This window comes from Cricetulus griseus, chromosome 6 (genome assembly GCF_003668045.3).
Source record: "Cricetulus griseus strain 17A/GY chromosome 6, alternate assembly CriGri-PICRH-1.0, whole genome shotgun sequence".
NCBI classification, from domain to species: Eukaryota; Metazoa; Chordata; class Mammalia; order Rodentia; family Cricetidae; genus Cricetulus; species Cricetulus griseus.
The window spans coordinates 10,369,243-10,497,621 of record NC_048599.1 but is presented as its reverse complement, the minus strand read 5'-3'; the positions used below and the strand labels follow the sequence as shown (position 1 = coordinate 10,497,621).

At 46.6% G+C, this 128,379-nt stretch overlaps 1 protein-coding gene across 11 annotated transcripts; it reads right to left on the bottom strand.

Annotated features, from left to right (window-relative positions):
* Positions 1-7,289: 7,289 nt before the first annotated feature.
* Positions 7,290-70,869, bottom strand: Zfp64 (ZFP64 zinc finger protein). 11 transcript variants are annotated; one of them, XM_027423315.2, is made up of 9 exons: positions 70,621-70,868; positions 66,218-66,457; positions 55,946-56,107; positions 54,980-55,042; positions 49,179-49,430; positions 19,118-19,267; positions 17,743-17,805; positions 15,351-15,602; positions 7,290-8,495 (listed from the first exon to the last, which is right to left on the bottom strand). In XM_027423315.2, exons 1-9 carry the CDS (start codon positions 70,694-70,696, stop codon positions 7,816-7,818), a joined length of 1,938 nt encoding a protein of 645 aa, XP_027279116.1. In that variant the 5' UTR covers positions 70,697-70,868; the 3' UTR covers positions 7,290-7,815. The 11 variants fall into 11 exon arrangements, with proteins under 11 accessions (XP_027279116.1, XP_027279117.1, XP_035302084.1 ...); XM_027423316.2 differs by lacking the exon at positions 70,621-70,868 and adding an exon at positions 69,532-70,119; XM_035446193.1 differs by lacking the exon at positions 49,179-49,430 and having other exon boundaries at positions 70,621-70,869.
* Between the last annotated feature and the right edge of the window lie 57,510 nt (positions 70,870-128,379).

Here is a 128,379-nt window from a genome sequence, read left to right as displayed (position 1 = left end):
TCACCCACCTCACCTTCACCCACCCCACCTCACCCCACCTCACCTCACCTCACCTCACCTCACCTCACCTCACCTCACCTCCACCTCACCTCACCTCACCTCACCTCACCTCACCTCACCTCACCCCACCTCACCTCACGACATCTGCAGTCATATGCATATAGACTCCACTCAAACATGAGAAAAAAAAGAAGAAAAAAGATTTTTTTCCCCCAGATAGGGTTTCTCTGTGTAGCCTTGGCTGTCCTGGAACTCCCTCTGCAGACCAGGCTGGCCTCGAACTCAGAGACCCACCCGCTTCTGCCTCACAGTGCTGGGATTAAAGGCGCACGTCACCACTGCACAACGCTGCTCTGTGGGCCTTATGTGCACCCATTTCCAAAGCTTTTATTTGCCTTTTATTATTTTTTTGTTTTACTTTGTCTTCTTTTGTGAGACAGGGTCTCACTATGTAGACCAGTCTAGTCTGTAATTCAATAGTAGGGCAGGCTGACTTTGAACTCACAGAGATCTGCCTGTTTCTACCTCCAGAGTGCTGGGATTAAAGATGTGTGCCACCACACCTGCCTTTTAAAAGCAATCTGCGTATTCATTGTGTGTATGGCGGATGCATGTGGAGATTAGGGCACAGGCTGAGGGCTGTGGCGTTCTCCTCCCACTATGTGGGTCCCAGGTTGTTGGTACTGGCAGCAAGAGCCTTTACCCAAGAGCTGTCTTGCTGACCCAAGGTTAGAAATTGTAATAAACTCATCAATTTGGAAATACACCCTCTGATCTTTTTTTTGGTTGGTTTGTTTGTTTGTTAGACTATCTAGATAGTCTTGGCTGGCCTGGAACTCGTGGAAATCCTCCTGCTTTGGCTTCCTGGGTGTTGTGAATCAAGGCACGAGCCATCACGCCTGGCTTTGGACAGTTAGTTCACTTTCTGGACTAAGCAGCAGCCCATCTTCATCAGTGTTGGTGGCGCACGCCTTTAACCTAAGCACTCGGGAGGCAGAGGCAGGAGGATCTGACAGCCAGGGCTATACAGAGACACCCTACCCTGTCTCGGGCAAGAAGAATAACACAGAAAAAAAAAAAAAAGGCAGCTCAGCATTGCACACTAATGGCCTCTTGGTATCTGGAGACTTTTGTCAAGTCAATCCACTGAGTGCAGACACCAAGCTTCGCGCGGTAACCAGATGACAGCTGCTACCTGCCTCTGGCAGGAGGAAGAGAAAGTGTGTGCAGGGGTAACAGCCTAAGCCGGCCTTAAAGGACCACAATCCAGGGGCTGCAGGCCCACACCTGCCACATACAATTTGGTTCTTGTGTTTGTCTGCAGACCTACAAAAGTCACAAGTGCTCACCAACACAGTCCAAGTCATGTTTGCCTCATGGAGGCGAAAACGAGTGCAGATGGGGGCTGGTGAGACGGCTCAGCTGGTAAAGGAGCTTGCAGTTAAGCCTGATGGTCCGAGTTCAATCCCCAGAACCACAGGGTGGAAGGAGAGAATCGATCGACAATTGCAAGCTGTCTTTTGATCTTTACACCCATGAAGTGGCTCACATGTGCTCCTCCTCAAGACCCCTCAAAAGAGAGAGAGAGAGAGAGAGAGAGAGAGAGAGAGAGAGAGAGAGAGACAAAAAGAGAGGGACAGAGAGACAGAGAGACGGGGTGGAGTGGGTGGGTGAGATATAACAAAAACATTAAAAAATAAAATAAAAAAGACGGACAGCAGCAGAGGAATAAGCCCTGAAGGTTGACCCCTGCCCTCCAGGTACATTTGCACACAGTGTGCCCCTGCCCTCCAGGTACATTTGCACACAGTGTGCACACCTCTCCCCAGGAAGAGGCACATTTGTGTGTACACCCAGATACACAAAGTCAAGGCCATTCCCAATGCTAACAAGCCCACATGCCCTTGGAGCATAGAGACAGCCATTTTACGGAATCTCTTCCAGGTTTTAATACACGGAGGGGCGCTGCCTCCCAGCATGCTTTGCAGCACAATGACTGTGAGATTGGATGGAGACCAGCAAATTCCAAAAAGCAATTTCCCAGCTGTCTCCAGAGGGAGGGGAGCACCCTCTGTCCCTCTCAGAGTTTAGGTTGTCACCTAGGGCCTGTTGTTGGAGATGTGGACACAGGGAAAAGGCAGACAGAGCCCAGAGCCCGAGGAAAGTCTCAGCCAGCCAGAGGCAGGGTTTCCGACAACCCATTGTCACAGCAGGTGGCTTTCGGGTAAGCAGAGCAGGGATTCCAGGGCCTGAGGGAAAGCGGCTGTTGGTCAAAGGGCAGTGGTGTTCAGCTATGAGATGTCGGCAGGCTGGGTCGGAAGGTGGAAGGTGCGCAGAGTGTGAGGGCTGGCCGCCTTGGTCATACTGATGCTCTGGCAGGCCAGGCTGTCACACTGGATGTGCTGGACATAGACACTCTCTGCCCAGTAGATACTTGTTTAAAAAGTTTCTTTGGGATTGTTCTGTCACCACCTACCCAGATCTGTCACTCACTGTAAGGACAGCTACTGAACGTAGAGACCAGCTGGGAGGCTCTGCCCAGGGACAGAAACCAGTCTACACAGGTGGAGTGCCCATGCCCTGTGAATAAGAGCAGAGAGGGGCTGGGTGTTTGCCGAGCCCTGCCTCAGGCACATGGTAAAGGTGGGGCTGAAATCGCAGGGATTAAGACAAACCTTGTAACACAAACCTGTGAAAAACAAAATTAGGGGCAGTGAAGATGGCTCAGTTGGGAAAGTGACAGCTCCCCAAGCCTGGGGACCCCCCAGCTCTGTCCCTAGAACACACATCAAAGAAGCTAGGAGTGCGGTGCTGGAGAGAGCGCTGCTCAGGGGATCCCTGCACACTCCTCCAAACGTCCCAAGTTCAGTTCTCTGCAGCCACCTCAGGAGGCTCCCAAATGTGGGAAACCCCATCCCAGGAGGTCTGATGCCCTCTTCTGGCCTCCATTCATGTGACATGTATTCCCTGTCTCTCACAAACAGATGAAGTAAATATAAAGAAATGGAGGGGGTACATATTTCTTACTCTACTTGGGAGGTGGAGGCAGGAGGATCACGAGTTCAAGACTGACCTCGGGGCTACATAGGAAGTTCAAGGCCAGGCTATCTACGGCAGTTTCAGGAAAACAAAAAGCCAGGGGTGATGGCACTGGGGGTGAGGGTTGGGAGGAGTCTGTCAGAAACAGGAGGATCCCTGGGGCTGGGTGGTCAGCCAGCCTAGCCTAAGCCCTGGGCTTCATGCCAGTGAGAGACCTTGCCTCAAAAGCCTGGATGGCGTCTAAGGAATAACATCCGTGCTTGACCTCTGGCCACACAAGTACCTGTGCACTACCATGGTGAGCGTGGGCGTGTACACGCGAGTGTGTGTGTGTGTGTGTGTGTGTGTGTGTGCACAGAAGAGGGAAGGGGGAGGGAGAGAGAGAGAGAGAGAGAGAGAGAGAGAGAGAGAGAGAGAGAGAAGAGATAGAGAGAAAGAGAAAGAGACACAGAGAGAGAGAGAGAAAGAGAGAGAGAGAAAGACACAGAGAGAGAGAGAGAGAGAGGGAGAGAGAGAAAGAGAGAGATAGACACACACACACACACACACACACAGAGAGAGAGATAGACACACACAGAGAGAGAGAGAGAGAGAAAGAGAGAGATAGACACACACACACACACACACAGAGAGAGAGAGAGAGAGAGAGAAAGACACACACACACAGAGAGAGAGAGAGAGATAGACACACACACACACACACACAGAGAGAGAGAGAGAGAGAGAGAGAGAGAGAGAGAGAGAGCCAACCCTACATAAACCAGCCCTCCACACTTTACACACAGGACCTAAATGCACATTTGCAGGACCTATCTCATCCAAATATCCAAGCAAACCCTGGGACAGGGGCAGAAGCAGAGTGGTGGCTCACGGGGCTGCTGTTCACACTCATGTTGTTCACTCATGCTTAGGAAATATTGCTTGAGGCTGGAAATGGCTCAGCAGTGGTTAAGGAGCACTGGCTGCTTTTTCAGAGAACCCGAGTTTGAGTCCCTATCTCCCCTCCCCCCTCTCTCTGGTTTTTCGAGACAGGGTTTCTCTGTAGCTTTGGAGCCTGTCCTGGCACTCGCTTTGGAGACCAGGTTGGCCTCGAACTCACGGAGATCCACCTGCCTCTGCCTCCTGAGTGCTGGGATTAAAGATGTGCACCACCTGCCCTGCCGAGTTTTGAGTCTCAGCACCCGCATTGAGTGGCCTGTAACTCCAGCGATAGGGGAAATCTGATGCCCTCTGCTGGCCACCCTGGGTAACTGCGTTAACGATGCTCACACCCTCAGGATGTGGCTTCGTTGGGAGACTAGCTTACAGGGAACCCTGCGTTCCAGCCCCAACTCCCAGCAAATTGGCTTGGTGCTGTGTGCCCATAATGCCAGCGTTCAGGGTGTAGAGGCAGGGGGATCACGGGCACAAGGTCTTCCGGGGCTGCGTAGGGAATTAGAGGCTGGCCTGAGATACATGCTTATGTGAGACCGAAAAAGCAGAGGAGGAGGAGTAAAGAGGGAGGAGGAGAGAAAGAAGAAATGCAAAGCAGCCACCACTTACAGTCAGTCTTCTTTCCTGGAGCCTGGCTGCCACCGGTTACCCGGCACCCGATGTCAGCGCCGGCTGCTGGTTCCAGCTCTGGAGAGGACCCAGGAGCACTGGGCCAGCCTGGGTAACTCAGAGATAGGGCTTACGTGCCACCACCTGGTCATGACGGCACCGAGACTTGAGGCAGCTTCCTTCTTGGGCATTGTCCACAAGCAGCCAGGAAGCCCCAGCGAACCAGTGAGGGTTTGTGCCCTCCTGGCTCTTAGCTCCGCCTGGGAGTCTTCACAGCGAGGTGAGTAGAGAGCAAAGGACACCAGTCTCCCAGCACGCAGCCCGACCCTAGCTGGCACGAAGCAGCCTTTCCCTGAGCGCTTCCAAGCCTCTATATCCCTCCTTTTGATTTTCCCGCCTTGAGACAGGCTTCCTCTGTAGCCCAGGCTGGCTTTGAATTCACGACCCCTCCTACTCAATGCTAGAACTGTAGGAATGCATCAGTAACCCAGGCTGCCCTCAGTCTAGCTACATAATGAGGACCTTTAACTTCTAATCCTCCTGTCTCCGTCTCCTCACTGCTGGATTCCAGGACACAAACTTGCCTGGTCTGTGGTGCTCAAAACCAGACCCAGGTTTTTTTTTTTTTTTTTTTTTTTTTTTTTTTTGAGCACACCAGGCAAGCGCTCTTCAACCCAATTATTCTACACCTCCATCTTTTTTTTTTTTTTTTTTAGGAAGAGAAAGCATGTAGCTAAGGCTGACCTGGTCTCATTATCTTTATCCCTTAGCCTGCTGAATGATGGGATTGCAGCCTGCAATACCATACCCAGCAAACCTGGCAAACCTGGCTGTATTCCCCGTCGACCCTACTTATGAATGTCTATGAGACCGGCCTCTTTTATTGCATTCTGCAAGGTTTTTTTTTTTTTTTTTTTTTTTTTTTTTTTTTTTTTTTTTTTTTTGTCAATTTAGCTCAAACGGCTGCTCTGGAGGGGTTGGATGGCAGAGCTGTTCCCATGACATCTCACTGCACAACTCTCTCATTCTCTGTCTTGTCACCTTTGGTTGCTTTTGTGTTAAAGCTGCAGAGTTTCGGCTGCAGAGATGGCTCAGTGGTTAGGAGCGCTTGTCACAGCGGCAGAGTTTGGCTCCCAGCATCCACATGGCAGCCCATAACCATCTGTTAACTCCAGTTCCAGGGGATGTGAAGTCTTCTGACTTCCACAGGCACCTGGCACACATTGTGGCACACAGACACACACGAAGAGAAAGTACTATACACATAAAATAAAATTTAAATTCTGAAAAACAATTGCAGAGCTGAATGGCTGCAAGGGAGCCTATATAGACCCCAAATTCCCAAAGTAGTCAGCACCTGACTCCAAACTTTCTGCTCCCCTCTTATGTACTGTCAATCCAAATTTGTTAAATGAGCCGGGTGTGGTGGTGTATGTCGGGGTGGGGCAGGGGCAGGGCTCTGCAAGTTCAAGGCCAGCCTACTCTATATAGTGAGTTTCAGGGTTATGTAGAGAGACCCCGTCTCAAAAACAAATAACAAAAACAAAGTTGTTAAATGATATCAGTTGGGTCTAAGGTCCTTGGTGTTCACACAGCTGTTAGCTCAAAATGCCTTGGACAAGGCCGACCTCTTACCCATTTGGTTGAAGGCAAACGAGCTACTACTTGAAAAGTCAACAACCTTTTGTTCCTGAAATTCAGATGACATTGACGACAGAACTTGTACAGGGACCTGGAAGTTCACAAAACAGTAACCCAGTGAGATGGCGACAACACCCAAGAAGGTGCTGAAGAATTCCACCAGGGAGCCTTTTGAGCTGGTCTTCTTGTTACAATGTCAGCACTGTGCTGTTACCCATTGTTGCAGAAAGCAACATAAGTCACAGTGTCATTGTCCTAGAATCAACTATTTCAGGCTAAGTAAGAGGCTATGTCACTGAGTTACACCTCTCCCCCTCACGGGGGTGGGGGTGGGGTGGGGGGTGGGGGGGAGTCTAGGTAGAGGCTGTCACTGAGCCACACCCTCAGTCCGCCTCTTGGAGTCTCCTAATTGTTCTTCATTGAGTCTACAGAAATTTCTCATCCTGTCCCTTTCGCCAACACTAGATGTGTTCAGCCCAATTCCAAAAGTCTAACCATGTTAGCTAATGAGACACAGTTTTGTTTTCTTTCACAAGGGTTCATATAGTCCAGGTTGGACTTGAACTCTTGATCTTCCTGCTTCCATTTCCCAAGTGCTGGAATTATAGAAGTCCAACACTATGTCCAGCTCACATAAAAATTATATTAAACAAGGGCAATGTTTGAAGAAAACTGGCTGGGCAGAAGACACAAATTTTGAATGACAGGTCATTCCGGCTGGAATAACAGATCTGATGGGAGGACTGAGTTAGGTTTTCACCTGCACAGACCAGGGTACTCTGTATGCTGTGAAAGACACCAGTCTTGGGCTGCTCCGCTCACCCCGGAACCCTGTTCAGGATTCACTGGGCCCCAGTCTTACCTTTCTTCGTTTGAGTTTCAAATTCTGTAACATCTGTCTGCAGGCGGTTAGGGCTAGCTTGATCTTTGGCGCCACCATCAGCTCAAGCGCATTCTGCTTCGCTGGGGACTAGTTCACCGGGAATCCTGGGAGCATCAATACTGAGGAAAGGGACAGAAACCTACCAGCCTGTCTATGGACGACTGTAAAGACGCTCACATCCATCTATAGAGAAGTTTTTTTTTATTGCAAAAAACAAAAAACAAAACAAAACAACAGAGAAAAGTCTGCACACGAATGTATAAGGCGAACGCTAACAGCCACTATCCAGGTTAAGAAAGAACTTTACCACATCCCGGGACACTGGAGCACCGACTGACTCCTTTACCCCCGACGGCTCAGGTTAGATGCAGTGTTCCGGGTTTGCCAACTTAATAACTCCCCCAGGGTCTGGTCAGTTTCCAGATCACAATCCATGCGAAGCAATTCTCCCCAAGGGGACAGAGGAGTGCTTAGCATACCCCGCCCTTGAATGCCCCAAGTGCTCACAGAGGAGCTGGGCTGTGGGCAATCGTCTTCCTGGCCTCTCTTTTTGGCACCTCTGCCCTCCTGGGTCAGCTGCTGCTCTGCGACTGGAGGCTGGGGAGGTCGGGGCTGCCAGCTTTGGAAGAGAAGGCAAGGTCCTCCTCATGGTGTCACCACAAGAGGCTGGCACCAGCTTTGTTCAGGTTCCTGAGACCACTCATGCTGCCCTAGAGGTCACAGCTGGGCTCCAGGGTGCCGAGCTGGCCCGCAACAACGCTTTCTGAGGGGAAAGTGACCAGGTTCGAGCTCTTATTGTCACCCCAGTCACTATGCTGCTTCCGATGACACCTCAGAGAGTCGTCCCTGACAAAGGAGGCACCACACTTGTCACACTGGAAGGCCCTCTGGGTGACAGTCTTGGCCACGGGGTGGGGGTCACCCTCCGTGGGCCCGTCCTCGCCCTGCGGGGCCCTGTTCTCTGTCTTGGCCCCTTCCCTGTGGACTCTGTCGATGTGCTTGGCCAGGCTGCTGGGCCGCTTTGTGTCGAAGCTGCAGAAGTCACACTTGAAGGGCCGGTCCTTGCAGTGGACCCTGCTGTGCACCCGCAGCGCGGCCGGGCTGGAGCAGGAGTAGCTGCACTCGGGACACTTCTCCGGATGGTCAGCCTGGTGCAGGCGGCTGTGCTCCAGCAGGTCGGCCCGGTCCCGGCCCTGGAAGGCGCAGTGCAGACACTTGAAGGTGTGCTTGATGCGGATGTGCGACTTGAGGTTCGCCTTCATGGTGCAGCGGACGTCGCAGAACTCGCACTTGAAAGGCTTCTCCCCCGAGTGCACGATCATGTGCCTTTTCAAGTCCGAGCTGATTTTGAACTTGGCGTTACAGAGCCAGCACTGGAAGGGCGTGTCCCCTAGCAACGGAAGGTGTGATTACATTAGCGTGGGCAGGCAACAGAATCCTCACCGAGACATGCATCCTATGCCTGGGTAGGAGACAGCTGGGTCCTTTGAACCGAGGCTTGCAACTTCCGGATAATGACAACACTTACCGTGTATAACAACTCAGTGCTGTTAGCCTATTTTAGTTATTTTTTCCCCACTTTTTAAAAATTTGAATCAGAAAAAAGATTGTTTTACATGTCAATCCCAGTTCCCTCTCCCTCCCCTCCTCCCCTCCCCCCTGCCCCAAACTATTTTATAGAGGAGGCAACTGATGCTCAGAGAACTCAAGCGGCAGGGCCCAAACTCCTGTACCCGCCCCACAAAGTCCGCACTCAATTACACACGGGTTCTAGAAATGCAGTATATGCTGCATATAAAATCTTCAAATAAGATTTGCAGACACAGGGCTGGCAAGATAGCTCAGTGGTTAAGAGCACCAGTTGGTCTTGCAGAGGACCCGTGCTCAGTTCCCAGCACCCACAACCACCTGTAACTCCAGTTGCAGAGACTGAAACCTCTTCTGGCCTCCACAAGTAGTGCACACACATACATGCAGGCAAAATACCCATACACACATATATAAAACATATATATATATATATATATATTTTTTTTTTTTTTTTTGAGACAGGGTTTTTCTGTATAATAGCCCTGGCTGTCCTCGAACTCACAGAGCTCTACTTGCGTCTGCCTCCTGAGTGCTGAGATTAAAGGTGTATGCCACCATGCATGACGAATTTTCATTCTTAGCAGGCATGTGACACATGACTGTAATCAGGAGGTTGAGGCTGGAGTATCACTGTGAGTTTGAGGTCAGCTCAGGCTACAAAGAGAGGCCTTATCTCAAAATAATGATTAAAGAGAAAAAACCAAAAACAGACCAAAAACCCGAACCAAAAAAACCAGGCCCCGGGCCAGGGAGATGGCTCAGAGGGGGAAGTGCTCGGAGGATCTGAGTTTGGATCCCCAGTACCGTGTTAAAGTGAGATGTCAGAGTGTACATCCACAATCCCAGTGCTGGGACAGGGAGTGCTAGCTTCAGAGAGAAACACCGTCTCAATAATCAATAATGATGATGATGATGATGAAGGTGGTGAGCGATAGAGGAAGACACCCAGTGCTCACCCCGGCCTCTTTCTGTCCCATGTCTAAACACTTTAAAAAAAATTATTTATTATGTATACAGTGTTCTGTCTGCATGTATACCTGCAGGCCAGAAGAGGGCACCAGATCTCATAACGGATCCCATGTGGGTGCTGGGAATTGAACTCAGGACCTCTGGAAGAACAGTCAGTGCTCTTAAACTCTGAGCCATCTCTCTGGGCCCAATGTATAAATACTTACACAAATCCATACACATACACCTACCCCCACACGCACACTTATTTTAAAAGACACAAAATTTCCATTCTGTCTGTGAATTGCTATAGTTTTCATATTTCCACTTTAGAATTATGGCATAAACTACTTAGTAGGACCAAATATGTGCTACTGTGAGAGCCAAATACTAAACCAAGATCACAGCCACCTCCTCTTGTGGCCAATGTGCATGGTGTCACTACTACCAAATGAAACAATTCTTTTCCTTGTATGCTCACCTCCAGGGCGTGGTCTAGCTTGCTTCTTGGACTGGACTCTATTTCTTGAGGAAAAAGTGATCTCACGCAATTTTAAAGCTATCTAGCCTCTTAGGTTTCCTATCACATGCATATGCTGTCATCCTGACCTTTGTGGCAGATTTTACCACCTGTTTTGCATGAGTGCATCTTCTAGTAACTTCTATCCTGTTGGCTGAGAGAAAAGTCTTGAATATACTTCTGTTCCAGTCCTGCACATGGGAAAGTTTTGCTGGGTATAGAACTCATGTCCAAAGTTGTTCTTTTGGGACTGGTGAGACAGCTTGGCAGTCAAGAGCAATTTCTGTCCTCAGAGGTTTGGTTCCCAGTGGCAGCTCACAGCTATCTCGTTTCAGGAGAACCAGCGCCCTCTTCTGGATGCATTGCGTATATACATAAGTACAGGCAAAATAGCCATACATAGATAAAATGAAGTAAATCTAAACAAAAAAGTCACCCCCAAGTCTTAGGGCATTTCTTCACTGTCTTTAGGGAGCCTATATTACCCAAAACTTTTCCTAGCTGAATCTAAGGAAGGGATTTTTCCACTTCTTTTATACTGATTAACACCTTATCAGCCTTTCCATTCTCTTGGCTTTTTAGAATTGCAACATTTTTTTAATTATTATTTTTTTTTTACTTTTTTTTTGAGACAGGGTTTCTCTGTGTAACAGCCCTAGCTGTCCTGGAACTCACTCTGTAGACCAGACTGGCCTTGAACTCATAAAGCTCCACCAGCCTCTGCCTCCTAAGTGCTTGGGATTAAAGGCATGCACCACCATTACCTAGTTTGCAAGATTCTTAATTTTCTTAATTTTCTTCCTAAACTATTAAGAAAAAATAATTCTAATTTCTGGTTTTTCACCCTCTAGCCCATTTTTTTTTTAATTTCTGGGAAGTTTTGTTAAATAACTAGCAACTCTACCCCCCCTACCCCCCACCCCGCTTTTATTGAAAACAGACCTTTTTCTCACAACATGTAATCTGAGTATAGTTTCCTCTCCCTCTGCTCCTTCCATCCAGGTCCCCCAACCCCTGCACCTCCCTCTAGAAAACAAACAGGCCTCTAAGGGATAATAATAATACAATAGAATACAATAGGATAAAACCCAACACATTGGAACAGCTCAAAACAAACAGAAGGGAAAGAGCCCAAGAGAAGACATAGGAAACAGATCCACTCGTGTGCACACTCAGGAGCCCCATGAAAACACTAACCTGGAAACTATATGTGTAAAGGACCTACAGGGAAAAAAGAGAGAACACTGGGTAGTGGCGCACACCTTCTATCTCAGCACTCGGGAGGCAAAGACAGGTGGATCTTTGTGAGTTCGAGGCCAGCCTGGTCTACAGAGTGAGTTCGAGGCCAGCCAGGACTGTTATACAGAGAAACCCTGTCTTGAAAAACAAACAAAAACCAAAACAAACAAAAATAGTGTTTCTCAGTAAGAATCAAATTTTTCATTTGCAAGTAGCTATCTCAATAGGAGATAGCTCTGGGTTAGGGACGAGAACATGTGTCCACTGCTCCTTCCAGCTCTAGGACACCAGCTGGTGCAGACCCATGCAGGCCCTGTGATGCCGCCTCAGTCTCTGGGGGCTCATACACGCATCGGCCTTGATGATTTAGAGGGCCCTGTTTCCTTCGCACCCTCACTCCCAGCAGCTCTATCTGTAATTCATGACCTTTTGTTTTTATTATCTCCTCTAATCAAACAAGTGAAAGACCTGTATGACAAGAACTTTAAGTCTTTGAAGAAGGAAATTGAAGAAGACATCAAAAAATGGAAAGATCTCCCATGCTTCTTTCTAGATAGGTAAGATTAACATTGTAAAGATGGCAATCCTACCAAAAGCAATGTACAGATTTGATGCAATAGCCAGCAAAATTCTTCACAGACCTCGAAAGGACAATACTCAACTTCATATGGAAAAATAAAAAACTCATGATAGCCAAAATGATCCTGTACAATAAAGGAACTTCTGGAGGCATCACGATCCCTGACTTCAAACTCTACTATAGAGCTACAGTAATAAAAACAGCTTGGTAGCTGGGCAGCGGCGGCGCATGTCTTTAATCCAGGCACTCAGGAGGCAGAGGCAGGTGCATCTCTATGGGTTTGAAGCTAGCATGGTCTGCAGAGCAAGTTCCATGACAGCCTTCAAAGTTACAGAGAAACCCTGTCTTGAAAAACCAAATAAATAAACAAAAAAGCAAAACAAAACAACAACAAAAACCCCACCTTGGTATTGGCATAAAAACAGACAGGTAGATAAATGAGATCAAACTGAAGACCCTGACACCAATCCACACACCTATGGATACCTGATTTTTGATAAAGAAGATAAAATTATTAAATGGAAAAAGAAAGCATCTTCAACAAATGGTGCTGGCATAACTGGATTTTGACATGTAAAAGAATGCAAATACATTCATGTCTATCCCCATGCACAACTCAAGTCCAAGTGGATCAAAGACCTCAATCAATATAAATCCATCCACACTGAACCCCATAGAAGAGAAAGTGGGAAGTAGCCTTGGATGGGAGAGCACTTCCTAAATATAACACCAGCAGCACAGACACTGAGAGCAACAATGAATAAATGGGACCTCCTGAAACTGAGAGACTCTGTAAAGCAAAGGACATGGTCAACAGGACAAAATGGCAGCCTACAGAGTGGGAAAATGTAACACGAATTAGTAAATGACCCAGAGACAGATATTGGGGTTCAAGTTGAAGACCAGGGAAGCAAAGCAGCCAAGCTACTAGAGAGCTCTCACCTCTAACACGACTGGGGTCTTGAGGTAGACTGATTCCCAGTTTTCTGAGAAACCACCATACTGATTTCCAAAGTGGCTGTGCAAGTTTGCACTCCCACATGGCTATTCTCACATGGCTGGAGAATGATGGCCTGATACTGAGACCTTGCTCCTGTCTTATATACCTATTCTCACATGGCTGGAGAATGATGGCCTGATACTGAGACCTTGCTCCTGTCTTATATACCCCCATCCCCATGCTGGGATTAAAGGTGTGTGAGCCCAGGTGCTGAGATCATCTTTGTGTGAGCTATTTCTCTTTAGGACTGAATCAATCTTGTGTAGATCTGGGTGGCCTTGGGTTCACAGAGATCCACCTACCTCTTAATCCTGAGTCCTAGGATTAAAGGTGTGTAGCACCACCTCCTACCTTCTGGCTGCTGGAATTAAAGGTGTGTGCCTGGCTTCTATGGCTTGTGGCTGACTTTGCTTTCTGAATCCTCAGGCAAGCTTTAATAAATCATAATATGTCACTATGGGAAAAGATCTTCACCAACCCCACATCTGACAGATGACTCAAAATATACAAACAACTCAAGAAACTAGACATCAAAAAACCAAATAATCTAATAAAAAATGGGGTCCAGATCTAAAAAGAGAATTCTCAGCAGAGGAATATCAAATGGCCAAAGGACACATAAGGAAATGCTCAACCACCCTTAGTCATCAGAGAAGTGCAAATCAAAACAACTCTGAGACACCATTTTACACCTGTCAGAATGGCCAAGATAAAAAACACTGATGACAGCTTATGCTGAAGAGGATGTGGAGAAAGGGGAACACTCCTCCACTGCTGGTGGGAGTACAAACTTGTACAGCCACTTTGGAAATCAGTATGGTGGTTTCTCAGAAAACTGGGAATCAGTCTACCTCAAGACCCAGCAATCCCATTTTTGGGCATATACCCAAAGGATGCAAATTCACAGCACAAGGACATTTGCTCAACCATGTTCATAGCAGCATTATTCGTAATAACCAGAACCTGGAAGCTACCTAGATGCCCCTCAACCAAAGAATGGATAAAGAAAATGTGGTACATTTACACAATGCAGTAACAAATAATGACATCTTGAAATTTGCAGGCAAAGGGACAGAACTAGAAAAAGCCATCCTAAGTGAGGTAACCCAGACCCAGAAAGGCAAATACATTATGTACGCACTCTTAAGTGGTTATTAGACATAAAGCAAACAACAGCCAGACTACAGGCCACAGTCCCAGAGAACCTAGGTAACAAAGAGGACCTTAAGAGACGTGTACATGGATCCACCTAGGAAGGGGGTAAAGACAAGACCTCCTGAGTAAATTAGGAGTGTGTATGGGGGGGGAAGGGGGGAGGAGGAAAGTGGAGAGGGGAGGAGGGAAGAGGAGTGGGGGAAAATGAATAGCTCAATTTTTCAAATAAGAGAGAAAGGGAAAAAAAAGTTACTGTGGTCACAGATCTCTCCACCGCAACTGAAACCCTAACAAGACACAGGGTCTCATGTACTGCAGTCTGGCCGTGCTCTTCAGTTCTAATCTCCAGAGCTGCTTACATCTACCATGTGCTGAGCAACAGGCGTGCACCCCCACATGCCCGGTTTCTGTGGTGCCGGGGATGAAATCCATGGCTTCATGCATGCTAAGCAATCCCTCTATTAACCTGGCTACATTCCCCAGACCTTCTTTGTTGTTTTTTAGAGAGAAGGGTTTCTCTGTGCAACAGCCCTGGTTGTCCTGGCACTCACTCTGTAGACCAGGCTGGCCTCGAACTCACAGAGATCCGCCTGCCTCTGCCTCCCGAGTGCTGGGATTAAACACATGTGCCATCGCTGCCCAGCTGAACCCAGCTGTGAATGCAACATACTTCCACGGTCTCACCGTCTTCTATGAGTTTACTGAAATGCTTCCATCTACTGTGGATGCCTCCAGCCTCCACCTAACTTGTGTGTGTGTGGGTGTGCACTAATAACGGGTTGGTTTTATCTAGCTAACATTAGTCTTGCAGAGTCCTACCAGGAAGGAAAAGGAAACCTTCCCGAACCAGACATGTGTGGTTTGCAATTGCATCCAACCGACTGTGCCACATTCCTGACTGAAGCCAGGCAGGCGGAGAGTAAACCAAAACACTAAAAACATTTAGTTGGCTGGTCATTTTTATTTGAGATGCACCCTCTGACGGTGGCTGCTGTGATGGGCACCCATTCCTACCTGTATTCTGTGCAGTGATAAGATGTTAGCCATCACACTGCTGTGTCAAAAACTGTCCTTTTGGCAGTTCTGAACACGCTGCATTGAGTCAGATTCCAACTTCTGTATTTCTACTGGCAACTCATCTCACCTGTGTGACGCACAGGTGAAGACACAGCGAAAGTAAAGCAGGGGGCTCCTGGGGGAGGGGCTTGCTTACCCGTGTGCGAGCGCAGGTGCACGGTGAGCTGGCTGGAGTTGCGGCTGGCGTAGGGGCAGAGCTGGCACTTGTAGGGCCGCTCGTCCGAGTGGATGCGCAGGTGCTTCTTGAGGCTGCTGCTGTCCACAGCCGCGTAGTCGCACAGGTGGCACTTGTGTGGCTTCACGCTCGTGTGGCAGCGCATGTGCATGGTCAGGTTGTCCTTCCGGCTGAAGCACTTATCACAGAAGTCACACTTGTGTGGCTTGTCGCCTTCAAACGCATAAGCAGTCAAGGTTATAGGGCTTCTTGGTCAGGGTTAGGTCTTGTTACTATGATAAAATATCCATGCCATCAGCTTGGTGGCAACTGCCTTTACTTGCTAAGCATACCCTCCCCCCACCCCGCAGGGTGTCACACAGGCCAGGCTGTCCTCAAATTCTCATTGTGGCATTGTAGCTGAGTGCTGGGCTACGGGTGTCCACCCCCATGGGAAGAGCCAAAGCCGCGTCTTCATTACCTCAAGGATCAGGCCTTCCCAGCCTCCCTATCCCCAGCATGCTTATATCAAATAGTTAAACACCACCAGAGCGTCTACTTCTCTAGTGTCACCCTCGGGGCTATGAGCACCTGAGGCCAATCGATTTTGGGTGTCGTTTTCCTCTGCCCACTAGATGGCAGCAGCGCAACCCCAGCTCATGGTGAGTGCCCAAGCTGGCCTCAGGATACTTCCTGGCCCTGAATTGCCGTGGGTGTTGGTAGAGCCTCCTCGTCCCCAGCCCTGCACGTTTCCAGAGATGCCTGGCGGCCTCATCTACTGAGGTGAGGCATGGAAGCTGGCCCTCCCTTCATCCCCCGGCCGCCTACAGCTCCCGCTCCCAGTTCAGAGGTCCGGAAGGCTCTGCGATCTCAACGCTGCAGCTCCAAGGTAACTCCTCTAATTTCACTAGACCAGAAGGGCTCTGCGCCTGAGCCATGGGCAGAGGGAGGGGTGCTGCTGTTGAACGTATTTCCAGCCTCAATTTTGTTTCCCATTGTAGGAATTCACAAATTGAGACCTTGGTTGCGGAGGTGGCAGAGCCTCTTTTGCTATTCTATGGATCCAGCCTTCACCTGATTTCCCCAGAGGCCAAGCATTGTTTAGGTCCTAATCCTGAGTTTTGTCTCTCAGACAATAGAACCATCCTCCTTATGAAAGAAGCCTCAGGTACTCTGCATCCTCCATCAATAGAACCCTCCCTGCTGATTGATCCCTGTTTGTCAGTCAGTAGAGCCCATTCTCATGGCCCACAGGTGCTTTGCCATAGAGTTGCAAGGGGGTTCCCATGGAGCCATCCGGAAGGTGACAATTGTCACCTGGAGACGTTCTCCCAAAGTTTTTGTATAAGAAAAATAAACTGGGTTGGAGAGATGGCTCAGCATTTAAGAGCGCTGGCTGACAGAGGACCCAGGTTCAATTCCCTGCACCCACATGGCAGCTTGCAACTGTCTGTAACTCCAGATCCAGGGGACCTCACACCCTCAAGCAGTATATGCAGGTAAACACTAATGCACATAAAATTAAAAAAAAGAAAAAGAAACTGCTTGGTCAGGTTGGGCAAATTTTTGACCTAGCGCCTGCTTGGCCTCATATGGATCCTGCTATGACATTTACAGGGACACTAACAAGTTAAGGCGGCAAATGAACCAATACCCTCAGGCACTCAGAGGGCATATACTTTAAAGAGTCAGACAGTAGCTGTTTTGGGCCCTGGGGCACCAGGCTGTGCCCTTAGGTCCCCCACTGTAGAGCCACATCAGCACAGGACAGCTGGACAATGGGTCTGGCAGTGGCTGGGAGCCCTCGGGTTGAAGCTCACAGAGTCTGTTGTCCAGCCCATTCGGCAGAGTATAGCTACGAATGAGGGCCAGCAAAGCGCTTCTTTTCTCTGTAATTTGAGCATGTGGTTCTGCTACTATTGACAACACTCTGCCACTGTGTCAAAAGGTTGGAGACAGGGCTGGAGAGATGGCTCAGTGGTTAAGAGCACTGGCTGCTCTTCCAGAAGACTGGGGTTCAATTCCCAGCATGGCAGCTAACAGCTGTCTGTAACTCCAAGATCTGATACCCTCACACAGACATACCTGCAGGCAAAGCACCAATGCACATAAAATAAAAATTTAAAAATATGGTTGGACACCCCAGTAAGTCAGACAGCAACTCAAGTCTACCCTCTGTATGTGGCTGACCAGAGTCGTCTTGAAGCAACAGCTTCGCTGCATCCCAAGCTTTGTCAAGGCCATCCTCACATCCCCCTCCCTTCTTGTTCCAAGCCCGCTTCCTAAGCTAGAAGCCACCAGCCAGAGACCCACCCCCTAGTTCACTCCTGGGTCCCTTGTATTTTCCTCAGCTGCTAAATGAATGGATACGCACCCGTGTGGATTCTTACATGGCGGTCCAAGTCTTTCATGCCATGGACCGTCTTGAAACGACAACCTAGAAGAGAAGCAAAGCTGGCCCTCAATGCCCAGTCTCTGGAATGGCCACAGTTCAACTCCGAGGGAAGTCTATCCAACAGTTCAACTTTGACCCCACCCATGCCATCATTTCTTGCTGTCAGTACAACTGTCAACAAATGACAATACCTGCCCGACACTTTCTCAAAAAACTATGTTAGGTGGCTGTGGTCAGCCTTAGTCTGAGGTTGTGTCCTGCATGAGGCTTAAAGAGAGGGCTCACACGCTTGGCGAGCCAAGGGTATGAAGCGCATTTTCATTTTGATTCTGTCTGGCAGCGCTGGGGGTGGAACCCAGAACCTTTGACATCCTAGGCAAGTGCTACGCCACTGTGACACATCCTCAGCCCTCATGCGTCTCTGTCTGTCTGTCTGTCTGTCTCTCTCTGTCTCTCTCTCTCTCTCAATGTGTGTGTCTCTCGCTCAGTATCTGGCTGGACTGAAGTCACTATACACACTAGGCTGTTCTCAGACTTGCAGTAATCCTCCTGCCTCTGCCTCCTGAGTGTTGAGATTCCCACATCCATTCCTCCTGCATTAAAAAAAATATTTTTATCTTATGTACATTAGTTTGTTTCTCATGCATGTATATCTGTGTGGAGTGCAGGTGTTAGTACTCAGGCATCTGTACTGGCCCATCCTTGGGGTTCTGACAGGACGCGCCCTCAGCTGCAGCCACTAAGAGCACCACCTGTGCACATTCACCACGTTCCCTTTAAAAAGGGCCCTGCCCACCTCCCATCTCTCTCTCTCTCTCTCTCCCCCTCTTTCCTTTCTCCTGCTGCTCCTGTCCCTGGAGGCCACCCTTCCCTTTCCCCTTTTTAATGATCTCTTTCCCTAATAAAAATCCCTCTGCTTGAACCCTATAGCATGGAGCCCTTCTCTCTCGTGCTGCTTTTCTTAAATTACAACACTGGGTCCTCTGGGAGTGGAGTTATAGACAGTGTGAGCTGTCACAATGGTGCTGGGAACTGAACCTGGCTCTTCTGGAAGAATAATTGGTGCCTTTAACCACTAATCCATCTCTCCAGGCCCACTCCTGAATTTTTGACTTGATGTTTCAACTTAAAATGGGTTTATTGAGACTCGAGCCTCAGTTAAGGAGCAGCTGTGAACTTAGTCAGTCTCTGGAGAGGCTTTGCTGCTGCAACGGCAGGACCCACAGCCCTCCCCCCACAAGAGGACATGTGCCAATTCTGTGAGTGACCTTGGAGAATAATTTGGATAAAGTACAGAAGCTCCCTGCAGCAGGGTTAGGCAGGGAAGGGGCTATCACCAGGTTTGACCCTTTACCTGGATAGCAGCAGTTAAAGGTCCTTTCTCCGAGGGTGGCCGTTTGTTCCTTTGTTTCCAAGGGTACAGGGACAGCAGGGCCCTGCTGGGTGTCACTGTCTTCAGCAGAGAGGTCTGATGGTTTTGGAACTTTGTCATCTGACGCAGAGGCTGAAATGGAAACAGGAAATTTGGTGATAGCTGTGACACTGAGTCTGAGAAGAGGGTGGCTTTGGGCTGTTTTCAGTTTTCACCAGTTTCCCCCAAAATGCATTTGAAAACAAAAACTGGGGGCTGGAAAAATGGCTCAATGATCTTGCAGAGGACCTCACCTGGGCTCCCAGCACCCAGATCTGACTGCTTACAACTGCCTGTCCAGCTTGGAGGGATCCAACAAACTCTCTGGCCTCCACCGACACCCATGCTCATACATAGACACATAACTACCCACACTCATACATATGAAAATAAAATAAATCTTTAAAAGCCAGAGCTGGGGTTGAGACTCAGTTGGTAGAGGCTTTGCGTAGCATTCAGGAAGCCCTGGGGTCAGTCCCCAGTACTGTACAAAGCAGACCTGGAGGCATAAGCCTTTAATCCCAGCACTTGGGAGGCAGAGGCAGGAGGATCTCTGTGAGTTCAAGGCCAGCCTGGTTTACAGAGGGAGTGTCAGAACAGCCAGGGCTGTTACACAGAGAAACCCTGTCTTGAAAAACAACAACAACTAAAAAGTCCAAGTTCATCCCTTGGTTACATAGTGAATCCAAGGCTAGCCTTGGCTACATACAAACCTGTTTCCAAGAAGAGGAAAACAAAAAAAGGAAGTGATTCAAGAATACCTCGAGAGAAATAACCAGCCAGCAGGCACGTCACAAATACCACCAAGATCTAGGGCTGGAGAGATGGCTCAGTGGGTAAGAGCACTGACTGCTCTTCCAGAGGACCCGAGTTCAATTCCCAGCACCCACATGGTGACTCACACTTGCCTGTAACTCCAGTTCCAGGGGATCAGATACCCTCAAGCAGAAACACATGCAGGAAAGACACCAGTGCACATAAAATAAATAAATAAATCTTTAAAAAACAAATATGTCACCAAGATCTAAGGTCTGGTGGTTTGTTTGGAGACAGGCTCACACTGTGCAGTCTTACTCAGCCTCCAACCAGCCTGGCACAAGACTGGTCTTGAAACTATTGTGATGTTCCTGCATCTGGGTCCCATGTACTGTAATCCCAGTCATGCTCTACCAATTTTCAAGGATGTAGCTTTGTGTTTCTCTTTTTAGGATTTAGCTTACAGCTGGGCAGTGGTGGTGCACGCCTTTAATTCCAGCACTTGGGAGACAGAGGCAGAAGGATCTCTGTGAGTTCAAGACCAGCCTGGTCTACAAGACCTAGTACCAGGACAGGCTCCAAAGCTACAGAGAAACCCTGTCTTGAAAAACAAAACAAACAAACAAAAGATTTAGCTTGCATGTCTGCATGTATGCAGTACTAACAGAGGCCAGAAGAGGCGAGGATGGCGGGTTCCCTGGAACTGGACTTATAACACATGTAAAGCAGGGCTGGAGAGATGGCTCAGAGGCTAAGAACATTGACTGCTCTTCCAGAGGTCCTGAGTTCAAATCCTAGAAACCACATAGTGGCTCACAACCATCTGTAATGAGATCTGGTACCCACTTCTGACCTGAAGGACACAGAAGGCAGAACACTGTATACATAACAAATAAATCTTAAAAACAACAACAACAAAAAACTACCATGTGTAAGCTACCCGGTAGGTATGAGGAACAAGTGCTCTTAACCACTAAGCCATCTTTCTAGTTGCTAAAGCGGTAGGTTTTTGTTTGTTTGAGACAGGGTCTCACTATGTAGCTCTGTCTGTCTAGGAACTCGCTCTGTAGACCAGACTGGCCTCGAACTCACAGAGGTCCTCCTGTCTCTGCCTACCCTAAAGATGTAGTTTTGTAATCAACTTCTTCCTCACCATTGGTTAGTATTTTGTAACAATAATAAACATGGATTATAAGAAGGGGAGCCCAAGAATTCTTATTAGATGCAACAGAGCACCAGAGGCATTGTTACTGTTATTATTATTATTATTTTGCTTTTTTCGAGACAGGGTTTCTCTGTGTAGCTTTGGAGCCTAGATTATTTTACATTTTTTTTTTTGTGTGTGTGCACATGTGGGGCTCATGCATGAATGCATACATCAGAAGATAACTTGTGGGAATCAATTCTTTCCTTTCATCACATGGATTCTGGGGATTGAACTTGGACCATCAGACTTGGGAGCCCATGTCTTTGTGCATAGAGTCATCTCGAGGGCCCCCTGCCCCCCACCTCCCCCACCCCCATCTCTACCTCCCTAGCACTGGGATTTTAAATGCACTGCATGGCTTTTCCATTGGTGCTGGGACTAGCCTGGGAAACACAGTGAGATCCTGCCTCAAAAAAGATGACATGATGCCTGGTGGTGGTGGCGCACACCTTTAATCCTAGCACTGGTGAGGCAGAGGCAGGTGGAACTCTGTGAATTGGAGGCCAGCCTGATCTACAAAGTGAATGCCAGGATAGGCCCCAAAGCTACACAGAGAAACCTTGTCTCAAAAAACAAACAAACAAACAAAAAAAAGACGACATGAGGGCTGGAGTTGCTCAGTGGTAAGAGCACTTGTAGCTCTTGAGAAGGACCCGGGTCTGATTCCCAGCACCCACATGGTGGCTGAAAACAGCCTGTAACTCCACCCCACCCACATGGTGGCTGATGACAGACTGCCCGTAACTCCAGTCCCAGAGACTCAATGCCCTCTTCTGACTTCTGAGGGCACCAGCCACAAATGTGGTACACAGACAGTGCAGGCATACACTCATACACACAAAATAAAATAAAATAAATACATCTTAAAAAGAGAACCTATGAAGACTTGAGGATGGCTCAGCCAGTAAAATCCTTGCCATGAAAGATGAGGAAAGATGAGTTCAATCCCTAGGAACCACTTAAAGAAAAAAAGGTTGTAGGGGATGGGAATACGGCTCAATGGTTAAGAGCAGGTACTGCTCTCACAGAGGACAGGATTCAGTTCCCAGCGCTGGGCAGTTCACAACAGCCTGTGACTCCAGTTCCAGGGGATCTGATACCTCTGGCCGCACTGGCCACCTGTACTCACATACACATACCCACATACATACTTAAAGTAGGGGTCTAGAGACAGCTCAGTGGTTAAGAACACTGGTTGTTCTTCCAGAGGACCCAGGTTTGACTCTCAACACCCATATGACATCTGTAACTCCAGTTCCAGGGGTCCAACCCGACACCCTCTTTGGCCCATTTGGGCACAGATAGACATACATGCAGAGAAAACACCCATACATAGAAAATGAATAAAATCATTAGGGAGGCAGAGGCAGGCAGATCTCTGTTAGTTCGAGACCAGCCTGGTCTACAAAAGCTAGTTCCAGGACAGCCTCCAAAGCCATAGAGAAACCCTGTCTCAAAAAACCAAACCAAACTAACCAAACCAAAACAACAACAAACAAACAACCCCCCCCCCAAATGATAAGATACAAACAATAAAGTAAACCCTATGCAGGGCATGCACATGCTTGTAACCCTGCACTAGGGACGCAGAGACAGACAGATTCCTGTAACCTTTTTTGCTGGGATTAAGGACGTGCACCACCACTGCCCGGCCCTATAACCTGTCTTAAAACACAAGTTGGATGGTGTCTTGAGGAAGGACAACAAAGCTAGTCTCTGGTTTCTACACATACACACAAGAATTCCTATTTGGAGGGTCCAGGCAGTTCTCTTTGTTGTCCTGAGGGTGCCTAGGTCAGAAGCAAGTCAGCAGCTGGAGACCTGGTCACAAGCGGTGGCTGGGTGGATCCTCAGGGGATAAAAGATTAAACAATACCCTTTCCATTTTAATGAGATCCTACAAATCCAGAGAGAGAGAGAGCGCACTGACAGGCGTGCAGTGCAGCTGGGCCCACCTCTAGAATTCTCCTGGGGGCCCCTGTGGCAGAATTGCTGATATTCTCCATTTCTAACAAGTTCCCAGTGCTGCTGCTGGCTGTGGTCTGTGGCTGGTGCCCTGGTAGTTTGTGCTTGATGAGAAATAAGGAAAGAGACTCAGAAATGCTGAGGGTCAAAGGGTTGGAAGTTTTATGTTATTCAAATCAACACTTTCCCATCTGCTGGCCCTGGGAAGGTGAGCAGTAAATCTTAGCTACTTAACAATTCACACATTAAAAAAGAAAACTGCCAGCCGGGCAGTGGTGGTGGCACACACCTTTAATCCCAGCATTAGGGAGGCAGAGGCCGTCGGATCTCTGTGAGTTCGAGACCAGCCTGGTCTATAGTGCCAGAATGGGCTCCAAAGCTACACAGAGAAACCCTGTCTTGAAAATCCAGCGCCCCCCCCCCAAAAAAAAAGAAGAAGAAGAAAAAAAACCCCATGAAATTCAGGAGTAATTTTAACTTCACAGTAGCTATGTCAGACTGAAAACTGAAATCTAAATGACAATAAAGAGGTAGCCAGCTAATAAGTTACAAATTCTGGTTGAGTCTCTTTAGCTGTGTGATCCAAGTAAGTCACTCAACCTCTCTGTTTTTCAGCTCCCACATCTGTAAAAAGAAAACTGTGGCTTCTATCTCGGGTTAGTTGCAGGTAAAGTTCACTGATACGTATAAAAGAACTCTGCACAAGTTGGCACATTTCCAATGTAAACTTTAAAAAGAGACCAAAAGGCTGGGGCTTGAGAGGCCATGTGAGTCACCTGAGCATACTAAGTTGCTGCCCCTGAAGCCTCTGGTGTCCCCTGTTGTTTAGGGGCCCCCTTGCTATTTCACTGATATAATGGGCATTTACCAATTTTTAAAATGCTATTATTTATTTATTGGTTTTTCAAGACAGGGTTTCCCTGTAGGTTTGGAGCCAGTCCTGGAACTCTCTTTCAAGACTAGGCTGGCCTTGAACTCACAGAGATCCGTCTGCCTCTGCCTCCCGAGTGCTGGGATTAAAGGCGGGTGCTACCATCGCCCAGCTTTTATTTTTATTTTATGTGCATTGGTATGAATGTGTCAGATTCCTTGGAACCAGAGTTACAGACAGTTTTAAACTACCATGTGGGTGCTGGGATTTGAACCCGGGTCTTCTGGAAGAGCAGTCAGTGAGCTTAACCACTGAGCCATCTCTCCAGCCCCAATAATAATGATAATAATAATAATATATATTATTATAATATAATAATTATATAATAATATATAATATAATATTATATAATATATATAATATATAATATAATAATATAATATAATAAATAATATAATAAATAATAATAATAATAAATATTATTATTATCATTATTATTATTATTTCTTGAGACAAGGTTTCTTTGTATAGCCCTAACTGTCCTGGAACTCGCTCTGTAGACCAGGCTGACCTTGAACTCTGAGAGTCACCTGTCTCTCTCTCTCTGCCTCCCTAGTGCTGGGATCAAAGGTCTGAGCCACTACTACCTGGATAGAATCTCATTATGCAACAGTGGCTGGCCTGGAACTCTATTGGAACTCTACATAGACCAGCTAGCCTCAAACTTACAGCCCTCTGCCCGACACGGCTGAGATGCTTGGGCATTGTAACGAGGTTCAGTCTTGAGGGAGTAGAAAGGTCCTTGCCGGGTGACACAGACCAAAGAATCCACGGGTAAAGACCCACCAGTTTTCTGAAGCGGTGCCTGGGAGCCATCACTCCTGACTGGGAGGTCGGGAACAGGCGACCTCGGGTTCCCAGAACCCCAGAACCAGCTGTTTGCAGAGGCCGACAGTAGCTCTGCTTACCAACCACACTGGACTTTGCACTCCTGCCCTGGGTTATTCAGAAATCTTTCCCTCCCTCCTTCCGCCCCAGCAGGGAGGGGGGTCCTCTATCTTACCAGCCTGTGCCAGTAGGACTTCACGGTGGCTGGCTTACCGTACCCCTTATTAGGTTTTAGGATATAAACTACTTAGGAGTCCTCCTCAAAGTAACACCCGCCCTCCCCAAGACATAGGCTCAATGGAGCCCGGCGAATTCACAGGGCGAATCTTCCCAGAGGATGGGGGGATGTGGAAATGGTTTGAGACCTGGAGAGCAGAGTAGCCTCCATCCCGGGAAACTCCAGGTGGAGAAGGGAATAAAGTCCATTTAAAATTCCTCTCCCCACCCCCTTAGCTTCAGAAAGATGGGACGGGAGGAGTCCAGAGTGCAAGGAAATAAGAGAGGTGCCTTAGGAATGCCGGTCCCAACCTCCTTGGGGGCACGCGCCTGAGGGTGAATGAGGAATTCGTAGACTTACCAAGGCTCCCCCTTCCCCAGGCTCTTCAGGAGTGGGGACCCTCTAGGGGAGGAGGGAGACCTAAGGTACTGAGAGTGGAGATGTCACTTCATCGCTCCCAACTGGTCCATGCTGCCCCGGAGGTGGAAGAGGGGAGCGAGAGCCTCCCGGTTTCAACCGTGCTGTCCTCCCCTCCCCTCCCCTCCTCCAGGGCTCCACGCACTCCCCAGGGTATCCCGACCTCCAGCAGGCTCCAGCCTCTCGGATGCACTGACTTCACCCAGTCAACTCACCCCTCACAAATCCTTCAGGTCCTTGGAAGATCCTCTCTCCGAGAGGTGGATAGCACACTTCAAAACAACCCCACCCTGGTCCTAAAGCCTTCTCTGTTATATCTCTGGGCGGAGAAGAGCTGGTATCCTGTCCTTGGCGTGGGAGGCGAACCCTGAGTTTCAGCGCTTTCTCGGAGAGGAGCAGCCCACCCGCGGAGCCTGTAATCCACAGGCGCGCGTAATCATAAAGACCCACTGACGCGCCCAGGTCTGGTCCCCGGACTGGAGCGGGAAGCTTTGCACACCATCGCACGCGCCTCCTCATCCCCTTCCAGATCTGACACCTGCAGGGGTCCCGGGCAGGGACTTCAGAGCACCGGTCTCCAAGTCCCAGGACTGGAGTTGGAAGCTTCGCTCACCCTGCCATGCACTCACTCCCTTCACCTGACACCTACCGGGGTGCAGGGACATTAGAGCAACGATCCTCGGGTCCTTGGCTGGAGCTGGAAGCATCTAAATCTCCCCCTGCCTAGATATGATCCCCATGGGGAGGTCCAGGGACTGGGGACTGTAGGGGGACAGACATCAGAACAGCAGTCCTCAAGTCCAGGACTGGGACTGGAAGGCTCGAGCACTATTCCCCGAGCCCCTTCCTTCGTCCAGACCCGACACCCACACAGTTCCGAGGTGGAGAGCACACCAGAGAAACTGGGGACGTCGGAGCCACTGTCCCTGGCGTCTGCGGGCTACTCACCCGGCTCCCCGGCTCCGCGCGGGGCCACTCTGCCAGGCTCGTTGCACTCGGACTGAGGCTCCAGGGAGCGCAGGTGCTGGGGCTTGGCTTGCTTGCGCCGCGACATGGCGCGAAGATGAGGCTCCTGGCGCGTCCCCAAGAGTGGCCTCCCGAACAGCGCGCGTTTCCAGACTTCGGAGGCACACCCCCCCACAGGCCGGATCGCGCATGTCCCGGCCCCGCCGCCCGTCAGCCCGGTAGGACGATTTATCAAGTGTCCTGACAGTCGCTTGGCCGGCAGCCAGGACCTCAGGGGTCCCGGGAACCCCGCTCCCACGCACGAGCTCCGGCTCCACCCGGGCCCGGCCACACCAGAATCTGCATTTTAACAAGCTCCCCAGGTGATGCGCGCGCACGCTCAGGTCGGAGAAACCCTGTCTGCATTTTAACGAGATCCCAGGTGATTCGTTGGCTCATTAAAATTGCAGAAGCGCCAGCCCTCTTCCCACTTTAATGTGCTCCCTGAGTCGCTGGGGAGCTCGTTAAAATGCAGATTCCGACTCGGTGAGTCTGGGGTGGGGCCCGAACGTCTGTATTTCTAACGAGCTCCCACGTGAGGCCGTGGCCGCGGCCACGCGGGCTGGAGAGCTTTCACATTCTCTCTTAATTGGTCCAGCCTGGGACCACAAAAGCTAACAGGGCTTTTCTCATGCACAGGCGAAGGTGGAGAAGGACCTGGACACGTGGCGCGTCTTCTCACCTGTGCATCCGAATATACAATTTAAGAGCAAGGTGTCTCCAGTTTGCAGGGTGCACGCTTTTTCCTGCAGCCAGTTTAAAAAAAAAAAAAAAAAAAAAAAGATGTGTGCTGGCGAGGTGGCTCAGCAGGCAAAACCGCTTGCCACCAAACCTGACTTGAGTTAAATCCTTTAGTTCCCACACGGCAGTAGGAGAGAACTCATCCCTGGAAGATGTCCTCTGGCCTCCACAAATGGGATAACACACACACACACACACACACACACACACACACACACACACACACACACACACACACACACACACACACACACACACACTAAAAAGTAGACTCTGAAAGTTCTGGACTCAGGAGGCCAGACCTGTAACTTGTACTCTTTTATCCTGCCCTCGGTTCCTGCCTGGGGACTCCGGGTCTAGGACCACACAGGAGAGGTCTTTGGGGCCAGCCAGGGAGCAGGCCCCACCCACTGTGTGACTGAGGCGCGGTCCGGTCCGGGGGTTTTGGCTAATTGACTTTTCGTGCTCAGACTAGCTGGGACCTTGCGGAGACCCGAGGGGAACCCCTCCTTCCACGTTCTGAACGACATCCAACAAGGATCTGGAAAGCCACCTACGTCCCCTCAAGGTGTTTACTTTCTTCGGATTGGGAAGTTACTTAAAACAGGGCTGTGTCCCAAGCCTGCCCAAACCTGAGAATCACGTGGTGGCCACGGCTCAGGAAGACACAGCAGCGCTTAGCGGTGAATTCTTTCGGAGGGGACTTGGGACTCTGTATTTTTAAATCAAGGCAGATGTGACAAGTTAAAGGTGGCTATACAGGCCCCGGGGGCTTAGCAGGCCAGGGCCGAGTGTGTGCGCGTGTGCGTGTGTGTGTGTGTTCGCGTGAGTATGTGTTTGGCCCTGGCTGGGCTGACTTTCTTAAACTTCCCTGTGGTTTCCCAGTTGTCAATCTCCTCAGGCATGAGTAGGTAATGCTGGGTGAAGTCACTTTGGGTTAAACTCTAAGACATAATTCAATAAATGTTTTCTTTGGTATCTGTTTATTTTTATTTTATTTTTAAATTCTGGGTATGTGCGTGTGTCTTGTGGGTATGTGCATTTGAGTGCATGGGTCTCTGGAAGTCATAGACATTGGTTTTCCTGGAGCTGGAGTTACAGGGAGTCCTGAGTTGTCTGACATGGGACTGTCCTCTGGAAGAACAGGCCACCTCTGCACTGCTGAGCCATGAGCCAGCCCTCTTACCTCATCCACACACCTTACATTTTTTTTTTTTTTTTTACAGGTCTGCATGTGTCTTTATTTAATCCCAGCATCTGGGAGGCAGAGACAGGAGGATCTCTTGTGCGTTCAAGGCCAACTTGTCTACATAGTGAGTTCTAGGCCAGCAAGGGCTACATAATGAGACCCTGTCTCATTTTTCTCCCTATACATTCATTCATTCGTGTGTGTGTGTGTGTGTGTGTGTGTGTGTGTGTGTGTGTGTGTGTGTGTAAGCTAGAGGAAAGCCTGTGGGAGTTGGTTCTCTCCTATCTATCGTGTGGGTATTGGGAGCCCAATTCAGGTTGCCTAGTGTCCCTTATCTGCTGATCCATCTTCCTGCCCCATAAGCAGACAGACTTGAAAACATATTCATGCTCTGGTTTAGTGTCTCCCAGGACAGTCTCAGCAACAGAAAGCCTGAGAACAGAAATACCCTGAGGAAATCTGGAAAAAGGATACATTGAGGGTGACTTGGTACTATGTTACACTTGGGCAATGAGAAAAGTCCATTACCTGCCCAGTCATCTCATAGGACCCAGGAATCCCCATTTCATCTTTATCTGCTAAGATCTCTCTTCTTTCTTTTCTTTTCGGGTGTTTTGAGACAGGGTTATTTCTCTCTGTAACCCTGGCTGTCCTAGAACTCACTCTGTAGACCAACTGGCCTTAAACGCAGAGATCAGCCTGCCTCTGTCTCCGGAATGCTGAGATTAACAGCGTGTGCTATCACACTAGGCTAGATCTCCTGAACTGTCACTGTTTATCCACTTAGACTGATGTAGGTTAATCATGGCATGAGGACAGCATGATTCATTCACTTGCTCTCCTGGGTAGATGGACTTCTGTCAAGCCTGTGCTAGCGTGGCCTGGGCTGCTTGCATGCAAGATCTTCCCCAACAGTGTCCTGGTTTCTCTTGACTGAATGCAAGTAGCACACTAGGATGCCAGAAGAGAGGATGGGAAAATCTCCCCCACCCCCATCCCAGCAAGGGAGAGGAGACCACAGCCTGATGTCATCTCCCCCACAGCACTACCAACTGGTAACCGCATTGATGAAAACGGTCACTCAAAACATCAGAATTTGGCCGGGTGTTGGTGGTGCACGCCTTTAATCCTAGCACTCTGGAGGCAGAGGCAGGCAGATCTCTGTGAGTTCCAGGCCAGGCTGGTCTACAGAGTGAGTTCCAGGACAACCTCCAAAGTTACACAGAGAAACCTTGTCACAAAAAGCCAAAAACAAAACACCATTGGAATTTGTATTTTCCCTGCACATATGATTCCAAGAAAGAATAAAATGGAAATTATATTTTCCACTAATAAAAGGGCAAGAACTGGTTATTATTCATTTTATTGAGACAGAGCCTCACTGTGTAGCCCTGGCTGGTCTGGACCTCACAACCCACATCAGGCTCTCTTTGAACTCATCGAGATTTGTCTGTCTCTGCCTCCTGAGGGCCAAGATTAAAGTTCCCTTTCGTTTCCCAGTGGCCAGTCCACTTAGGCATGCATAGGGAATACTGGGTGCATCTGGACTGGAGAGATGGATCAGCACTTAAGAGCACTGGCCACTTTTCCAGAGGACCTGAGTTCGATTCCCAGCACCCACTGAGGGCTCACAACCCCCTGTGGCCCCAATTCCAGAGAATCTGATGACATCTCCTGGCCTCCTTGGGTACTGGGATTGTGGAGCAGGTGACATGCCCATACACATCAAATAAAATTAATAAATAAAAAATTTAAAGGCCTGTGCCACCATATCCAGCGTTCAGTTTTATTTTGAAAGGATGTTATACAATTGTACAAGGTAGTTATTTAAAGTTCTAGCCAGTCTGCCTGCCTGCCTGCCTTCTCTCCTCTCTTCTCTTTCTGACAGGGTCTCCTACATGCAGCCATCCTCCTGCCTTAGTCTCAGTGCTGGGGTTTTAAGCCTGCTTGACATCTGGCCAAAGTTCTAGTCCTACATTTATTACTGTATTTTATTACTGAGTTTATTACCAAGTTTTAATGACTCGATTTCAAGGATCGTTACTAAAAATTGTGGAAAACAAACCGCAAGGCCTGTGCTCAGGAGCCACTGTTGTTACCTTTCCCCTGTTTTTTTTTTTTTTTTGTTTTGTTTGCTTAATTCTAGGTGATAATCTTTGAGCGTGTAGGTATGTATGTGTTTTGTGCTTCTGCACATGTGTGACCAGGTGCATATATGTCCAGAGGCCAGAGGAGGACATCAGGTGTCCTGCTCTGTCACAGTCTGCTTTATTTACTTGACTCTGGGCTGTCACTGAACCCGAAGCTAGGGCGGCAGGTAGCAAGGCCAGGCAGTCCACCCGTCTCTGTTCCCCTCTCCCAGCTGCTCGAGTTACAGGTTTGTCCATGGACCATGCTCATTTTCACACAGATGCTTGGATCTGAGCTCAGGTCCTTCTGCTTGTGTGGTTAGCATTCTTCCCCACTTAGCCATCTCCCTGGCCCCCAGCGCCGATGAATTGATCCTTCCTGATAATCAGGGGCTTTTGCAAATTCAACTGAAGAGGAAGTCACTTCGACCCCTGAAGGTTTTGAGATGACACCTAAGCAGATGGGAGAAGTCTGCCACTGAGTTCCCATATGCAGGAGGGGGTGTCCATACAGTCCCTCCTTTCTAACAGCAACTTCCCACGGGGGCGTGGCCAAGCCTGCTTTTTCACACTCCTGAGGCTGCTGGAGTTACTTCCTCATTGCATTTTGGACAGATGACCTATCACCTTCCTCTTCAAAGGCAGTCAGGCAGTCAGTCACTTGCTTCACAGAGAAAGTCAAGCCATTTTCACTGCAATGCTCATCTGGCTGAAGAAGTGTAATGATGAGAGCCTATGGCTTTTCAAGACTCAAGTATTCTTGTCAAGAGATAAACAGCAGACCTCTGACTTCTGAGAAGACTCTCCTGGTTGTGTGTGTGTGTGTGTGTGTGTGTGTGTGTGTGTGTGTATTGCACATATATTAGTGTGTGAGTGCACATACATGCCCACTCAGGAGCACATGGAGCCAGGACAGGATGTCCAGTGTCTTCCTTTATCGCCCTTGGCTTTCTTGTCTTGAGAAAGGGTCTCTCAATAAGCTAAAAACAAACAAAACCCACAAACAAACAACAAACAAACAGGGCCTTTCAATAAGCTAAAAACAAAAACAAAAACTACAAACAAACAGAAAATCCCTCCTCCTTTGGCCAGTGAGCTCTCAGGATCAATCTGTCACACCCCCAATGTTGGTACCAGCTTTTTATGTGGGTGCTGGGGATTCAAACTCAGGCCCTCACGCTTGCAGGACAGACACTCCGACCACTGAGCCATCTCCCTAGCTCTCGTGTGATCTTTGAGAGCTGACATTTGTTTCCCATTTCTCATGAATGAAATGACAGTGCAGGGTGACTGTGATGAGCAGGCGTAGCACGGAGGGAGCACAGATGATGACTGCTACAGAGGCAGTGACAGCGATCTACATGTTACTAATTATTCATAATGACAGGGTGGGTGTTACACTTATCCATCAGTTACAGCTAGCACTCAGCTGTAACTCAGGCCCACTTAACTAGACAAGACACCGTTTTCCATGGAAATGCACTTGAAGCAAACAGGCACAGAGTGACAGGGCTCTGCCGAGCTGCAGATTCCCATATTTTCATACCAGCTTCAACCCATACACATCGAGGAGAACACAAAAATGATGCGTTTCTGTGCTCACAGATGTGGAAAACGCTTCAGGATGTACAGACATCCAAAGGACAGGAAGCCTGTGAGTGAGACCATTGTGTAGATGTGCGTGTGCACACAAACACACAACAGTATATGGAGCATAACACAGACTTTGCACACACATTTGGAGACACTTTGAAATGAAAGAGAGGACTGAGTGGTGACCTGTGACTTATCCCTGGGAATGAGAACGGGGAAAAAAAAGCACAATGAAGTTGTGGTTGAGTGACTGACATATTGGTATAAATCTTTTCACAATCTTTTAAGTTTTTAAAAAGATTTTTTTTAAAGGTACAGGTGGCTGGAGAGATGGCTCAGCAGTTAAGAACACTGGCTGTTCTTCCAGAGGACCTGGGTTCAGTTCCCAGCACCCACATGGCAGCTCACACCTGTCTGTGACTCCACTTGTAGGGAACCTGATGCCCTCATCTGTCCTCCACACGCCCTGAATGAATGTGGCACACAAACACATGACAGGCAGAACATCTACACACAGAAAATGTTTTAAAAAATTTATTTCAATTGTGTGTATACGTCTCTATGTCTGTTCGGGGGTATGTGCACACAAATGCAGGTTCCCTGGAGGCCACTAGAGGGCCTCAGACTGCAGGGAGCAGCACTCTATGGGTGCTGGGAACTGAACTCAGCTCCTCCGGAAGAGCCATCTCTTCAGGCTTTAAATTTTTTTTAAAAAATTAAAGAATAAAATTTGGCTTACATATAAAAAGGATAACCATTTCAGGGCAACCCCAGCCTCCAAATAAAGAACAACAAAACCCAAACCACATTTGAGATTCCCTCCCTCCTCAAGGTGTGGCACATTCTTGGATTCGGCAAACCCATCAGCTTCTCCCTCTTTGCCAGCCTCTTCCAATACCTCTGACTTTTTTTTTTGGAAGCTTTACTTACAAGTTTCATCACCTAAACGATAAGCTGCGCAGTCTCGCCCCTTTCGTCGAGTGTTTTTCCTTCTCTGGAATCTGGTAGCGTGTGACTCAACATGTTGCCACAGGCAGCCGAGTCTGTTTTCATTCCCCCCATAATCCAGTGTGTGAACATACCACACTGTGCGCCTTGTCCTGCCAAAGGGCGCTCTCCGGCCTGCTAATTATGAGCAATGCAGGTATGTGCATTGCTGCACAGGCTTCTTGGTCCATACCCTGACTTTGCCCTGAACCAGCTTCCCGGTGACTCAAACATGGGAAGCACAGAGATCAGGATCTGCTTTTTAGCAAGGTCCCCAGAGTGTCACATTCTCATCCACACACTATTTTAAATGGAAAAGAAACTATTTGGGAGGCCTCCCAGGTACTTAGGGGCTTTGTAAAAGTCTTTAGCCCCACCCACGCCTGACTCAATCCTCAGAAGACCCTCAGTGGAAGGAGAGAACAAACCCCACAAAGGTGTACTCTGACCTCCATGTGCACACTGGGGCTTCATGTGCCCCACACTCCCACATAATAATAAAGAACGAATGTTAAAAAAGTGACTGCCCCGGCTGGGGCTGGTGCTCAGCTGGTAGAGCGCTTGCCCAGCGTACACAAAGCCCTGCATTCCACACCCAGCACCCAATGCACAGGTGCCTCACAGCTGTGATCTCAGCACTCAGGAGGGGGAGGCAGAGGGGACTGTGAGATCAAGGCTATTCTTGGCCACATAGAGAACCCAAAGCCAACCAGGGCTACCTGAGACCCTGTCTCAAAAATAAAGAGACACACACCCCTCCTCCCATACAGCACAGCCTTTAAGAGACTAGAGAGTCACAGTCTTAGCTGACAAGGGGAAAAGGGAGAGCAGGTATGAGGGGCTTTGTGTGGTCAACTTGACGTGATTAACCTGTCCTCTCTTCCTCTGTCCTGTCTGCTGCGGGAGGAATGATTGCTTTCGTTCAAAGTCATGGGCTGAGAAGGATGTGATTAGGTCATGAGGAGGTGTGTGTGTGGGGGTACTGGATGGATTAGAGACCTAAGGAGACCCCATGGGCGATGGGTATGCTCAATGCACATTGTATAAGTGCATGGAATTTTCAAGGAGTAAATAAAAATATCATTTGCAATAAATAAGAGAATTCAGAAACACCGGTGAGGAGGAAGCTGGAAGTTGTGGCTGTGAGAAAACAAGCTTTCCCACATGCTGACATCTATCTGCCATGGGGCCTCAGCTCGCACTGCCTGGTCTCTAGGGTTGTAAGAAAAGATTTTCTGTTGTTTGTAATCGGGGTAAGTCAATGACATTTTATTATTGTACCTAAACAGACTACTGGTGCCCTGTTGAATAGAGGCAGGCTACTCACCTGGTTTGAGAAGGTGACCTAATCACTCCTGGCCTGAGGGAACATGATGAATAATAGCAAAGGCAGAGGAACGATGGCTGATGGCTCCCTCGTCAAGTCTTTGAGGATGCAAAGTCACCACTTACAGAAGCTCATTGTGTATTTCTATTTCCTGAATTTGGCTCCCTTTGTTCGTGAGATCCTGGGGATTGAAACGAGGACCTTGCACATTCTAGGCAAGGACTCTACCACTGAACTATGCCCCTGGCTCTCCCTTGACCTTCCTGAGCCCCAGGTTCTTCATCTGTAAAATGTTTTACCTTTTATTTATTTATTTATTTATTTATATTATTATTATTATTGGTAAAATGTTTTTCCCCCCCCAAATGTTAAGAGGAAATGTGTCTGGCTAGAGAGTTGGCTTGGTGGCTAAAGCCCTGGCTTCTCTTCCAGAGGATCCATGTTCAGTTCCCAGCACCCACACGGTGGGAGTCCTCTTCTGGCCTCCATGGGCACGGCATGCACACGGTGCACAAACACACAGGCAGGCAAAACAAACACATACGGTTTTGGTTTTGTTTGTTTTCCGAGACAGGATTTCTGTGTAGCCCTGGCTGTCCCAGAACTCACTCTGTAGATCCGCCTGCCTCTGCCACCTGAGTGCTGGGATTAAAGGCGTGCGCCACCACTGCCTGACTAAAACTATTTTAATTAGGAGAAAATGTGTGGAAGGGACCAACAGAGAGTAATTCAGAACATTAGTTCCCATTCTTGCTATGGACCATCAATCCCCCTCCTTTACTTACACAATAATACAGTGACTGCTGTAAAATAGAAAATTGATTGTGGCGAGCCATACTGACTTCAGTGGGCATATACACTGTGCCAGGTACACTGGAAACCCATGGTAAAGAAGTCAGACTTGGGGGCTGGAGAGATTGCTCAGTGGCTGAGAGCTCTTATTGTTCTCAGTTTAGTTCCCAACATCACACGGTGGCTCACACACACAACAGCTCCAGCTCCAGCTCCAGGGTAGCCAGCGCCCTCTTCTGGCCTCCACAGACACTGCTTGCACACAGTGCACAGATGTGCACACAGTCAAGGCACATTCACGTAAAATAAAAGTGACTAAATATTTAAGAAGAAAAACCAATAAAACCCAAACAAAAATAAAACCAGAGCTGGCAAGATGGCTTGGGAGGTTAAGGCACTTGCTGCTAAGCTTAATAACTTGAGTAGGATTCTCCCCTAAGTTGGAGGGAGAGAGGTGATGCCTACAAATTGTCCTCAGACCAGCACTGGGTGATGTGACACATGGGAAGCTCCTGCACTTACATACTTTCTAGGTCACGTTCTCAGACCCAAACCATTAACAGAGCAGAACCAAAACACCCCTTCCCAAGTTTGAACTACTCAAAAACCAGGGAACATAGCTTTAGCTCTTGGATCTCATTTCCTCCAAACAACTCCTTAAAACAATCAGCAAGGTAGCTGGACATTAGGAGAAGGACATTAGGACATTAAGTTTACAGGTATGAATCTGAGGGGAGCAGGCCAATGGATTTCTGACCTTGTATGCTGGGGGGTTTCCTGTATTTTACATACATTAGAATGAGTAATTCATTTTTTTTTTCTTTTGAGACAGGGTTTCTCTGTGTAGCTTTGGAGCCTATCCTGGCACTTGCTCTGGAGACCAGGCTGGCCTCGAACTCACAGAGACCCGCCTGCCTCTGCCTCCTGAGTGCTGGGAGAGTAAGTCATTATTATTGCTCATATGAAACCAGAATTTCAGGGGCTGGAGAGATGGTGAGGTAGTTAAGAGGACTGGCAGTTCAACAGTTAAGAGCATTGGCTGCTCTTCCAGAGGTGCAGAGTTCAATTCCCATTACCCACATGGTGGCTCAGAACCACCTGTAGTGAGACCTGGTGCTCTCTACTGGCACACAGACACACATCAGGCAGAACACTGTATACATAATAAATAAATCTTTTTTTTTAAGTAAGAACAATAAAATAGAGAATTTCTGTCCAAGAGCAGAGACCCAGACGTACTAAGAATTGTGCTGATCTACTAAGGACCCAAGAAAACAAAGGAAGGAGACAAACCCAGCTCTAAGGCAGGGCTCTCTGGTGGAATTGAGCTGGTCATTTCAGGGTGTGTCCCTGCACTCCCCCCTCCCCTACTTGGCCTTCAATTTGCTGTGTGAGGTTAACCTTGAACTTCTGACCCTCCTGCCTTTAATTCCAGACCACTGAGATGCAGCCCAGATCTTCCTGCGTGTTAGGCAAGCACACTATTGACTCAGCCCACAAATGGAAGGTTTTAAACACCACCGTTTTGTATTTCTTCAGTTTATTACCCCAAACAAAGCATCTCTTCATATAAGAGTGAGATGATTGCACAACCACTTTTATGAAATAAATTCATGTCACTGAAGGAAGAAGGTATGGCAGTTCTGGAAGAGATGTGATTATAAGCAGTCCTACAAATTCTGAAATGCCTTTCTTTGGGGAGGGCGGGTTGTTTTGAGACAGGGTTTCTCTGTATAGTCCTGGCTGTCCTGGAACTTGCTCTGTAGACCAGGCTGGCCTTGAACTCACAGAGGTCTGCCTGCCTTTGCCTCTTGAATTCTAGAGTTAAAGGTGTGCGCCACCATAGACGGGTCCTAAAGTACGTTTTTTGTTTTTTGTTTTTTTTTGTTTTTTTTTTAAATAGTGCCTGACCGTCCTCATCTGTCAATCGGGACAGACGCTGGAACCCAGAAACATTCCAACACTTGCTCTTTGGTGCCACCTAATGACCAAATGTCATTTCAATTCAAAAGGGAAGTTTGAATTTCTCTTCAGTGTGGCTCATGCTTCTCCCAACAAGGCTTCTCATCTAGAACCTGCCCAGAGATGGACATTTAAAAGACCACATCTTAGAAACCCCTGGCAAACCTTACTAGGATCCTACACCCTGTTTACATCTAAACAGAAATGCCAGAACCATCACGAGGTCTGAAGTCTCTACTATGTGGGGGAGCCACCTGTGGAAGCATGTAATCCCAGGAGGCAGAAGGCTAATCCTTCTGGGTCTTGAAGACCAGCCTGAACTAGAGTGAGACCTTGTCTCAAAAACAAAAATAAAGACAAAGAAGTTTGGGTCACTTTAGATACCAAATGTCTTAGGCATGGCTGTGAATGAAGAAATATTTATGAGAAGACCCCAAGCCCCACGCTGTTCCTTGAATTACAGAACAGTTCACAGGGCTGGGGAGTGGTTTTGAAGTTAAGAGTGTGTGCACTGTTCTTACAGAGGACCCAAGTTTGTATCTCAGAACCCAAACCAGTTTATAATCACTGGTAACTCCAGCTCTGGAGGGATTTGATGCCCTTTCTGGCCTCTGTGGGTACCTACACACACACACACACACACACACACACACACACACACACACACACACAATCTTTACAAAATAAACTTTAGCCAGACAGTGGTGGCACACGCCTTTAATCCCAGCACCCAGGAGGTAGGGGCAGGCGGATCTCTGTGAGTTTGAGGCCAGCCTGATCTACAAAAGCGAGTGCCAGGGCAGGCTCCAAAGCCACAGAGAATCCCTGACTCGAAAAACCAAAATAAATAAATAAACTTCACAACCTTTTTTACCCTCTCTAATCATATCTTGAACAGTAACAAAATACCACTATCAGTATATTTTAATCAAGTATTAGGGCAGTGTTCCACTTGGATCCCAATCTCCAACAGTCTTATTAGAAAATGGTCCAGCATAGATTTGGATCTATGAAGGGACAGATTGGGATCTATATAGTGCATAAGTATTTCAGGTTCTCTCTCTCTCTCTCTCTCTCTCTCTCTCTCTCTCTCTCTCTCTCTCTCTCTCTTTGTGTGTGTGTGTGTGTGTGTGTGTGATTCAGGAAAGGGGCTCCAGCAAAGTTAAGAATACCATCTACTATACAAACCAAATGCAATGGACACCCCAAACCCAAACACCTTTATTCCAGTTGGAAAATCAAATCTGGAACATGGAAAACAAAACTGTAAACAAACAAATGCATCCAGTCCCTAATGCGGTGAATCCAACTCCTGCTGGAATCAGCCGTAGTAACCTTTAAGACAATGGACTGCTTGAAGGAGGAATTACCATGGTCTCCACGTTGTTTCCCTACTAAAAAAAATTACATAAACCATATAAAATATGATTTATTATGAGGGACCAGGGACCTCTTGTGCATCCCTCTTGCAGTCCTCTTGTCTGTCACCCCTCCCACGTCAGAATGTCACTAATCTGGTATGGAGTCAGCCGGGCAGAGCAGGGCAGGGTGTGCGGCCCCATGGATGATGGAGAAAGTCTGCTTGGGCAGTTCTTGTTGAGAGGAGAATATGGGGGATGCTGTGGTGGCCACCGCGATGCTCTGGTCCCCATCGCTCACCACTGTCACTTCTGCAGCTCCCTCCTGAATCAGAGCGTTAAGGCCTTCCAAGTCCGAACACGTGATGCCCGAACTAGCAATGAATGTCTGGTTTGCTGTGCCTTCCTGGGTCCCAGCTGGGGTGGTGGGGATCAGGGTCTGCTGCAGGGTGGCCCCCGCCGTCTGGTCATGGGTGGTCAGAAGAACAGTTGGCTGACTCAGGGCACCTGCCTCGACAGGACACCCGGAGGGCTGAGGGGGCGCGATTAGACTGACCTGGCGTAGGATCTGCAGCCGGCCGTTCCCCGGGAGCTCCTCCGGGGCCTGGGCTACCAGGGTCGGGGGCACAATGTTGACGGCGGCTGCGGCCGCCTGGACGATGGTGTTAGTCTGAGGTACCTGATGCCCCACGATGATCTTGACCCTCCCCTCGCTGAACTGAGACACCTGGCTGGACTGGAGCGGTACCTGGAGATGTCCCACGGTGAGGGGCGCAGCCGGCTGCTTGCCGGGGTCAAGGTGTAGCTGCACGACGGTCACATCCGGGTTCTTACCCTCGTGGTACTCATTGTGCTGCCTCTTGTGGCTGCGGAGCGAGTCCTCCCGCATGAATGAGGCGTCACAGCTGTCACAGTGGAACGTCTTCTTGGCATCCAGCTTGGTGACCTGCCGGCTGCTCTGCCTGCTGGTGTCCTTCCTTTCCGGGGCCTGGGTCTTGAGCATGTCCGCGTGGAACTTCTTCATGTGCTTGCTCAGGTTGCTGGGTTGCTTGGTGTCGAAGCTGCAGTAGTTGCACTTGAACGGGCGCTCGGTGCAGTGGATGCGCTCGTGCACGCGCAGCGCGGCCTTGCTGGAGCACGAGTAGCTGCACTCGGGGCACTTCTCCGGGTGCTCCGACTGGTGCAGGCGGCTGTGCTTCCGCAGGGCTGACTTGCTGTCACCCACGAAGTCGCAGTGCGGACACTTGAAGTTATTCCCGCTGTGCTTGATGCGGATGTGCGACTTGAGGTTCCCCTTCATGGTGCAGCGGACGTTGCAGAACTCGCACTTGAAAGGCTTCTCCCCCGAGTGCACGCGCATGTGCCTTTTCAAGTCCGAGCTGATTTTGAACTTGGCGCTACAGAGCCAGCACTGGAAGGGGGCGTCCCCTGTCAACACAAGGTGAGTTTCCATAAGAACGGGCAGGTTAACAACGACAAGGATCAACAAAGATACTCCCGAAGCACACACCAGAAAATGGCCTATAGCAAGGTAGGAGGCTGGACCCCTCCTCACCACAGCTCCCAGCAGCCCTTGTGATTCTCTTCCGTACCCAAACCTGAGCCATCACAGCCCCACCTAGGAACCCAGAAGGGGGAAAAGGAGGGGAGGAAAGTTGAAAGGAGCCGTTTAAATGTCCTGAATAGGACCTGCAAATCTACTCCTTACAGGTTTTTTTTTTTTTTTTTTTTTTATGAGGAGACAGGGTCTATGTAATCCTGGCTGTCCTTGAACTCACTATGTAGACCAGGCTGGCCCCTAACTCACAGAGATCCACCTAGTTTAATCCCTAGTGCTGGGATTAAAGGCATGCACCATTATACCTGGCTTCCTTATAACTGTTTTAAAAAGATGGTTTCATTTCTAATTTTACACACTTGTGTTTGTGTGGGTATTTGTGCACCAATGCAGGTGTCTGTGGAGGCCAGAAGAGAGATCTGGATCTTCTGTGAGCTGCCTGGTGGGCGTGCTGGGGATTGAACCCAGGTCCTCTGGGAGAGCAGCCAGTGCTGTTAACTGCTGAGCCGTCTTTCCAGCCCCTTTTCACAGCCTGCTTAGAAGCTGACGGTTGCATGGCTTTGCATCCTTCTGGATTTTGATTGAACTGAGTGTCATCACAGACTTAGTAACACATTTCCACAGGTCAGCACCAGGCCGAATTCATGACCGCACGTCCCCCACCCCATGTGATGGATAACTGAGGAGAGTTCTTATAGATTGTCTTTTTTTTTTTTTTTTGGTGGCAAATGTCTTTTTTTTAATCTCTCTTATATTTCTTTTTTAAATTATTTCTTTTTATTTAAAAATGTTTAAAATTCATCTTACATACCAACCACAGTCCCTTCCTCCTACCTCTCCTCCTGCTCCCTTCTGCCTCCCATAACCCACCCTGGAAATTTTTATTAATAGACACGTGTTTATTTTTCCCCTCAGTCGTGTTCTCTACTTGGGAAGAAGTTACAGAATCCAGCTGCTTGATTTTCTTCTTCTTCTTCTTTTTTTTTTAAAGTTTGTATTGCTGAAAGATGATTGGGGAGAGTGAAATTGCAAACATCTAAGCGGATGTGATGCCCCTAAATCGTTTACTTGATGGATGTCAGGGCCACATTGGTGCAGGCGGCTTGCTCTCCAGAGTAGTGTGTTATCATGTGCACTCCTGTGTGTGTGTGTGTGTGTGTGTGTGTGTGTGTAGGTCTAAGGCCACCGTGGCTGTCACCCTCAGGAATGCTGTCCACCCTCCTTTGAGACAGGGTCTCTCACTGGCCTGGAGCTCACAAACTGGGCCAGGTTGGCCCCCGAGCCCTGGGGATGGATCCACCTGTCTCTGCCAAGCCAATGCTGGGATCACAACTATGTACCACAGCAGACACTTTCATGGGACATCTAGGAGCTGAGCTCCTATCACCTGAGGCACTTCCGCAGCAGGACGACTGTGTAAGCAAGTGAGCTAACTGCAGCTCAGCATTCCAGGTTGGCTCAAGATGGGAGGAACCACGCCAAGACACACTACAGGGCGGTCTTGTCCTTGCTGGCAACACCCCTACAAGGTTGGAGCATTGCTGACTCTGCTCTGAGCACTACCGGACAATGAGTGGGGTCCTGAGACGGCACAGATCATTCACGGTCACCAAGCAGCACGCAGCAGGGCTTGACTCCAAGCCAGGCTGACTCCAACGCTAGGCAGTGAGTAGTACATGTGACCCATGCTCACTTTCTCAGGGTGTGCTCTCTGAACACTGCAATCATGCTTCACTTTCTGCCCCATGCATTTAAGCAGAGGCTGCAGGCATCAGTGTAACACAATTCCAGAACACCAAGATGCCTGAATAAACAACAAATACTTCACATGGTTGATTACCATTAACATTAGGCAAGCTAACTCCCAGATCAGACAGAAGTGGGAAGTTCCAGCCTGTGGCCTAAACCCTGGCTCCTGGTGGCTTCATAAATAAAGCTTATTAGATCAGGGCCATTCTCCTCCTGGGCCAAAGACTGAACCCAGGCCTCAGCCATGCTAGGGCAACATGGCTGTTTAAACCTGGTTACTTTCTCAAGGCTATTTTCCTGCTTAGCTTTTACTGTCCACTCTACACAACCCAGAGTCACCCGAGAACCTCACCTGAAGAACTGCCATGCCTGTGAGGAACTCTCTTGATTGAGAATTGATGTGGGAGGGCCCAGCTCACTGCTGGTGTCACCATCCCTAGGCAGGTGAACCTGAACTGTGTAAGCAAGCTAGCAGAGATGGGTGAGCCAGTCAGCAGCAGTTGCTCGTGATTTCTGCTTCAGATCCTGCCCTGACTTTCCTCAGTGATGGGCTGTGACCTGGGAAGTGTAAGCCCTTCCTTCTCTCAAGTTTCCTTAGGTCATAAAGTTAATCACAGCAGCAGAAGGAAAATGAAAACCATGCATAGTTGAGTTGCTGTGTCAGCAGCTACTAGGCCCTTAAAGCCCAAGGTATTTCCTAGGTAGCCTTTTTAATTAATAAAAAATGTAGTGTGCGTGGGTGTATGTGGACACCAGAGACCAACCTCAAGCACTGTTCCTCAGGAGCTGTCTACTTTTGAGTTTTTGTTTTTTTCCAGGCAGGGTCTCTCTGTGAAGCCCTGCCTGTCCTGGAACTCGATCTGTATGTAGACCAGACTGGCCTTGAACTTGGAGATCCACCTGCCTCTGTCTCCCAAGCGCTGGGATTAAAAGGGTGAACCACCACCACCAGACCCTACTTTTTTTTTTTAAAGACAGAGTCTCTCATTGGCCTGGGGTCCAACAAGTAAGCTAGGCTAGCTAGCTGCCAGTGAGCCTTTGGAATCCCCCTGACTCTGCATCCAGTGCCAGGATTTCAAGTGTCTGCCATGATGGCCAGCTTTTTACATGAGTTCTAGGATTCGAACTCAGGTCCTCATGCTTGTGTGGTGAGCACAGATCGAACCATCTCCCCAGCCTTCAAACATTGTCGCCCTCTTGCGGCAGTTTGTAAACTCTTCTACTGGAAGCTTCAAATGCGCAAACAAACTAAAATAAAAACAATAGGAATGCAGAAGAAACCAATTACATTGAGACGGCTATTAAAACCACTGAAAGAATCTGAGCAAGCCACGTGAGCCATAAAAGGAATTACATAGCCACCTAGCGGCGGGTCTCGGAACTACAGCAGTTTCTAGACAGGTATTCACAAAAGGTACTTTCACCCATCCGCATTGATTGCTTTGAACCCCCCCCCCCCCCCCCCCCCGCCGCCGTGAGTTCCCTGGGCGACAAGCTCGTAGCATTTGCTCAAAGTGAAACAGCAGATATTTCCTTCTGCATTATCTTCATCAACCCCATTAGTGACGAAATACAGGAAAAAAAACCCCAGCCCACTACCAAATTTCATAGCTAGGTTGCAGAGCTAACAACACTTTTCTAGAGATTAAGATTTTTTGAGACAGGGCATCTTGTAGCCCAGGCCAGCCTCTAACTCCTTATCTGTGTAGATGAAGGTAATCTTGAATTCCTGTTTTCACCCTCCGCAAGTGCTGGGATTACAAGCGTACACCACTGTGCCCCAACACAAATATTTTTTAGTCACAAATTTTTTAAATTATTTGACTATTTTGTGTGTATAGGTGCTTGTCTGCATGTATGTTTGTGTACCACATGTGTACAGTGCCCACAGAGGCCAGATGCAGGATCCAGATGCCTGGGACTGGAGTTACATGGTGATGAGTCAGCAAATGCAAGCTGGGGACCAAACCCACTCCCTCTGCAAGGGCAGTAGGTGCTCTTAACAGCTGAGCCATCACCCTGATCCCCGAAAGTATTTCTCAACTTCCTTTTTATTACATCTGGGTACTTTAAAACCACATTAATTATTTATTTACTGATTGAGTGATTTCATGTGTGTGTGTGTGTGTGTGTGTGTGTGTGTGTGCACGCGTGCGCATGGGTGTAGTGCACAGAGGAAACTTGTGGGAGCCAGTCTCTCCTGTCACCACGTGGGTCCTGAGGACTGAGCTCATGTCATCAGGCAGCAAGCACTTTTACCCATTGAGCCATCTCTCTAGCCCTAAATTTCTTTTTTATGAGACAGGGTCTCTCTGTGTAACCTTGGCTGTCCTGGAACTCGCTCTGTAGACCAGGCTGGTCTCAAACGCACAGAGATCCCCCTGCTTCTGCTTCCCAAGTGCTGGGATTAAAGGTGTGCGCCACCACTGCTCGGCTCTAAACTTACTTCTTAAATGGAGTGTACTGGTCAAAGCCCTGTTGTAAGCTCTTCAGTAGGCAATGACTATACCCTCCGCCCCCACAGAGCAGGGTTGCAGAGTGGACTCGCCACGGCTGTATTTAAACCGACAGCGCTTGCTAACTTCAGTTGTAACTGAAATGATCTGGGGCACAGAGCATCAGACCGCAGTAACCTAAAGTTGTTCAAGTATCACAAGCAGATAGAAAACAAAAGGAACACTCTGTGGAGATGGCACGTAACTGGCACACATTTCAATCCCAGAAGCCCAAGTGGACTTCTGATGGTGGTGTGTGAGATTAGGTAGCTCCAATGTAGCCCTGAACTCCTTAGTTTCATCTTCTTTTTGTACATGGTTCATTTTATTTTTCTTGTGTGTATTCCTATGTGTGAGCATGCGTGTGGATGGAGGCCAGAGGTTGACGTCAGCATCTTCCTCCACCACTCTCTGCTTTATTTACTGAGGGTTAGGGTTTCCAGATGAACTTGAAGGCTGCCTATTTAGTTAGTCTGGCTAGTCAGCTTGCCCCAGGGATTCCCCACTCCCACCCCCCAGGGATTCTCCCCTTCTCCTCCCAAGTACAGGAAATTACAGGCAGGCCACCATCTTTACCCATGGGGTATTATGTCCTTAGCACAACAAGTAGTTAATCTACTGAGCCACCATCTCCTTAGCCCAGGCTATGTACTCTTGATCCTCCTGCCTTAGCTGGGTGCTGGGTTTTTGGGTGTGAGCCGCCAGGCCCAGAAGAACCAGCTTGAAGAAATGGAGATGAAAACAGAGCAGACGCCAGGCAGCAGGCTGGGCACCAGTTATATATCGTGACTTTGCTGCAGTAGGTCACACAGATATCCCCGAATCCGCCACCTCCCGTTCCTCTTTGTAGCCCCTGACTCTGAAATTACACAAGCTCTAGGGACAAGGGCAGGTGATGTGCTGTTATCTCCATCGGGCTCAGAGGTCACTGGATTTGGCTAGACTTGACACAAAGGTTATCTGTTGTTTTTTTGTTTGCTTGTTTGGTAGTGGGTTGCTGTGATAGGCGCTCAAGTAGCCCAGGAGGGCCTCAAACTAGTTATGTAGCTGAGGATGACCCTGAACTAGTGACCCTCCTGCCTCTACCTTCTGAGTGCTGGGCTACAGAAAACAAGTCCCGACAGGCACTCTGGAATGACTCTGTCTCCGGGAGTGTCTTGCTCACACATCATGAGATGTGTTGCTCCTGGCTAGTCCGCTGGTCCCAGGAGAATGTCTGCAGACGTGTGGTGCACAGGTAGATCACTCCACCCCAGGGCACAGTGACTTCTTGTCACAGCCAGCAGCCTCTCAGACTTAAAAGCCCAGTGGAGGACAGAGAGTTACCTACCGGAACCTCAGCCGATCCTTAGCCTGTGACAGAGGCTGCTGCTGCATGTAGAGAGGTTTTGGGGAGGGGAGGTTATTAGTGACCTGGAAATGAGAGACTGTTAGAGTACAGAACCAAAATCTTCAGCATGGGTTTGGGAATCAAGCCACAAAAATGGTAACTCACACTTAACAGCAAACATCTAAACTGATTCAGTCAATCTGAACACTGGCAAACAGATGCCCAGGCAGCTTGGGCTTGGAGGGTGCTATGATTGGTACCAGAAGAGAAGCTCACGAAAGAGCCCAAGCACAGCTTGGAGGGAAAGACAATGCTCTTCCAGACGTAGTCTGTCGCGGGCTTCCTTGGGAGTCCTCTCGTACTAGTTTTTAAAAATTTTACTTTAGTCAGGCATGGCGGCACACGCCTTTAATCCCAGCACTTGGGAGGTAGACGCACGTGGATCCACACGGTGAAACCTTGTTTCCACATAAAACAGGATGCTGAAGTTTTTACTTCTGTGCACGTGTTTCTGTGGGCATACGTGTATGTGTGTGTCTGTGTCCAGACAAGGGCTATGAGTCTCCTGAAGCTGCCTGAAGTGTGTGCTAGGAGAGCAGCAAGCACCCTTAGCCACTGGGTCATCTCTCCAGCTAGCTTCCTAGAATTTATTATTTTTATTTTATGTGCATTGGTATTTTGTCTGTATGTCTGTGTGAGGGTATCAGATCTTGGAGTTACAGAGAGTTGTGAGCTGCCATGTGGGTGCTGGGAATTGAACCCGGGTCGTCTGGAAGAGCAGCCAGTTCTCTTAACTGCTGAGCTATCTCTCTAGCATCCCTCCAACTATCTTTTTAAAAGTAGACAAAAGCACGGGGACCCAGATCATGTCCAAGGAATAACCTCTAAATGAAGACTAAATGAGAAAGGGAAACTCTAATGTAAGAGTCTGTCCAAACAGCCAAAGGAATTACACTAGTGCTAGGAGGCCTCCCCAGCTCCCTCTGAATGTCAGAGAAAGAAATGTCTAAAACTGAGTCTAGAGAGAGGCAGGATGCACCCCCCCCACTAGTTTAAATCATACAAATATACAGGAAACGCAAAAAGTTTTCCCCTTTCTTTGGTATAGGGTTTCTCTGTGTAGCCCTGGCCATCCTGGAACTCACTCTGTAGACCAGGCTGTCCTTGAACCCAGCGATCCACTTGCCTCTGCCTCCTGAGTGCTGGGACTAAAGGTGTGTAACACCATTCCCAATTCAGGAAACTCCAAAGCTTTAAAGGCAGACCCAGTAGCAAAAGGGTCACCAGTCTACCTTAAAACAAAACAGAAAAAGCTCCTTTTCAGCCTTCTCATGCACGTGTACCCGAACACCAGCTTCTGCGGACAGCAAGTAGGAGCGACAGTCCCTCCCAAGTCTTCAGAAGTGGTCCTCCATGTAAATGGAAAGGATGTCCCAAGGGGGCAGAGTTATGAGCCAGAGCTAGACACTACCCTCTCCAACCAAAAAGTGTCCCTCGTTCCTGAACAAGGGACCTGGGGGAGCATGCCAAGAAAGATCAGCGTGGTGGGGACCATCACAGATAGGGCTCTCCTCCTCTCCATTCCCAAGAACAGGATTGCTGTCAATGTTGGGGCTCCAGCATGTCACAATCAGACTTCTATCTTTCTGACCCCAGGGGACTCACTCGATCCCCGTCTCTTGGTCTGATCCTATGGTTGGGTGAGATGATTTATGGGGGTCCTGGAGACGGTGTGAAAGTCAGAGATGAACCTGATGATGGGGACAAAGGTCGTCTGTCTGCGACTGTACGTATGAATGGTCCTAAATCTTCATCCCTCTCCTGTCCCTGGCCTTTGCCATGTAATCTGGCGGTGGCCTGTCCCATGGGTGAGCTCAATTCCATCCCTGACTCCAGATCCAACCCGTGACTTGCTGTAGGTGCCAAAGTGCTGTTTGTGGACACACGGAATCAGAGGCTTCAGTGGGCTTCCACACTGGGCTTGCCTGCCTGGTTCTCTGAGGTGTTCATGACAAGGTCAAGCCTGGGGAAGCCCACAGGCCTGAGAGGAGGGTCAGAGATGGATGGGGTACACAGCCTGGTCACCGCAGAGACCAGTGCACAGCCGCCAAACCCACATTCAGCAGCTTCCTAGCAGAGGTAGGCAGACGCCTCCTCACACACGCCTCCTCACACACGGGGTTAAGCTGAGCCAACAGCAACACCTGCCAACCGGAAGCATGTGAGTAGTAATTGTTGCAATACACCGTCCCCACAGGGTGATGATGGTTGTTAGGAAGCACCATGTATCACTAGCTTGCTGACAGACACACCAAAAGAAACACTGTTACACAATCCCAGTGACCCGCTCTGGGGTCTTTTCTGTGTGTGAATGTTTTACAGCACCGAGGATACAGCCCAGGGCCTCTCACCTGACAGGCAAGTGTCATCACAGAGCCATACCCCAGCCCGTGCTGTGTGCTTTCTGATCAAGGTGCTCTATTCCAAACACATCAGTGCATCACGTAAAAATGACTGAACTGACTGTAGCGATTATTAAAACGGCATCGTTTGTTATCTATTTCACAGACTACAGTCCCCCAGCCCCGAGCACATACAGTTACATAAACACACACAGAAGGTGACCAACTGCTTGACAACTGCTCCAGTGTCACTGGGACAGGCCCTTTCACGTATATGAAGAGGAAAAGGCAAACAAAAGGATGGTTGACTACACCAGCTCCTTTAAAACTGTTTGAGACAGGGTATCATGTAGCCCAGGCTAGCCCTGTACTCTGTATGCAGCCAAAGATGACCTTGAACTCCCCGAGCCCCCTGCCTCCACCTCTTGGGTGCTGAGGTAACGGGTTTTTGCCACCGTGGCTGGTTTATGTGGAGCTGGGGACGGAACCCAGGGTTTCCCACAGGTTAGCTAAGTACTCTACCACAGGAGCCACACCCCCAGCCAGAATGAAACATGATAATAACGACAACAACAGTACTGCTTTTTAAAAAAATTTAGCTTTTGGAAACAGGGTCCTCTACAGCCCAGATTGGCCTTGAGTCCTGTAAGTGGTCAAGGATGATTTATTTGAACTCCTAATCTTCCTGCCTCCACCTCTCCAGTATTGAAATTACAGGTTTGCCTCACCTGGTTCATGCGGTCCTGGGGATGGAAACCAGGACTTTGAACCGTCTAGGCAGGCACACCTCCAGACCATGAATTAAAAACAATGTACCAAAATCAGTTAAGATACCAGGCTTCATATAGCCCAGACTGGCCAGACTGGTCCTCCTTGCCCCCACCTCTTGGGCGCTGGGGTTACAGGTATGTACCTCCAGGCGGGTTAAGCCATGCCGGGGACACAGCCCTTCGTATGCAGGGCAAGTGCTCTACCCACCAGCCACACCCCAGCTCCTCGCTTTCCCCTCTGCCCTCGGGCTGGCAGGTGCCAGCGGTGGGATGAGAGGCAGCACAGTGCGGCTTACCCGTGTGCGAGCGCAGGTGCACGGTGAGCTGGCTGGAGTTGCGGCTGGCGTAGGGGCAGATCTGGCACTTGAAGGGCCGCTCGTCCGAGTGGATGCGCAGGTGCTTGTTGAGGCTGCTGCTGTCGGCCGCCGCGTAGTCGCACGTCTTACACTTGTAGGGCTTGACGCCCGTGTGACAGCGCATGTGCGTCTTCAGCTTGTCCTTCCGGCTGAAGCACTTCCCGCAAACCTCGCACTTGTGGGGTTTGTCACCTTTGGGTGCACACGCAAGCCGCGGCGGGAAACAAGATTGAGAAGGTAACGTTTACTCCTGACACCTGCCGAGAGGACCCACCCGCAGGCCTCGGGGGTGGTTTAGAAACCTGGGGTTTGGGGTGGAGGGGTGGTTCAGCTGCGTTGCTTGTTAGAATTTTCTTTTTTCCTAAGGTGAATATTACTAACTAAAAGTACACGGCAACTATAAATAATATTTTGTTGTTTCGGGACAGGGATTCTTGCAGCCCAGGCTGGCCTTGAACTTCCCCCGCCTCTGATTTCTGAGAGCTGGTATTAGAGGCATGCCTCACTATGCCAGGCTTTAAAATCAGAATGTTGTAGCCTCTCTGCTTACCTTCTGGCTACTTCTGCTCCCTTTACTCAATGTCCCCCTGAGCCTGGTAACAAATGCTGTGCTCAGGGCTGAATACTCATCCACCGGACTTCAATCACCTTATTAATATTGATCACTGTGGGTTTTTTTTTTTTTTTTTTTTTTTTTTTTGAGACAGGTCCTCACCTGGTAGCCCTGGCTGACCTGGACTTGCTCTGTAGACCAAGGCTGGCCTTGAACTCAGAGATCCGCCTGCCTTTGCTTCTCATGAGCTGGGGTTAAAGATGTGTGCCACCACACCTGACTTGTCACATTTTCTTTTACTGCTTTTTTTGATATTTAAATCTTTCCAACATTAAAGTATTATTTCACACTATGGACACAGGCGCTCTGAAGGACATTAATGTAACATGAAGAGTCATCCCTTCCATCCATTCTTTTATTACGGCCTTGGGCCAGAGGGGCCGTCTTCTCCACTGCCGCTTCCTTGTCTTGGCCTAGAGGCCGTTTAGGTCTCTCTGCTAGAGCAGTCTAATCCTACCGGACCGGCGACGACATTTGTCACCATGTGAGCAACTGCTCACTTTGGGCCCTAGTGTCCCTATTTATTAAGTGCGTGTGTGTTATTTCTCTGTGTGGGCATGTGTGTGCCATGGCGTGTGAGGCCAGAGGGCAACTTGCACAGGTTGGTTCTCTCCCTCTACCTTGTGGGTCTTGGGAACTGAACTCATTTATAACTTCTTCAGGCTTGTCAGCATGAGCCACCTCACCAGGAGAGTGGTGTGCGTGCGTGCGTGCGTGTGCGTGTGTGCGTGCGTGCGTGCGTGCGTGTGTGTGTGCGTGTGTGGTATTCTGAGGATAAACCAGGGTCTTGGGATTGCTAGGCAAGTGTTCTATATATAACCAGGCTACAGTCTCACCTCTTTTTAATTAATTAATTAATTATTGTATATGTGTATATTTTTCCTTCAATATAAAAAACTCTGCTAGTTACTGTCTTTTTTTATTTTTCTTTTGAGACAGAGTCTCATGCATCCCAGAGTGGCTTTGAACTTGCTAAGAAGCCAAACATGACCCTGAACTTCTGCCTCTACCTGCAGGGCATTGGGAATGCAAGCATGCACCGCCTCGTCCCACTGATGCCACTCTGAGGATGGAACCCAGAACTCTGTGCACGTCAGGCAGGAGTGCTCTGCCATGTGAGCCATGTCCTGGGTCCCTCACGTTGGTAGATACCTCACTCTTTGAATGCCCTGTCTGGGGATTATTTTATTTCCTCCTCCTTACAGAGCGGGGACTGGGATCCAGGTCTCTCTTGCTTCTCTAGCAGACTCTGCACACCGCTCCCTGTCATTGCTGTCATTTCCACATCATTAAACAGCTAAGGGTGAGCGATGCTACTTTATAGATGGACAATAAATTACTGAATCAATTCCCCAGCTGACCAGGAAAAGAAGCACACACACACACACACACACACACACACACACACACACACACACGGCTGCACAAAGACTGTAACGCTGAGATGGCTCTAAGGGTTAAAGGCATCTGCCATCAAGTCTGATGACCTAAGTTTAATTCCCGGGACCCACATGTGGGAAGATGAAACAGACTATGATAGCTGACCTCTGACCTTCACAGGGACATAGCGGTGTGCATGTGTGCACACATACACACACGCCCCAAATAAAGTTTAAAAATAATAAAGACATACAACATTAAATGGAAACAAGAATACCATATTTGCTTAATAAGAGATAAGATTGAATATCTGGAGTTGGGCAGCTTTTGGGAGGCAGAGGCAGGCAGGGGTCTGCTACTATGAGGTCAGCCTGGTCTATATAGTCAGTTTTAGGACAGTGAGAGCTGCTACATAGTGAGATCCTGTCTCAAAAAAAAAAAAAAAAAATTATGAGTCTGTCTTAAGCTTTATATCTGCATGCAAAAAATTCAGATTATTGTAGCATGGACTATACAGGCTGGTGACTCTGAGGTATATTAGGAAGTGAGGTGTAATAATTAGGGATTTTCACTCTTACCCTGCCTTTAGTTTTTGTCTTTTTTGATTTTTAGACAGGATCTCTTTACATAGCCCTGGCTGTCCTGAAACTCAGTATGTAAGCCAGGATGGTCCTGAATCCACAGCGATCTGCCTGCCTCTGTCTCCTAAATGTTGGGATTACAGTTGTGGGTCACCATACTAGTGAGATTTTCACTTTATACTCTGTAGATCAAGCATGTACAGAGCCCCGTGCTGACACAGTGTGTCAAAGCTGACCCCCATCATGTCAGAGGAAGGTCTGGCATTTAAGAACACATCTGATGAGATGGCCCAGTGGTTAAGAGCACTGGTTGCTCTTCCAGAGGTCCTGAGTTCAGTTCCTGGCAACCACATGGTGGCTCACAACCATCTATAATCTGGTGCCCTCTTCTGGCCTGCAGGCATTCATGCAGGCAGAACACTATATATATAATAATAAATTAAGTCTTAAAAAATACTTCTGTAGATTTCTTAAAGACGATCATTTTGTTGACCTGGAGATGTAACTCAGTTGGTAGAGTACTTGAAGGCCCAGGGCTTGACCCTCAACATTGCAAAAATAAAATCATTTTACCGAAATTGTTAGCAGTCAAATTGTCTGCTGCCTGGTGTTGCCTGTGCCCATTGGATTGTCATTCTGTACCAGGGATACTGCCTATTGGTGGTGCAGAGGCTGGCTTTCAATAGCTCTGCTGGGCAGGGACCACATGAGGTCCCTGACACTAACCCCAACCACCTTCCTTTAAAGTGGCCAGTAAGGACACCCTCAGGTCACCCTGCTGTGCTTTAAGGAATGGATCTAAGATCCATGTGACAGTTCATCCTCACTGTCAACTTAGGAGAGACCTAGGAGACCCCTCTGACCATGTCTGTGAGGGTGTCTGTAGAGAAGTTTAACTGAACAGGCATAGCACCATCCCTGGGCTGCAGTCCTGAACTACATAAGGAGAAAGTGAGCTGAGCATCGGTGCTCATCTCTCTGCTTCCTGGCTGTGGATGCCGTGGGACCAGCGGCCTCCGGATCCTGTCACCATGGCCTGTACCCTCAAGCCATGAGCCAAAACAAATCCGTCCATCCATCCTTCCTTCCTTCTTTCCGTATTGGCTGGACATTTCACAACAACAATAAATAACCAATATACTTTTGTTTATACTCTGACCTAGTTTTTGTAGGGGGACACTGTAACTATGCCTCCTACGGGCTGGCTACAGTGTGCCCGACCACCCCCACCAGGGCATGGTAAAGGTGGTGTCAGCATGACGTGGGAGAGGTTTTAAGAGTTACGGGAGGCACATGGTAGTTCTTTTTCCCTGCTCCATCGCTGGCACTGCTTACTACATTTCCTGCCGGCTGGCTAGGTACTCTGTAAGTAAGGCATATTCCGAATAAAAATACCCTAATCTTATCTGGTTACGTATTGGTAATTCACCGCCTGTAAGTTTTCCCAATTGTCATGGATAATGAGTGCAATTTATTTGACAGAAACCTTAACCCATGGAGCCCATATGGGGAGAGTCACTGTTTGCTTATGACAGTTAATATTTGGGCACTTAGAATAAATCCACGTGACCTGGCAGTGTGAGGTCTAGTGGACAGGATGGTGACCCCAGGGCCACTCATGGGTCACAGCAGATGAAATATGAGAGGGCCCCTCCTCACTCCCTTGCTTCTGCATGCTTCCCTTTTGAATCTACACCCCTGTGCCACTTGACCCGGAACCTTGAGCTCAGACTTCCTCTAAAGCTGCCCAGCAGCAACTCTTTCTCTACTCAAAACATCTGGAAAACGTAACCACACACAAGCTGTGTATCTACAGGGCCCTGCAACTGTGCAGTCAATGGCTGCAGATCAAACATTTGGAGCATAAGCAATAACCACACTGGGAAGACACACAGGAGCACTTTGGGGTCGGCGTTCTGGCAGGAAGAGTCAGCCATCGGCAGTGCAGTGGGGTGTCTGGGGGCAGCGCATGTGGGCACTGTGCAGAAAAGACTGAACAGTCTCAGTTTCTGGCATCTTTGTGGGAGGGGGCTCCCTGAAAGCAATCCCCTGAAGATCTAAAAGGATGACTGTATTAAGAATTTTCCTTTTTCTAGGCATTGATATTTTTCTCTTTTAAAAATTTGATTACATTAAAAATTGTGTATGTGGTGTGTGTGTGTGTGTGTGTGTGTGTGTGTGTGTATTTGGTGTGTGTGTGTGTATGTGGTGTGTGTGTGTGTATGTGGTGTGTGTGTGTGTGTGTGTGTGTGGTGTGTGTGTGTGTATGTGGTGTGTGTGTGTATGTGTGTGTGTGTGTGTGTGTGTGTGTGATGTGTGTGTGTGTGTGTATGTGGTGTGTGTGTGTGTATGTGTGTGTGTATGCATGTGTTTGCACTAGAGCATGGGGCTCCCAAAGAGCACATGGAAGCCAAGGAACAACGTTCCAAAGTCGGTTCTCTCCTTCCACCACATGGGTCCCAGGGATTGAACTCAGGTCATCAGGCTCCGTGGCAAAGCTCCTTTGCCTGCTGAGCCATCCTTCTGGCTCTTTCTTCTGTTCTAAAACAAACTGCATTATGCTCCCCTTTCGATACTGCAAAGATAACACACACTCTCTGTGTCACAGATAAAGAAAGCAGCTGTAAGAAAACCACTATCCTTGACCAGGTGTGGTGGTGCGTGCCTATGCCCCCAGCGAAGCAGGGATATGGAGAATTGGAAGCAAGCCTAGGCTACATACTAAGTTCTAGTCTACCCTGTGCTACATAATGAGCTCTTTCCTAAACAATCAACATCAACAACAATTCAAATAAACAATCAAAACAAAGCCTGTGTATCCTCTGGTTTGCTCCCCAGAACGGAAAACAAACAAATGAACAAAACAAAACATTCTTCTCTGTCTTTACTAATGTGATATGCACACACAGACTTTACATCTCCAGCGTGGATGCCGTCTGCATCCGGGCCCTCTGGCTCAGTGCTCACTCTCTCCACAGCTGGGCTTTTATTGCTTTAGATATGTTTCTGGCAAAATCACATGTACAAACGGTATCTTTATTTACTTTGTACCGTGTTCCTTTGACCTCTGTGAGGCTTGGGCCCTGTCATATGTCTGACATCTTTGGGCCCCCAACTCCTTGTTGGGTGGGTGGTCAGGGTACCCTAGCTAATGACATGTCACTTACCGGTGTGGATCTTCAGGTGCCGCTCCATGTCCTTCATGCCGTAGGCAGTCTTGAACTGGCAACCTGAAAAAGGCAAGGGAGGGTGTGGTTCAGAGAGAGCTGAAGTGGCAGAGACTTGCCTCACCAAGGGGAGACGGCCAGGCACACAGGAGAGACACCGACGTCACATGCCAGACAAGTATAGCGCTGCTTTGGTACAACCTCAAAACCAAAAGGAGCCAGCAGAGGGATGATGTCACACTTTACAACAGTGCGTGTGTGTGTGTGTGTGTGTGTGTGTGTGTGTGTGTGAGACGTATCAGACATCTACATTACGATTTATAACGGGAACGAAAATGACAGTTATGAAGTAGCAGTGAGATAATTTTATGGTAGGGAGTCACCACCATGTGAGGAAGTGCACTGACGGGTGGCGTCGTCAGGAAGTTGAGAACCAGGCTTTATAACTCAGCCCGCAGGCCAGAAAGATGCTGTCATGAAAGCAACAAATACTCGACTCTCCTCTTGAGAGAAGACTAAAGATTCAGGAAAAACAGTGTAATGACCGCTGGAGATGGGGCAGCGGTTAGCGCACTGGCTGTTCTTCCGGAGGACCCAGGTTTGGTGCCCAGCACCCACACGGAGGCTCACAACCGCCTGTGACTCTAGTTCCAGAGGGTTCCATGCCCTCTTCTGAGCCTCTGGGCACCAGACACCCATGGGTGGGGTATAGATTTACACTCAGGTGAAACACTCATAAATCTTAAGGAATAAGAAGAATTCACAAAGAAGCTGGGCACCGTGGCTCAGGCTTCTAATTCCAACACTAGAAGTCTGGGCAGGAGAAGCATAAGTTGGAGGCGTGCCAGAGCAGTGTGGTGAATTCCAGGTCTGCTTGAGCTACAGAGTCAGGACCCAGTCTCCCCACCATTGAAAAAAATCCTAAGAAGACCCCTGTCTGCCCTCGGATGTACAGAGCCTCTTTACCCGGATAGCAGCAGCCAAGTCTCTTCTGCACAGGGGCAGTGGAGGGCTTTTTGGCACGTGACTTGGCAGGGAGCGAGATCACGGTGGTTGTCTGGTTTTCATTGCTTTCCGTGGGCAGGTAAGTTTGATAGCCATGTTCAAAGACAAATTCTGGAGCTGAAACTAAAGGGTGAAGTGCTTATTAATTTCCACAGGTTGATGCAGAGTGATGCCATAACTCATTCCAGCTAATGGGGCTTGAGAGAAAAGAATTTCCTTGATCATTCAAAAATCAAGTGTGTGAGTTGTAGGAACGGCTCAGTGGTTAAGAGCGCTGGCTACTCTTCCAGAGGACCTAGGTTCAATTCCCAGCTCCCACATATGAGTGGCTCACAACCATCTGTAACTCCAGTTCTGGGGAACAGGAGGCCCTCTCTGGTCTGCTTTGATACCAGGCATTCATATGATACCTAGACATACACAGGGAAAATACTCACATACATTAAAAATCCTTAAAAAACTGGTTAACTTCGGTATGTAATGGTTTTCATTTTCCCCTTTTTTTAAAAAAATTAAATTAATTAAAAAAATCAAGTGGCTGGGTGTGGTGGTGCACACCTTTAATCCCAGCACCTAGGAAGCAGAGGCAGGTGGATCTCCGTGAGTTTCAGGTCAGCCTGGTCTACACCGGGAGTACCAGCCAGCCAGACCTATAAATAAAGAGACCCTGCCTCAACCGTCACACTCCTAATAAAAACAAGGACTTTTGAAGGTGGTGGCAAAATGCCTTTAATTCTAGCACTCAGAGTTCAAGTCAGCCTGGTCTATACAGTGAGTTCCAGGCAGTCAGAGCTACACAATGAGGCCCAGTCTCAACAAACTGACCAACCATTGACAACCACGACACAAAACATTGGGATGGGGCTCTAAAATACCAACAAAGACTTGGGTCTTTTTGGACAGTGTCTCAGCCCAGGCTGGCCTCCAAACCACTATGTAGCTAAGGCTGGCTTTGAACTCCTGCATCCTATGAGCTGGGATTACAGGCATACACCACCATCCCTAGTTTTGGACTCCTTTTTTCTTTTTGTTATTAAACATTGACCTTATTTATTTGTGTGTGTGTGGGGGGTGTGGGGTGGGCATCTGCAGACGCCAGAGGACATCCCTAAGAGCTGGAGTTACAGGTGTCTGCAAGATACCTGGCTTGTTGTATGGGTCTTGGGATCCAAACTCCTGTCCTCACGAATTTAGCAACAGGTACTCAAGTACTGAGCCATCTCTGCAGCCCTAGCCTCAGACCTCTTGAATGAGCAATCAACATTCCTAAAATTGATGTCATGTAGGCATCACTAACTGCAGCCAGATGTACAAGTTACTCTGAAAGATCTCAGAGTCCTACAAACCCAGGACTTCTCTCAAAACTCTCTTGTGAGTATGTCATGGGCATTTTTGAAAGTCACCCTGTAACTTACAGGTAAAAAGAAACAAAAAATGTAAACACAAAACGACCCCAAACGAGCTATCATTAAAAAGATAAGAGAAGTAGGCAGTCTTGAATTTTTTCTGCTTATTAATTTTTTTGCTTATTAATAATTTTGTGAATGATGCTCTCGGTACGGGGCTTGTAAGGGTCTTGTCTCCTTTACTAAGATCGTACTTGTCCCTGGAAGGCCTAATTCTGAGTGAAGGCAACCTATGCTCAACCGGGGACACGCAAGGTGGAGAGGTCCCACCTTTACCACTTTATTTCCAGAATTTATGGACCAGAATCAACCTAGACTTGCCATCACCAAGTAGCTCGATTTGCCAAAGAAATCCACACCATTGGCCATTTCCCTCCAAGCCTACAGTCCCAGCTAAATGAGAAACAAGCAGACAAATCCCAGCAGAGGGAGGCCAACAGAATACTTCACCTCACCAGTGTGGTGGTGGCATATGTCTTTAATCCCAGCACTCAGGAGGCAGAGGAGGAGGTGGATCTCTGTGAGTTCAAGACCAGCCTGGTCTACAGAGTGAGTTCCAGGACAGCCAGGGTTACCCACAGAGAAATGCTGTCTTGAAAAACCAAAACACTTCACCTCAGAAACCATGCAGGTCATTGAAAATGAAACTCAAGAAACTGTCACAGTCAGGAGGGATCTAAGGAGACATTGCATATAGAGCAGTGTGTGTCCTGAACCTCCGCTGTTAAAGGTTTATTTTATGTGTGAGTGTTTTACTCGTATGTATGTCCGTGCACCATGTGTGTGCCTGGTACCATTACAGGTCATTGGATCCCCTGGAATTGGCGTTACAGATGGTTATGAACCACCATGTGGGTGCTGGGAATTGAACCCTGGTCCTCTGCGAGAGCAGCCAGTGCTCTTAACCACTGAGCCATCTCCCCAGCCTCTTAGACATTGATTTTAACATTTGGTTCCCCCCTCCTCCTCCTCGGGATGCTTTTCTCGAAGGGCAGCTGGCCTGGACTGACTTTTGTCGTTAAGTCATGCCTTCTCATCAAGGTCCCCACAGCATCTCATTCTGGGTTCCTCACTGGGAAAAACCAATGACTTAATATGGAGTCCACTTCATCTCCACTCCGGACACCATCTGGTGAGGCCTGGCTTTAGCTGAACCCCAACAGTGGCCAGGTGGACCCCTTAAATAACCACGAGGGGGCTGGAGAGATGGCTCAGTGGTTAAGAGCACTGGCTGCTCTGGCAGAGGACCTGGGTTCAGGTTCCTGTCACCCACATGATGGCTCACAACCATTTGTAACTCCAGTTCCAGGGGTATGCACAGGGTATGAACTCACGGAGGCACACATGTGTGCACGTAAATAAAGGACAAATAGATAAAAACCCTTTAAAAAACTGCGCATGCGGGAATCACTTCCCGGCACACGCCTCCTCTCCACGATCACAATTTGTAAGCACACCCTCTGATCTCTGGCTGAGCCCAGGCACGCTCGCCTGCGTGTTTCTAGCATCCACAGGATGCTGCCACTGATTCATGCCAGGTGACACCTGGGTTCTCACAGCTTTTGGCATTTGAGCAAACTCAGTTTCCACTTTTCTCAATGAGAAAATGTCGTGCGATGTCCGGCCACTTCAAGTCAGCTGTTGGGTTCTGGCAACCACTGCTCCATCTTCACGCCAGTCTCTCCGAGCAGCCCACTCACCTGTGTGCTCATGGCTAGAAAAGCCACCGAGCAGTGAGAGCTGAGTGGGCTGTTCTGTAGGGGCTTGGGAAGGTATGAATGACATATCTTGACAGCACAGCAGGTGATGGAGGCCTGGCTTGTGAAGTTTCAGAGGGAAGCAAGGGCTCTACAGGGCCTTTTGTGGGAAGAATCGGTGATTCCGGTTAACGGGGCTGAAGAATCAGCTGTGATTAATAAGAGACCAGAACCATTAAGGTGGAGCAAAGGCTTTGCTGGGATACTCGATGCTGGTTGGCTGGGGCTGAAAATTTAACAGTAATTAAAAAGAGACCAGCATCACTGTGGTGAAAACTCCTGGGAAGTGTTCCCTCAGGGTCAGACACGGCCAAGGTTGTACCTTGTGCTGACTGCTGAACTTATTAGTCTAAGAGTGATCCAAGTGGGACTGTTTTTAAAGGCATGAAAGGGTCACAGAGAGCAGCTGAGGCTTGGCACCATGTGGCGGGGTTGGAGTCCCTGAAGAGAGCCCAGGGGAGGCTACTGGTGAAAGTTAAGCCCAGTGTCGGCAGAAGACCTCAGCATTTGGAGATGCCAGTACCATAGGATGCCACCAATTATAGCAGCAGCAGTGGAGTGGAGCCAGAGAAATGACCCAAGGCCCTTGGAGGAGCCCAGAAGATGGTGAGTAAATAAATGGACATTGAGTTATTTACACTGTTGGAGTTTGGTTTTGCTTTGTTCAGATTGTGACTGTGCCCTGGTTCTTCCCTCTTGAACAGAGTATTTAACTTAATTTTGAGGTTTCTTCTCTGAGACAGGGTTTCTCAGTAGCTATGGAGTCAGTTATGGAACTCACTCTGTAGACCAGGCTCACCTCGAACTCAGAGATTTGCCTGCCTCTGCCTATGGAGTACTGGGATTAAAGAGGTATGACACCACCGCCTGGCTTTAATTTTGATTTTTTTGGTTCCCCTCCTTTCCAGAGACCAGGCAGGTTTTGAACTCATAGAGATCCGCCTGCCTCCTGTGCCTCTGCCTCCTTTAATGCTGGGATTAAAGATGTGTGCTAGCACTACCCAGCTTATTTTTATTTTATTTTTTACAGGAGCACACAGCTGAAAGACTTTGAGATTTTATTTGGAAAACTTTGGGGATTTTTAAAGAGACTAAACCTTTAATGTGTTTGAATTTGTAAGTTATTTATGTTTTATATTGTGATATCAATATTAACAAGTCATCTTGGGGATAAATTATAAAAGAAAAGTTCTAACTGAAAGGTGATGTGTTTATGTGTCAAGCTGACAAGGGGTCAGTTGAGCTGACAAGTTCTACGTCAACTTGACACAAGCTAGAGTCATCAGAAAGGAGGGAGCCTCATTTGAGAAAATGCCCTTATGAGACTGGACTGTAGGCAGGCCAGTAGGGCATTTTCTTAACTAGTGATTGATGGGGGAGGGTCTAGCCCATTGTGGGTGGGGCCATACCTGGGCTGGTGATCCTAGGTTCTGTAACAGTGGTTCTCAACCTTCCTAACACTGCGACCCTTTAATACAATTCATGCTGTGGTGACCCCCAACCATGAAACTGTTTTCGTTACTACTTCATAACTGTAATTTTGCTACTGAACGAATTGTAATGTAAATATCTGTGTTTTCCGATGGTCTTAGGAGACCTCTGTGAAAGGGGTTGTGACCCACAGGTTGAGAAGCACTGTTCTATAAGACAGTGGGCTGAGCAAACACAAGGAGCAAGCCAGTAAGCAGCACCCTCCATGGCTTCTGCACCAGCTCCTGCCTCCAGGGTCCTGCCCTGCTTGAGCTCCTGTCCTGACTCCTTTCACAATGAACTGTGATTTGGAAACACAAGCTGAAAAACCATTTCCTCCCCAGGCTGCTTTGGCCAGTTGTGTTTCATCAAGGCAATAGTGACCCTAAGACACTGAGCCTCAGTTTACCCCTGTCAACGGGAACATCTCCATGTCCACTTCAGAAGGTTGTTACAGAGCCGAAAAGGAGGGAATCTGGTGGCTCAGTGTGTGACCAGCAACTCCGACCAACAAAACTGGACTGATATGCACTTGGAACCCGTGGCACTAAACTCCCAACTGGATGGGAGGGCACGCTTGACATTTGTGGGACTGAGGGGTTCCTTGAGACATAGGACTAAAACCAGGCTGGTGTGGCTTGCTACTGTGACCTTCCACTTTTGTCCCACACGGTCTAAGCTGGGAGGCCCCTGTGGGGTGAGTAAGGCAGGTCAGCTCATAGGGAGCTTGTCACCACCCTGAAAGGCAAACATGGGCCTCCTGGCTTGGGCTTCTCCTAACTGTCCTCCTCTTCCGAGGAAAATCCCAGTTCCCGAGGGGGGTGTTCTAGCTAGGAACCCTTCTTGGAGTCATGATTTGAGTGTCTTCTCTCTCACTCCAGAGGCCGCTCTCTCATGCTCCTGTGACCAGCGCTACTCTCTAAAGGTCAAGATTAGAAGCAGAAGGAAGCATGGCGGGTGGGCAGGTGACCTCCAGCAGGGACAGCCAGGCACAGCTGTGGTCAATCTGGGGATGGCACTAATCACATGAGATCCACAAGGCACCCAGAGTCAGAGTCATAGGCTAAAAAGAACCACACAAGTGTGAGCTGTGAGCTTCACCTCCCTGGGTCTCAGCTTCCTTCTTTTATTACATTTCTTATTTACGTGTGTATGTGTGTGCTACTGTACCTACGGAGAGGTCCAAGGATACCCCATGGGAATTTGTTTTCTCCTTCTGCCACAGGATTAAATTCAGGTTGTCAGGCTTGACACTAGACACCTTTACCTATAGAGCCATTTTGCTGGCCCTGGCTGGCCTTTTTTTTTTGTGTGTCTGGGGAATGGGCCTTTTTCTTCCTATTTCTTGGGGTGGCCGTGAGGGTTGGAAACGAGGTATGGAAAGCTGCTAATGCACTTGTCACTTTTCCTGTGGCTCCATGGCTCCTGGGCAGCAAGGGACTGCCTTGGGAAAACCTGGCTTCATCAAGGGCAATATCAGGATGAGGACATGGGAGCCATCAGTAACCATCAATGACATGGGTAGGGCTGAGGCCTTGGGCCAAGTGAGTGACTCTCCAACTTGCCAGAGCCGTGAATCCCCCTGGGAGCTTGTTACAGTGATGCTGGAGTCTCCACCCCAGAAACCCTAATTCCTTCTGAGGTGGAGCCTGGGTGCTGGTGTTTAATAAGTTCCCCAAGGGCCCTGATCTATAAGCAGGTCTTGGGACTGACAGCTAAGGGAGCAGCCAAGTCCAAAGTGGTGACGGTGGTGGTGGGTGCGCATGACAAGTGTGGCACAGAAAGGCAAGCAGGGTCCTGACTGGTCGTCTTGAGAGGGGCAGCTGAGTTGGCCAGAGGTCAGACACTTGAGGTTAACATATCTGCTAGTTGCCACTTTATCTGTTCGACTCTGCACTGTGAACAATGGCTCATGGACCCCAGCAGCCACTCCTGCCCTCTAGTGGACTATGAACAGAATTCCTGTGGCAGCTCTGGCATGAAGCTGGGACCAGAGCTACCAGACTGTAGTTGGGATACGAGACTTGGGGTCTGTTTGTGGGGCTTAGGTTGTAGTCGGCACCATTCAGGAGACGTCTCCCTGAGCTGGGTACCAAGAGGAGATGGCACAGCAGCAGTCCCAGGCAGAGGACCACCACCCGCCAGGGCTCTAGGGTGCTAAGAAATGGGGCTCATTGGAAAAACTGCAAGGAGAAACACGTGCACCCTGGCTGTTCATGTGTGTAGACTGTCACCAGGTAGCAGCAGCCGGGCAAAGCTGGCAAAGGCATTTCCAGCAAAAGGAACAGAGAAACAGATGGCTCAGAAGTCAATGTGGCAAAAGCCTTCCACGGAGCCCTAAGGATTTGTCTTGCAGCTCTTCCTGGGGCTTTGAAGTCAGGAGGCTCAACTCTCCTCAGGGAGATGGCCATGAGGGAAAGGGATGAAGTATTCACTCCAGGACAGTTCTGGCTCTACGGGTTCTCCTGGGCCCATCTCCTCCCTACAGGGAAGTTTCTCCTTGTCTAGCTGCAGGGAAGTTTTTCCTTGTCTAGCTGAGACACATGCAGGTCACAGCAGACCAGCTACAAGGCAACTTCTTTCGTTTCCCCTCCCTCCCTCCCTCCCTCCCTCCCTCCCTCCCTCCCTCCCTCCCTCCCTCTCCCAAGACAGGGTTCTCTGTATTAGTAGCCCTGGCTGTCCTGGACCATGCTGGTCTCAAACTCACAGAGTGCGGGGCCCTGCCTGGCTTCCAAGTTGATCTCTAGTCTTCAAATTTCTTGACCATTTCCTTTAAGGTTTAGTTTATTTCCTGATTCTAAAATCTCTCCAGACATATATGTTGGGAGCAGTAAAATTACTCATAAAGTTCTGCTTATTGCCCCAAACTGGTTTATGAGCATGTGTGTGGGCCTGGGTGTAGCATGTATACTGTATTTGAGCATGTGTGTGGGCCTGGGTGTAGCATATGTGCCATGTTTGTACGTGTGCCCTCAGAAAGCCAGAGGGAGGGAACTGGATCCCCAGAACTAGTTTCAGACCATTGTGATCTGCATGTGGGAGCTGGAAACTGAACCCGGGTCTTCTGCAAGAGCAGCCAGTGCTCTTGACCCCGAGCCTGCTCTCCAGTCTCATGCCCCAGATTTTAAACAGCACATGAACAATTTGATCCTCAGCTCCAGCGGATCCAGTTGCTACATGGTCTCTGACAGTAAGCCAGAAGCCTGTAGGCTTGGTCAGGCTCATTGATGTATTTTGGTTGGCCAATGAAGTCCTAAAAATTGAGAACATTTGGACTGTTGAGATGGCCGCTAGTAAAGGGGCTTGCTGCCAAGCCCAAGCACCGGAGTTCAATCCCCAGGACTCACCTGATAGAGAAACCAACGCTAAAGTTGGCCTCTCACTCTATATGTGTGATGTGGCACACACTCTGGGACACACACACACACACACACACACACACACACACACACACACTGTAATTTAACTTAATTGGGGAAATTCATATCTTTTTTGCAGCTAAAAAAATCAAAACAGAACTGGCCAGACCCAAAGAAAGTTGCTCTGTGCATGGTTTTTCCAGTTTACCACAGTCTGTGCTAGCCCCTAATACCCCCAACAGCCTCTCATTGATTCTGCTTCCTGTTCTAGAAGCTCTTACTGAGTGTAGGTAACAGTGTTCTGTGCACACACACTGCGCTGCTCTCGCACGGTCCCTCTTTCTGAGGCTCAGGTATACTGATTGCACTATATGCTGTTTGACACGGTTCACCTGACTCTCTCCTGAACATCACATATAAAACTGTGACTTTCTCCATAGAATGAACTGTAATGAATGGCCTTCATTTTCTACCAAGCTTTACAGGATAAATGTTTAGACACAGACCCATTAAAAGTATTTAGGTATTATTTTATTGATCCGTTTGCATTGTGTTTATCTATGTGTGTATGTATGTGCATGTACACACATCATAGTACATGTGTGTGGAGGTCAGAAGGCAACCCTTGGGGTGGGTTCAAGGGCTGGAGGGATAGCTCAGCCGTTAAAGGCTAGGCTCACAACTAAAAACATAAGATCAAAGTCAAGTCATCAGGCTTGTTGGCAGGCGCCTTTACCCTCCGAGTCATCCCTCCTGCCTAGTATTCCAGCAAATTTTAACACAGAGATTTGAAATTTAAGAATTAAAAATTGAAAGCGATCACAAAACTGTCCAAAGTATATGAAGTTACATCCTCCGAACACACATGCCTGGTTTAATGTGCTTCGCTCTCATCCTGCAGGGACCACCCCTCCTGATGTGCTTAGACCCCTTCTGAGGCAGCTACTGTCCTTTACTTACTCATCCACTAGCTTCTTTTCCTCTGCTTTTGTTGGTTTTTAGACACTCTTTATATAAGAAGGATGTTTGCACGAGTGAGCTGCAAACTTTTTCTCAACATGCTCCTCTTTAGACTCTGTATTTCTGGGGAGAAAATAAGTAACTTCATTGGAGTCACATTTATAATTCTCTTCTCTGGGGAGGATAGTCCAGTCATGAAGGATTATATAATTCCTGGAGCACCCAGCATCTTGGTACTTTCTTTTTCTTTTGTTTTTGCTTTTTCAAGACAGGGTTTTTCTGTGTACTGATTGTCTTGGAACTCACTCTGTAGACCAGGCTGGCCTTGGCCTCAGTTCATAGAGATCCATCTGCCTCTGCCTCCCGTGTACTGGGATTAAAGGTGTGTGTTACCACCTTTAATTTTTAAAATTAATTTTCCATCCAGCTGGTCTTGAAGTCATAGCCAGAGATAACCTTGCTCTCCCAATCCTCTTATCACCATCTCTGAGCACTGGGATTACCCCCTATGCCCCAGCACGGGGCTGTATTCAACTTTTTGATGCGTCTGTGATTTATGTTGACACACTGCATGGATGGAAGAGCGCGTGCTGTTTGTGTTCTCAGTAGAACAAGGAGGGGAGACACAGATGTTCATTCACAGATTAAAAAATAAAAGAGCCAGGCGGTGGTGGCACACACCTTTGATCCCAGCACTCTGGAGGCAGAGGCAGGTGGCTCTCAAGGCCAGCCTGGTCTACAGAGTGAATTCCAGGACAGCCAAGGCTACACAGAGAAACTGTCTCAAAAAACCAAAACTAACCAAACCAAAACAAGTTGAAATGATGCCACCCCAGGCTCTCATATATACTCACCCCAAATATCTGTGAGAGTCTGCTTCTTGGTGCCCAGAGGTTTGCCTTAGAAACCCGGCCTTGTCTATTTTCCTTCACAGTGACATTTCCCATTATTCCACACTCACAGTTTGAACCCAGCCCACAGCTGCTTCCCAGCAGTGCTGGTTAAAAACAACAAACTGCGCACACCTTAAATCCCAGCACTTGGGAGGCAGAGGCAGGTGGATCTCTGTGAGTTCGAGACCAGCCTGGTCTACAAGAGCAAGTTCCAAGACAGTCTCCAAAGCCACAGAGAAACCTTGTCTTGAAAAACCAACAAACCAAAACAAAACCCAAATTGGTGATTGAGGGGGCTAGGTCCTGGGCTTCTGAACAGATCCGGCAGAGGTGGGGAATAGAGCTAGCCACCCCTGTCCATCCATCCCTCATCCCCGCCTGGCTGTACCTGTGATGGTCTGGGTCTCCGAACTGATGGTTCTTGTGGTGGTCTGGGTCTGGGCGGCAGGGACTGTCTCCTCCGACACAAACTGCACCGTGCTGGCGGCTGTCACTGGTGTGCTGGTCAGCTGGCAGCCACTCTGCTTGTGGGCTACGAAGGCATCCAGGTTGCTGAACTGCTGCTTACAGATACCACAGATGTGGATGTCTGGTGTCAGCTCTACCAGGACTGTGGTGCCTCCTGGGACTCCATGGGACAAAGGAAAAGTCACAGATTAATTTCAGACCAATGTCATGGAAGGAAGCAGACCCAGCTAGTGGATGTTTTACAAGACAGTTCTTTCGGAGCTAGGGAGACAGTCCACAACACAAATTGCTTGCCTTGCAAGCATGAGGCCCCGAGTTCAAACCCTAGAACCCGTGTAAAAAGCTGGGTGTAGGGTGTAAGTAATCTCAGCATAGGTGAGGAGGCAGGAGGATCTCCATGCTTGCTGGCCAGGTGGCCTAGCTTACTTGGCAAGTTTCAGGCCTGGGAGAAACCCTGTTTCCAAACACAGGAGGTCGTCCTCTAGCCTCCACACACATGTGCACGTGTATGCATCCACAAACACGAAATCAATACAAAAGGGACTGCCCAGCCCTTCACAAGGACCCGAGGCCCTCTCCTAGTTCACCATGATGGTCCCTGACAGATGTGCACACTCCTCCAGCAAACACACCACAAAGGGGGCGGGAGAGGCCAGCTGTGGCCTCCTCTTCCTTTAGATGCTGATGCACGTGACACTTTATAACTATGAGGAAAAAGCTAAAATCCCGATTCTTGTTCTCACTTTCCAGGTCCCTGAATACAACCCTGGAATAAATTAATTAGAATGGTATAGTTCAGGTTTCTGACACTTGTAGACTAAATTCATTTTTAACTGACAGAGACATCATTTTTCTATAGTAACCAGAGAGAGAGAGAGAGAGAGAGAGAGAGAGAGAGAGAGAGAGAGAGAGTTAATATTGAATTGAGAACTTCAAAAGCAACTCACACAGTACCTGGTTCTACGTTAGAAAGTAATATAGCCAAATGGGTAGAGGGCTCACTTTGCACACCTGAGGCCCCGAGTTCAATGCCCAGCACTTCCCAAAAATGGAGTGGTGGCTGTACACAGACCAGTAATGAAATCCCAGCTACTCCAGAGGTGTAGGCTGGAGGATTGGGTCTTAAGACTCCTCCTGGGCCACGGCCAGTTTGAAACACCTAGACCTGTCTCAGAACAACAGCAAAGGAAAGCACTATATAAGTGTTTGTTAAATAAGATAACAATTGGGCTGGAAGGATGGCTCAGTGGTTAAGAGCACCGGCTGCTCTTCCAGAGGTCCTGAGTTCAATTCCCACCAACCACATGGTGACTCACAACCGTCTGTAAGGGGATCCAATGCCCTTTTCTGGCAAGATAATAATTAATTGGTAAGTTTCAACATGAGAAATTTAATTTCTATCCTTAAATTTTTCCTTTGTGGAGTTGTAGGGATGGCTCAGTAGTTTTACTGCCAACAGAGGCTCTGAGCTCAGGTCCTAGAAACTCCTACTCCACAGCTGATAACCAGCAACTCCAGGGGATCTGACACCTCCTTTTGAGCTCCACAAGCCCTTGTTCTTGGAATCTCATACCCATCCCTATATATACATAATTTAAAACAGAAATAAGATCTTAATTTTTTCCTCTTACATTCTAATAAAACACAGAAAAAATCCGGAAGAATAGTAAGAATTGGCAGAAAAGGAAAAAAAAAACCCTCAAAATCTTTCCATTTGAACCTTTCATGGACATTACAAACACAGTTTCTACTCTTTATGCTTAAAATTCATTTTCCCCCACCATACGGTGAAGTTAATCTTTGAATACCACATGAGCATTCGAATTCTTTACACACGTGCTTGTTTAGTGGGAACATGTCACTCCGTGGTATCCATGCATCATGTAATATCTGCAACCAGTGAAGTTAAACACTCCAAGACCACATTTGTATAACACAGTGCCCACACAATGCAATTTTCTGAAAATTGTAAGCTATTTCGATTCTGTCCAGTTGCCTTCCGGACTGAGACAAGGCATTTGCATGTTGTGGAGTCATGTGGTAGACGTCCCAGAGACAGTGATGCTGGCTGGGGGGAGGGAAACTTTCCTCTGGACCGTTGCAGCCAGGCGACTACAGGGACAGTCCCAGTACTAGGGAAACAGTGAGAAAACAGCCATGTCTGCATAGCTAAGGGTGTCTTCAAGATGGAATAGTATTGGTGTCCAGGATGAAGCGGTTTCAGTACTAAGTTATGCTGCTGGTACTCACAAGAGGAGCAAGTTACAACAGGAACTTTTCTTAACATCCTGAGGCTATCACTATCAACAGTGACTTTAGCCCTGGATTCCTGTCTGCAAAATGGGGGCAAGATGGGTCTCTCCTTAGGACCTCTCAAAGAGGAAATGAGCTAATGCCTGTAAGGAGGCCATTTCCCGGCTTCCAGCAGGTCACATGGTGGGGCTCGCCCTTTTTAAACACGGCCTTAGGTGCATGGCACTGGGAGACACTGAGACGTGATGGGGTAGGAAGTCATGCAGGGCACACCCAGGCAAATTTGGGAGCCAGTGGCTCCAAAAACATAAGTTAGCAAACTAAGTCAAGTGTCTGAAAACCCTGACCTGGGCTTTTCAAACTTCCGGTGCTCCAGGGAGCCTGGGATGACCCCAGAAACCTGTGGGGGCGGACCCAGCTGCCTGGTTATAAACGCCCGCTGGCGCTCCAGGTGCCTCCCATCCCTGGGCCATACTTTGGGAAACAAAGGTAATACGGAGACACTAAGAACTCGGAGGGGGTAAAAGAAAAGTTGATGTGATGTCAGGAAAGTAACAGAGAACCCCAAACTCAAGAGCAAACCATTCCAGCCTGGTCTTTCTTACCCACACCCCCCGCCCCCGCCCCTCCTGGAGTACGGGGGAGAGCTTTGCAAACCCGTCCCGCAAGCGATGCTCCAACCCGAGCCACTGAGGCAGAAGTTTCCCTACCAGTCTGTCCGGGTTATTCCACTTTCTCCTTCCCCCTCATTGTACCCCAAACTGCCAGGTTGGCTGGAGAGGTGGTGACGGCCTCTGTTCCGACCGTGTGGCCTCCCCAAGCCATGTCTCCCCGGGGAGGGGGGTTCCCGCAGGAGCTCCGCTCCCCAGCCCGGTCGGGGGCTGGGTGGGGGTGGGGGCGTGTAGGGTGCGCATTGCCCCGGATCCCGGAGCCCCGGGCCTGCGGGCTGCTCACGGCCCGGCATCAGCTGCGTCCACTTACTTTGTACTGATTCTGAGTAGCTGTCGCCTTCACCACTCAAGTTCATGGCCGCAGACCTGGGGTGCAGCTCCCGGGGATCCCGGCTCGCTCTACATGGTGCAAACACTTTGCTCTTGCATTTTTCTCTCACACCCCCCAACCCTGCCTATCTGCTCCTAACTATGCGAGGCGGGGACGGATGTACAGCCAGCGCCACTTCCGCTGCCTAGAGGGCGCTGGCCCGGTGCACCAGGCAAGGTTCCCATGCGGTGCTCTCCTGGGGACTCCGGGAGAGCGACCTGAGCATAGTGGTACGAGCGCATATATCACGCGACTCTGTGGCCCCCAAGCTCCTTTGCATCTTGCCCTTCTGGGGACCCTCATTTCGCGGCAGATGCCAGGAGGATGAGCAGAGCCCGGGCCCAGGACGTCCCCGTGGGTGGATCCAGCCTCCCAGCACAGGGGTGGAGCCTCTGCTCTGCTTGGGGTTGAACCGGGTGGATCTACATGGGACTGGTGAGATGGCTCAGCGGAAGTCAGAGGGCACAGGTCTCCAAGCTTGACTTTCGGCCATTTCTGGGACAGACTCAAGTATCCACACACATACACTAAATAAATACATATACATATATACATATACATATACATATATATATATATATTTAAAAGATTGGTGAGGGAGTGGATGGGAGAAGTGACTGGAACCCAAAATGGAGATAGCCTGGAGGGATTTGCTTGGGGAGGGTACTTGGAAGAGAAAGGTCAGAGGTTAAGAGTTTACGCTACCTTTGCTGAGAACCCGAGCTCTGGTCCCAGCACCCACAGTGGTGACTCACAACTATCTTCAACTAAAGCTCCAGGGGACCCAGCACCCTCGTCTGGCCTCAGTGGGTGTTCACATCACATATTTCATATAAGAACTGAAGAATTGCGGAGGTGGTGGTGGTGGTGGGGTGGCGGTGGCGGCGGCGGCGCACCATCCCTTTAATCCCAGCACCCGGGAGCAGAGGGCAGGTGGATCGCTGTGAGTTCCAGGCCAGCTTGGTCTACAAAGGTACACATAGAAATCCTGTCTTGAAAAATCAAAACAAACAAACCCGAAGAACTGACCTCGGAGCCCACTCGGAGGTTCTTGAGTGGTTGGTGTCAGTAGTATTTTGCTGTCCTCGTTTCTTAAGACTCTCATCCCCCGCTTCAGCAGATTTTCTCCCTGTGTGACCTTATAACCCTATCCCATCTTCCTATCTGGCAGTGCCACCTTCTTTAACCTCTGTGGCTCTTGATTCAACCCCCAGGTCCCCTCCCCTCTGCTTTGCTTTCTGTTTTAGGACTTTCTCCTTCTAACAAACATCGTGTGTCTCCTACCTCTGTCTGCTGACACAGGCAGCCGTCCACATGGTTTGGTGGATCCGGGAGTAGGGTGGCGGGGTTCAGGCTGGTAGGTGGGGCAAATGTGATAAGGTCTGAGTTTAGTAGCAGTGTCTGGTAGTGAGTCATGTGGGCATTGTTTAGCTATGGGTCAGGCAGCTTGCCTTACTATGATTTCGAGTGTGTGCAGAGCAGAAATTACCAAGTCCTGTCCCATAGTTAACTTATCTGCATCTTTCATTGGCCACCCCGATGCCACAGGGTCGAGCTCTTTTGACAGGTATGCCACTGGCCTCTTCCATGGCCCCAGTTCTTGGGTCAGAACTCCTTTCGCTATTCCTCTATTTTCTGCCACATATAGATGGAATGGTTTGGTCACATCTGGGAGCCCCAAGGCAGGGGCAGACAAGGAAGGCAGTTTTGATAGAGTCAAAGGCTTTTTGCTCTTTCTCATCCCAAATAAACGACCTCTGATTTTTGGTCAGTGGGTATAGAGGGGCTGCCATTTCTGTGAACCCTGGTATCCCCAATCTGCAAAAGCCTGCCATTCCCAGAAATTCCCTAACCTGTTTCTGGTTAGTGGGTGGTGGGATGTGGAACACAGTCTCCTTTCTGGCTTCTGATAGCCACCTCTGCCCCTGCTCCCCTTAATAGATACCCCAGGTAACTGACCTGTTGCCAGCAGATTTGAGCCTTCTTGGCTGAGGCTGGGTAACCTAGATCTCCTAGCTCTGCCAGAAGGTGTTTTGTTCCATCCATGCATTCCTCTCTGCTGGAAGCCACCAAGAGCAGATCATCTACATATCGCAGCAGAGTTCCCTGGGGGCTTGGCCACTCGGAAGGGAGCCAAGTCCTGACGTAAGGCTGAATCAGTTATGGTCGGGGAGTTCTTAAATCCCTGTGGCAGTCTGGTCTGGTCCAAGTGAACTGTCCCGAAGTACCCTACTCAGGGGCCTTCCATTCAAAGGCAAAGTACTCTTGGCTCTTGGGCGCCAGAGCACGACAGAAGAGAGTGCCCTGAGGTCCAAAACCATGTACCAGGTTCTGGAAGGAGGAATAGAGCTCAACAGAGTTACAGGGATTTGGTCCCATCAGGTGCAAGTCTGTTACCCGTTTGTTGACTTTACAGAGGTCCTGGACTGGCCGGTAATCATTCGTCCCTGGCTTCTGTAAAGGGAGGAGGGGGTATTCCACACTGATTGGCATTTCTGGAGGATCCCCAGCTGGAGGATCCAGTTGTATATGAGGTCGAATTCCATCTCTAGCCTCCTTAGGCATAGGATATTGGTGGACCATGATGGGCTAGCTTGGGCTTTTAATTCCACATGGATTGGGGGTTGCTTCTTTGCTTTCCCCATCTGCCCAGGCCTGGGGTACCTTGCCGTCCACTAGTCTGTGTCCTCCCCTTTTGGCTTAGGGCTCTCATATAGTTGCTATTCATCTTCTAACTGTATTGTTAGTATTGTGATGGGGTCTCCTTTGCCATTGGTGACCTTAGTTAGGCCCATCTGGCAGGAAATGTATTTGAGCGCCCATCTTAGTCAGAAGTCTCTGCCTAATAAGGGTAGGGGCATTCCGGAATCACAATGAACGAGTGAGATACCCGGCCCAGGCCAAGGTACACCATTCTTCGGCAACCATAACTGTGGCCTTGTGGGCTTCACTGGTGGGATCATATGGAGTAAACTAACGAAAGGCCTCCATAAGCCTTTCCAGAAAAGCAGCAGGGGTCTCAGTTGGTCTTTGGACGACTTCCCTTACCTTAGCCAAATTGGTGGGACGTCTGCCTGCACCCCAGAGACCTGCCATTAGAGCCTGGTGATAGACCTTTAGATGCTTCCTACCTTCCCCGTGTTGAAGTCCCAGTGTGGCCAGGTGAGGGGAAAACCGCCTCTATGACACCCGGCAGGAGGAAGGGCCTGCCATCTGGTCCCAGAATGTTCTTTCTGGCCTCCAAGAGGATGCGTTGCTGCTCCTCTGTAGTGAATAAGACCTGCAAGTGCTGCCGGCAATCGTCCCAGGTGGGCTGATGGGTGAATAAGAGGGACTCAGTCAGGTTAGTGAGGGCTTGGGGGTTGTCTGAGAAAGGGGGATTCTGGGTCTTCCAATTATAGAGATCAGTGTCTAAAAATGGCCAGTACTGTAGGGATGTTGTCCCTGCTCCTCCAGTGACCCGTAGGCCCTGAGCGGGAGGGTGTGGGTCTGAAGGCAGGTCCCCCTGGCTCCTGGGGAGCTGTAGGAGGGGCCCAGGGAGGGGGTGCCGGCTGTGGGCTGCCTCCTGGGCTCCTGCAGCCCAGGGTTGGAGACGGGGAGGGTAGGGCAGTGGAGGGTCCATAAGGAGGAGGTCACTAGCTGGTTCTCCCGAACCGCAAAAACTCCTGCAGGGGGAAGGAATGGGTGGACCCACCAAGGGGGGTCCGAGATGAGGTCTTCCCACCCCAGGCTATAGGGGATCTGATCTGGGTGTCCATGTGGCCCTGAAGAGAAAACCTTCCTTTTTACGGCCGTGATTAGGGGCCGGGAGAAAGATCCTTCCGGCGGCCACCCGACCTGGAAGGGGGACCATTCCCAGTACAGAAGGTCTGCGGCTGAATTTTCTTGATGTCTACAGACAAGTTGTGAGCCCAGTTCTTAATCTCAGAGCAGTGTTTAAGAGTCAAGTTCAAGGGAGCCGAGGCTTCCTGACCCGTTTTGTCCAAAAATATTGTCAGTCCAAGTCCACACACAAAAAGACAAACAGAACGTAGAATTCCGACGCGTCCTTTCCGTGAACGCCACGGGAGAAAGACAGAAACCAAACCGAACGGCTGCCGACGCACACATCATGACCTGGGTTCGCCTCCACTCTCCTGTCTCTGGTCTCGCCAGCCGGCCTGGGCCCCGGACAATGCACCAGTTGCAGCACCTGCGAAGGGGACCTAAACCGGGAATGCCCACTCACTGAGACACGGAGGCCACGGAGACCCAGACTGCTGCAAAAGCATGAGGTTTGTTTCCAGCGCGCACTGGGGTCGTCTGAACTCAAGACAGGAGCGACCCTGGTCAGCAAAGTCACACATCTTTTATAGGCATTTTGAGGCAGATTCAAGCAACAGGCTGAGTTGATTATTGTTCATTGGTGGCCCGCGGTACTGTCATCAAGATTGGCTGGCCTCATATTCGGCTATCTTTTGGTAATCAGGTGGGGAAACGTTCCTCCCCATGCTCTCTCGAGGTTATGGTATTTCCACGTACAGTGGGGTGGGGGGGTGTTTCTGAGAAGTCCTCAACCGCCCTGCATACACCTGGTATTTCTGTGAGCCCCCAGATCTGCTAAACATGGTCTGGGGGCTCACACTATTATGTGCCAGAAACCAATGGACCTGTTCGAACGTGCCCGAAAAGGTGAGTGAGGAATGAGAAAAGAAAGAGGCAAAAGACAGAAGGTAGAGTTAGGAGGGCTCTCAGTAAATACTGTAGCAGCCCCAAATTTATTTATTTATTTATTTATTTATTTATTTTTGGATGTTTGAGACAGGGTTTCTCTGTATTGTTTTGGAGTTTGTCCTGGAACTTGCTCTGTAGACCAGGCTGACCTCGAACTCACAGAGTCCATCTGCCTCTGCTTCCTGAGTGCTGGGATTAAAGGCTTGCGCCACCAGCCACCTACACCCGGCTTCAAATTTATTTTACATAGTCTTTTATACCCAAAGCCAAAGGGGAGGGCAAAAGATTTCCTTACCGCGATATAGGGAGCAAACAAGTGCAATCACCTCCCTAACTGTCAAAGCATCCAGTAACCACGCCCTTTGCTAAACATGAGGACATTTGGCCTTGAGGAGTTTTCATCTAGTAAACCAGACCTTAGATCAAACATCCTGTGATCTGACCTTGATGATCAGAAACAGGTTTGAATTCTCTGACCTCAAGTCAAGATGGAATGGAGTCAAATCTGTGGGCTCCACCAGCTAGGGGACCAGTAGGGTGGCTCAGCTACTACAGGTGCTTGCCATCCCAAGATGCAAGCTTGAGGAGCTTAGTTCAAGCCCCACAACCCACACATCTGAGGAAGGAAAGAACTGACAAATGCACTTCCTGTGGTAGCCATCGACAATTCTCATGTTCAAGGCTTTTAGGAAGGAGATTGGGTTGATTTTCTTCTCTGTACTCTGGTGCCTGTGACCTTGCTTGGGTTGTGGGAAAGCCAGCACGGCTAGAACACGGAAAATAAAAGACCCAGAGACAGTTATTGGGGTTCAAGCTTCAAGCTGAAGATAAGAGAAGCAAAGTAGCCAAGCCAGTAGATCTTACTTCTACCCGTCTGAAATGGCAATCCTGTCTCCTCCTCTTTTATTCCTTTCTGGCTTTGGAAGGCGAATGGATGGAGCTGTGAATAAACACTGTGAAGGCTGCTTTGGAAGGTGATTGCTATGGTTTGCATATGAAGTCTCTCAAGCCCCTTCTCTCTCCTCTCCCCTCACATTTTTAGTGCTTGGTCCCCAATTTGGCCCTGACTAGTGTTGTTATTGTGGCACAAATTCTAATTGTTCTTAATAATAAAAACTCAGAGTCAGATATTGGCATTAATGCTGAAGATCAGAGAAGTAAAGGAGCCAGTCACTAGAGAGTTCTCACTTCTACCAATGCTCAGACCAAAGGGGCGATCCTGTCTTCAGACTGCTTAGACTGCACTGCTCCTCAGACTGCTTGAGCTCCTGTCTCCTCCTGCCTTATATTCCTGTCTCCACCCAGCCATATCACTCCTGTCTCCACCTCCCTAGTGCTGGGATCAAAGGTGTGAGCTCTGCTTCTCTTTTAGACTGATTCACTCTCATGTAGCCTAGGGTGGCCTTGAACTAACAGAGATACCTTTGCCTCTGTCTTCTGAGTCCTGGGATTAAAAGCGTGTGCCACAACTCCCTGGCCTCTAGTGGCTTAGCTCTGCACTCTCATCTTCAATCAAGCTTCATTTGTTAGATCACAAACAAAATGTCACCACATATTAATTTGGGAGATTGTGGACCCCCTGGAAAAAGAGGCCTAGTTGCCACTGAGGGCAGTCCTCTCAGATGGTATAACACTGCCCAGGCTCCTGTAGTCCTGCCTCCATGGAAAGAGCACCACAGAGTGGATCTACCATGCCCTCTCCACCATGACAGACTAAACCCTCTGAAATCCTGAGAGAAACAGTCTTCTCCCAGAAGTAGCTTCTATGAGGCATTCTGTCACCGCAATGGGAGCATCAGCTACTAATATAACAACTAAGGAAGCAAACCTTTGTTCTGGGGAAGTGTGTTTCCCTTCTCAGTAAAGAGCAAAACTGCAACAGGACAACATATGAACATCAGAGAGTCCATTTAAAGTTGATGACAACTGTTGTTCTCAGTGTTAAATAAATTAATTTGAATTTTATTACTTTTTTATGTGTATGAGTGTTTGGACTGCACATATGTCTGCACCACAGGAAGGCCTGGTGCTCAAGGACTCCAGAAGAGGGCTTTAGTGTCAGAGCTCCTGGAACTGGAATTACAGATGGTTGCGAGCCACTGTGTGGGTGCTGGGAATCGGATCTGGGTCCTCTGGAAGAGTAACTGGGATTCTTCACTGCTGAAATAGCTCAGCAGTTAAAAATAGTTGCTGTTTTCAAACTCCCCATGTTGGTCTAGATAACTCCCCATGTTGGTCTACAGTGATGGCTAGCTGTGGCCAAATGGTGGTCACAGGTTTTAATGCTCAGTTGACCACGGCAGGTGAGCATCTGGGGGGGGGTGACCTCTGCCCAGCTCTACATTTTGGGGAGCCCATGCTCATCTCTGCTGCTAAGGCTTTTGGCTTCCAGCTGGGTCTTTCTCATGGGGAGAAAGGAGAAGTCTGAGGGTTGATTCCCTTTTTCTACCATCTGGTGTCCACGACTGTGTGTCTCCCTGAAGCCCGGGATGGGCCCACTTGTCCACAGTGGCTTCCCTTCTACCAGGTGACACCCGCCACTCTGAAAACACCACCCTCTCCCTTTATCTCCAATTCCCTTCCTTTCTAGGGGAGACAGGACAGTGGCTTCCAGGTGTCATTTACCTCTGGGTTGTCCTGGCACATTGTCACTAGCTATCAGTTCTCAGCCTTCTGATGACTGCCACTCTCTGAGTGGCTTATTTTCCCTGCCAGACCCTGAGGGACACAGTTAGAGGAAGTCATGGCTTTTTCCTTTTGTTTTCGCGTCTAGATCATGCCATAGGTGGTTTTGCCTGGATGGGTACCTCACACTCTCCCAGGGAACTTGCTGAGGTCACACATGTTGGGGTGCCACCCAGATGTGCTAGAACGGAACATCAGGGCCTTCGATCCAGGCATGTACAGAGCAGAGGCACGCCCCAAGTGACTCTAGCTGAAACCTTGGACAGGGACCAAGGGGAATTCCCATTCTAAAATGGATTCTCTAGTGTTCAGCAATGGCTTGTAATCTTTTACATTAGCATAAATGTCAGTGAAGACAGACTTGAAACTTGAAATCATGGCTAAACCCCTGGAATGGGAATGCTCAAGACTGAACTTGCTGCCCACTGGGTGGTGGGTGTACAACCACTTATTTTCCTGGGAGCTGGCCTGGAGTTTTGCCTGGCACCTAACTCAGGATGACACACCTGTGGTTTTCAGTAGTTCATCAGATGACTTTGCACAAAGCAAGCGCACACAAGCCTGCCTGACCTTTGTAAGGCTAAATGAGCATGGAGATATCCAAACCTTACCAAGGGGCACACAGTGAAAAGCAAGCTCTTCTCCAATGTTTACCCTTTGCCTCAGTTTCCCTGTGTTATACTGACTGGGACCCCAGATTCTCTCCCAGGAATCAAACCCTGATATCAGTTTCTTAGATGTGCCTTAAAACCTTCCTAGAGATACACAAAGGCCACATGCAAATTCAGGATATTTTTTTGTTGTTGTTATTTTGAGACAGGGTTTTTTTTTCTGGGTAGCTTTGGAGCCTGTCCTGGAACTGGCTGTGTAGATCAGGCTGGCCTGGAACTCACAGAGATCCACCTGCCTCTGCCTCCTGAGTGTTGGGATTAAAGGCACTCACTACCACTGCCCGGCTGTATGTTGTTTTCTTAAAATAGAAAAAGGAAAAGAGAAAGTTTGGAAATGAATCAATAATGCCATATCACATAAATTCTAGTTTTAAAATGCTAGATAAGCTTTTTCTTTTTCTTTTTGGTTTGGTTATTTTTGAGATATTGCTTCACTGTGAGGTCCAGGTTAGCCTCAAATTTGCAATCCTCCTTCGGCAGTGGCAGCATACGCAGCGCTGGGCTTACAGGTGTGCGTCATCACACTTAGCTCAATATGCCAGAGGCTAGCATGAGAACTCAACCTGGTTTCCATGGACATATCTTTCCCTGTCAGATTTGATGCTTGAAGTAACTTGGGGCATTTCTCGGCTAGGACCTTTTATTGATTATCTTGTCACCTCTTCAACGAGCACCGTCAATGAAAGGCAGGCCAGCACAGGAAGGCTATGTAAAGCAACAACTACTTTTGAAATACTCTTCTAGAAATGTCCAGTATGAACATTTTATTAAAAAGATCTACAAGAAGAATTGTGACGGGGAATGTCCTTCTGTATGCTGTGAATATATATTTCTCTTATCGGTTGATGAATAAAGCTTTTTGGCCAAAGGACAGGCAGGATGTAGCCAGGCAGGAAGTACAGGTAGGGCTACCAGACTAGCAGAGAGCTGGGAGAGGGACAGACAGTGAGTCTCCAGAGGACATGCCATGTAGCTGCCAAGAAAGCAAGAAGTTCGTGTATCACTGGTAAACCAAGACCTCATGGAGATGCGCAGATTAATATAAAAGGGTTTATAATTAAGAGAGAGCTAGCCAATAAGTAATCTGAGCCAACAGCCAAACAGTTTATAATAATTAATGGAAGCCCCTGTGTGTTTATTTGGGACTAAACGAGTGCCAGACAGAGCAGGACAGGGACATCCATCTACAGAAGTGTCCTGTGCTTTCGCTGACAAATACTGGAATTTCTTGTGATTACTCAAACAGTTGCAAATTCATTCAGACCTATAGGTAGAATGTCATGTGTTCACCGTAACGGTGATGTTGGTGCTAGAAGCCATGACAGTGTGATTACACGTGTTCTCAGAGGTTTCTCTGTCCTGCCCTGTCCCCTAGCTGCTTCCAAATAATCACTCAGAGGCTTATATTAGTTATTAGCACTCAGGCTTATTATTAGCTAACTCTTACATTTAAATTAATCCACATTTTTATCTATGTTTGCCATGTGGCCCAAGGCTCATTTTCTATATGTCCTGCTTCTTCAGTGGCTGGCTGGCATCTCCCTTGACCCTGCCCTTCTTCTCCCATCATTCTCAGTTTGGCTTTTCCACTTAACCTTATCCTGCCTGGCTATTGATCAGTCAGCTTTTTTATTTAACCAATCAGAGCATAATTTCCACAGTATACAGAAATATTCCACAGCAGTTTGCTTTGCAGCTAGCTCCCATGTCCTAAAAGGGTAGAGGTTTGATACAGAAATAACTAGGTGACATAAAGTCAGACATTGGGACATCTATCACCAGTTTCAACCAAGCCTAGGCACCATTTTCCTTGGCAGCTGGAACACAAACCCCTCCAGCAACTGCATTGACCTCAGCCACTGTATCCAGCAGAGAGCCCTGTACTCTCCTCTGTGGGCTCCTCCTGCAGGCAGGCCACCTTTTGACCCTTTCAAAGCAGGAAACACCATTAATGCTGTTTAGGGGAAGATCCACTGAAGATTGGTACTGATGCTTGGATAGAGTGGCTGTAGTTGGTCTGTGTGCCAGGATTCTTTATATATATATATATATATATATATATATATATATATATATAGTTGCTGGGCAGTATTGCATGGGAATCAAGATTCATTAGACTCAGTACAGATTAAATGAAGTTTAAGTCCTAAGGTAAGGTAAAGACATAAGAGAGATTGCTATAGAGTTATCCTAAGCTGGAAGGTTTAAATCTCGTATCTAATATTTAGGAAGAAAGAACAATAATTGTGACAGTTTAATCTTCAACCCCATCAAAGACCTGAGAAGGAAGATATCAATAGGGTAGGCAGGAAGTGCAGGCGGGCAACTTCCGAAAGTTGTAGTGAAGACAGAAACAGCCGGCTACCTGGACAGTCACCCAGAGTCTCACGGCAGTATAGGGCCAACCAGCTTTGGCTAAGGCCTAGAGTAACCGACTGACCAACACAGAAGCAGGGAGGTAGGAAGGCTGTCTTACCCTGACTTGGCAAGGTTCAGCAGTCTTCTAAGTTTATCTCCTGCAAGCACAGTAGGGCAGCATGTCCAAAGTCAGTGGTTGAGGTGGGGGCAGTTCTTTGCCCAAGAGGCCATTAGCAGAGGAGAAAACAGACTCTAGAAGAAATGTAATCAGTGCCCAACATTTTTTCGGGAAAGCTTGGTGCTGTCAGGAGCAATTGTATCTCATGTCAATAGAGTACTAATATTAAAACATTTAATCTGCACGTCTATGAAGTGTTTGAAGATCAAATATCTATGCCTGACTAATCTCATAGATAAGAAACATGGGTGATAAGAATCTGTAATTCTCAGAAACATAGTTGTACAATGGCTGAAACTTCCCAAAATAGTTTAAATAATCTTAAAACCTGTAACTAGCAAGGACAATGACCTCAAATTTGTAACTATATATATATAATTCTCAATAACAGAGATAGAACTGAAATGTCTTGACTAGAGGTAGAACTGTAAAGTGCAATGTGATAAAATATCCTAAGTTGTATCAATATACAAAGTGTATATACATCAAGATAGTTTTATATTTGCGTGCAAAATATCATAAACAGAAGACCCTAAACAGTCAACATACAATAATCTAACAATTTAAGTTATCTATAGCTAACAGTTGCTAAAGTTAGTTCACTAGAAAATATGTTAATCTACCCATATCCCATCATAATCATACCTTTCTCATCCAGACCCTTAAACTTATCTAAAAGAGATACCCGAGTCTGAGCATCACCTTAATACCCAACCCTAAATGACCAAAACCAACCCTGTACAGGTGAATACTATCCCTCCATGCCAGCAGCAGGGAAAGGGGGCGTTGTTTACTTAGGATTACTTCCTGCTGAAATGGGAGGGCTAAGTCCATGGGGTCTTGAAGGAAAAAATTTAGAACAACAAAAAGTCCCGGAGAGGACTAGCCTTAACATTTGTAGGCAGGAGATGCTTGACTGAAGTTCTTATCTGAAGCTCTGGCCAGAGTGTAATAAGATGTTCAAAGGGCACTCAGTTTAAAGAATTACTCTAAATGTTATGAAATAGAGGTCTTTCACCCCCGTTTCCCAGATCTCATACGAATTACAGAGTATTTTTAGACAAATATTCAATGTTTGCATCATGCAAACAGTGGTCCCAGCTGAGCCTGGGTGTGTGTATTCTGATTGCTTCTCCTTTGTGTGATACTTTTTGTTTTCTTTGGAGTTAGCAACATCTTATTTGTTTGCTTACTTTTCTATGCAGTCATTCATCTGAATTACTTACCACTGGTTGTGTAAACTCTCTCAAATACAAGCCAGCATCTGTTGATTTTGTGTTTTTAAAGCCAGTTTCTCAGTCTAGAGAGGGCAGCTGAGTGGCAATTGCTCTGGGATACTGTTTCCAGAATCGCCCTGAAGTTCCTAGTTATTTATTGTGTGTGTGTGTGTGTGTGTGTGTGTGTGTGTGTGACATGTGGGTGCAGGTGTTCAATAGTCCTGAAGAGGGCATTGAATCCCCTGGAGCTGGAGTTACAGGTAGTTGTGAGCTACCTAACGTGGAAACACACGGGAAAATGAACTCAGGTCCTGTGGAAGAGCAGCACTCCCCCCGCCCCAGGCTTTTTATTTATGTGTTTTGCATCTGTAGAAAAAGAATCCCAGGATTTTCCCTGCCGTGTGTTTGTGTCTTGGGTCTTCATGGTCCATGATGCCAGCAGAGGTTGTCAGCATGATGTAGCCAAACTGATGGCATGGGAGCAGACTGTTCTGCCATTTTCCTAGGTCTTTGAGCTGCAGGTCAACTACAGGGCTGATCATGCCACACTTGTTCCACTTGCCTGAGGTTCACAACGATTCTCCCAGCAATGTGGTGGCCATCGATTTAAAATTCGCCGATGTAACCGTGTTTTCATCATCACAGTTAGGAACGAACCATGACTTCGGGGCCTGATGAGGACCTGGCATTGCCTCTCTTCTCAGCATTTTGATGCTGTTTTTTTATTATTTATTATTTTTTTATTTTTATTCTTTTGGTTTTTCGAGACAGGTTTCTCTGTGTAGCTTTGGAGCTTATCCTGGCACTCGCTCTGGAGACCAGAGCCTTGAACTCACAGTTCTGGCCTTGAACTCACAGAGATCCGCCTGCCCCTGCCTCCCAAGTGCTTGGATTAAAGGCGTGCACCACCAACGCCTGGCTTTTTAAAAAATTTTTAACTTTTTAAAATTAATTAATTAATTACATTTTTTTTTTTTTTTTTTTTTTCATTTTCAAGACAGGGTTTCTCTGTGAAACAGTCCTGGCTGTCCGGGAACTCACTCTGTAGACCAGGTTGGCCTCGAACTCACAGAGATTCACTTGCCTCTGCTTCCTGAGTACTGGAATTAAAGGCGTGCGCCACCACTGCCTGGCTGTTTACGCCCTTGAGAGTATCAGGCAGGACATTCATGTGTACCATGGCTCAGAAAGATGGCAGAAACAGTGGGGGAGGGCTGAACGCGGCACCAGAGGCACTTAACCACTGAGCCCTCTCTCCAGCCCCTGCTATTTGCATTTTAAGGGTTAGCATCTTGTTCCTACTTTGTGGCTGTGGGGTTTCATCTATCTGAGCTTTCTAAAGCACTGGGAGTCTTCATCCACCCCATGTGCTCTGGCTTCCTCCCCATGGTCTGACTTGTACCTATGGGGTTCCTTGGTCTTTGCCTTTCAGGGGCCTCAAAGGTCCTGTGCACCAGCCCAGTCTTATTCTAGAAAGCAGCCTCGAGGAGGTAATTGACAGCTCTGAGAGCAAGGTGAGTGTGTGGTGGGGTGTTAATCTCAAGCCTGGGCATGGGTGGAGTGGGACCAATTCTGGGTTGTCTCTTCTTACATGGTCATGCATTCATTCATTATTTATGGTTTTTTTTTTTTTTTTTTTTTTTTTTTTTGAGACAGTCTTGGAACTCACTTTTTAGCCCAGGCTGGCCTTGAACTCACTGAGAGATTTTATTGATTTATTTAGTTATTTAGTATGGGTATGTGGACCACAGTACAGAGGTCAACTTTTAGCAGTTAGTTCTCTCCATCCACCATGGGGGTCCCAGGATTGAATGCAGAGGGGTAGCCTTGGTGGCGAGCGCCAGTACCAGCTGAGTCGCTCCCTGCCCTAGCTGTGTGTTCTGTACTGGGCAGATTTCCCCCAAAGAACTGTGTGCTGTCTACCCCAGGGGCAGTCTTTCCTGTGGTTCTCTCAGAATGTGGTAGGAGAGGAGAGTTGGATTGTTGCAGTCATTGCGTATAAACCTTGTTTAGGTCGCTTTCCTGACACTAGTACAGGCCAAAGGAGCCGAGATGGATCCCACAGGTATATAGTTCACAGTTCACGAACCATGGCCCACAGGAAAAGCGCTGGTATGATTTGGCGCCAGATTGGACCTCGGTGGGTGGGTCCAAACCATGGCGGGTGAGGGACAAGCCACGCCATGCAGACCAAGCTTGTATGGAAAATTTTATTGGGGGAACGGAAGGGGATAAGGAAAGGAGGGAGGGGAGGAAGGAAGACATCAGACAGGAAAAACCTGCCTGCCTCTTCAGAAGAATACCAGGAAAAGGAGAGAGCAAGACTGGGCGGAGCTTGTCTCTTAAAGGTACAGAGCCCGAGTACTGCTTGCCCTGCACCCCAAGGGGCTGGCCCAAGGTGTGTGTGGATGCTAACAAGGGCAGCCTTTCTCTGTTTAAATGAAGTATGATGGGAAGAAAATGAAAAGGATGCTTTGAAAAGTATTTAGAAACCTAAGAGCCAGCCCGCGCTCAGTGGGTTATGGATTCGAGCCAGCCCGCGCTCCTTGTGCTGTGGAGTCGAGCCATCCCGTGCTCTTTGTGTTATGTAGTAGAGCCAGCCCGCGCTCCGTGTGTAAGGAGTCGAGCCAGCCTGTGCTCTGTGTGCATATGCTATGGAGTCGAGTCATCCCGGGCTCTTTGTGTTATGGAGTTGAGCCAGCCCGTGTTCTTTGTATTATGGATTCGAGCCAGCCCGCGCTCCGTATGTTATTGGAGTGGAAAACCAGTATCTAACACTGAGATGTTGCAAAGTAAAAATTAAATAACCACCAGGCCATAGTTTCAGTCTCCCATTGTAGGAGAGTGAAAACAGCCCAGATTAAAGTCAGAATGGTCTCTTTATACCAAGTGACTAAAACTAGAATTTTGCGGTTCTTTTTATGATCATGGGAAAGGTACACGTTACGGGCTCATGGTCAGACTGTTAAAATACTGTAAGCCTTTGGGGCGGATTGAATGGGACAGGTATTCTGGCACTCAGGAGTCACAGAATACTGAGTGTTACACAAATCAGATGGAAGGTTATCCTGGAGCTCGGAAGCCAAGGAATACCACAGCAGCTTACAACCCTGTTCCAGGGAAAGGATTCCCCAGTGTGTCAGCTCTGCTCCGGCAGGAGAGGGTTTCCTCGGGGAAGTTGTTACAGTTCGGCTCCAGTGCCCCAGACAGCAGCGTGTTATAACTGTGTTTAGCCAGGGGAAGCTTTCCCAGGCAAAGTGCCACAGCCCGGCTCTGCTCAGCTCTGCCCAGGGTCAGCTCCGCTCCACCACAAAAGAAGGTCTCATCCAAACCTCATTCAAGAGATTTATTGGGACAGCCAGGCAGCTAGAACAGTCACAAGCTGAATAGACACAGGGTTTATATAGGGATTCTTAGGGTGCGGAGTTTCTCCAGGGTGGGGAATTGGTCAGATTTCAGTCCCTGAGTTTAGGATGGCTAGATCTCCTGCTCAGGGATTGGTTAGTTTTCTGCACAGGTTTAGGGTCAGATTTGGCTCTAGTTTCAGGGCCAAAGTGTGTTTATTTCACTGGTCCTTTTTAGCCTTTTGGTTCTAGTTTTAGGGCCAGGGTGTCTTTCTTTCTAGATTTTATTTATTTATTAAATAAATAATTATTAAATTAATAATAATAATTTATTAAAATAAATTAATTTAATAAATAAAATAAAATAATAAAATTAATAATAAATTAAATTATTATTTATTTATTAAAGCAGCATTCTGCTTCCATGTATATCTGCACACCAGAAGAGGGCACCAGATCTCATAACAGATGGTTGTGAGCCACCATGTGGTTGCTGGGAATTGAACTCAGTTCCTCTGGAAGAGCAGCTGGTGCTCTTAACCTCTGAGCCATCTCTCCAGTCCCCCAGGGTGTCTTTTTTTCACTGACTCTGATTCCAGGAACAAAGTGTGCTTCTTTGGCACTGGTTTCAGGGTCAGGGTGCATTTCTTTGGTTCTGTGCAGAGCCAAAGTGTGTGTGTGTGTGTGTGTGTGTGTGTGTGTGTGTGTGTGTATGTATGTATGTATGTATGTATGTATGTATGTATGTATGTATGTATGTTTGAATTCTCTGTTGGCCAGCAGAGGGCATCAGTTGTGAACTACTATGTGGTTGCTAGGAATTGAACTCAAGACCTCTGGAAGAGCAGTCAGTGCTCTCATCTGAGCTATCTCTCCAGTCCATAGGGTCATTTATTATAGTAATCAACAAAACAAAACAAAAACAAAAAAAGACAACACTCCCAACCAAAAAACAAAACCTAGAAATAAAAAACCTGAACCAAAAAAAACCCTGAATACCCTGGGAGCTGGAGGCATAGTTCAGCTCTGAAGAGTACTCGCTGTGGTGGTATATTGTTTGTTTGTTTGTTTTTGTTTTTTTGAGACAGGGTTTCTTTGTGTAGCTTTGGAGCCTATCCTGGCACTGGCTCTGTAGACCAGGCTGGTCTCAAACTCACAGAGATCTGCCTGCCTCTGCCTCCCTAGTGCTGGGATTAAAGGCATGATATTGTTTATGATCTAATAAAGCAACTGGAGATCAAAATGCAAAGCTAGCCACAGCCATAGAGCCAGGCAGTGGTGGCACACACCTTTAATCTCAGGACTTGAGAGACAGAGGCAGACAAATCTCTGTTAGTTCAAGGCCACCCTGAGCTACACAAAATTGACCTAGTATAAAAGAGAAAAAGCTCACACAAAGGTGATCTCCACACTTGGGATCACAAGGCTTTAACCCCAGCACTAGGGAGGTGAAGACAGGAGTGATAAGGCTGGAGGAGAGAGGAACTGTGCAGATTGCAGTCTGAGGCTTGGTGGAGAGCAGTACAGTCTACATTGTACTTTGAGGAGGAAACCTGCTTTGGCCTGAGGTAGAGGTGAGAGCTAGTGGCCGGCTGCTTTGCTTCTCTGATCTTCAGCTTGAACCCCAACAGCAGTCTCTGGGTTTTATTATTCGAGTAACAGCTTGAAGCTCTTCCAGCAGATCATAGCTGAGTTTCTGCCTCTGACTCTAGCTGCAAGAACCTAGCACACTCTTCTGGCCTCCAGAGGCAACAGCACTCACATATACATACAAACATGCACAAGAATGAAAATTTAAGCCAATTGTGGTGGCTCACACTGGTAGGATATGCTGGAGAGTTGGACACAAGGGGATCACAAATTTGATGGTAGCCTGGACACCCCTTTAGAAGACTGGAGAGATGACTTAAGAGCCCTTGCTGTTAGGGTTGTGGTGGCACACATCTTTAATCCCAGCATCTGGGAGGTAGAGCAGGTAGATCTCTGAGTTCAAGGCCAGCCTGGTCTAGAGAGAGAGAGAGAGAGAGAGAGAGAGAGAGAGAGAGAGAGAGAGAGAGAGAGAGAGAGAGCCAGCTGCTAGAGTTTCTTGTCCCACCAGGTTCCACCACCATTCAGCCCCAAATAAGCATACAGAGACATATTAATTTATAAACTGTTGGCCAATGGCTAGGGCTTCTTATTGGCTAGCTCTGTCTTAATTATTAACCCATTTCTATTAATTTATGTTTTTCCACGTGGTCTTGGCTTACCGGAGAAGGGCTGGGACCTGTTATTCCTTCCTCCACTGCATGGCATCTTTCTGAGGTCTTTCTCTGCCTACCTTTTTCCTCGGCTCCTAGTCTTGCCTGTCTTTCTGCCTCTATTTGCCAAATAGTGTTTTATTCATCAACCAATAAGAGAAACATATATACAGAAGGACATCTCCTATTGAGAGAGAGAGAGAGAGAGAGAGAGAGAGAGAGAGAGAGAGAGAGCTATTCCTACTCTTCCAGAAGACCTAGGCTAGATTCCTATCACCCACATGGCCACTAAAAACTGTCTGTAAATCCCAGACTTTGTAGTGTACACACACACATTCAGGCAAGCACCCACACAATCAATCAATCAAACAATCAATCCATCAATAATAAGTAAATAAATAAGTTTCTTGGGGGCTGAAGAGATGGTTCTCTTCCAGAACACCCAGTTTCAATTCCTAGCACCCACATGGCAGCTCACAACTGTCTGTAACTCCAGTTCTAGGGGATCTTATATCTTCACACCAATGCACACAAAATAAAGTTAAATAAATTATTTTTAAAGGTAAGTTTCTCAGAATGGGAGTAGTGCCATATGCCTTTCATCCCAGCATTCAGATGGAAGAGGCAGGTGGATTTCTGTGTGTTCAGCTTGGTCTCAAGTTCCAGGCAAACCAGGGCTACATAGTGAAACCCTGTTTCAAAAGAAGATAAACCTTAAACATAAACCCTAATACTTGTCCTCTGTTTGTGGCTACAAAGGAAATTTTAGTGGCAGGGCCTGAAATGAAAAGGTTGCTGTGGAGATAATCTTGAATAACCCACTAATGATAAAAAACTCAAGCCCTCCACCGAAACTGAAACAAGCTTTTATTGTACTGGGACTGCTTAGGTAGTCTTAAATAATGTAACGAGGTCCCTGAATTCCTATTAATATGACAGAAATTTTCCTGAGAGCACAAGACACAAAGATCTGGTTGGATCAGCATTCCTGTCTGGTTGTGGGACACTGAAGGTTGACCTTAAATCCTGCAGCAAAGGAGAAGGGAAAATTGGTGCAAATGAAGCCATGTTCAGCAGGTACCAAAGGCTGAGCAGAGCAGCCAGGGAGAGTTCCTGACTTTATTCTCTTTTCCCGCTTTGCAAAGATGACATCCTAGTTGAAATATTACAGTCCATTCCTGTTCTGAGTTTCTCTGTTCATTTTTGTGTTTTGTTAGCAGATTTGCCATAGTTTCTCTCCCCCTACTTTTTCCCCTTCAGAAATCCTACTCAAGGGGTGGAGAGATGACTCAGTAGTTAGGAACACTCACTGCTCTTGTGGAGGACCTGTATTTGGTTCCCAGCACCCACTTGGTGGTTCACAATGGCCTGGAACTCCAGTTAAGGGGATCGGATGCCCTCTTTTGGTCTCTGTGGGCACTGCACCCATGTGGTGCATATATAAACGTGCAGGCAAACAGTCACTCACATAAGATAAATCTTCAAAAAATCTTGTTCAGCATTTTAAATTGTACACTATCCTTTAATCTTTTGTCTTAGTCTATCTAGCACAATATAAGGAAAAACAAAACAAAACAAGACCCAGGTCTGGAGTAAGAAGAGAAAAGGAAGGAAAATGAAATATAAGGAGAGCCAGATTAGGTCCCCGGCAGCTCACTACTGGCTGAAGTTCCACGAATTTATTATCTACTCATTCCCCGTTTTCCTCTGTGACTCCTGTGTTAGTTACTTTTCTCTTCCCATGTCCAAATAGCCTGACCTGAACACCGAAAGAGGTAGGAATTATTTGAGCTCCTGGTCCGTTCACCGTTGCTGGGAGACATGAAGGATCAACCCAGCTGACCAGGAAGGGGAGGAAGCAGGAAGTATATCTCAAGGGCCTTTCCCAGCACCTACTTCCTCCAGTTAGACTCCACCTCCCAAAGTTCCACCATCTCAGGACCAAGTGTCCAAAAGGGAGCCCATGGGGACATATTGTTTTCAGTCTACACCCTTTACCCAGATTGCTCACGGAGATTGGTGTGGCTGGTTTTGGGGACAGCTCCTCTTATGCTGTCTATAACTCCCGCCCACAGAAGATGAGTTTCCAGCCCTTTTAGCTGTGGATGTGGATATAAATGCTTTGGTTTGTTTTCCTGGTTCCTGCAATAAAATACCGTGATAAAAGTGACTTAAAAGGGAAATAACTTATTCCCACAGTTCCAGGTCACAGTCCAAGTCACAGGGGCAGGAGGTCAAGAACACAGGTCACGTGGTGTCTACAGCCAAGAAGCAGAGAGTGGTGTAACAATAAGTCTTTCCGCCAGGCCGCCCAAGTTCCGCCCTCTGCCATGTTAAGGTCCCAAGTAACATACAGAGACTAATATTAGATACAAATGCTGCTTGGTTCGGTTTCGGTTTCACTTTCGGCTTGCTGTACAGACTGCTGCCCGCCAGCTGGCTAGGTCGCTCTGTAAGTAAGGCTTTTTCCCTATTAAAATCCCTTGTATTTCTACCTGGCTCTGTATTGGTAATTTCCCACATTATCTGGTGTCAGAAACGGGATCTTATAAACCTAGGTCCGTTTGGGACACTAGGATTTCTCCTCTGCTAACTCAGTCTTAATTATAAATCTATATATTTTATGAGACTTATCTTATAGGACGCCAGCAGCAGGCGTCCTGTCTTCCTGGGCTCGCATGGTGACTCTGCGCCTTCTCCTACTTTTCCCAGAATCCTCCTTGACTCTTAGTCCCACCTATCTTGTTTTCCTATTGGCCAACAGTACTTTATTTATCAACCAATAAGACAATCATATACACAGAAGGACCTCCCCCATCAGAGCGGGGCTGGAGTGAGGGCTCACCAGTTAAGAGCGAGTGCTGCTTTCACAGAGGACTCCAGTTTGATTCCTGTGCCCACACTGGGCATCTCACAACCTACTCATGACCTCCTGTAACTTCAGCTCCTGCCAGGCCCCACATCCCTGGTCTCCATGGGCACTTACACTCACACGCAAATACACAATCATAATTAAAAATAAATCTTAGGGAGGCAGAGAGCAATGAATTTGTGTGATCAGCTCTCTCATTCAGTCCAGGCCCAGCTCATGAAACAATGCTATTACGGTGGTTTGAATGTAATTGGCCCCCATTATATCATAGGGAGTGGCACTATTAGGAGGTGTGGCTTTACTGGAGGGGGTGTGGCCTTGTTGGAGGAAGTGTGTCACTGTGGAGTTGGGCTTTGAGGTTTTCTATGCTCAGGATACTGACTTCGGTTGCCTGCAAGACAAGATGTAGCCAGCACCACACCCACCTGCGAGCCACCTTGCTCCCTGCCAGTTCCCCCTCCATGAAGATAATGGACTGAATCTTTGAAACTGCAAACGAGCCACCCCTTTGAGTTCCCATGGTCCATGGTGTCTCTTCACAGCAATAATAAACCCTAACAAGATGGAAGTCAGCACTAACCGACCTGATTAGTAAGCTCCCTCAGAGGTATGCCTGCGGGCCCAGCCTAATCCACAGAACCTCTCATTTCAGCTCCCTGCCTAGGAGATTCTAACTTCTGTCCATTAACCACAAACACGGCCTGTCACAGTGACCTTATTTGGAAATAGGATCTTTGCACACATGGTTGAGATGTAAGTCTAGATGAACTCCCACTGGAACAGCATGTGTCTTTAACCCTATATGACTGGTGTTTGTACAAGAAAAAGAAAGATGGATATTGCAGGGGTGCTGCTGTGGGCTGATCAAAGATGCCAGTATCTTTAGACACTAAGAAAAAAAAAACCCAGAGAATAAATTCTACCCTAGAACCTCTAGGGAGCCCTGGAGACACTTTCATCACAGACTTCTGGCTGCTAGACCTGCAGACAATCACTTTGTGTTACATTATGTCACTCAGCCACAGGCATTTTGTTACAGCAGCTGTAGGAAAAATCTGTCATTTCTCAATGTTGACACACAGAAGCTGAATGGTTTTCCTTATGGGGGCATGTAAGTCAAAATTCCCGTCTCTACCCATGGAAAACAGTAGGATTCACCCATTGGTGACAATGATAACTTTCATGATAATGATGATGTCATGTCTTCCATGCTGACAGAAGAATTCATTGAGATTCAGTTTAAGAGCCAGAGTGGTTAAGGACACCATGAGAACATGACCCACAGAATCATAGGGATCACAGGGACCAGGACTGAAGTGACAATCAGGGACCCTGTGTAGGTCTGAGCTAAGTTCTCTGCACACGTGCGCACACACACACACACACACACACACACACACACTCACACACACACACACTCTCTCTCTCTCTCTCACACACACACACACTCACACACACTCACACACACACACACACACACACACACACTCACACACACTCACACACACACACTCACACACACACACACACTCACACACACACACTCTCACACACACACACACACTCACACACACACACACTCTCTCTCACACACACACACTCACACACACTCACGCACACTCTCACACACTCTCACACACACTCACACACACTCACACATACACACACTCACACATACACACACTCACACATACACACACTCACACACTCACACACTCTCTCTCTCTCTCTCTCTCACACACACACACACACACACTCTCTCTCTCTCTCACACACACTCACATACACACACACACTCACACTCACTCACACACACACACACACACACACACACACACACACACACAATGTTATGGTTGTGTATTGTGTAGCTTGGTGTTCTTGTGGGACTCCTAAAGGTGGAAGCGGGGGCTGTCTCTGATTTTTCTGCCTGTGCTTAGGACCTTTGTCCTCCTATTGGGTTGTCACATCAGCCTTGATATGACGGTTTGTCGCTAGTATCATTGTAACTTGTTATGACATATTCAGTTGATACCCCTGGGTGAAGTGGTCTTTTGGTGAACTTGTAACAGTGGCCACACCCCCTTGGGCGTGGCCTTAGGAAGCCGGAAACAGAAAGAGGGAAGCTTGAGGTGAGGCTTTCCTTTGCTCTTCCTTTCTGGTGGGTCAGCTGATCCCTTAGGCAGGACAGAGAAACGCTCCCACGGTTCTTTGTTATTTCCTGTGGAATTGTCCCCAATAAACACCCAGTTATCATTTATCTTGGGTCTGGTGAAATCATTACATCCTCACCTTCACCTGGGAGGCCTGATCTTTTTTATTTTATTTTAGTTTAGTTTTTGAAGAGAAATGGAGGAGGAGTGGATCTTTGGGAGAGGAGGGGTGGTGGGGGACTGGAAGGAGTGGAGGAGGGGAAGCTGCAGTTAGGATGTAATGTATGAGAGGAGAATAAAATAATAATAATAACAATAACAATAGTAATAATAATAAGAGTCTTTTGCCTAAGGGAGTAATGGAGACACAGCCAGGAGCATGATTGTCATTGGCCTAGATCTGACCCTCTTGACATAGCCCCCATCTAGTTTCTGATCACACTTGGGGAAATATTTATTTCTCAGATGTTGTCGTCAAGTTCTGAATTTCTTTTGATTTTTTTCTCTCTCTGGCAGTTGCCACACTTGGGTTGTCTGAGTTCCTCTCCTTGGACCATAGAGAAGCCTATCAGGGTTGCAGATGCAAGACCACGCCTACCTTTGCGTGGCTGGAAGCCCTGTCCATCATCACCTCTGGTGCTGTAATGACGACAGTGAAGCAGGTGGGGCAAGGACATAGAACCACAGTGTGAGCCTGGGACAGGGCTGTGTGTTCCCAGCAGGCTCGCTAGCTGATTCTGACATACGGGATATTTGTGAGCTACTCATTAAAAAAGGATGTGAAGAGGGTCATGGTGGTTCAGGCATGTAACCCCAGCTACTCCAGTGATAGAGGCAGGTGGATCGTAAGTTCAAAGCCTGCTTGGACAATTTATCGAGATGGCATGGACCGAAGGGCAACCATTGCTGCTTGACGAAGTTCCAGCATTTTGGCATTGCAGACCACACTTCTCCAGCAGCTTTTTACTTTCTTTTTTATGATTGATTGATTGATTGATTGATTGATTGATTGGTTTTCTGAGACAGGGTTTCTCTGTGTAACAGCCCTGACTGTCCTGGAACTCTGTAGACCAGGCTGGCCTCAAACTCATAGAGATCCACTTGCTTCTGCCTCCCAAGTGCTGGGATTAAAGGTGTGCACCACCAATGCCCAACCTTTTCTTTTCTTCTTTTGGGCCTATATGAATTTTATGAAAGGACATAAAAGTTTTTATTACCAATCTGTACTAAAATCCACATTGCAGAAAAAGCAGATATCTGGGTATTTGTCAAACAGCAGGAAAGTATTTATACTTTTGAGTCCTAGCAAAAACTACCGACTTAGGCTAGAAGCATGTACATTTGTCTTCTGTCCAGAGAGCCAGGTATGGATTGGACAGAGGTGCCTTAGGCCTGCTGAAAAACCCTTGAAGTTTATACTTAGATGACAATCCAAATAAATCTGAAAACCTTGAGCTCGTGACTGAACAGCAGGTAGTCACTGTTCTATTAGCGTATCAGAACTTTATTGATTAGTGTTAAGACTTTGAACGGTAGTATAATGAAAGAGTGAGATCTGGAACATGTTTTATTTTTTTGAATGTCTCAATTTATTTTATTTGTCATTTAAGCCTTTTTATTTTTAGACCTTTATAATTTTAATTTATATACTTTACATTGTCATCTTAGACCTTTTATTTTTAGACCCTTATAATATTTATCTATCTTTATATCAATAAACCCTAAAATACCTGTTTCTGAAAGCTGTTTTGTGACAGATCTGAACTTTTGTATATTTAAAACTTTTATGCTTTTACATCCTCAGATCCTTATTGAGGAGCCATACTAAGGCTTGATTTTTACATATATAAAATGAGCTACCAAGCTGACTATGGTCTTGTGGATTTGGCTGCCTGATGCTGTCAAGCTGACAACCATTAATACTTTCAGAGATCTGAGAAGCATTAATTTTATACAGTTTTTGAATCTATTAAAAAGTGACAGGTACCTTTCATCCCAGCATTCGGAGGCAGAGGCAGGTGGATCTCTGTGAGTTCAAGGCCAGCCTGGCCTACAGAGCAAGTGCCAGGATAGGCTCAAAGCTACACAGAGAAACCCTGTCTCAAAAAACCAAAAACCAAAAACCCCAAAACAAACAAAAAAGTGACAGGTACCAGTCCGTATACAGTTAGCCATACCCAATTCTCCATCAGTGTTGGAGGCAGATGTCTCAAAGAACAGCAATGTTCACCAGGTCTACAAGGTGAGAGGTTTCTTTCTCTGTGTGGAAGAGGGACATGGAAAAGACTGACCTTGTTTTTTCTAGGCAAAGGGGGTGTAATCAATTTTCCAGTGTCCAGAGCTTTGCTCATAGTCTGGACCAGGTCCTGGTAACAGGTATTGCATTTGAGCATCTCGCTCACTGGTCATAATCCAAGTGCAGGAACCGGGGTGCCTTGTGATCTTCTTTAGAGACCTTGGATCACTGTCAGGATCTGGGATTCTCTGTCTGATATTATAAGCTTTTTAGTTAACATTTTAAATGCCATATTCTGCAAATCTCTGTAGTATTAGAAGTCTGCCTAGGTAAATCTGAATAGACAACTTTGTTTTTAGTTACTTGTTTTAAGCTTAACCTTTGAAAACATTTACAGGGGACTGAGCAAGATTTATCCCCATTATAAATCATTAATATTTAGCTTGACTATAACCAATAAACATTTATTTGTAAGGATGGCTAGTAACTTATATTTTTTAACATCTTATAATAGGTTAGCAGCTTTTATAAAACTAGGACTTTACACTGTTAGGTTTACCTTAACAATTTAATGCCTTGACCTTTTAAAGAAATTTCCCATGTCAAATTTCCCTATTATAATTTTTTTTGTTATCAATGTAAACATCAGACATACAGGTGGCCCTAGGCTACCCTTATAAATGTTTTTTTTTTTTTTCTAAAGAATTGAGATTCATGGGCTTAGAAGCTATTTTAAGCCCTTTGTTAAACTTAGGTCGTTGTCTTACTGTACCATAAGAAATAACATTTTTTTTTCTTTTAGGTTTCTCAGTGGCTTTGAAAGGTGTCCTGGAACTATCTCTTGTATATCAGGCTGGTCTCAAACTCACAGAGATCCTCCTGCCTCTGCTTCCTGAGTGCTGGGATTAAAGGCATGCACCACCACTGCTCAGCTAAGAAATAAGCATCTTAACTTATGGTTAGCATATGGAGCTTATGGCTGTGATCTTAAATTTTCGCTCTTTGATTTAAATACAAACATTAACAATATAAAATAAGCACAAATATTTTATATCCTTATAAATTTAAATATTTTAAAAATTATTTAAAAAATATTAAAAATCTTTAATATAAACAAATCCTTTTGAAAAAAATCATCCCTATGTGGAACCAGGAATTCCAATGTGCCCTCCTAATTAAACCGAGAACAGGAATGTTAGAGATTTACTAGTCACTCCTGATCCCAAGGATGAAACGCCTACAATTCAGATCCCTAGCCTCAGGCAAGAGTTCAGTTAATAAATACAGAGAAATCAGAATGGCATAATGTTATGATAAATCTTTCCGTCAAAGCCGCCTGAGCCCTACTGCCACGTGGGCGTCTCTGCCAGCTGCCCGAGTTCTGCCCGCCACGTGGATGGACAAAATAATACAGAGAAATATTAGGTACAAAGCTGCTTGGCCAATGACTAGGATTCTTATCTGTTAGCTCAGTCTCAATTGTCATAAATCTATATATTTTATAAGACTTATCTTATCCTTATTGGTTTCCCTCCTTGCCGATGGATCACATTGCGCCGATGAAGGAAGAGGGGGGTGAGGGGCCACTTCCTGTTTCTTCTTGCTTAAATATGAGTCTCCTTGCTATGTCATTTCCTGCCTGGATCACCACTTCTCTACCACATTTCCCAGAATCCTCTTTGACTCCTAGTCCTGTCTAACTTGTTGCCTCATTGGCCAAACAGAACTTTATTCAACAATCAATAAAATAAACATACACAGAAGTACTTCCCCCATCAGTATAACATAATGGGAAAAGTATAAGATACCAGGACCTTCTGTCTTATAACTCAATCTGTTTCTGTTATTCTATGTTTGGCCACACGACTTCATGCTGTATGTCTGACCCCTTCCCTGTTTTGTCTCTCGGACACATAGTTGCCTCCCTCTGAGTTCCTCCGTCTCTCAGAAGGCCCTCCTAACCTCTTCCTGCCTAGCTATCGGCCAGTCAGCTCTTTATTAAGCCAATCAGAAGGTGCCCTTGGCAAAGACACATCTTCACAGTGTACAAAAAGATTATCCCACAACACGGCCTTGCTGGAGGAAGTGTGCCACTGGTGGGGTTCAAGTGTGTCACTTTGATAGTACAAACAGTTTTCTCTCTGATTCCTGATTGTGTTTTAAGATGTAACCCCAGCTCTAGCTGCCTGCCTGCCTGCCGCCATGCTCCCTGCCTGATGGACGCCAACCCTCTGAAGCGTGAGCCCTAATAAACTCTTCTAGAAGTTGCCTTGGCCATAGTGATTTATCACAGTGACAGAAAAGTAACTGGAGTACTGTGTAAAGCCTTAGATTCAATTCATAGTGGGGGGGGGCAGAGAAAAACATGAATTTCTATGTGGTTCAGGCCACAGGCAGAATATTTCTAGAAATTCCTCCCTTTCTTGTAGGTCATTCAATTTGATAGCATATGGTTATCCACAGTAGTCTCTTATAATCCTTTTTATTTCTGGGTGTCAGATGTAATATCTCCTGTAGGGAGATACCGTAACCACGCCTCCTAAGAGCTGGCTACAGGTGTGCTTGACCACGGCCCAGGTGAGGTCAGGATGACGAGGGATAGGTTCTGAAGGGACACCGAGCCCTTAAGAACATGGGAGGCCATTCTCTTTGGCCTCGCTGCTCGGCTGCCCTGGACACGCTCTGGCTTGTGTTTGGCTGGTGTTTATCTGAATAAAGATATCTTTAACCTACAGTCTCATGCTTCACCTGGCGCCCAACTGAAATCCATGACCCACTTGTGCTCAGTGCAAGCCCCATTCTGGGAGGGCCTCTGCTTGAGGAGCCGAAAGGCCAGGAAAGGCCCCACAGCCCAGAAGCAGCGTGACTCCAGAGGGCTTTAGGATCTGCTGTGCTTTAGGTTTCCGCGTTGCTCCGACCTGCCCGTGTGTGGAAACCCACAGCCTTGAGCCCTTTCTCGAGGCACGCGACCCTCCAGCCAAAACAGTGAGTTTGGCTGGAGGAGCCAAAACCACCTTGCCCGCTGCCCTGCGCTCAGTCCCTGCTCACCATCCACCCAGCCGGGAGAGTTTACATCTTCCACAGGCCTACCTGCAGGCTTGCTTTATTGCCCGAGGCAGCAATAAAAACCGCATGTCCATGCCTGCTTTCAGCAGCAGGCTCTCACTCAAATCTAGCTGTGTGTGCATGCCTGCAGGCCTGCAATCGAGAGCCGTCCCAAAGCTCCGCTGCCCACCGCGCCAGCTCAGCCGCCAGCCCTTGTCCAGCTACATCTGCCAAGCTTGGTCTCCACCTGGTACCGTTCGAAGGTTTTCCCATACCTACTAAACACACCCCCAATCTGTTCTTAACACGCTCTGTAGGCTTTTAGGAAATTTCAGGTCCAACTCAAACAACCGCTACTGAAAACCTACACCACCTGCGCCACCTGCTGGTCAAAAGTTGTTACTGCATCTGGAGTAAAAGCTGACTGGTAAATATGGCCGAATATTTATTATTTGCCTCAATTGGTAACATTTTCACTTCTTATGTAAATTCAATGTTCGAGGAAGAGGTTTATCTGCCAAATATTGTCTTATATGTCTTACTAGCTGTTAGTGTGCTAATGCACATATTATCACTAGCCAGAGGCCTCAGGAAGAGGGATAAAGCTAATTTCACCACCTGCCTACAGGACATGCAAGCTTTACGTAATGAGGTTTTGGAGACCAGACTGACCCATGATACGTTCATGCAGCACGTAGAACAGAAGCTAAAAGATAGGCTTGCTCTATGTCTTATACGATACAGGTAGAGCTGTCAGAGGACCGTGATGAACTAAAAAAAATATGTAGCCAACTGGAAACTCAGATAGCCTCTCTGTCCTGTAGTCTGGATACCAAGATGCAGGATACCCAGGACAGGTTTAAACAATTGGATAATGCTATTAAATCAATGGCTGAAAAATACGAGAGGGTAGATAATAGAGTTGAATCTAGGTTCGAATGTTTGCAAGATGAATTACAGGCTAGAGCTGACAAACTAGAAAGGTCCATCAGGTCAATTGCTGAGGCAAATCACGACTTTGGTTCTAAATTTCAATTCCTGAACGGCAGTCTCCATGCCACCCAGATGCTAGCTAGAGATGAATGTATTAAACACCTAGAAAACCGTATACAAGAGCAGTCACAGCAATTCACGGATTCGCTATCATGCCTTGAATCTTTCATGATTAATGAGATTGAAACTTTCCATGAGGATACCGTTGCTAGGCTCAAGGATTGCTTTGAGGACAAGGAGAGAGAATCACTCCACTCTGAGGCACCTACTCCACACAGGTATTTCAATCATTCTGAAGTCATTACGTGTACACCATTGGTCTACCCAGCAACATTGGTAGAAATGCCACCAACTAAAAAACACTCCAGGGACAGGTGGCTTAGGTATGGCAGCCTATCCAGTTGAAGGATCTTAAGCATATTAAAGAATCAGTTGTCTCATATGGTCTTCATAGCCCATATGTAAAACATCTATTACATTCACGAGCCACCTTTAACAGGGTGACACCCTCAGATTGGGTAGGACTGGTGTCAGCTGTACTTGAGAATTATCATCAAATCAAGTGGAAGGCATTGATCAGAGAGGGGGAAAGCTTCTTGAATGTCAAGCCATTAGGGACGGTCATGATGCACTTCTAGAAAAGATCCTAGGAGAGGGTATTTATGCTGACTCACAGGTTCAGGATGAATATGATGACCATATGCTGTCCCTATGCAGGAGAGCAGCACTAAATGCATGGGATAAGGTTCGTGAGCCAGGGGAACGACTGGAAGCTTATACCAGAATAGAACAGGGACCAACAGAACTATTCAAGGATGTCTTAGACTGGTTGACAGAGCAGTAGACTTACAAGTAACAGATCCAGCAGTAAGACATTTGATTGTGTATACAATAGCTTATGACAATGCAAACCCAATATGCAAAAGAATACTTTTGCCTTTAAAGATCAGATCAGCTCCCCTAGGAGAATGGGTTTTGCATACTGCCCACATTGACTATAATGTGCAAGATGCTGGAATCTGGGCAAGAGAAGCTATCCCAAGAGGTTTCAAAAGGTAGCAGGAGACTGAGAGTCCCAGAGATGATGATGGAAGGGCTTGGGAAGGAGAAACACCTTACAGGGATCGATATAGGTACCAAGAAGCCAGGGTTCATCACTACTATGAACCAGAGCCTCGGGTAGGAAGAGCCCACTCCAGGAGTCCACGGAAGCGTCAGGAACCCAGATGTTTCAGCTCTGGTAGAATGGGACATGTAAGGAGAAATTGTAGGCAAAGAAATTCTAACGATCCCTCACGTGAAGGCCACTGCCTTCTGGGTTGTGTAGGTGATGTGGTAAGGGCAGACACTGGACTAATGAGTGTAGATTGACCAGGGACATGCAAGGGAACCCGTTGAGGCTGAGAAACTCTGAGGGGGGCCTCAAGAAGGCTACCACATTGAAAAAGGTCCGGTCGTTTCCAGTAGCAGTAGAAGACAATCTCTCACAGGATGAATAGATAGTTCTTCATCTATTGTGAAAGATGACAATGCCATAGAGGGTAGTTTGGCTAGCGATGAAGAATCAGATAACACTGGACAAGATGAAAAGCGCTTATTTTGGCAGACCTCAATCAAAGATAGAAGACCTCACTTAAAGGTACAAAACAATGATAAAATTATTAACGGCATATTAGACACAGGCACGGATGTTACTATTATTACCCACAAGTCCTGGCCAAAGGAATGGCCAGTCAGGGAAGTGAATGTACAATTTTTGGGAATTGGAAGATTATCTAGAGTTCAACAGAGTGTTCACTCGGTGGTCTGCATTGGACTGGAAGGACAGAAAGGGATACTGAAACCTTATGTGGAAAATATAGCTATAAGTCTCTGGGGTTGTGATCTCTTACAGCAATGGAAAACTCAGATTAACATCCCTCCAGTGTCAGACACGAATTTTGTCCAATCGCTGGATAGTAGAAAAGATCAGGTAAGACGCTATGGGAAATGGTTACCAACCCATCCAGTCTGTACAGAAACTAAGTACAAATGATAGACCTTCAGAGGAACCAAAGGCCCTGCCATTAAAATGGCTTACAGATGAACCTGTCTGGTTTGGGCAATGCCCTTTGACCTCTGAGAAGCTAGAGGCTCTAGAAAAGTTAGTAAAGGAACAACTAGAGGCTGGTCACATAGAGGAGTCTACCAGCCCTTGGAATTCTCCATATTTGTTATCAAAAAGAAGTCAGGTAATGGAGAATGCTGACAGACCTGAGAACCACAAATAAGGTAATTCAGCTTATGGGCTCTCTACGGCTTGGAATGCCATTGCCTTCCTTAATACCCAAAGGATGGCTGATCATAGTAATTGACCTGAAAGACTTTTTTCACTATACCTTTTCAAGAAAGTGATAGAGAAAAATTTGCATTTACTGTACCAACTCTTAATAACTCACAGCCAGTTCGGAGATATAAGTGGAACGTTTTACCACAAGGGATGCTAAATAGTCCTACTTTATGTCAACACTTTGTACAACAACCTTGGGAAATAATTTGTAAAAAATTTCCACAATCTCTCATTTATCATTACATGGATGATATTCTTTTATCAGATTCCAATAAGGAAACTTGGAACGTATGTTTGACATGGTGAAGAAAGTTCTGCCTAGATGGGGATTACAGATTGCCCCAGAAAAGATACAAAGAGGAGATTCTATTAACTATTTAGGTTATAAGATAGACTTACAAAGAATCAGGTCACAGAAGGTGCAAATTAGAAGGGATCATTATCAAACTCTTAATAGTTTTCAGAAACTGCTAAGAGAAATTTCTCAATTACAGACGATTATTGGGGTAGAAGGTCATATCTTAAAACATTTAAAAATGGCTCTTAAAGGTGACAAGGACCTAAACAGTCCACAAATATTATCTACCGAGGCAGAAAAAGAACTACAATGGGTAGAAAACAATATTGGATGCGCATGTAGATCGGATAAACCTTGTTTTAGACTGTATTCTGGTTATCTTGCCATCCAGAGAATATCCTTCTGGAATTCTGATGCAGAGGGAAGACACTATATTGGAATGGATATTTCTGCCACATAAACAGAATAAAAGGTTAAAGACATATATAGGAAAGATTTCTGATTTAGTTTTAAAGGGCAAATTAAGACTTCATCAACTGACTGGAAAAGATCCAGAAGAAATTATATTACCTTTAACTAATGAAGAAATTTCTTCCTTATGGAAGGATAATGAATATTGGCAAAAACTCTTACTGACTTTTTGGGAACAATTAGCAACAACTATCCCAAAACTGACAGAATTAAATTCATAAAAAAGACAGTCTGGATTCTTCCACGTATTGTAAGACAAACTCCCATTTCTGGAGTTTTTACCTTCTACACTGATGCCAACAAATCAGGTAAGGCTGGTTATAAAGCAGGCAAGGTAAGTAAAGTAGTTCAAAGTTCTTATACATCTGTACAGAAGGCAGAATTCTATGCAATTCTTATGGTGCTTATGGATTTTACAGAACCTCTTAATATAGTTACTGATTCTCAATATGTGGAGAGAGTTGTCTTACACATTGAGACTGTAGAATTTGTTCCTGATCATACGGAATTAACGTCGTTGTTTTTACAGTTATAGGAAACAATCAGAAACAGAAGCAATCCTCTATACATTACACATATCAGAACCCATATGGGTCTGCCTGGCCCACTAGCACAAGGCAATGACCAGATCGATCATTTATTAATTGGAAGTGTGCTAGAAGCCTCAGAATTTCATAAAAAACATCATGTAAATAGCAAAGGTTTGAAAAAGGACTTCTCCATCACTTGGCAACAAGCCAAGGAGATAGTGAGAAACTGTCCTGCTTCCTTTTATAATCAAACTCCATTGCCAGCAGGATGTAATCCTAAGGGCATTTGGAGGAGTGAGATCTGGCAAATGGATGTCTTTCACTTTACAGAATTTGGAAATTTGAAATATGTGCATCATGCTATAGACACATTCTCAGGGTTCCAATGGGCTACTGCTCTTAACTCTGAAAAAGCTGATTCTGTTATTACACACCTGCTAGAGGTGATGGCAGTTATGGGTATACCTGCACAGATAAAAACAGACAATGCTCCAGCATACGTCTCTACAAAGATGGAACAGTTTTACAAATATTATAACATAAAGCATGTCACCCGTATACCACACAATCCTACAGGACAAGCAGTGGTTGAGAGATTTAATAGTGTTGACACTTAAGGAGATGCTCCATAGACAAGCTGGTAAGTCAAAACCCTCCAAACATAGGTTGCATAATGCTTTATTGACACTAAACTTTCTTAATGCCAATGAAAAAGGACAAACAGCTGTGGAAAGACACTGGATTAAGGAAAAAACTGGTGAACTGAATCAACCAGTGTACTTCAAAGATGTACTAACCTCTGTATGGAAACCAGGACATGTGTTACGTTGGGGTAGGGGTTTTGCATTTGTTTCCACAGAAGAAAAACTTTGGATACCATCAAAGTTGATCAAGATTCGATTTGAAAAAGTCAAACCTTTCGACAAGGATGAGTGACAGGTGGTATATCTCATAAACTAAATAGAAACCTCCCAAAGGAAAGGGAAGTGTTTTGCTTCTATCTTCACAGGAAAACTCATTTCTAGAAGTCCAAGACACTACATGTGTAGATACTTAATAAGAGAAGGTAGCTATAACCATCAAACAAAAGGAACGTGCCATGCAGTAAACTTTACAGCTGTCTCTCAGAGAACTCTATTTCTCTTCATTTCCTAGTCCCTATTCAAGTAAATCAATGCTGGATTTAGAGTTGGATTTGGCTTTCCTCCTCTAAAATCTAAGCATGTTGTTTGACTAAACTTTAGAGTTTCTGTATTGTATCAAGAAGCTAGTTGATGTAATACAGAATGAGAGAAGAATTGGGGGACTTTTATCTTTCTTGGCTCTTTCCTTCACGGTGTACACTGTCTCACAATCATTATTTTTCCACGATTGCCTTTTCTAGCTAACTGTTTATGTTTGAGTCCCACACAGCCAATGAAGACCTCCCTGACGGCAATCCCTGGATGCTCCGGAAAAGAAAATGGGCCACACCTCCTCGACTGCACTGGATCCAACTTACTCCGTTTCAACTGACACTCCAACCAGAGCTGACTTCAATCAAGTTGAGGATTTCAACCTAGATCTTCAATCATGCAAATCCCATCTAACATGGACTGGATACAATCCATTAGAGACTTTCACTATACTAACATTTTCTTCCCTCAGGACCCTACAAGGTTATTGTCGTCCCATTTCAGCAGGAAGTAACTTGGAGGATGCTACGCCTCCTTTCCCCATTGTTGTCACTTAGGATAGTGTGTATACCTAGTTAAGGCTACTTTCCTAATGTTTAGGGTTGGGATTGGAAGGAGGTGTTCAGGTTTGGACACCTCTTTCAGATGACTTTAGTGTTTAGGTGAAATAGACATAGTTAGGATGTGCAAAAGCAGATTATTGTATCTTCTTGTATTTCACCTTTATGATTGTTAATTTTGAATACTTTGCACTGTTAAGTTTTAATCTTCTTTTAGACTAAAAGGGGAATTTAGGGAGACACTGTAACCACGCCTCCTAAGGGCTAGCTACAGGTGTGCCTGACCACACCTGTCAGGGCGTGGTCAAGGTGAGGTCAGGATGATTCGGGATAGGTTCTTAAGGGACAGTGAGCGCATGGGAGCCCCTTCTCTCTGTCCTCGCTTCTTGGCTGCCCTGGGCACGCTCTGGCTTGCGTTTGGCTGGTATTTATCTGAATAAAGATATCTTAAACCCACAGGCTCTCGCTTTACCCTCCCATTTCATATCTCATTTTATTTTGTGTGTGCATGCATACATGCATGTTTACAGGTGTGTGTGGGTGCACGTGTGTGTGTGTGTGTGTGTGTGTGTGTGTGTGTGTGTGTGTGCACTCGTGTATGTGTCTGGAGTCAGAGGTTAATGTTAGGTATCGCCTTTGACTGTCCTCTACTGTACTTATGGAAGAATGATCTCTCACTGAACCCTACTCTAGCTAGCCAGCTTGGCCTAGTGCCCTCCTCTGCCTTCTGAGTTCTGGACATGTAGGTGGACCACAATGCCCCCACCCCAGGATTTTAGGAGGTGCTGGGCTTTGGAGCTCTAATTCTCATGCTTTTGTGACAAGTGCTTTACTCACTGAGCCTTATCCCCAGTCCTCTTGAATTTGTTTTTAGTTTGGGTCTTCTCTCAAAGTCTAACTCTTAATTTCATTGATTTTCCCCCATTCTCTATTTTGTCTCTGATATGATCTTTTTTTATTTCCTCCCCTCTGCTAACTTTGGGTTTAGTTGATTCTTTTCTTCTTTCCCTCATGTATAAAATATATTTTCTTCCTACTTTAAATGTAAGTGTTCACACTCAAACTTTCGTCTTCCTACCATTCTTGCTACACCATCTAAGCTTTGATGTATTGTGTTTTTGTTTGGCTTTCTACTCTTCCTTGAGATTTATTCTTTCACCATTGGTTGTCCAAGAGTGAGATCTTAATCTCCATGTATTTGTTAATGTGATGGTTAGATTTAAATGTGAATTTGACACAATTTAGAATCACCTGGCAAGAGAGACTCAGATGAAGAATTGTCTAGATCAGGTTGGTTTGTTTGTAGGGGAATGTCTTGATTTTTTTTTTTTTTTTGAGAATGTAGCCCAGGTTGGCCTCAGACTCACAGAGATATGCCTGCCTCTGCCTTTCAGGTACTGGGTTGAAAGGCATGCACCATTGTGCCTGACTTGATTGTTGTCTTGATTGTTAATTGGTGTAGGAAGACTCATCCCACTTTGGGTGGCACCGTCCCCTAGGCAGGGGCTCTGAACTGTATAGGACAGGAGAAAGCTAGCTGAAAACAAGCAGCTGTCATAGACACACTCTGTTTCTGCTCTTGACTGTGAATACAATGTGCCTAGATGTTTAAATTCCTGCCTCAACTTCCTCAAAATGAAGGGCTGAAACCTGGAACTATAAGCTGAACGAACCTTTTCTTCTCTTACGTTGCCTTTTTCTCTGTTAGACCTGAATGTGTAAGTACGCCGTCACCTTATTGATCTGTCTGGTTGGTCTGTGCATTTTATAGCTATGAAAGTATTTTAAAAGGATAGCAACTTGCTTTCAGTTATATACACAGGGTCACATGACTGCTTCAGGGATGGAGCTACATCGGTAATTCCAATCATGGGTGAAGGTCAAAGGTGCACCTGATGAAAGCATGGGGGCAGTGTCCAGTGAGCACTGAAGACATTTGTTTCTCCTGGTTCTGGAGTTTGGGAAATCCAGTAACCATGTGTCAGTCCACTTGGTTCTTCCTGCCTCTTCCTCTGCGTGTGTCGTCTGATCTAGCCCTCGTCGTAACGGCTGTGCACATTTCAGAACAGTTTGGCAAATCCAATGATCATTACTTTTCATTACTAACCCCAATATGTGTAATTAGGATTCTCCTTCTCTTGGATTCCTCCAAAGCGCTGTGTGGACGCTTCGTGCCATGTTTATGCAACAACCCTGAAAACGAATGGCGTTTCTCCCGGAAATCGCTTGCAGGTCCCGTCCTCCACTTACCTGATTGACGTGTACACATCAAAGCACTACTGAGCAACGATGATAACTTTGTAACAGCGAAGATGAGTCAAATTAATTATGTCAAAACAGCAATTTGTCCGCTTCCTCTCTAAAATGTGTGTAATTATTAATTTGGGGGAGGGTATGGGAAGTGCCAGCCACATAGAGCCAAGGCTTACCTTCTGGGGCTAAGTTTCCATTTTCTTCTGAGATGTATTATGTGGCAGTTTACTTTCGGCAGGATCTGTTACACGGTTGTCCCCCTCCCTCCTCCCCCCAAAAAAACTTAAAAAAATTCTCGAGAAAGTTCTAGAATGATGTCTCAGACTAAAAGCCAGTGTCTAGGAACTATGGGTGGAAGCGCTCTCAGATGTTCTCTTCTGCTCTTACTTTGTTTGCCAGGGTTTGCTTTTGTTATTTTTTGTTTTTTATGTACACACCATGAATCTGGCTGCATAATTAGCTGGAGGCCAGCCTGGGCTATGTGAGACTGTCTCAGAACAGCAAAAAGGGATATATGTATGCAAGTGCCATAATGAAAACTGTTACTTCATATGTGAATTTTAAAAAGAGTAATAAAAAGTAAAGATCGATCCAGAAAAGATGAAGAGTGAACTAACTTCCCACAGATCATCTTAACGGGCGACTGTGCCAGCTTCTTCCCTCTTCTCTGGATCCTTCAGACAAGGGTTTAAAGTAATACATTGAGCAAACAGTCTTGTTATAAAAATGCAAACAATCCTCAGAGAGATCTGCAAATACTCTTTTACCCTGAGATCCTAGCTGCACTGTCTGAATGCCGAATGCCTCTCGCATTGGGCGCTAAACCAAGACTATAAACTTCTGTGTCAGAATGGCAAATTTATCGGAATGACAGCAGACCAAGCACTGCATTTCTCGGGGCTATGACCCTAATAAAATTTATTAGGCATTCCCTATAGAAGGCAACTGTCCACAGTTTGGTACTGTTGTAATCTGATATATTCACCGTGTCTCAATGTAGAACTGTTGGGGTAATTTTATAATTGTTAATTATTACTAGTGTGTGTGTGTGTGTGTGTGTGTGTGTGTGTGTGTACAATGTGTGTGAATGCAAGCCCATGTGTGTGACATGGATGTGGAGGCCTGAAGACAATTCTCAGGAGTCAGTTCGCTCCCTCTGCTGGGAACCCAGGACTCGAACAGGTCAGGGTGAGTAGTTTACGAATACTGTTGTGGAGAACCAAGAAAGTAAAGTTAAGAGTTGAGGATGTAGTTCCGTTGGTAGAGCACTTGTCTAGTGTGTGTGAGGCCCTGGTTCAATTCCCAGTACCACATAAGCTAGATGTGAGTTTACAGGCCTCTAATCTCAGTACCTGAGATGTGGAGGTCAGAGGATCAGGAGTTCAGGGTCACCCTCAGCTATATATAGAGCTAGAGGGCACACTGGGCTACATGAGACACTATCTCAAAAAAAAAAAAGTTTGAGACAGTTGCTTAAAATATTCTAGCACAAACATTTTTAAAAAAGATTTATTTTTATTTTTATGTGTCTGAGAATATTACAAGTATCCTGTGCACAACTTGGGTGCCTAGCGCCTTCAGAGAACAGAAAAGGCTTCAGATTCCCTGGAACTGGAGCTGTAGATGGTCATCAGCTGCCAAGTGGGTTCTGGGATTTTAATCTGGGCCCTCTAAGAGCCAGCGCTCTTGTCTGCTGAACCATCTCTCCAATCCCAACACAAACATTTTTGGATCTCCTGGAATTGGAATTACAGGCCACTGTGAGCCACCTGTCCTGGACGGTGGGAAGCAAACCCAGGTCTTATGGAAGAGCAGCCAGTGTTTTTAGCCACCAATTTGTCTCTCCAGCCCCAGGATTTTTAATTTTGTTTCGTGTTGTTTGAGACAGGGTTTCTCTGCATAGCCTTGGCTGTCCTGGAACTCCCTCTGTAGATCAGGCTGACCTCGAACTCAGATCCACCTACTTCTGACTCCAGAGTGCTGATAATAAAGGTGTATGCCACCACTGCCTGGTGATTTTTAAGTTTTTAATTTATATAATACTATAATACTTGCAAGTGGTGATGGGATAGAGCCAATGTGTCTTTTTTTTTTTTTTTTTTTTTGACCGGTTGTTTGCTGAGATTTGCTACCCTCTTGGGCCTCTTCCTGGAAAGCAGGGTTTGGTGGGATCCAATTTAAAATGAGCAATGTTTGGATATGGTTAGCTCATGCCTGTAATTCCAGGACAGGGAAGACTGGCACAGGAGCACTACTGCAAGTTCAGGATCAGCCTGGGCTAATGAGTGAGATTCTATCTAGGGGAAAACCAGGGCTGAGACGTACTACTGGTAAGAGCCATTGCCCTGCAAGCTTGGGAACCTGAGTTCAAATCCCCAGAACCCACATAAAAAGGTGAGCATGGTTTTGTGTGCCTATAACCCCAACCCTGGGAAGGTGGATACATGCTGATCCAGAGAGAGTGCAGTGACTGGGGTAACAGTGAACATTTCAATGTAGTGAAAGATCCTGTCTGAAGGCAGTAAGTCTGAGATCTCAGACTTCCTGCTCAGATCTCTGCACATACTGCATGGGTTCTTACCACACTCATGTACATGTAACATGCATGCACGCACGCACAAAACCTCAAAGCAATAATAGGAAACATCAACACCTGGCTTTCCCTCCCTCCTCCAAGACACAAAAGCACCCTGGAACCTGGGGTGGGGGGGTGACTGGCATACCAGAGTACAACATGGTTTCACACACAGTTGTTCTTCAGGAGCAGGTATAATGTCCTCACTGGTTCATTAAGTGTCTCTGGTGCACTGAAAATAGTCTACAATTATTCTGTTAGTGGAACGATGTCCTTTTTAAGGGGAGGGGAGAAAAAAAACTAGTCTTTCTTTGTCCTGCCAGCTGTTTCCCAAATAACCACATAGAAACTTATTATTGATTATAAATGCTCATTCAATAGCTTAGGCTTGTTACTAGCTAGCTAGCTCTTACATCTTTCATTAACCCATTTTTATGTACACTCTACTATGTAGAGGTACCTTTTTTTTTTAACACAGGACCATGACCCCAAATCAACCTTCCCGCCCTCTCCTCTCCTCTCCTCTCTCCCCTCTTCCTCTTTCCCTTCTCCATCCCCTTCTCCCCTCTTCCTTCCTTCCCCTCCCCTCTTTCTCTCTCTCTCCCCCTCTCCCCTCCCCTTCCCCTTTGTCTCCCCATCTCTCTCCCTCTCCCTTCCCCCCTCTTTCCCTTCTTCATTTCCTCACAGTGAGTGCCTTCTTCTTCTTCTTCTTCTTTTAAGATTTATTTATTTATTATGTGTACAGTGTTCTGCCTGCATGCTGCCTGCAGGCCAGAGGAGGGCACCAGATCTCATAACGGATGGTTGTGAGCCACCATGCGGTTGCTGGGAATTGAACTCAGGACCTTTGGAAGAACAAGCAGTGCTCTTAACCTCTGAGCCACCTCTCCAGCCCCCGTTGCCCTCTTCTTGACAGTGCCTAGAAAAGTAACTAACGGACTCTTGAAGTCAGAATGAGAGGAAGAATGGAAACTCATCCAGAAGAAGCTCTTCTTGAGAATTTGAGTCACGGGTAAGATTTGTGGAAAGCACTTGCATTTCTGTGTAACCTATTGCCATGAAGTGGCCAGACAGCCACTGCAGTAGGGCAGAAAACATAACAAGAAAAGAAATGCAACCTAGGAAGATGATGAGGAGATGGCTCAGCAGCCGCTGCCCTTCCTGAGGATCTGGGCTCTGTGGCCCAGCAGTTAAGTGGCTGCTCTTCCCAAGGACCTGGGTCCAGTTCCCAGCACCCACACCAGGTGGCTCACAACTGCATGAAACTCCAGCTCCAGGGGATCTGACACCCTCTTCTGGACTCCAAGGGCCTCTGCAGGCAGGTATGCATATACATACACACATACTCACAAATAGATAAAAACAAAATTAATCTTAAAAAATACAAAGAAAATGGAACTAACAACAACAACAACAACAGTGGCAGCAACAATAAAAAACCCACCACCGCCACCAGCAACCCATGCTTCCTAAACATTGCTACTGTTCTCTGACTTCGTAGGGCCAGGCGAGACAGGAAACTTGGGTACACTCATGTCATTTTCCACCACACGCTTACCTCACCCGTCTGTCTCTTACGGTGCTAAGTCGTTCTGTAGCCCAACCGTCATTCTAATGAGTGAATTCAAAGATTGCCAATCAAACATTTACCAAATCAGAAGGAATTTAAGCATAATTTGATTTTAATGTTTAGGACATAAGTTAGTGTAAATTAAAAAATATTATATTTTACTTATTTGGGAGCTGTGGTATAGGTGTGGAGGTCAGAGGACCACTGTGGGAGTCAGTTCTCTCCTACCAGATGGGCTCCAGGGATTGTACTCAGGTCATCAGGCTTGGCACCAATACCCTTACCTGCTGAGCATCTCAACAGCACCAGGTATGAATTTTTGAGTACATAAAGTTATTCTTTTAGTGTCATAAATTTTACAGTGTTCTGCTCTCTTCCCCCCTCTCACTTTTCAACAAATCACAGTTTCTTCTAGGAATGTTTTAACGCACACTTCAGGGGAAGCATGGCAATTTTTAATTTAGGCAACATTGATTTTTTTTGTTTTATGGTAGAAACGCGAAAGCCACATATATAAATAGACTGCTAATATTTCTTAACCTTTGCGTTTTCACTCAAGAGAATATATCACCCCCAGTGGATTTATTTATTTATTTTTTTAAAAGAAAGTCAAATATCGTGAGTATAACTTTTGCCTTCCTTGTTTCATTCTTCAAACTTGAGAACATTGTCATTTATATGAATGCCTGAAGTATTTCCTCCCCAGAGACCACCTGGGATTTGCTTGTTTGCAGAATGACCTAGGTTTTAATAGTCACATTTCCTGAATGCTGATGGTAGAATTGATGTTCCTGGGCCTTCAGGCAGGATTCATTCTGCTTGTAGCCTAATGGAGATCCTTCCTCGATGAAATGTCTGTGCCTTGCACCCCTGCTCATCCCAGCTCTATAATCAGCTGCTTTTGCCTTATAAAGGCATAATCATTTGATTTGGGAATTTTTTGTTTGTATGTTTTGGGTGGGTTCATGTACACATACATGTGTGCAGGTGTGTAGAGGCCAGAGTGTTGTTGTGTCATCCAACTTGTTGTATTTGTGGCAAGGCCTTGCCTGTGGCTCACCATTCAGGGCTAGCTGTCCAGTGAGTCCCAGGAATCCACCTGTCTCTGCCTCCCCAGCACTGGGATTCTAAGCTTATGCCACCACACCTGACTTCTTAAGGTGGGCTTTGGGGATCACACTTAGGCTGTCTTCCCAGACCATGAGGTGTTTTGATGTCATCAGTTATGTTATACATGTCATGAAGCCCACAGATTTCTCATGCTCATATCTGCTTACTTACATATTTACCACTGAAAAGGGTAAATGATGACCTGAGTTCAATCCCTGGAACCCATATGGTAGGAGAGAACTGACTCCCACAGTGGTCCTCTGACCTCCACACACATACCACAGCTCCCCCATGCCCCAAATAAATAAAATATAATATTTTAAAATTTACACTAAATGATATTTTATGTGTGGGTGATCTGTCCGAATGTACACCTCCATGACAGAAGAGGGTACCAGATCCTATTACAGATGGTTGCGAACCACCGTGTGGGTGCTGGGAATTGAACTCAGGACCTATGGAAAAGCAGCCAGTGCTCTGAACCCCTGAGCCATCTCTGCAGCTCACCCCCACCCCATATTTACCATTTTGATATAAATGGCTGCATCACCTTTCCTTCCTATTTACCTGTCAATGGACTCCGTGGGTGATGCCTGCCATCACTTGAATATGAAGAGCCCCTCTTGGGTTCCTCGTCTGAGTGCTCCACTCACAGATAGTGGTGCTGTGTGGAGATGCTCTGGAAATGTAGGCAGTGGGTGAGAGCTGGAGGAAAGAGTCCCTGGGAGTAGGTTCTCAGAGGGCGTATTGCCTCCGACCATTTCCAGTCTCCCACCTCTCCCACAATTGTTGCACTTGCTTGTGGCTTTGCAGCCACTGGCACAGGCCTGAGCTGCATACAGGGCTCCCCCTGGAGTCACTGCCCGACAGCTAGGTACTTCTCTCTTTTTTTTCTCTAAGTCTCTAAGGGAGTTTGGGATTTTTTTCTTTTTGTTATTTAGTGTGTGTGTGTGTGTGACACGCATGCCATGGCATATATGTAGAGGTCAGAGGTCAATCTGCAGCATCAGTTCTTTCCTTCAGGTCCCAGGGATGGGTTCAGGTGGTGAAGGCCGTCTCACAGGCCTGATCCTCTGTCTTGCTTTCCGACTCCCATGTGTGGGTTATGTTCACTCCCTCCTGCTGTTGTCTTGTGGCCCCGTCCCCTGGACTCTCCCTTTCACGTCCCATGCGTCCTTCTTACCCCCTCTGTACCTCCTCTTTACCTAACATTACCCTCTCTTGGTCTCTTTTCTAGGTTTTTAAGACTCCCCCCCCCCCGAGTTTTTACATACCAGTACATGCTGGAATCATAGGTCCACGAGGGAGATGCGTGCTTTTTTGGCTACCTCACTTAGTGCTTTACAGAGCTATTTTCCTGCGGTTCTCTTGAGCCCATTTTCCTTTCAGCTGAGTAATCTCCCTCTGTGTAGGTGTGTACCACATTTTCATACCCGCCTGGCTAGGCTGATCCCGTTTCCTTGCTGTTGTGACTATGGCAACAATGGCATGGAAATACAAGTGTCTCTGTGTGAGGGTACAGAGTCCTTAGGGTGTATGCCCCAATGTGGTAGATGTATTTTTAAATTTTGGAGGAACCTCCCCACTGATTTCCATAAGAATGGCTGTCCACTTTTGCGTTCCACTGGATGCTATTTTGACTCTTTATTTTCTTCTTCTTCTTCTTCTTCTTCTTCTTCTTCTTCTTCTTCTTCTTCTTCTTCTTCTTTGTTTTTTTTTGTTTGTTTGTTTCTCTGTGGCTTTGGAGGCTGTCCTGGATCTAGCTCTCATAGACCAGGCTGGTCTTGAACTCACAGAGACCCTGCTTCCTCTCTCCTACTTGAGCCTTGCTCTGTCTGCCAGCAGGTTTTCATTTATTTCTTTGATGGTTAGTTTGTATTTGTGGCATGATTACAGTCTTCCTGTATTTAAATGGAAGTCAAGCTGCTTACACTATTTTAGAGGGACAACTGGACAGATGAGATGGTCATATGCTCAAGACCCTGAAGGGCCAACCCCAGACAGATGCTCTGGTGAAATTCCTGAAATAAAAAGTTCCCTGTGGGTCCCCCCTCTGCCCTCTGCCCTCTGCCCTCTGCCTGCCACCTGAGGTGAGTCTGGGCACTGCTCTGGCCCCAACCTCACCCATTACCCCCTACTTGCTTCTTTCTGAGCCTCTCCCTGGTAATAGTAGGCCTGCCCAGACCGGAAGGCCCACCCTGAGTCCGGATGCACCTCACCCTTGTCCTCCCTCCACCCTCTGCCCTCTGCCTGCTGCCTGAGAGAGGGAGAGACCCAACCTGCGTCCACTGGAAGAAGGGATGGGAAGACAACAGAATAAGAACACACTCAACACCAGAAAGACCAATGTGACAGCACCAGAATCTTGGGACTCCACACCAGCAAGAACTGAAAAGCCCAATGCAGAGGATGAAGAAGAGATGGACCTTAAAAATTAGCTTATGAAGAGGATAGAGACCATTAAAGAGGAAACAAGAAAATCCCTTAAAGAAATAGAAGAAAAAACAAGCAAAAAATTACATGAAATGGAGGAAAAGACAAACCAAAAAATTCAAGAAATAAACAAATCTCTTAAAGAATCTAAAGAAAGCCAAGAAAAAACAACCAAACAAGTGAAGGAAACAATTCAAATAGTTCATGGTTTGAAAGCAGAATTAGAAACAATAAGGAAAACAAAAAATGAGGTGATGCTGGAAATAGAAAAGCTGGGTAACCTCTGATGTAAGCATAACCAATAGAATACAAGAGATGGGAGAAAGAATCTCAGGTGTTGAAGACTCACTAGAGGATATACAGTCATTGACCAAAGAAGATCTCAAGTCCAACAAATCCCTAACACAAAAATATACAGGAAATATGGGACACCATGAAAAGACCAAACCTAAGAATAATAGATATAGAAGAAGGTGAAGAAATTCAGCTCAAAGGTACATAAAACATATTCAACAAAATCATAGAAGAAAACTTCCCCAACCTAAAGAAGGATATGCCTTTGAAAGTATAAGAAATTACAGATCACCAAATAGATTGGACCACTAAAAGAAGTCCCCTTGCCATATAATAATCAAAACACCAAACTTACAGAATAAAGAAAAAATGTTAAGAGCAGCACAAAAAGTGCTAGGTAACATTTAATGCAGACCTATCCAAATTACACCGGACTTCTCAATGGAAACTTTGAAAGCCAGAAGATCCTGGATAGATGTTATACAAATGCTAAGGGAACATGGATGCCAGCCCAGACTACTGTATCCAGCAAAGCTTTCAGTCACTATATATGGAGAAAACAAGATATTCCATGACAAAACCAGATTTAAGCAATACATATCCACAAATCCAGCCCTACAGAAATTACTTGAAGGAAAACTCCAACGCAATGAAGATAACTACGTTCAAAAAACCATAGGCAATAGATAATCCCACTTTACCAAACACCAAAAAAAGGTGGGGAAATCCACACACAATAACACCACCACCAGCAAATCTAAAACAAACAAGAATCAACAATCAATGGTCTTTAATATTCTTCAATGTCAATGGTCTTAACTTGTCTCTAAAAAGATACAGGCTAACATGTCCCGCACACGCTGTATTTTCTCGGCCGGCAAGAAATACACGCAGGACACTCGGATCCTTCTGCAGACAAGCTTTAATGCATAAGCTTACCAGAGCGGAGACACTGAACCAAGAAAACCATCCCTTATAAAGGCTGACCAGCCGCCTGGGACGTGTTACCCTATGAATGGCTTCAGCTCCTCAGGCCAAATGAGCCACGGGATAGGCAGAGATCAAAGGAATGGAGATTACCCAGCGCCTGTGAAGTAATTTACATCTTGGTGTCTTCAGGCACCATATTGTAATGGATAATGCAGGAACCGGCTCCCTACACTAACAGAATGGATTCAAAGACAGAATCCATCCTTCTGCTGCATACAAGAAACACATCTCAATGTCAAAGACAGACATTCCCTCAGAGTAAAGGTTTGGGAAAAGACTTTACAATCAAATGGACCCAAGAAACAAGCTGGTGTAGCAATGCTAAATAGCTAACAAATTAGACTTCAAACTAAAATCAATCAAAAGAGATGAAGAAGGGCATTTCATACTCATTACAAGAAAAGTCCATCAAGATGAAGTCTCAATCCTGAACATCTATGTCCCAAATACAAAGGCACCCACATTCGTAAAAGAAACATTACTAAAGCCGGGCGTTGGTGGCGCACGCCTTTAAACCCAGCACTCGGGAGGCAGAGGCAGGTGGATCTCTATGAGTTCGAGGCCAGCCTGGTCTCCAGAGTGAGTGCCAGGATAGCCTCCAAAGCTATGAAGAGAAACCCTGTTTTGAAAAACCAAAAAAAAAAAAAAAAAAAAAAAAAAGAAAAAGAAAAAAAGAAAAGAAACATTACTAAAGCTCAAATCACACATAAAACCTCACACACGTATATTAGGAGACTTCAACACCCCACTCTCACCACTAGATAGGACCACTAGACAAAAACTTAACAAAGAAACAAAAGAACTAACAGAAGTTATGACCCAATTGGGTTTAACAGATATCTATAGAACATTCCATCCGAACACAAAACAATATACAAAACAAATTCCAGTGCCACATGGAACTTTCTCTAAAATTGACCACATACTTGGCAACATAGCAAACCTACACAGATACAAAAAAATTGGAATAACCCTCTGTATCTTATCAGACTACCATGCTTTATAGTTAGACTTCAACAACAAAACAAATCGCAGAAAACTTACAAACTCATGGAAATTGAATAATGCACAATTGCACCATTCCTGGGTCAAGGAAGAAATAAAAAAAGAAATTAAAGACTTCCTAGAATTTAATGAGAATGAAGACACAACATACCCAAACCTATAGGACACTTTGAAAGCGTTGCTAAGAGGAAAGTTCAGAGCACTAAGTACCCACATGAAGAAACTGGAGAATAGTCACACTAGAGAATTAACAGAGCAACTGAAAGCTCTAGAACAAAAGGAAACAAACTCTCCCCGGAGGAGTAGATGCCAGGAAATAATCAAACTGAGGGCTGAAATCAATAAAGTAGAGACTAAGAAAACACTACAAAGACTCAATGAAACAAAGAGTTTGTTCTTCAAGAAAGTCAACAAGATAGACAAACCTTTATCCAAACTAACCAAAAGGCAGAGAGAGAGAGAGAGAGCATGCTAATTAACAAAATCAGAAATGAAAAGGGAGACATGATAACAGACACTGAGGAAATCCAGAGAATTAACAGGTCATACTTTGAAAACCGTACTCCACAAAATTAAAAAATCTAAAGGAAATGGACAATTTTCTGGATAGATAACTCTTACCAAAATTAAATCAAGAACACATAAGCAATTTAAACAGAACTATAACCCTCAATGAAATAGAAGCAGTCATCAAAAGTCTACCAACCAAAAAAAAGCCCAGGGCCAGATGATTTCAGTGCAGAATTCTACCAGAAATTCAAAGAAGAGCTAATAACAGTACTCCTCAAGTTGTTCCACACAATAGCAGCAGAAGGGACATTGCCAAGCTCTTTCTAGGAGGCTACAATTACCTTGGCATCCAAAAACACAACTAAAAAAAGAGAATTACAGTCCAATATCCCTCATGAACATCGATGCAAAAATATTCAACAAAATACTGGCAAATCGAATCCAAGAACATATCAGAGAAATCATCTACCATGATCAAGTTGGCTTTATCCCAGGAATGCTGGGATGGTTCAACATACGAAAATCCATCAATGTAATCTACCATATAAACAAACTGAAAAAGAAAAACCACATGATTATCTCTCTAGATGCTGAAAAAGCCTTTGACAAAATCCAGCATCCCTTCATGATAAAGGTCTTGGAGAGATCAGGAATAACAGGAACATACCTAAACATGATAAAAGCAATATATAGTAAACCAACAGCCAACGTCAAGCTAAATGGAGAGAAACTCAAGATGATCCCTCTAAAATCAGGAACAAGACAAGGCTGTCCACTCTCTCCATATCTCTTCAGTATTGTACTTGAAGTCCTAGCTAGAGCAATAAGACAACAAAAGGAGATCAAGGGGATACAAATTGGAAAGGTAGAAGTCAAACTTTCACTATGTGCAGATGATATGATAGTCTACATAAGTGACCTGAAAAACTCTACCAGGGAACTACTACAGCTGATAAACACCTTCAGCAGAGTGTCAGGATACAAGATTAACTAAAAAAAAAAAAAATCAGTAGCTCTACTATATACAGATGATAAATGCACTGAGAAAGAAGTCAGAGAAACATCACCCTTTACAGTAGCAACAAACAACATAAAATATCTTGGGGTAACACTAGCCAAAAATGAGAAAGACCTGTATAGTAAGAACTTTGAGTCTTTAAAGAAAGAAATTAAAGAATATACCAGAAAATGGAAAGATCTCCCATGCTCTTGGATAGTAAAAATGGCAATCTTGCTAAAAGCAATCTACAGATTCAATGCAATTCCCATCAAAATCCCAACACAATTCTTCATGGACCTTGAAAGAACAGTATTCAACTTCATATGGAAAAACAAAAAACCCAGGATAGCCAAAAGAACCCAGTACAATAAAGGAACTTCCGGAGGCATCACCATCCTGACTTCATAGAGCCATAGTCCTGAAAACAGCTTGGTATTGGCACAAAAATTGGTAGGCTGACCAATGGAATTGAATTGAAAACCCTGATATTAACCCAAATACCTATGAACACTTGATTTTTGACAAAAAGGTAAAGTTATACAATGGAAAAAAAGCATCTTCAACAAATGGTGCTGGTATAACTGGATCAGACACGTAGAAGATTGCAGATAGATCCATATCTATCGCCATGCACAAACCTTAAATCCCAATGGATCAAAGACCTCAACATAAATTCAGTCACACTGAACCTCCTAGAAGAGAAAGGTAGGTTGTACCCTCGAACAAATTGGTACAGGAGACCGCTTTCTGAACATAACACCAGTAGCACAAACATTGAGATTGACAATTAATAAATGGGACATCCTGAAACTGAGAAGCTTCTATAAGGCAAAGGACACAGTCAGCAAGACAAAGCATCAGCCCACAGAATGGGAAAAGATATTCACCAACCCCACATTTGACAGAGGGCTGATTATCAAAATATACAATGAACTCAAGAAGCTAGCCACCAAAACACCAAACAATGCAATTAAAAAGTGGAGTGCAAAACTAAATAGAGAATTCTCAACAGAGGAATCTAAAATGGCTGAAAGACACTTGAGAAAGTGCTCAGCATCCTTAGCCATTAGGGAAATGCAGCTCAAAACCACTCTGAGATACCATCTTACTCATATCCGAATGACTAAAATCAGTAACACCAATGACAGTCTATACTGGAGAGGATATGGAGAAAGGAACACTCCTCCATTGCTGGTGGGAGTGCAAACTTGTACAACCACGTTGGAAATCAGTATGGCGGTTGCGCAGAACTGTTGCAGGAACAGTTGACCTGACCTAGTGAGAGCACGGAGACCCTCGTCATAAAGCTGGGGAAACAGCATTGGACTGAATTAAGCCCTCTAAATGTGGGTGCCAGCTAGGAGGCCAAGACAGTCAGTCTATGGGACCTCTGACAGTGGAGCCAGTCTTTAACCCTAGAGCACAAATGGGCTTTGGGAGCCCACTCCCTGTGGAGGGATACCATTGCAACCCAGATACAGCAAGGAGGGCCTAGGCCCTCCCCCAAATGATATGACAGACTTTGAAGGTCCCTGGTGGAGGACCTCACTATCCCCGAGGAGGAGTTGGGGGATGGGTTGGGGGGTTGGGGGGAACATGGGAGGATGGGAGAGCCAGGGAATGGGGGGATGGATATGTAAATATGAGTAGTAATTAAAGAATTAAAAAAAAGTTTCCTGTGGCTGTCTTTTGGAGAACCTTGTTTTGGGACCCCCTGTGGTCGACTTTCTGACTGTGTTTCAGACTGTCATAATTCGGTAGCTTTGAAATACTCTTCCCTTTCGTGTGTGTGGTAAGCTGTGCCCTGTTCCGGGCAGAGAGAGATTAAGATTAATGGCCTCACGGAGGTTGCTAGGCCTGGGTACTTTCTTGAAATACACTGAATTTGGCTTTCTGTTCATCTCCAGTCTGCCTAAACAAGGCTTTAAATTTAGTAGTTATCAGTGTCATCACCAGCCCCTAGGACGACATGGCAGCTCTGCCCGGAGCCTGAAGGACGGGAGTATCTGAGGACCAGTAAATGTGTGTCTGTCGTCATGGATCTGGAGTCGTGGTAGCAAGCAGGGATTTCCAAACAAAGGACTTTCCCGAAGAAGGGACGTGATGGAGGGTTGAAGGTGTTTTAAAGACTAAGCCACGGTGCTTCGCTCGTCATAAAGGAAGCCAATAATGAAGATGGTGGCACTAACAAAGAGCACCTGATTTGAAGGACCATATTCTAAGCACAGACGATTTTATCTGCAGCAAATCTGAGACACAGCGTTTTCGGGAAATAGGTCAAATTCCGAGTGTTTTGTATACGTAGCATGCCTCACTAGAGGGCGCTATTTAGTTGCGTATTTAGCATTTTCTTATTTTTTTATTATTTATTTATTTTTTACAAAAATAATAATAAAAATGACGATGGGGCTATGAATTCTGATACAATTCTTGTTGAACATGTTATGAGATTTCCTCCCAGACATTGTTTTATTTTTCAACTTCTATGTGTGAAATTCCATTTTAAGAAGTATAACATGACCCCGAATGTCAGTGTGTGTGAAGTCCCGATGGCTCGCTGGCACCACAGAGGCAAAAGACATGAGTTTAAATTACTGCAATCCCATAGGTCTTTGGCTATTGTTTCTCCATACACATCACCACTCAAAGGAAATAAATTGTAAATATTAATTCTGTCTGCTTGTCCGATTAAATCCTTTGTGAAAAGACAAAGAGAGGCCGTGTGGTTTGGGGAGAAGATTCTGCCCAGTTTTCTAGGGACTTTTGTTATCTAAAATCATTTCCAGGACAATCTTTCAACTCGTTTTTCAGGAGTCTGTGTCTGAAGCTCATGTGGCCCCACAATAGCTCTGACCCAGTTTCTCCTCTTGGATTCTTACTCTGGCTTCTTTGTCTTTCTCTTTGGACTCAACTCAGACCATGCTGTATGAGACACTGTCATTTTAAAAATGGCACCAAGACAGGAAAATAATAATCTCCCCATGGTCAGAAGAGAAAACAATGCAAATCAATGGCTTGCCTTCCTTCCCTCCCTCCCTCCCTCCCTCCCTCCCTCCCTCCCTCCCTCCCTCCCTCCCTCTATGGGGCCTCTACATAGTCCTGACTCTTCTGGAACTCACTATATAGACCAGGCTGGCCTCAAATTCACAGAGAGCTTCCTGCCTCTGTCTTCCCAGTGCTGAGATTAAAGGTGTGTGCCAACAAGCCTGGCAGTTTTTCTTAATTTAACTTGTCTCACTGTATTCTACATTTTAACAGCTGTTATAGTTTAAAGCTCAAATTTCCTATGAGGGTGATAGAGCAGACATGTGAAATTTTGGACCCTAATCCTTAAGAAATGGATTTCTGTGCCATGCAAAGGCACTACAGTATGCTTGAGAAATCTTTCCTGAAATAATTAAATTTTTTTCTAAGTATCCATGCAATACATGGACAGATGCTTTGGCAAAATTCAAGAAATACACATTTAATCAATAACTTATTTTGTATATAACATTTGTGTGTGTGTACCAATGTGAGTTTTTTTGTGGGTGTATGTGTGCTTGTGGAGGTCAGAGGGTGACTTTAGGGATGTTCTTTGGAGCTGTCCACCTGTTATTTGAGACAGGGTCTCTCATTGGTACCTGGTTTGCTTGTAAGTTTAGGCAGCAGTGAGTCTCAGCATGCTTCTATCTCTGTCTGTCTCATGCTGGGAGTACAAGTCCCTGTCACCTGCTTTTTACATGGGTGTGGGAATGGACCCCAGGTCCCTGTGCTTATGGCAAGCACTTTATTGACAGAACTATTTCCGGGTCCCTCATCACACATTTAAAAAAACATTTTTTTTTTTTTTGTGTGTGTGTGTGTGTGTGTGTGTGTGTGTGTGTGTGTGTGTGCCACACATGTTCAGGTGCCTGTGGAGGTCCTCTGCAAGAGCAGCCCGTGCTCATAATTGCTGAATCATCTGGCCAGCCCCAGCCTGAAGATTTTTAGAATAATGGTTCATATTGTTCCAGGTGCTCCCAGTGTCCCCTCTGTCCCTCCACCATCGATGCAGGATCACTAGAAATGTTGCTCAACTCTCCAGATTCACCTTTCCTTCCTTCCTCCCTTCCTTCTCCCCCCCCTTTCTGCTACCCTCTTGCGGCCTCTACAGGCACTGTACACATTTATTACACACAAACATGCAGACAGACTCATACACATAAAATAAAAACAAATATTAAAAAATAAAACACCAAGGACTGAGGAGATGGCTCAGTCAGTAAAAAACTGCTTGCCACATAAGCACAAGGACCCGAGTTCAGTCCCCAGAACCCATATACAAGGTTGGTCATGGTGTCACATGCTATGATGCTAGCTGGAGAGGTGGGGACCGGAGGAGCCTCTCACCAGCCATCTTGGTGAGGTCCGGAACCATGAGAGAATGTGTGTCATAAACACAGTTCCTGGGACCCCGGGAACAGCACCTAAGGTTGACTGATCTCTGCCCTGCACACACCTGAGGTTCCACCTGAACGTGCACTCATGTGCACACGTGTACATGTACACACATAAAGCAAAACCCCCACTGCAGTGCATGCAGATGGTAGAACACAGAAAGCAAAAAGCAAAGCAAAACAAAGCAACTTCAATGGGAAATGTCCCATTCATTTAAACTCCCAAGGGAGTATGGCCACGTTTTGAGGAGCCTTGTATGTCTTTCCCTGTAAATGTTTTGTGCCAGCGGGGCCCACACATGTCAACACTGGGAGTCTGTAGTGTGACTGACTCAGCCGATGAGAGTGAAGACAGAGGCCGCCCCTGCCATCCTCTCGGGAGAGTGCCTGATTGCCTCTTAAAGATGCTGAGTCCTAGTTACCAACAGGGAAACAGCGAATTATCCTTCCCCAGGGCAGAGACAGATCTGTCTTTATCCCATCTCATTCTGCACCTCAGAGGAGCCTGGAATTCAGTATCCCTCTGCCTCAGCCTTCCTAGTCACTGAGGTCACAGACGTGCACCACCATACAGGCATGCACCAATATACAGGCATGCACCACCATACAGGCGTGCACCAATATACAGGTGTGCACCACCATACAGGCGTGCACCACCATACAGGCATGCACCATTATACAGGTATGTACCACCATACAGGTGTGTACCATACGGGCGTGCACCACCATATAGGCGTGCACCACCATACAGGCGTGCACAACTATACAGGAGTGCACCAATATACAGGTGTGCACCACCATACAGGTGTGCACCACTATGCCTTTTTTTTTTAGCTTAGCTTCTGGAGTATACATTTGTTCAGTCTCCATGTACCATAGCAGAAGTCAAACAAATTGAGTGTATGTATCAAACATGCTCACACCTGTCAAGATGTCAATCGACACCACTAGATGCTTCTTCACAAAGCTGTCTCCTCCCTGTGCAGAAGAATGGGGAGGGCTGGGCCAAAGGATTCTAAGGAACACATTTCTATTCATTCTTTAGGGAGAGTTTAGCTTCTACTGTCACTTTCTGATGTTTTTCTAAAGTTTTTTAAACATACTGCATTTATTATTTTTTAATTTATTTTATTTTTATTTTTTAAGACAGGGTTTCTCTGTGTAGTACTGGCTGCCCTGGAACTCACTCTGTAGACCAGGCTGGCCTCAAACTCATAGAGATCCACCTGCCTCAGCCTCCCTAGTGCTGGAATCAAAGACGTGCACCATCATCACCTGGCTGCATTTATTTATTTATTTACTTGTGTGTGTGTGTGTGTGTGAATGTGTGTGTGTGTGTGTGTGTGTGTGAATGTGTGTGTGTGTGTGTATGTGTGTGTGAATGTGTGTGTGTATGTGTGCGTGAATGTGGGTGTGTATGTGTGTGGTGTGTGTGTGTATGTGTGTGTGAATGTGTGTGTGTGTGTGTGTGTGAGAGTGTGTGTGTGTGAGTGTGTGAGTGTGTGTGTGTGAGTGTGTGTGTGTATGTGTGTGAATGTGTGTGTGTGTGTGTGTGTGTGAGTGTGTGTGTGTGTGTGTGTGTGTGTGTGTATGCCTGTGACACAGCACACATGTGGATGTCAGAGAACCAATTTTGGGAGCCAGTTCTTTCCTTCTGCTCTGAGGATCTTGGGATCAATCCAGGTTTCCAGGCAGCTGGACCCTACCTGCTGAGCCACCTCACTGCGATGTTTTGAGCACCAGAGGGTGGGGATTGTATTTGTTTGAGTCCGTCCATCTTGCATCCTGGGAAAACTCGCCCCCCCCCACAGGAAGGGATTGTACTGGCTAGTTCTACATCAACTTGACACAAGCTAGAGTCATCAGAGAGGAGGGGGCCTCAACTGAGAAAATGCCGTCATAATATTGGCTTGTACGCAAGCCTGTGGGCATTTTCTTTTTCTTTCTTCCTCTCTTCCTTTCTTTCTCTCTCTCTCTTTCTTTCTTTCTTTCTTTCTTTCTTTCTTTCTTTCTTTCTTTCTTTCTTTCTTGGATGAGTTCATTTACTTCTACTCCATTGCACATGGCTTAAGGTACAGAAAAAAAAAGGGGGGTAGGAATGGGTGAAGAGATGGCTCAGGGGATAACACTGTCTGCTCTTCCAGAAGACCCAAGTTCAATTCTCAGCACCCACATGGCAGCTTACAAGTATCTGTAACTCCAGAACCAGGGATCTGACACCTTCACTCAGACACACAGGTAGGCGAGATTCCAATGTACATAAAATTAAAAAAAATGATCAGATAAACTACAAAAATTCTAGTGGACAGTTATTTAGGGAACTTTCTCCATGTTTCTCCTACTGTTTGAGGGCTGGGCAGCAGAGTCAGCTCTCACCAGGCACCTAGAAGGCCACTCCTTCAGCACTCTACCCTGGCTGTGGGGCTAGGCTGTTGCCAGCCTTTGGCCAAGTGTGTGGTTCTACTCAGGACTTAAGATCTGCAGCATCAGAAGCTGTGTGCTCAGCCCAGAGTGTGGGACATTTTCTTAAATTGGTGATTGACGTGGGACCAAGCCCACAGTGAGTGGTGCTACCCTGGGCTGGTGGTCCCTGGTTCTATAAGAAAGCAGGCTGAGTGAGCCTTGGGGAGCAAGCCAGTGAGCAGCTCCCCTCCACTGCCTCTGCATCAGCTCCTGCCTCCAGGTTCCTGCCCTGTGTGAGCTCCTGTCCTGACTTCCTTTGGTGATGAACAGCAATGTGGGAGTGTAAGGCAGATAAACCCTTTCCTCCCCAACTTGCTTTTTGGTTATGATGTTTCGTGACAGCAATAGAAACCCTAACTAAGACAGGAATCAAATGTCTCCTAAGTGTATCTGGAAAGATAAAAAGGACAAATGGCTTTATTTCCCCTAACCAGAGATGCTTAAAGCTTCAGTTTCTGCAATACATTTTAAATAAAAATTTTAATCAACTACAGCTGAGTCTTTTAAAATTTCCTTTTTCCATATTTTCCTAGGCTTGATTTCCATGTTCTGGGTACTTATCATCTGCCATAGAGAACAGAGGGTCACATTACCAGCCTCCCTTGCAGCTAGGGCACAGGCACTATGGGACAGGTTACTGTTGTGGCTGAGATGGGTTTGAGTGTGAAAGCATAGGCTCTACCTCAAAGAATCCATGGTCAGTGAGTGTGGGTTCTCCTGGGGGTTCTGGAGCTACCACTGCAGGAGTCTGTGGTGTGTCACCACAAACTTGGCAGTGTGGTCTAGGAGCACAGTCTTGGGGGGGGGATAGTGACACTCACTAGAGCCATTCCATGCAAACTTCTTAAAAAAAAAACCTTTGAAAAAGTTGTTATTCACATAGATTGTCTGAAACAAACAAACAAACAAACAAACAAACCCAAGCTTTTACCTGATGGGGGAAGTGCTTCTGTGTTTGTCTTACTGGATGACAAATAAAATACTGTTTGGTCAATGAGGCAGCAAGATAGGCAGGACTAGGAGTCAAAGAGGATTCTGGGAAATGTAGTAAGAAGTGGTGATCCAGGCAGGAAGTGACATACAGGGAGAGTCATATTTAATGAAGGACAAACAGGAAGTGGGCCCTTTTTCCCCTTGGCTCTTCCTCCAGCGGCACAATGTGATCCACCGTCAAGGGAAGACGCCAATGGAAGGCATCTGATAAGTCTTATAAAATATATAGATTTATGATAATTAAGACTGAGCTAGCAGATGATAATCCTAGTCATTGGCCATGCAGCATTTATACCTAATAGAAGTCTGTGTATTATTTTGTCCATCTATGGGGCGGGCAGAACTCAGGCAGCTGGCAGACACCGCCCACATGGCGGTGGGGCTCGGACAGCTTTTGGCGGAAAGATTTATCGTAAGATCTGCCTTTTCACTTAAAGTAGTCTCAGTTGTTTGTGATGCTTGTAGCTCCAAATTATGACTTTAGAATGGGCCATTGGAACAAAGGCAGGACAACACAGCGGGTAAAGGGATTGCCACCAAGCCCGATGACCTGAGTTCAGTGTGAAAGAACTGGTAGAAAGAGAGGATTGACCGACTCCCCTATGTTGTCCTCTGACCCCACACCTGAGCTGTGGAATATGCACCTCCTATGACAAATACACAAATACGTAAATTTAATTAAAAAAAAGATGAGGAGAGAAAGAGACTAGATGAGGTGCTTGTGGTGTGATCTGCACTCAACAAATGTCCCTATGGACTCTTGGTACAGTAATAAAATTTAATAGCCTCAGTCAATTCATGGAATCCATTAAGCATTTAAAATTATGTAGGCTCAGTAATCACAAGTTTCAAATACAATTAAGTACCACTTTTACACGGGATGGGGTCCTCAGTGTTGGCAAGAGGGTGGGGAAGGAAACACCCGAGGACCCATTGAAGCAAACTTGGTGGAAGAAGCTCCAGAGCAAGTTCTGCAATCGTCCACTCCACTGTGCTTCACCTGCAGGAGTTTCCTTAGGGAAGTTTGGATGCATGCAGGAAGATGGGCGTGCAGGATGTTCTCGCACTACACAGCTGTGCCACCAGTGGGATTGGCTGTTGCAAATTATCTCACAGTGTTCTGTGTAAGTTTAGTGACACTCATTCAAACAGAGGAGGTGATCTTTAACTATCAACATGGAAATGTGCCCATAAATGTTAATAACTGATACACATTTTTTTAATTTAATAGGAACTTGACAAAGTGTTAATGCATTTTTTTTTTAAAAATTTAAGTTCTAAGTCAGTGGAGTGATGGTTGCAAAAGTCACCCAGACGGATGTGAAAATGTCAGGCTCTTACTAATAAAGGTTGGGAAAATTTTATTTTATTTTATTGTATGTGTGTCTGAGTATATGTACCATGTGTGTGAAGTATCCACTGATGCCAGGAGAGGGTGCCAGAACTCCAGGAACTGGAATTACAGATGGTTGTGAGCCACCATGTAGATAGATGCTGAGAAATGAACTCGGCTCATCTGCAAGAGCAGACAGTTCTCTTCACCACTGAGCTCTTTCTCTAGACCTCCTGAAAATTTTATTGAAATCTGCAGCTTATGTACAAATCCACACAGACCAGGCTTTGGTCACATTTGTCAAAAAGTCCATATTTCTAGTATAGTTTGAGAAAGGGGACAAGTTGAAACTATTTTTTTCTTAATTAGAAAATTTAGATCATCCATTTTTGCTCATTGTCAGATAACTCATTCCTATGTGGTATGTTACTGTGATTATGGTCCCTCTATAAGGAAACATGTGGAACAGAAAAAGTGTTCCTGATCCATAGATGGTCCTTCTGGTATTGCCATGCCTTCTGGTCCTTTGAAGTGTACTGAGTGAACTTATTTCCTTTGGAGGGAGAGAGAGAGAAAGAGAGAGGAGAGAGAGGAAAGAGGAGAGAGAGAAGAGAGGAGAGAAAAGAGAGAGAATAGAGAGAGAAGAGAGAAGAGAGAAGAGAGGGAGGAGAAAGAGGAAAGAGGAGAGAGAGAAGAGAGAAAAGAGGGGAGGGAAAAGAGAGAATAGAGAGAGATGAGAGAAGAGAGAGAATAGAGAGGAGAGAGAGAGAAAATTTTTGCCCCTAACACTGTTTTGTGTTTTCATTAAAATAGTATTTATTGTGCCAGGTACTAGTAGTGGTAGTTCATGCCTTTAATCCCAGCACTCGGGAGGCAGAGGCAGGCGGATCTCTTTGAGTTTGAGGCCAGCCTGGTCTACAGATTGAGTTCCAGGACAGCCAGGACTACACAGAGAAATCCTGTCTCAAAGAAAAACAAACAAAAATTGATGTAAAACAACTAACAATTTTATTTATTTATTTATTTTGGTGAAGAAAACTACTGAAACAAATTTCCATTAGGAAATGAAGCTTCTGTTAATATTTCCAGTAATTTTTAATTTGTTGTTCCTGTGCATTTCCTGTGTCCAGATGGAAGCTGAGGTCTCCTGGTCTTCTTAGGTCTCAGTTGAAAACTTTTCCTATCTCTCAGCCCCTGCTCATGCTGTGGGAGAAGCTGGGCTCCTCACATAGGTTTACGAAGCCAGGGAGGTGGCATTAGGGTTGACAGTAAAGCAACTTCTGGATATTTATTTATTTATTTCTTGAGACAGGGTTTCTCTGTGTAATAGCCCTAGCTGTCCTGGAATTTGCTCTGTAGACCAGGCTGTCCTCAAACTCACAGAGATCCTCCTGCCTCTGCCTCCCAAGTGCTGGAATTAATAGCATGTGCCACCACTGCCTAGCTTTATTCAATGGGGGACTTCCAGATCTGAAATCTGAAGGGTCTGCCCTCTAGACTTTACTAGGTAGGGGACTATTTGTGGAACTCAAAAGAAAATACAAAAAAAAAAAAGGAATGAAAAAGACAAAAACTAAAGACTGATTTTCTTTTGTTTCCCATTTTTCTGGTCAGTTCACTGGTACTTAAGATGGAAATAAACTGGTTTGAACCCACCTGTGAAAATTCAGTGAGCCTCAGAGGCCAGAATCTTTAGTTTGCAGAGTTTTAGTGTCAAACCTGCTACTTCTACTGGGATGGGGGTCTTCCTGAAGATACACTGTGCTCCAGGCA

Excerpts from the sequence above, each read along its gene's own strand:
- Zfp64 (XM_027423311.2), bottom strand. The coding sequence starts at position 70,696 with ATGAGAGTCTTAAGAAACGAGGACAGCAAAATACTACTGACACCAACC. Across the intron at positions 66,458-70,620 it reads ACCTCCGAGTGGGCTCCGAG|TCCCAGGAGGCACCACAGTC; the intron begins GTCAGTTCTTCG and ends TGTCCCATGGAG. Across the intron at positions 49,431-54,979 it reads GCACCTGAAGATCCACACCG|GTGACAAACCCCACAAGTGC; the intron begins GTAAGTGACATG and ends GTGCACCCAAAG.